The sequence below is a fragment of the Rhineura floridana genome, chromosome 1 (genome assembly GCF_030035675.1).
Source record: "Rhineura floridana isolate rRhiFlo1 chromosome 1, rRhiFlo1.hap2, whole genome shotgun sequence".
NCBI classification, from domain to species: domain Eukaryota; kingdom Metazoa; phylum Chordata; class Lepidosauria; order Squamata; family Rhineuridae; genus Rhineura; species Rhineura floridana.
In genome coordinates, this window is record NC_084480.1 from 130,804,753 (window position 1) to 130,948,931 (window position 144,179).

Below are 144,179 nucleotides of genomic sequence, written 5' to 3' on the forward strand. Positions count from 1 at the left end.
CTCGATGAAAACGTTAACCAAGTGAGAGACAGCTGTTAAAAAGGCAAATTCCATGTTAGTGATCATTCCAAAAGGGCTTGGGAGGAAATTAATTATACAGAACTATGGTGTGACCACTCTTGGAATACTGTGTACAGTTTTAGTTGGTTCACCTCAAAAAGAACATTGTAGAGCTGGAAAGGGTTCAGAAAAGGGCAACCAAAATGATCAAGGGTCAGGAGAAACTCCCCTATAAGGAAACATGACATTTGGGGCTTTTTAGTTAAAAAAAATGGGTAAGGGGGGCATGAAAGAGGTGCGTAGGGTTATGCATGGTATGGGGAAGTGGAAGTTTTTCTCTCTTCCTCATAACACTAGAACCTCTGGCCATCCAAAGAAGCTGAATGCTGGAAGATTCAGGACAGACAGAAGAAAGTACTTCTTCACACAGCGCAGTTACACTATGGAAATCGCTCCCACAAGATGCAATGATGGCCACCAACTTGGATGGCTTTAAAAGAAGATTAGACCAGGGGTGGGCAACCTTTTTACTGAATGGGCCAGAATCTTTTCTGAATCTGCCTCATGGGCCAAATTTGACAGGTGGGTGGGATCACTTACCTGTCAATCACTTGACATCACAAATATTGTTATGGCTCTTTGTCCTTTCAGGCCCTGAAGTTGGGACTTCAATACACATAGCAGGCAACAAGGCACTGCTAAAAGCAAGGGGGGAAATATCTTGTTTGGTGGGTGTAGGTGAGGGTGCAACTTCCCTGCAGGCATCTCTCCCACACACCTGGACCAAGCAAGATCACCCTCCCTTCGCATCTGTTTAGTGCTGGGCTTGGGTGCATGAGCAAATCCCTGCAGGCACTTCTCTCATGCACCCAGACCAAGCAGGGTCATCCTCCCATCACATCAGAGATGCACAGTGAGGGCAATCCTGCTTAGCATTGGATTCCTGCTTTGCGCAGTGCTTCTAAGGCTCCCAACAACCAGCCGGTTATTGGGCACTTTGGAAGCTGCACAAGGGGGCTTTGGCTAAGTCCTGCCGTTACCTGTATATCTTTAAATACAAACCACTTTCTCTGCAGCAAGTAAAATGCTGTGCAGTTACAGCAACCTTTTTTGAAGGCATGCTTTCAGCGCCAATCAGCTGATTGGTGCTGGGAGCACATCTTCAAAACTGCTCGCTGTAACTGCCAATCAGGTGATGGTCAGTTACAAGGAGCCCCTTTGAAGTCTGTGCGGGGGGGGGGAGATGCTCCATTTCCAGAGGAGGAAATGCTCCCACTGCAGACAAAGTGGTTTGTATTTAATGCTCTTCCTCAAGCACTTTGAAACGAAACTGCTTTCTCTGGAAAGAAAAGAATGCTCCACTGTTAAAGCAATTTGTATTCAAAGTGCTTCTTTTCCAGAGGAAGCAGTTTGCATTCAAAGTGCTGGAGGAAGTACTTTGAATCCAAGCCACTTCCTCCAGCTCCCTTGGCTGCACAAGGGCAGAAAGAAAGCCCTTCACTGCAGTTTGAAGATCCACCAATCTGCTGATAGTCAGGACTTCAAAGCACCAATAAACTGATCACTGGTGCCTACAAATCCCCTTTTAGCTCAACCATATATGATGTCAGGTGTAGGGCACATGGATATGGCTTGGGCAAAATTGTCTGGTGGTCCAAATGGAGAGGTCAGGCTGACTTAATTAGGCCATAATGGTTGGGCCAACTTTGAGGAATTTAGTCCTTCTCTTGAACTTCCTCTCCTGCTTGCCTTTAACCAGCATGCTGGGCCAATTGCTAGAAGGGACTATGTTTGCTGGGGGCTCTTGGCCATTTGTCAGTTTCCCTAGTTTCTGTGGATCAAGCTGGAGCTTAGATTTTGATATGGCTTGTTAAACTATTTTTGATTTCTATGTGTAAGTCTGGCAGAGCTTCATTTCCTCTCACTAGCCCTAGTGAGAATCTGAGACTGGAATGGAAAGGATATACCTAACTGAGTGGTAGGCAATGTCCAGATGGGCTGGGTTAGTTTTTGAAATTCTTTGCCCATCAATCAAAGGTCATGGGTCAGAATCTACTTTCAGACACTTGCCAAATCAATGGGGTGTGTGTGTGGAATTACCAAAGAGAAATGCCAAAGACCATTAGTGATACTAAATGTTCCATTAAGTGGGGTAGAAGTCACTGGCATGCATCTCAGCTTACTGATAGAAAGAAGATGTAGAGTTCTACCTGGGGTGGTGATGGGTGGAATTCAATTCTACATACAAATAGCAAGCATTCTCTGAGTGTGGATCTTTGTTGATTGGGACTCATGCACACAGGAACTCAATTTGGATTTGAAGCTGCTTATATCTCTCTTTCTTTGTATGGCATGCATATGATGCCCTTCACATCCAAGTGGCAGCCCACACTTCACCCAATTCAGATATCCCCCCAATTTGGATAATCCAATAAAGAAAGAAAATTCAATATAAAATTGCATGTTACTGTACTGTGGATGTACTGAAGTGCATTGTGTGGATGGAGTTTTTTATATGAATGGTGTCTGTCACCACACCCCGGAGTTCCATTTGTTCTTCGTCTGAGCACAACCAAGCCATTCTCTCCATCAGCCCGAAAGAAAGGATGTAGTTTGCCTATTTCCACTGGTTGTTGCTAAAGGCACATTTGCAATGTATGTGTGTGCACATGTGCGTGCACACACACACATATATTCATATACACATTTATATATATCATGGTTCTTTTGTGCAAAAGTGCTCTTGCGCAAAACAGCTGTATGAGAAATAGAATTGGCCCTTCAGGAGGAATCGGCAGGTAGAGGAGGTAGGAAAGGAAAACACTCTCCAGATCCTTTCCCTGTCATTGCTCTCCCCATATTGCCTTAGCTATGTATGCTTATATGTGAAACATACTGTTTATTTTCTTCTCCAGTGTTTGTGTTGGGCGAGTGTATGGAGATTAGAGATCCCTGTGCCTCCTCCTGCCTGCCTGTTCTTTGTCTCTCTGTTGCTCAGCCAGACACAACACAGAGATTTATTTTTGAGACGGCTCTTTTGTGCAAAATTCATAAATCGAAAAACATGTTTGTTTGTTAAAAAAATGCCATTTTGTCCACTGTGAAAGATTCTTGAAAATTTGTGTCAGTAGGTGTTATTGTCGCACAGTTCCACAGACAAAACAATTTTTTTAAAGGGTGCACATGCACAGGTAAACAAATACCTGCATGCATATCCACATAGGACATCAGGTTTCCAGAACTTCCAGAGGGTGAGGAAATATTAACTGAGGAGAGGAATAACAACACACATCATGAATACATTCCATCAAACACCACCCTAGTGTGGACAGGAAACATCAAAATAGATTTCAGAGGCATAAAACTGAAAGTATGCATGTGTGGATGAAAGCACACATGGAATAATTAACCCACATAGATATAAGTGTGGAGTGGATACAGCCTTGGTCTGTCACCTGTGTATCAGGCTGTGTGCTGGGATTGTACAATTGCTATGTGTGTGCTGGAAAATACATGTATGTATGAGAATATAGAAGTTTGGGACTTCCGGGAAGGGTGACTTCGCTTGTGCCTGCTTTTTGAGACGAGCTCTCGTCTCAGAAGAAGCTTTTTCAGTTTTAAAATCAGTCAGAACGTTCTTTTTGACTGGTAAAGATTTTCTCCTGGGCAGGGAGAAATGTAGAGATTAACCACAAAAGCCTGTTTTTGTTGGGAGGACTGGATTTCATTAATTTATGAGAGAAGGTTCAGCCAGCAAATGCCGGACGGACTTCCAACAAGCTCTAACTGATTAAGCGACACGTTTATCTTTTCTTCAAAGAAAAACGGACTTTAACAGGCAAGCATCCTTCTTTCTATTTTTTTTTCACTTGGTTTAAATCGTTGCAGCAAAAAGAGATTTGTCAATGAATCAGCTATAAAGAATTTCTGGGTGAGTTATAACTCTTCTCTTTTATTCACGAAATTAAGGAGGAAAGAAATTGAAAAAGCTTATCTTTGTTTTTATTGCAAAAAGCTGGCCTGTAAGTGCATTCTAAAGATACAAACGGAAGAGGGATTTCTATTTCGAGGAGGGGAAAAAAATAAATAAATTTGATTTATGAACTTTGGAGTATTATATGTCCGGGACTATTTTTTTTTTTTTTTGGTCTATTTCATTTTGACGAATCTACTTATTCACGACGCCACTAACTGTTTTGAAGCTGGGAACTAAATTTGTTTTGTATTCCTGAACAAATAAGAGATAAGGCAGGCTGTACTGTCTACACTGTGATGTCATCAAGCCTGGAATATTAACCCAATTGTGGCTGAAATAATTTTTGTTTTCGTGGTTTTAAGAATGGCAATCAGGAAAGTGGCTGAGACCATGGAAGAAATTATGTTTCAGAAAATAATGGATGAGATTGAGATAACGAAACAAACCCTGAGACAGGGTAGACAGGAGATGAAAATTGAATTAGGCAAAATGACGCAGGAGCTTAAAGAAATAGGGGATCTTGTGAGAGAGGAGATTGATGAGATTAGAGATGAGAAAAGAAAAATTAAAGGGAAGATACAAGCCCTGGAGATTGGAACAAATGTGGAATTGGAAAAAGATCTGGAGTTTATGGATATTAGAAACAAAGTTTATTGTTTGGAATTCAACGTTGTCTCTGAAGAAATTAATGAAGATATTAGAGATAAAGTTATCAATGTCTTGGATAATTTTCTGGACTGGAATGATGTGATGGAGCTTGACATAGAAAAAATCTATGGAATTAACTACAGATATGTGACAATGGAAAAATTCTCAAGAGATGAGCCAGTGCATTTTGTAAAAAAGAAGAACAGAGATATGACTTTACAACAATATTTCAGCAACATATTCAGAATTGATGGCAAGGAAATATTTGTGATAAAGGAAATTCCCATCAGACTCTTATTATATGACTATGGCTATGACAGCAAGATTAATATGGGATACTGATAATGGAAGAATGGATACTGAAATTACTGGACTGAACAGGACTATTGAAGATGGAAGATGGAATTAATATTGATAATGGAAGAATGGCTATTGAAATTATTGGATCTAACAGGTTTGATGAGATGGATTAATCTATATGTTTATTTGGACTATGGCTATGACAACAAGATTATTATGGGATACTGATAATGGAAGAATGGCTACTGAAATTACTGGAATTAACAGGATTATTGATAATGGAAGAATGGCTACTGAAATTACTGGACTTAACAGGATTATTGAAGATGGAAGATGGAATTAACATTGATAATGGAAGAATGGCTATTGAAATTATTGGACCTAACAGATTTGAACGAGATGGATTAATCGACATGTTTATTTGGAGAAAAAATGAAAGATATCTCTCTCAAGGAATTGAAACCTCTCTTTGACTTTTTGTGGAAAGAATAAAGTAATGTTTATGAGATTTGATGATTAATTAAGATAACTACTGGAGGAAAGTGATTTTATAATATAATTTAAGAGACAGGATTGTTATATATTGTAGACTTATAACTGATCTGCGACAAATCGGAAGTCAACATTTTATTTTATTGTTTAATTATTTTTGTTTTGTTTTGTTTTTTGTCTTTGAAAATTTGAATAAAAAATTAATGATAAAAAAAGAGAATATAGAAGTTTGAAAGGCAGATATATGCTGTGTTGGAATTTCTTTTTAATATATTTTAAACCTTTAAAAAATCTTTTTAAAGTTTTTTTAAAACATGGTTTTGAAGATGTTTTGTTTTAATATATTTTTAATGGTTGTTGTATTTTAATATATTTTGAAGTCTGTTTTTATGATGTTTTAAAGTGTTTTTAGTGATTTTGTTTGCCACCCTGGGCTGCTACTGGGAGAAAGGGTGGGATATAAATCCAAAGAGATATATCTGTTACTCAAAACACCACCAGCAAAAATATAGGAGAGATCCTGTCCTCGTGAAGAGCTAGGAACATAATACAAAGCCAAGCTGATGAAGAAATAGAGCTGTCTTAGTTGTGAGTCAGACCAATAGCACTTCTCATCAGTGACTGGCAGCAGGTCCCAGATTCAAACATCAGGTCTGATGTCCTGATTGATGTGGTAAACTAGCATCATGGAGGTTTTTGTTTTCAAGTGTTGTAACATAACATTTCCTTTGCGTCACAGATACATAGTGGAAATTTATCATATCCTGGAACTCTTACGAAATCTAAGTTGCTCAAATCTTGCCACATGCGGTGGCATGCAAAAGTACTGAAACAAACAATTCCCTGGCATGGTGGCTTTTCTACATCAGTGGTCACCTCAGCGCCAAGAGAGTGTGTGTATGTGTGTGCATGATTTCTAGCAGAAGCCCTCCCGAATCACAATGTAAAATCCATTATCATTCATTTTTATTAGTCACTTTTTTCAAAAATGAACTCAAACCAACTTACAAACAGACTTTAATTGGGTATTGTCAACTATTAAATTTGGGTTATAAAAACATTGGAAGCTAACTTAACCTGAGTCAGACCAGTAGTCCAATATTACCTCTAAACTGACTGGTAGCAGGTCTCCAGGATTTCAGAGAGAGCACAGGGTCTTTCCAGACCTTATGTAGTAAGTCTGATGATGGGAGTTGTATTTCAACAATCTCCGGAGGGCCATAAGTTTCCCACCCAGAATGTAATGTATATTCCAGTTCCGCTGCTAGGCTTAGCCCTTTCCCACAAAGCTATTCATCCGTCTCTTAGGTAATATGTCTTCATTCCCCACAATACAGACCTATCCAAGTATTTTTGTTCTTACAATCTCTTCTAGTCTGAGCACTCATTCCTCTGCTGTGGTCCTTCTCCATGGCATTTTCCCACTGTCACAGGTACTTTAGGTCTTTTCAAGTTGTGCACTCAAACCAAAGCTCTGGAAGGAAAGTGGACATCTTGAGGGAGTGGGGACATCTTTTGTAAGCTAACACAGAGCATGATTTTTTTGTTATTATTGTGATAGTTATCTATCTTGCAATGGTCTTCCAATTCCTGGCACCTGTGGTGCGGATGAGTAGGAGCAGACAGAAGACCAGCACCAGAGATGTGTGTGATGTGAGAGGGTTAGGTATACGCTGAGTATGCATTTGCTTCTTTTTAGAACTGCCAGGCAAACCCTGAAAAAGGAAAGACATTAAGAGTTGTGGTTTAGATTTTTCCACTTGAAACTCTATATACTTATATGAATTTAATTCTTGAAAGGCCCACACATAAAGCATTTCAAAAATCAGAAAGGGTGAAAACCAGAGTAGAGCCAAATTTCAAAAGCAAATGTACTGGATTTATGTACGTGATTTTAAAAAGATTATACACTTACTCTCATGTTATCACAGCCCTGTACTACTATTACTGGGAGGCAGGTGTTTGGGAGGGAGGTGGGTGTTGCAAATATTTATGCTTAATATTTATTTTATGGAGTTTCTTCCCTGTGTGCACACTTGAGATAAATGAGAATCTTCATTTACGTTAGCATGGATTTGTAGGAAAACACTCCTAAATAGGTTTTTGATTTTTTTTCTTTTCATTTTTTTAGCTCACCATTAATGTCATAAATTTAGTTATTGCAACCAGGGAGCAAAAGCTGGGTTCTTCTTAACAAGACCCAGATGTTTATAAATAACTAAACCCAAAATCAGGGTGATGCATAATCAGCGAGTAGCCTGTGAGCTGTTCAGATACATTCAGAATGAAAAGAGCTCTCCCTTCCCCAGCCCCCAGTTAATTCACAAATGAGGCTGGGAGGAAGGACTAAGGGCCTTTCCAGAAACTGTGTTTTACTTGGATGGACTCCATAGCTGTCACTGAACCATTAAGATGACATCACCCAGCAAGCTCACGCAGACTGCTAACTCAGGGCTAAACTAGTTCTTATAGGAAACACTCAGCTGCTGTTGCTCCATCTCTTTTCTCTCTCTCTTATAACCTTAAATGTAAACACTGCATGACATAATGTCATTGCACGATGTATCTCCCCACCCACTGCCTTATACCAGGCCAGACAATGTCCATCTCGCCCAGTTCTCTCAGCTCTGACTAGTAGTGGCCCTCTAGGGTCTCAGGCAGGGTTTCCCATCATCTGTTACCTGTTCCTTTCAACTGGAGATTAGGGATGTCAATTTTGATTTCTTTTAGCTTCTTGTTTTCCAGTATTAAATTTAGTTCTCCACATTTCCACGTTTGTGATTTTTTTTAAAAAAAGTCCGCATGAAAATTTGTCAGCATTTCGGGGGAAATTTCTCCTTATATAATGCATTTTCGTATGTTATTTTCACCAACACATGCATTTTAATGCACAGTCTACATAGTATTTGTATTTTTGTAGGAACTATTTGGCTGGACAACTGCATTGCAAAATTCAAAGAAGTGCACATTTCGAAGGATGGCTGTGGTTCAGTTCACATATTGTTTCAGGAAGTGCGAATTAGGGAGATTCACCTTGAAGAGCCAACTGGATTGAATGTCTCCCCCATTCCTACTGGAGATGCTAGGCTAGGGACTGAACTTGTGCTCCGCCACTAAGTTTGGGTCCCTTCACCAGGGCATTCAGTGCAATGACATCATGTCATATGTTGTTTGTATTAGACGTTGCGAAGGGGAGAAGAGACACATGGAGTGGTGACTCTTCCAACATCTTGTTTGGCCCTCAAGTTACTGTAAACCAGGGGTGGGAAACTCTTTTCAGCACGAGGCCCACAGTCCTTTGTGGGCAGCCTTCTGGGGGCTGCATGTCAGTGGTGCATGGGGCCAAGGACAAAAAATGGACAGCATGGTTGATGCAACTGTTACTGTTGTACAATAGGGTACATTTGATCCATTCAAAATTGAATGTACCTACACCCACACCCTCCTCCCAGGTAAGCAACAGACATGATCACAATTGAAGGACACATTCCAGACAGGCAAAAGCCTTTGAGGAGGGTGCAGAGCAGGACCAGGGAGGGGCGTGGCCTTTTGAAAAGGGCATAGCCTGGGGACGAGGCATGATCTAGGGAGAGGCCTGAGGGCCAGATAGAGAGGCCTGCTGTAAACTGTGAGGACAAATGTGAAATAAAAGAGAAGTCACAGGGGTGAGGGATTTACCTAAGGTGTCGGGCAGGCTTCCTCCTAGTTCATAATTTGCAAGATGGACGTACAGGTGGGCGAATGAAATGCTGGTTTAGTCATCAGCCTCACCTTACCTGGCACTCATGCTATATGCACCGTTTTACATTTCTTGAAAGTGCCATGTATAAGTGTTCTCATTTGCCCTAAAAAAAGGCACCCTCCAACATCTGAAAGCTGAAAATAGGGACGTGTTTGTGTACCTATTCTCACACCAAGGATTACTGCATGAGGGTCGACCCCCCTTCCCCAGCGCCACCACACCTTACACCAGTGGTTCTCAAACTTTTTTGGTTCGCAGCGCACTGTAAAACATATAAAAATTTTCTGGCACACTTCATGTACAAAATTAAAAATATATTAATATATTTTAAACTATGAATAAAAATAACAAACTATAGAAAACTATTACCCTATACAAATGGGTTTCTTCTCATTTTTAAAATATACTTTCATAATATTTGAGGCACACCTAGCCACCTCTTAGGGCGCACCAGTGTGCCCGGGCGCACCGTTTGAGAATCACTGCCTTACATACTGGAGAAGGTATTCATTTTCTCTGCAACAATCTGTCCTGTCCTGGTTTCTGTAGCAAATAGTTTCTGTTCTGAACTCAGCAGTTTCCTTCATGAAAATCTATGAGTGCTTTAATCTCCTAACCTAATGCATTGTGTCATCCTTATTATAGAACTCATGTATTCAGCAACATTATCTGTCTTGATGTGGTGATGATGATGATGGAAGAGAAACAAGGGCACTCTAGTGCAAGTGGGCACACATACTTTTTTTTAAGTGTTCTTTAAAAGACTTTTAAAGACTTCCTAAGAGGCAAAATAGACACCAAACAAGGACAGCGATTTACTGAGGGATGAACAACAAGAGAATACAGACTGTCCCTGCAAGCAGGGATAGTTGGAGCATATACGGTTGAGGATTGGATGGAAGGGTACTGATAATGATGCAGGAGCCAGCTAATCAACAGCATGCACTGCCAATTTTGCTGCTAGCTTGCAGAACTGAGTTTCTCCCCTCTAAGATCATGCCATGGGGGAGAAAAAGGTACACTTGGAATTAATGTAGTGAGAGTGTTTTCAAACTGATGCCGCTGCTCTATGAATACAGTACTATGCCTGTCTTCTTCCTTAGGTTCATAATTATATATTTTGCTATGTGGAAGAAGGTAATTGCAATAGTGCCACAGATCTACCTATTCATGCCTAACTGAAAAAGGTTTAGTTGCGGGGTGTGTGTGTGTTAAGATTTGGGGAAGGCTGTGACTATTATGAAGGGACCCTGCACTTCTGAATTTGCCACTACATTACTGCTCCTGCCTTATGCATACCTTAAGCTTATGCCATCGACTCAGCTCTCTGATGAAATATCCATCCTCTTCTATTATGTAGGACAGAAATGGTCCTTCATATGGTCACAACCAGAAAAGTACTGCTTCCTGACTCCTAGCAGAGCAGAGCACAGCAGAGGAAGCTGTCTCAGTTGATCTACAGGTGAGGACATAAAAGCAAGCCAGCTTGCAGAGAGCGAGCGAACAGGGAGAGCAAACAGGAGTTTGACAAAGGAGTTCAACAGGGGAGGTCAAGGGGGAGGTCCCTAAAACAAACAAACAAACAACAACACCAACAACAAACCAGACAAATTACTAATTCTCCAGTGAGACTCTCAAGTTTACCCTGAAGTAGGACAGGACAAAGCACAGGCCACTCCAAAACAAGTAGTTAGAAAGAAACAAAAGGTAGAAGAGAGTATGAACAGAAAGGATTCTCCAGTGGTTGTGACCTGCAAGGTGTGTGCCATGTTTGTTTTCTTGCCTGAGAACAACATGGCATACAAGTGCAAGCTCATGGCACTGTTGGAAGAAAAGGTGAGAGGCCTGGAACGGCGGGTGGCCACACTGAGGACAATAAGAGAAGATGAAGAGTTCTTAGACAGAATGCTGTAACAACAGCAGCAAAGAGATGTGGAGGTGGAGGAGCATCAGCATGTGGTAGCAGAAGAGGAGACTGCTTTGGAGAGGAATAATGAAGTGGAGGAAACTCCATGGGAAAGGGTGACAGTTAGGAGCAGAAGAGCTAGAAGACACCAGTGGAGCTATGGAACCGCTTTCAAACACTCGAGGAGGAGACTGGAGGACAGCCTGTGGAGGAAGAATTACAGGAGACCCCGTGCGACAACAAGCAAGAGTCTGAAGCTTAATCAACCAGGGACAATGAAACCACACCCCACAACAAGAAGAGACTAGTAGTGGGAGACTCCCTACTGCATGGGATCAAAACCCAAGTATGCCGAGAAGATCCGTGGACTCGCCAGGTGTGCTGTCTACCAGGAGGACGGATTAGAGATGTGATGGAAGGGTTGCCATCACTCATCAAGCCCACCGACAGGTATCCCTTTCTCCTCATCCATGTGGGAACAAATGACACTGCCAAATGGAGCTATGAAGAAATCACATCAGTCTTTGAAGCTCTGGGAAGGAAACTCAAGGACTTTGGGGCCCAGATAGTTTTTTCATCCATTCTTCCAGTACTTAGAAGAGTAGAAAGGGAAAGAAAAATACTCCGTGTGAATGAATGGCTACGAAGGTGGTGCAGACGTGAGAGATTTGGATTCTGGGACCATGGGCTATGGTTCCTGGAAGATGGACTGCTGGCAAGTGATGGGTTGCATCTCATAAGGACTGGGAAGAATGTGTTTGGCCACAGCATGAAGAGGTTCATCAAGAGGGCTTTAAACTGAACCCTAAAGGGGAGGGAGTCGTAAACTTGGTGGTAACGACTGATGAAGGCTTATGCACAGTAGCAGTACGAGAGAGATCAGCTCTAATAGGGCCCAGTAACAGCCCTCAGAAAAATGTAGTAAGGAAGTCAAGCCATAAATCACATGGTCTTCGATGCCTGTATACTAATGCGCAGAGCATGGGAAACAAGCAGGACGAACTTGAACTCTTAATACAGGAGGGCAATTATGGCTTGATAGGTATAACTGAAACTTGGTGGGATGACTCCCATGACTGGAATACAGCAATTGAAGGATACAACTTGTTCAAGAAGAACAGAAGGAATAAAAAGGGAGGTGGAGTTGCGCTATCTGTTAAAAATATATATCCCTGCACAGAAATACAGGAAGATGAGCTTGGTAGCTCCACCGAGAGTATCTGGATTAGAATTAATGGGGCAAGTAATAAAAGGAATGTGGTGCTTGGAGTCTAATACCGACCACCCAATCAAGGAGATGAGAATGTAACTTTTGAAAAGCAAATTGCCAATGTCTCGAGGAGGCATGATGTAGTAGTAATGGGGGCCTTCAATTATCCCGATATCTGTTGGGAGACAAATTCTGCCAAACATGGCCCCTCCAAGAAATTTCTGACTTGTGTTGGAGATAACTTTCTCCTACAGAAAGTGGAGAAAGCAACCAGAGGATCAGCTATCCTGGACTTGATTCTAACCAGTAGAGATGATTTGGTGGATGAAGTGGCAGTTACGGGAACTCTGGGGGAAAGTGACCACACCATTCTTGATTTTAACAGAAGCAAAAGCTGAGAGTAGCCATACGTGCACCCTGGACTTCAGGAAAGCTGATTTTAATAAACTCAGAACAATTGTACAGTTCCATGGCAAGCCACTCTTAATGAGAAAAGGAGTCGAAGATGGGTGGGAGTTTCTAAAAAAGGAAATTCTAAAAGCACAATGGCAAGCAATTCCAACAAGGGAAAAAGGAGGGAAACAGCAGAAGAAGCCAATGTGGCTTCACAAAAAGCTTAGAGATGACCTGAAAACAAAAAAGGACGCATACAGAAAGAAGGCCAGGCCACAAAGGAAGAGTACAGGCAGGTATCACGGAATTGCTGGGATGGTGTCAGGAAGGCTAAAGCTGAGAATGAGCTGAGGCTAGCGAGGGATACTAAAAGCAACAAAAAAGCTTTCTTCAGATATGTCCATAGTAAAAGACAGAGAAAATAAATGGTGGCACAGCTACTCAATGAGGATGGCAAAATGATAACAGATGACAAAGAAAAGGCAGAAGTGCTCAATTCCTACTTTGGCTCAGTCTTCTCCCAAAAAAGGGTCTATGACCCTCCCGGGAAACATGAAGTAGAAGGGGCAGGATTGGAGCTTCAGATTGATAAACAAATGGTCAAGGAATACCTAATCACTTTGAACGAGTTCAAATCTCTAGGGCCCGATAAACTGCATCCTAGAGTATTGAAGGAACTGGCTGGAGAACTCTCAGAACCGCTCTCTATTATCTTTGCGAAATCATGGAGGACTGGTGAAGTGCCGGATGACTGGAGGAGAGCTAATGTTGTCCCTATCTTCAAAAAGGGCAAGAAGGAGCAACCAGGAACTACAGACCAGTCAGCCTAACATCAATCCCTGGAAAAATTCTGGAGCAGATTATAAAGCAGTCAATTTGTAAGCACCTTGAAAGCAATGCAGTGATTACTAGGAGCCAACATGGATGTATGAAGAACAAATCCTGCCAAACTAATCTCATCTCATTTTTTGATCAGGGAACCTCCCTTGTAGACTGTGGGAATGCTGTGGACATAATATATCTCAACTTCAGCAAAGCTTTTGACAAAGTGCCTCATGATATTCTGATTAGCAAGCTAGCTAAATGTGGGCTGGATGAAACAACTATCAAATGGATCCGCAGTTGGCTCCAGAATCGTACTCAAAGAGTGCTTATCAATGGTTCCTTCTCAAACTGGGCAGAAGTAACGAGTGGGGTACCATAGGGCTCAGTCCTGGGCCCAGTGCTCTTTAACATTTTTATTAATGACTTGGATGAGGAGGTACAAAGCATGCTTATCAAATTTGCAGATGATACAAAGTTGGGGGGCATAGCTAATACCGTGGAAGACAGAAACAAAATTCAAAGGGACCTTGATAGGCTGGAGCATTGGGCTGAAAACAACAGAATGATATTCAACAGGGATAAATGCAAAGTTCTACGCTTAGGAAAAAGAAACCAAATGCACAGTTATAAGATGGGGGATACTTGGCTCAGCAGTACAACATGTGAGAAGGATCTTGGAATTGTCATTGATCACAAGCTGAATATGTGCCAACAGTGTGATGTGGCTGCAAAAAAGGCAAATGCTATATTAGGCTGCATTAACAGAAGTATAGTTTCCAAATCACGTGAAGTATTAGTTCCCCTCTATTCAGCACTGGTTAGGCCTCATCTTGAATACGGCGTCCAGTTCTGGTCTCCGCACTTCAAGAAGGATGCAGACAAACTGGAACGGGTTCAGAGGAGGGCAACAAAGATTATCAGGGGACTGGAAACAAAGCCCTATGAGGAGAGACTGAAAGAACTGGGCATGTTTAGCCTGGAGAAGACTGAGGGGAGATATGATAGCACTCTTCAAGTACATGGATGGTTGTCACATAGAGAGCTGGGATCTCTTCTCGATCGTCCCAGAGTGCAGGACACGGAATAATGGGCTCAAGTTGCAGGAAGCCAGATTTCGACTAAACAGCAGGAAAAACTTCCTAACTGTTAGAGCCATACGACAATGGAACCAATTACCTAGAGAGGTAGTGGGCTCTCCGATACTGGAGACATTCAAGAGGCAGATGGACAGCCATCTGTTGGGAATGCTTTGATTTGGATTCCTGCATTGAGCAGGGGGTTGGACTCGATGGCCTTATAGGCCCCTTCCAACTCTACTATTTTATGATTCTATGAAAAGAAAGCAAAATTATCCCCATAGGAAAGGATCTTTGTTTGGAAAGCCCCAAAACTTGAACAAATTAGGGCAGTTTTTTTACATTATATACCAGCAAGCCTTGTTTGCCACCAAGTGCCTAAAGACAACCACAGTTAATTTTGGATCTCTGATGAGTGTATTGCATTTGCAAATATGAACATACTGCATTCATATTGTAAATTTTTATATGTACTTTAAATACTTGGAGGTATATATCTAAGATACATAATGTGTGAATTGGCTCTTTTGTTATCAGCAGCTTTATCATTGTCTTCAGTAGATGCTCTTAGGTAGGACTAGCACCTCTCAGGTTCCTTGCCACATTCCAGTCTCTGACTCTTCACTGGTCTAAGTGCTTTGCAGATGCAACACAAAATATAGTGGAATCACTTTTGCACATTATGTTTCCTGGCACTTAAACTTTTATCTTAACGTGAACAGTCTTTATTGTTGGCAAATACTGATCTCTGTTCATAGCCTTTTACATTTTCAAAGCAGGGAAGGTTGATCTCTCTTTTTAAAAGGGTTGTGAAAAATCACACATACACACACACACACCAAGTTCACACCCAGTTAACATGCAATGCTTCAGCGGGAGTGGGGGAAGGCTATGAACAGGGGGAAAGCAATTGCACCCATGTACTGCGCTGGTCATTATGTTCGCTGCTGCTTGTCATTTTTCTATTTATTTATGTACAGTATTTTTTTTAACCAAAAGATAACCCAGTGTGGTCTAGTGGTTATTGTGTTGAACGATGACCTGGGAGACCAGGGTTCGAATCCCCACATAGCCATGAAGTTAACTCGGTGACCTTTGGCCAGTCACTGCCTCTCAGCCTCAGAGGAAGGGAATGGTAAACCACCTCTGAATACCACTTACCATAAAAACAGTATTCATAGGTTGCCATAAGTCAGAATCAACTTGAAGGCAGTCCATTTCTATTTCAGAGATGGGAGAGAAATTCAATTCAGTTCGCATTTGAAGCCAAATCTATCAGATTTGCACTATGCAAAACTATTTGAGAACTGAATGAATGAATAATTTATTACGGTGCATAGACCAGCAAACGTTGCACAGTAAAAAAAACCATTACAAGAATATAAAATTTAACAATTAAAACAATTAAGCCAAAGATGCTGCTGTAATTGAGTTCATAATGGAGTCAGTATTACATTAGTCCTCCGTAGTTAAGCGCTTTCTGCAGCATATGGCGGCCACACAGAAGCTTGCCACCTTGGCAGTCACTTGGGGGGTGGAGTCCGATAAAAGAAATTTCACATAAAAGGCCTCTTCCCGGCCAGGTATACTTTGAAGGATGGGGAAAATTAAGACAGAGCGTAAATCGTGATAGAAGGTACAGTGGAGAAGAACATGGTCAACTGTCTCGATTGCCCCTTCTCCACAGGGACAGAGTCACTCCTTAACTAGATTTTTTTAAAACTTTCCATCCAGATGGGCCGATTTTAGAATGTTAAATCTGGCTCGAGTAAAAGCTTTCCTAAATTTTGGTATTGTCAAGGTGGATAAATAACAGGCAGCGCTGAATGGTCTTAAGTTATAGCTAAGATAAGTATAAGGTGTGGCTTGCGTCATATGCTTTTGAAAGTCAGTATCCAGGATATGCTGGAGTAATAGGGCTTTAGCTTTGGAGTGCTCTAAAGTTGAGATCGACGTGATGGAGGAGCCTAAACTGAGCAATTTCTCTTTCAAGGCCCGTTTTCAAGTAGACAAAAAAGAATCAGTCAGTATAAAAGAGGTCAGGCCAACTGGGGCAAAGAGTTTAAGAACTGAAACACAACCACCCTGACAAACAGGTAGCAAACTAAGGTGAGTGGGCCTTTTGAGCTGAAAAAATTTCCTGGGAAGACCAAAAGCAGTCTAGAACAGGAACTAGAGTTCATGAATAAATCAGAGTGAGATGGAAATGGACTGCTTTCAAATTGATTCCGACTTATAGCGACCCTATGAATAGGGCCAGTGTGGTGTAGTGGTTAAGGTGCTGGACTACGACCTGGGAGACCAGGGTTCGAATCCCCACATAGCCATGAAGCTCACTGGGTGATCTTGGGCCAGTCACTGCCTCTCAGCCTCATGAAAACTCTATTCATAGGGTCACCATAAGTCGGAATTGACTTGAAGGCAGTACATTTACATTTTTTATGAATAGGATTTTCATGGTAAGCTGTATTCAGAGGGGGTTTACTACTGCCTTCTTCTGAGGCTGAGCGGCAGTGACTGGCCCAAGGTCACCCAGTGAGCTTCATGGCTGTTTAAGGTGGTGGACTACGACCTGGGAGACCAGGGTTCTAATCCCCACATAGCCATGAAGCTCACTGGGTGACCTTGGACCAGTCACTGCCTCCCAGCCTCAGAGGGAGGCAACGGTAAACCACCTCTGAATACTGCTTACCATGAAAACCCTATTCATAGGGTTGCCATAAGTCAGGATCGACTTGAAGGCAGTCCATTTCCATTTTTAAGGCATTTTGTGAGCCACCCTAACACCATGTTAGCTGTTCCTCCACAGACATTAGACTCATTTCTTCTCAGACTCAGTTCTTCTCAGTTGTCTTCTCAGACAACTCAAGGGTCCCTGGCCTCTCCCTTTCCTATCTTTCTGATGAAGTTGGTTTCTTTTCAAAAGTTGTTCCTGCAAAGTTCCAAAGGTGGTCTATAAACTTGTCTGAGTTTGACAACCTGCTGGAGATTTGGTGCAACAGCAGCGAGAAAGGAAACCCTGAGAAAGATCTCATGTGTACACCTTCAGCACCTTCACTTCAAACTGCTCTGACAATAAATGTTTGTTTTTCTGCTGCCTACACTATGCAATTGTTCCCAGTCATTTTCTTTGTGTTCCTACACATCTACATCTACGTGGTTGTGGCTAATTGACAGTACAGGACACTTCGGTGCTCCCCACTGTCTCAGAGCAGATCATTGACTTGGAAACCTAACTGTTGAGTGTGTGCCACCATTGCGTGTATCAGTGGACAGGGGAAAGAAGGATGGGTATTATGGTGCTATAGCCTACTCAGTCCACTCATTCATAATGAATGATAGGTGGTATTGCTCATTCACATGTTGTTGTGACCCAAGTCCCTTAACAATTACTGGTGGCTGTCTCCGCAAAAACTGAAAGCAGAGAGGAGGAAGCAAGCAGACAAGTGGCACTGGAGGTTGGAAAAGGGATCCCTTGACTGCTGCATACAAAGGAGCCTTCCAGTCCTTTGAGGTTACCAGTTTTTCATCTGCTACAATCAAGCTGAACGTGAGAAGCAAAAGACAAGCAGCATTGGGACTCAGAGAAGGGGCTGCAGTTTGAGATTGGTGAGACCTGATTGCTTCATACAAGGGAACTTCCAGCCTCTTGCTATTTCATGAACAGTAGCTACAGTCAGTGTTGAAAGTGTATACACATAAGGGCCCACAACTCCTTTGCAGTAATCCTTTTCAGGGAATGGAGCAAGAATGGGACAGGACTATTAGTCTTCCTCTACTAACTCAATGTGTTCCAGAAAAAGCTGGCTGCTGTTGGATAAAATTTATGAACTTGCTTTCTCTATTCTTCTCTCTTTTTAAAAGCAAGCTATTACTCGAGAAACTACTGTTTGAATTTATCTGTTTGCAACCAATGACATTTCCCCTCTTTTTGTTAGTTAGAAGGACCTTTCTAATGAATTTTGATTTTCTTGATCATCATTTGTATTGTGAGGTTGCATTTCATTGCTATATGAATTTGCTTTCAGGAGAAAGGTAGACATGATTAATTTATTTTCCTTTGGAAAGAAGCAGATTAATTTATTGCGTTCTGTTAGATTATTAATTAATGTAATAGAAACATTGTAATAAATAAACTGAGCAGTTGACTAGTTTTCCTCTGCTCACCCATTAATTCTGCAACTGATTTAACTTTGTGATGGAATTATCTGGTAATTGATTAACATTACAATTAATGAATTTTGCAACTGATTGGTTTTCAATCTTTGCCCTTTCTTTAATTAATGTTGCAATGCTATAAGCCCCATTGAACTGGTTCACATATATTGACTTGCAAAAGTACTCAGACCCCTGACCAATGCTCTCATATTACTGAATTACAAATGGTACATTATAATTTCGTTCTGTATATTTTATTTTGAAACACTGAAACTCAAAATCAATTATTGTAAGGTGACATTGGTTTTATGTTAAGTCTTTTGGGGTAGGTATGTACCAGCTTTGCACACAGTGTCGGAGGTATTTTGGCCCATTCTTCTTGGCAGATTCGCTCCAGGTCGTTCAGGTTGGTCACTTGTGGACTGCACTGCAATTTTCAAAGAGCACCACAGATTCTCAATGCGATTGAAATCAGGACTTTGACTGGGGTCACTGCAGGACATTCACCTTTTTGTTCTTGAGCCACTCCAATGTTGCTTTGGCCTTGTGCTTGGGATCATTGTCTTGCTGAAAAGTGAATTTCCTCCCAAACTTCATTTTTTTAGTGGACTGAAGCAGGGTCTCTTGCAGTATTTCGCTCCATCCATTTTTTCTTCAATTTTAACAAGGTGCCCAGTCCCTGCTGATGAGAAGAATCCCCACAACATAATGCTGCCACCACCATACTTCACTGTAGGGATGGTGTGTCTTGAGACATGGGCAGTGTTAGGTTTGTGCCACACATAGCACTTTGAGTTTTGGCCAGAAAGCTCTAGCTTGATCTCATCTGACCACAAAACCTTTTCCCACATCGCAGCTGGGGCATTTCTCATGCTTTCTGGCAAACTCCGGACGTGCTTTCAGATGGTACTTTTAGAGTAATGGCTTCTTTCTTGCCACCCTCCGATACAGACCAGTGTTATGCAGAGCTCTTGATATGGTTGCCTGGTGCACCATTACTCCACTCCCAGCCACTGAACTCTGTAGCTCCTTCAAAGTGACTGTTGGCCTTTCTGTGGCTTCTCTCCTAACTCTTTTTTGTTCGAGTGCTGAGTTTTGAGGGACGGCAGTGCCTGAGTGGTGTGATGCTTCCACTTCCTGATTATTGATCCAGCTGTGCTCACTGGGATATCCAAACACTTGGATATTAGTTTGTACCCTTTTCCTAATCTACACGTTTGTATTACATTATCTCTCACTTCTGTAGAATGCTTCTTTGGTCTTCATTTTCCTTCAGATCCAAGGCCTGACCAATGATCCTTCAACAGTGGGGTTTTTATCCTGACAATGTGATAGCAGTTTTAATGGTTCACCAGTGGAGGCCAATGGTAAGGTAATTGTGTCCTCGATAGAGCAATTTCTTTCATCTGTGTAAGCTGGGAGCTTCCACAGCACAGGGGTTGAATACTTATGCAAGCAACATGTTTCAGATTTTTATGTTTCTTACAAACATTTCCCAACATAAAACCAATGTCACCTTACAATAACTGATTTTGAGTTTCAGTGTTTCAAAATATAATACAGAGCAAAATTACAATATACCATTAATATGAGAGTGGTCAGGGGTCTGAGTCCTTTCGCAAGGTACTGTAATGCCAAGGAAACTAAGCCTACAGGTTGGATCCAGATTTGAGTTATGCTTAGAATAGACCAAGTGGGACTTACCTTAGTCATGACTAGGGATGGAAGGTTCTGTCAATTTCTGTTCTCTCATTTTCTCATTTTTAAACTCTCCACATTTTCCCAGCGTTTTTGTGTGTTATTTTCACTAATATATTCATTTTATGCACACTTTCCCCTAATTTAAGCATTTTTGTAAACATTGCTTGGTTGGAGAACTGCACTGCAAAATTTGGATAAGTGCAAATTTTAAAGGCTGGCTGTGTTTCAGTTCTCATATCGTTTTGGAAAGTACACATTTGATAGATTCGGCTTTAAATGTGAACTGAATCGATTTCTCTCCAGTCCCTAGTCATGACTAATTTATAAATTCTTATAAATTCTTAACCATATCTACTCAGGAGGAAGTCCTTTTGAATGCAGTGGGGCTTACTCCCAGATGAGTGTTGATTTCAGTAGGTCTTCTCTAAGGAAACAATCCTAATTTCCACATCTTGCTGACAGAGTTTGCAGAGTAGCAAAGCTATCACTGCTTCCACTGTCCTGCTGCTCACAGCAATCATGGTGGAAGGTAGGGGAGGAGGAAGGCAGAGGAGCAAGACCTGATCATTGCACTAGGTTTGATGCTGTCACTGTACATTCAGGGCTGCACCCAAAAGATTCAGTGCTCAATTCCTACATATGTTACTGCCTTACAAGTCAGAACAATTGTTTCCATGTTTTGATTTGTTGTGCTTCACACTTGTGTTAGGAATTCCATACAAGAATTCTAAGACAAACAGACAAACTTGGTATGAAGTGTCATCTTCAAATCACACTATATGTACATGTATAGTTGGACTTATACTGTGTGTTTACACATATTTTTCTTCCTCCCAGAAATTGGATCTGGAGACATCAACATCAGCAAAACGTATGAAATAATATGTGCCAGAAATAATACCTTCTTGCATTCATCCCAGGCCTTCATGATGGTGAAGTTGGCCGACAAGCTGTGCTATAGTTAAAGGAAGTATTCTCAATGCCATATGCTTATGACAAATGCCATTAATAACATTGCTATGTGATCTGTTTAACCTGTGCAACACAAATTAATTGGAAAGAGATATTTTGAAAATTTCAAGTTTGATAGATGTTTCACCATAAAGAGTAAACTGTAAAACAATTGACCTCTGGTACTACCTGCAGCATTTGGGCTGTCTGAGAATGTATCTTCTGAGAGATTTGGAAACTTCTATAGGTATACTTTCACCTGAAATATGCGGCTGGTTGTCAAAAGTTAAATATTGCTACACCAAACCCCTGCACTAATAAGAACAACAAACACATTTTCAATCTAATCCTATCCATGTTCACTCAGAAGTCTTATTATATTTAATGGGGCTTACTCCATAGGATTGGAGTCTTAGTAGAGATTCTTTATAACTTATGCCTGTGATTCTGTATTTTTGGATTCAGCATTGAAAATGCTGAAATGGCTAGATTTTTTGTATTGATTTGAACTGAAAACTGATTAATAAAATTAATTACATTTCTTAATTACATTTGTTTGTAAAATGATTAACTTTCAATAGAAAGGGTGCTAGAAATTTTAACCCTAACCAAGGCATGGGCTGCCCAGCATAGAACCCTGTCCTTTCAGTTCTGAACACATTATGTCCAAGCAAAGACGTGCTGTGCCTAGAGAATGCTGAAAACACAACTATTATATATTTGTCCTTCTTTTCTTTGGGGCCCTATTGCCCTCATTGGGTATTTTGGTTGTTTACAATTTATGCAAATACTTCCAGTTGTGCTTTTCTGTTTCACTTCGGTAGTTACCTCTATGTAGGAGCAGAGCGATCCAGCCCCGTGCCACACATCTTGATGAATGAGTGGTGCACCCTTGATGCAGTGAATGACTGGCAACAAATCAGCTATGACCTTGTGCTTGGGCAAGGGATTTATGATTCTATCTAATTTTCTTGGATGCAAAAGTTTGTTCTCTGGGCCTCTGGATTGGCTATACTTGTGCTTTTTTCAACACCCATTCTTTCTGTGCTCAAGCATTGCGCCAATGCAGGCGGAAGAAACTGTTATGAGAAAAATGAGTTCGTTCCTCGCTCTGGTCAAATGAAAATGCTAGATGACAGTTTAGAAGAAAAACTTTAAAAATATTTATTAATAAGGCACTCACACAAACTGCAAACAGTGTGGGTGCGGTCAACCACCCAACTGCCTTTGTGCTCTGGTATTTATAACCCTAGGTAAACAACTTACAGGAAGAACTCCATATAAGGTAATACTACAGTACTTCACATTCTGGTTGGCTATCATCCAGCTTACAACAGCTCAGCAGACCTGGCACACTTCCAGTCATTCGCTGATCATTCCCTGATCACTCCCTGAGTACGTGACTGTGACGTCCTTCCCCAGCATCACCTGTGAAGCTCTCACTTGTGGCTACCAGCAGACAGGATCGTCAGGTTTATTTTTACCTTTCACCGCACTAGCACAGATCTCAGAAGATCCCCCTGCTAGGCCTTACTACCCAACACTCTGTATCTCTTATAACCTTTAGACTGTGCCTTAGTCTCTGCCAGGCTATCTCAATACCTTGTGTCTATGGGTATAGGTAATTCCCAACCCCCACTGCAGCCTCTTGCACTGAAGCTTACAGCCCTGGGTTTCTCTGTCGTACTGGATACAATATCTTTTCCTCCACTGCTGCCACCATTTGATACAACTGTTCAGCCTTGGTTACTTGCTATCCCCCCTGGTTTGTGTTTCCCAGCTGAAGGAATCAGGCTTTTGTTTAACCAAGAAATATTTATTTAGTATTAGAAATAACAAGATTACTTAAGAAATGTTTCACAAGCGTATGATTTCATCTATATTCTGTTATGTACTTGACTTCTTACTAATTGCCTCAGAACTCCCAACTCACTCTCAACAACAACCTCCAAACACCACCTCACAGCCACCACCTCAATTCACCACCAAACCTCCACCCAGATTCAGCTGTCATTCTTCCATTTATACTCCCAGCCATTCAAACGCTCAGCCAATCATTCAGCATTCTACTGCTCATGTACTCCCCCTTCTCTTTCACTCCACTCACCATATATCTTCTATATAACCAGCACTTACCATCAATATAAGCAGGAACATCACAGTGACCAACTTAGATTGCTGAGATGGCGGATACAGGACATCCGTTGCAAAATGGAGGTGCTAAGTCGTAAAGGAAATAACCCTCAGGGAGGTGCTATTTCATCACAGGAAATAACTTCCAACAAAACTCTCTTGTGAAGCTGGATCAAATGCTGACTACACCCCCCCCCAATCCCTTCATCTCTACTTTTTCACCCACTTTTGTATGACTTGCGTTGTATTTGCTTTTAATTTATTGCATGAACACAACTCATTGACAAACTGTGTTGTATCAGTGTAAATAGCATTATGTATAATATTTTTTGATATTGCACTGAAAAATATTTAAAGTATAAGTATTATTGCCCATCATATCTAAAAATAACACAAGAAGAAACAAAAGGCCAGTAATATGATTGGATTTTCCAGCAAAAATAATATCTAACAAAAATTAAAGTATCTTATAAAATTAACCTACAAATACAAAAAGAAAATTGAGTGGGGAGAGGTGTATTCTTATATACAGCATTCAAAGCTTATCTGCCTTTTTGTAAGGCTTAATACAATTTCAAAAGCTAATTAACACTTCCGGTATTGTAGAGGATTCCAGGAAAATCTGAAATAATCCCATATTTGTTTGTAATAAGTCAGTTTGTGTCTGGCAAATAATATACATGCAGCAATTAACATCTTGGCTATAATCTTACAATCGTGTTTCCTGTGTCTTTTATCTTTAATGTCTCCCAGTAATATAACAAACGGGTTCACACTCTATTTAATTCCTTTTATAACCCCCCCAAGCCTACCATATCTGCATGTGACATATCTACCAAATATGTTTTAAACCTGCCCCATTCCTCCCCCACCAGGCTAATCTACAATCATATCAGGTTTGCTGCATATTTGGAAGACTACCAGTCTTGAGCAGCAATGAAATTGGGCAAGAGGAATGGATAGGTACAGAGAAAACATTCTGGAGTTCAAGAAAGGGGTTTCACTGATATTCATCACTACTCTTAAAGTACCAAACATTGATGAGTTTTGTCAGAGCAATTAATCCACTTTTTTTGTCAGAGGCCTTGCCTGAAAAGTTTTCCCTTCCACAAAGTGGTGCCTGCTGTAAAGCCACCACTAACCCAACTATAAGCTTTCTGTCTAAAGCCTTTTGAGGCTGTGAGTTTTCTACCTTAATGGTTAGCGCTATGAATTTGTGAAATGTCTTTAAATGTTTTTTTTAATTAGATTTACATCCCGCCCTTTCTCCCAGTAGGGGCCCAGGTGGCAATAAAATCACTAAAAACACTTTAACACAGCATAAAAACAGACTTTAAAATATATTAAAACAAAACAACCAAAAACATATTAAAACAAAACATCTTTAAAAACATTGTAAAAAACCTTTGAAAATTATTTTTTTTTTTTTTTTTTTTTTTTTTTTTTTAGGGACTTCCGGGAAGGGTGACTTAGCCTGTGCCTGCTTTTGAGACGGGCTCCTGCCTCAAAAGAAGCTTATTCAGATATATCAGTCAGTTTTTTCTTTTTTTTTTGACTGATTAAACTTCTCCCGGGTAGGGAGAAACGAAGAGATTAACCTCAAAGCCTATTTTTGTTGGGACGACCAGATCTCATTAATTTATGGGACGAGGTCCAGCCGACGAAGGTGGGACGGATTTTCAACAGCAAGCTCTATCTGTTAAAGCGAACGTTCATCTTATCTTCTAAGAGAGAACGCACTAACAGGCAAGCACCCTTCTTTCTATATTTTTCTTTTACTTGACTTAAATTGTTGCTGTTTAAAAGAGATTTGCCAGATTGATCGGTTTTTGACATCTCACTGGGGAGCCGTAACTTCTCTCTGCTACGCACTAATTAATAGCTTATCTCTGTTTTTGTTGCAAAAAGCTGTCCTGGATTTGCATTCTAAAGATATACACAGAAGAGGGATTTCTATTCCAGATTTTTATTTTGAAAAATATTATACTGTTTTGAGACTACTCTCTTTTTGGTCTATTTTATTTTGACGAATCTGTTTCTTGACGATTGCCATTAATTGTTTCGATCCTGGGAACTGCATTTTGTTTACTTAACTATTGGAGAGATAAGGCTGTCTGCTCTGTTTATACTGTGATGTCACCAAGTTTGGAGTATTAACCCAATTGTTGCTGAAATAAGAAGTGGTTTTCCTATATTTTTCTTTTAAAATGGCAATTAAGAAAGTGGCTGAGAATCTGGAAATAACTATGTTTCAGAAAATAATGGATGAGATTGAGATAACGAAAATTGAATTGAGTAAAATGAAGCAGGAGATTAAAGATATAAGGGTCCCTGTGAGAGAGGTGACCCTGGAAGGGGTCCCTGTGAGAGAGGAGACCCCGGAGATTGGAACAGGGGTCCCTGTGAGAGAGGAGACCCTGGAGACTGGAATAGGGGTCCCTGTGAGAGAGGAGATCCCGGAGATTGGAACAAACGTGGAACAGGAACAAGATTTGGAGTCTATGGACTTTAGAAATAAAATCTATTGTTTGGAACTCAATGTTATCTCTGAAGAAATTAATGAAGATTCTAGAGATAAAGTTATCAATGGCATGGATTATCTTCTGGACTGGAATGATGTGTTGGAGCCCAATATAGAGAAAATCTATGGAATTAACTGCAGCCATGTGACAATGGAAAAACTTTTAAGAGATGACCCAGTGTATTTTGAAAAAAAGAACAGAGATATGATTTTACAGCAGTATTTCAGCAACCTATTCAGAATGGATGGCAAGAAAATATTTGGGATAGAGGTAATTCCCATCAGACTCTTACTATATGACTATGGCTTTGACAGCAAGATTATTATGGAATACTGATAATGGAAGATTGGATATTGAAATTACTGGACTTAACAAGACTACTGAAGATGGAAGATGGAAAATGGAACTAATAGAGATAATAGAACAATGGCTACTGAAATTACTGAACCTAACAGATTCTGATGTGATGGATTAATTGAAATGTTTATTTTGACTATGGTTATGACAATAAGATTATCATAATTAGTAATGAGATGGATTAATCGATATGCTTATCTGGAAAAAAAAAATTGATAGATATATTTCTTAAAGAATTGAAACCTCTCTTTGACTTTTTGTGGAAAGAATAAAGTAATGTTTATGAGATTTGATGATTAAGTAAGATAACTACTGGAGGAAAGTGATTTTATAATATGACTTAAGAGACAGGATTGTTATATATTATAGACTTATAACTGATTTGATCTTTGACAAATGGGAAGTCAATATTTTACTCTTTATTTTTTATTTTTGTTTTTTGTTTTTTTTTTCTTTTTGTTTAACTATTTTTGATTTTGTTTTTTGTCTTTGAATGTTTTATGATTTTGTCTTGTATGTTTTATGAAAATCTGAATAAAAATTATTGAAAAAAAAAAAAAAGAAAATTATTTTTTTTAAAAAAAGGTTTAAAAACATATTAAAAAGCAATTCCAACAGCAGACTGGGATAAGGTCTACTTAAAAGGCTTGTTCAAAGATGAAGGTCTTCACTAAGCGCAGAAAAAATAACAAAGATGCTATTTAAATGCTGGAGAGGTGGTGGGTTTGTCTTATCTTTTTGCTCTTGTACATGGCTACTATAGAGTTTGTGTTATTGATGGTTTTATGAAACTGGAGTTTCAGTTGCCATAGCCAGCCGCCAAGGTTATGAGGGGTGTGTGTGTTTTAATCAGGGAAAGCTTGGATGGGGTCAGCTAAGCGTGGCCCTGCGGCTAAGAAAAACTCAGCAAAAAGCTTCCTCCTTTCGCCCGCGCTACTATGCCTTTCCTGCTTCTTTTATAGTTCACTCACTGTCTTCCCCAGCTGCGGAGTGTGGCCTCCCCGGCTCTTTCGGTAATTAATGACATCATCGCTCCTTCGTTTCTTCCCGCCCACAGTGACTCACTCTCTCGGTGCGCTCTGCCACCCCCGTCTTTTCCCGCCCCAGCTACACTCAGCGCCTGACAGTCACAACGGGGGTGGGGCTTACCGGAGGAGGAGGATGTCGTCGTCAGCGTTTAGGAAGAAAATCTAAACCGAGAGAGAGAGATAGAAAAGGGGCGGGACAGAGGCGAAGGAGATGTGATTAGAGCGGGTGACAGTAACGGGGAGGAGCTTTAGGGGCTTGTCAGCGCGAGGGAAGTCCGTTTGGTTCAGCAGTGAGTAGAGCCGCTGTGTGCGCGAGCAAGTGGCCGCAGCGGCGGCAGCAGGAGGAATAGTAGCAAGCGGCATTAGAGTGCGAGCAAGCCGAAGGGAGGGAAGACGTCGCTGCTGTCAGAGGAGGAGCTGCCTGGCCGACGAAGAAGTAGCCACCGCTGCCGAAGGAAGAGGGGGAAAGGGAAATAAAAAAAGAAAAAGGCGGGTGGGCGTCTGTCTGAGGGGGTACGTGAGGGCAGCCGGCGAGTGGGAGGGGCTACGCTCTATAGTCTCCGTCGCCGCCGCTGCTAGTGCTGCTGCTCCTGTGAGGACTGACTCTCCCCCTCCCTCTGCTTCCCCATCCTCCTCTTCCTCCGCCCACTCCTCCTCTCCTTTCCCTGTGGCCAGGCGGGGATGGCGGTGCTGGATTTGGCCCTGGAGGGACTCGCCATCTTCGGGCTTGCTCTCTTCCTGGTGCTGTGGCTCATGCACTTCATGTCCATCATCTACACGTAAGTGAGGCCTCTCTGCTGGATTCTTTTTCTCAATGCTCTCTCCCCTCCCCCATTTCTACAGACCCGCACAAAGGTGAGATGGAGGGGAGGAAATGGAGGTGGTCTCCATGCTTTCCCTATCCCTCCTCTCTCTCTGGGAGCCTTTCGTGGCTTACATAGGTGAGGCACCTGCCCCATCCCATAATACTGATAAAGCAGGAATGCTTGTCCAATGCTTGTCGTAGGTGTGCCCCTTGCCTTTCTAGTATTGTATGTTTTCATTGCAGTCCCCCTATTTTGGTTTCATCTACATCAGTGAATTGCAGTTTTTCAACAGTGCACATACATCAGGCAGCTTTTTCTTCCAACTACACACACACACACACACACAGAGTATGTGCACCAATTAATCTTACTCATGCTTAATGTATCTTATGATTTCTCTGTCCCTGCTAAAAGAGAGAGTAAGAGCCAGCGGAGAAACAAATGAAGCACCTGATATAGTCACAAGTCCTGCAGTATTGATGATAATAGTAATAATCCTCCTTCCCTTCAGTGCGTATTTGTCAGTTCACTCCTATGTTGCACCATATGTATATTTTTTGAACCTGTTCCTTACGATATCCACCAGATGACTGTGGACACTCCTGTCTATAATGCAGTGTAGATTATTTATGTATGTGAATCCTCAGCTGATAGTTTTATAATACAATGGGCACCTGTCGTAGATGCATACTTTGAGCCAATGACTATGCAGTGGCGCTGGCACACTTTAATACTGGTGCTCAACTGTAGGTCTACCTCTTAACTCCCATCCTTTAACATAGTTAATACATGCATGAATACATGTTATTCAGTAGTATTTTATTATCACATATTCATCCAGCTTTTTATCCTAAGAACTCAAGGGGGTGCATCTAAGTCCCCTCCCATATCCTTGCAGTCAAGACTATAGCTGAAAACGTGTTTCTAATGTTCAGTGCAACCTGAATGATTTCAGTGTGGATGCTTTTAAAGATATTCTGTGGAGGCAGGTGTACATTGTCCCACTGTGTCTAATTCTGTATGTACAAGCAAAGTGTGAAATGGAACACATGATTTTAAAGTAGGACATATATATCCTACTTTTCAGGCAAGCCAAAAAGATGTGACTATACAATGTTGGATAGCATAGTTGCAATGGAGGGGCAAGCAAATGCTTGTTGAAATATTGATAAATGGTGAAATTAATCTCCCATGGAGAGAAAAAGTTGTTAGAAGTTTTTTCTAGGTAAAATTTGTTTTGTTCTTTTCAGAGGTGAGATTTGATGACACATTGGTATGTTTGCAGAGTGTTTGGGGGGAGAAGACGGAATATAGGAAAGAAGATTGAGAGAGGGATTACTGTTTGTTAAAGCGTTGATTCTTTCTTTAATGAAACTCCAGATTTCTCATACATGTCACTGATTGCTATACATGGATTGCTGGGTTACACACGGAGTATTGAAATGAATTCAGTGTCACTAAACTTCTCTTTTGTGTGGCTTTTTGGAGTCTGTATTGAAAAATAATTATATGGTTGTATGCATGTAAAGACTGAGGTGATTTGATAAGAAACTAATAATCAGTTTGGAATTTTATATTATTTCGAATGCAGGGCTGTTGTCCTGTAAGTGTGACTCCTAATAATGTGATTGTGATAGATCTATTATAGCTCCTTGTTTATCCATGAATCCTTCAAACATAAATACAACACACCACACTCCTCTGTGGTCTGTCATTGACTACAGAGTAAGGGATGACATTCATCAGTGCCATCCTGCTTGCCTAATAGAATTCTGCTTGTGCAATGGAACTTTCTCCTCCCTCTAAGCCCCCAAGTTTGTTTTGGAGGGCTTGGGGCTTCTCCAGAGGAGATTTGGGGCGGGGCTACAGGAGGAAGGGGATGTCCTGTTATATTCTCTAGTGTGATGTTGAATATCACCCTAAAAGTGCAGCCAAACTTTTTTTGGTACACTGAACACTGTTGTGAAATGCAATAGAACTTTAGCTGCAAAACTACAGTAGGGTGCCATTAAATAGACCTGCATATCATGAATTTTTTAATGTAATGTTCAGAGGAAAGGAATTTATTCTTTGTAGTTGCGTGTTGCATACTAATCTAAATTAGTGCAGTCGGAACAAAATTAAACATTTTGGGTGACTTCAGTATCATACAGTATATGAGCAAGGCTTTGTTATCACTACAGAAAGCAGGTGGGGAATTGTTGTACAAACCACTATGATTGTGGGTTTGTTGCTTTCTCTTTGCAGTACACCTGCATACTTAAAATTTCATTGAGTAGTATGCCTATAGCAACTTAACTCATACATGGTGATTATATGAGGGCAGGTAGCTGCTATCATGGTAGGTGGAGCTGTTTGTGCAAGGCAGAAAAATAAGCTCATGGATAGAAATACATATGATCTTATATGCCTGAGTATCAGTATGGACCTTTTACCTCTAAATGATCTACTCTCAAGAAATATTAGTGTTAAAGTCTTGTCAGTGATTTCATGATAGCTTATCATGCACTTTTAAAGTAAAAAACATGAAAGTATTCCTGTGGTGTGTTTTTTTAAGTCCACAAGGAAGAAACGTATGTACAATGTTTCAGGAAACAATTCTTGTTGCAGTTGTACTTACAGCCAGGTTCTATAGCAAAAACTGTATCTTATTTGTAACTTCAGTAGCTTTAAAATAATTTGTAGCATGGCACTCTGAGTTAGAAAGTAGATCTCCCACTATAATAGCTAATGGCTCTGTACTATAAAATAGATAGGATTGTTGTTCTTATGTAGGCCAGTAGTCTAAATTCTGGTCCTACATTTTATGAATGTCAGCCCATATTGAAAACTTTTTAATTTTACGTTAATAGAAGTAGCACATGGATTATGTTCTCTTTAAGCAGCATAATAGGGACCATACTTGCTATCTGCATAAACACTGACCTATAATCCCAGTTTACAAACATCATCATCGTACGGTCGTGTGCGTTTTAAGTTACAGGATGTGTCCAGGTTGAAATACTGTTGTAACATAGAATTCTTCTGTGTCATGATGAAAGTAATAAAATCCAATGCTGAATGATATGGATTGGGGAAATGCCTGAATTAAAACAAAAGTTGTGGCAGGAAAACTGAGAAGGCAGCTAAATATTAAGGCGTTTATGTACAGATCCTTAGTAGGAATGGATACACTGTTTGCAGCAGATCTTTGTGTACATTCTGATTAACAGAGCTTGCAGTACTGATCTGTTTGGAATGCGAGGAAATTCCACTTCTGCCCCCCCTCCAAATAAGTGACCAATGATGTGGAAAGTGATTATACATAGGATGCGGGGGGGGGCAGTTCTAATCCAGTAAAGTTCACTGTGAGCGCACCCCACCTTAAAAAAGAAAAGAAAAGAAACTATTAGAGGCTACCATCTAAAACCCCAAAGCCTTCTGAATCAGGCCAGTGGCCCATCTAGGCAAGCATTCAGTTTTCACAGTGGCCAACCAGATTCTTAGGGGAAGTCCACAAGCAGGACCTGAGCACAAGAGCACTCTCCCCTCTTGTGGTTTCCAGAAACTGCTATTCAGAAGCATTCTATTTATTTTATTAAAATATTTATAAGCCTCACTTTTCATAAAACTATATCAAGGCAGCATTGCAGCATACAAAAACATGATAGAATTGAAAATCAATATAAATATCATTAAAAACAATAATAAAAGCATCCAATATGGCTAGTGTTGAGGAAGGAATTTACTTAACCCTTTCTCTCCAGGGCATTTTAATGCTCAATATTGCCCTCAGCTTCTTCTCCACACTTGGAGGAAGATACAGATCTCAGTATAGTTTGCCCTGCAGGGGAGAAAAACAGCTTGGCAGGGATGTGATTTAAGCAAGAAACTTGCTTGGGGAGAAACAACCCCTCCCCCAGTAGTGTTTTGCCCAATATTATAGTCTACTGTACAGCTTTATGTTAAGAAAGGAGTGGGCGGATTTACACTGAGCTAAATGTAGTTTGGTGATAAAGCATCTGCATGTGGATTGCTCTTGCAATTTTATTTTATAATTAACACTTCTCTTCAATGTTATAAGGTAATTACTAATGACAAAAGTCATATAAATCTAGAAGGAATTGTAAATAAAAATGGTCACTCTTCCAGGATTTATAAAGTTTGAAAATAGTTCTTAAGGGAGAATAGATTTTAAAAGGCAGAGTAGTACTTTTATACTAATTTCATGGATTCAAGGCTGTTAATAAAGGCAGTTAGCAGAAGCTTCTGAGACATTAAAGTTCCTGGATCTATAGAATAAATTTGTGGCTCAGATTGAACTTTGCTCCCCAGGGGCTTGCCCCTTTAATCTTTCAGGATCCGTTTCAATCACTGTGGAAGAGGGCGGTGTTCCACAAGCTTCAGTCCCTAGGATTTTCCCAATCTGTTATTTCCCATTTGGGCTTCTATAAAACCAAAGAACTACTTGCACAGCGTATAAGAGACACAGAATTTCAGCACAACATGTCTTTATTGCCAGCCTTTCCATATATTTGGCCCAGAATAAAAGTGCCTGCTTTAGCCTCTTATTTGTCATCATTAAGTCTTCCTAAATATAGGAAGGCTTTTTCCTGGGCCAGATTTAATGTCTTGCCTTCTGCAGTCCTAAAGTGTAGGTATAAGAAAGTTCCCCGCCTAGAGAGATTTTGCATTTGTAACACGGGGGCGGTGGAGGAGGTGGAACATGTTATTCTTCATTGTCACCTCTACTCCGACCTCCGATCACGATTCATCTCCCCTTGTCTCTCCAACATAAGGGCCAGCACCCATGGTAAAAACAAGTTGTACCTTTTACTGGAAGATCGTGTCCCTTATATCTCTGACATGGTTGCAAGATTTTGTGTTGCTGCAATAGCCCGCAGGAAAAGTCTGATCTCAACTTTAAATTGTTAATACTCTGTTTATGGAAGTATGTTTACTGTGCAAAGCCGGTCTTCGACCGAATAGTATTAGTATAGTTTTATAAATTTTAAGGCTGTATTGTATGTTTTTTCTTTAATGTATATATATATATATATATTTAATTGGTCTTTGACCGTAATAAATTGTTGTTGTTGCTAAACATTAAGTAAATGTCTAACCTTTTTGTCAAACATAGGTTGCACATTGAAATAAGCATAATATTTAGAAGAACATGCCTCACTACTTAAAATATGTTTCAAATTCTGCAACATATGGATAGTTCAGTGCAATACCACTAGCCTTATAAAACTGTTATGTGTTTGTACATCACAACTCCCACTTTAGTGAGAGGTTAACAGTCCTCTCCTTTTTTTCTATAGCAGTTATTTTTCAGATCTACTTAACCATGTTTGTGTGGTAGCCTAGAAAACAAATGAAAAACCCACAAAGGTATTTATTTTCAGCTTAGAGGTTTTGAAGCATCTGATTTTAAGTTGTTTCTCTGAGTGTATGGATGAAGAGTAGAGAAAAATTAAGTGCATGAAAAATGAACGAATAACCTAGCTCATGTTGGTTGCACACCTTTCAGTGCTGGGGATACTTTGTCCCCGTCTTTGGAGCTGTATTAAAACAGTAGCTGGTACTGCTAATACCAAAAAAGTCATAATCAGTGCAGACATAGCATGCAAGGTGTTTTATTTGATGCAAAGGAAGTGGAAAGACAGTAGGGCTTTCCATGGTTTCTTGGAACAGCATCCCGAGGGTAGCAGTCCTACCGATCAACTCTAAAAGCATTGATGACATCGAGAATTGTTCAATGTTTAACTCTTTCCCTGGTACCTCAACCTGAATTAAGTACTCCAGTAACAATCGTATTTGATTGTAGGCTCATATTGTAGCCTTGCAAATCAGCTGCCTGGTCTTCTGAGGCTGGTAAACATTTTATCTAGGTGACCAAGTGAGACAGCTATGTGCAACCTCCCCATGTCTCTCCCCGTTGCAGACATGGGGAAAGTGCTTAGGAGACTTTGTCTGTTTAAGGTGGACATATGTTCTGGAGCAGGTAGATGGGACTGTTTCTCTTCACAAGTGTGAGAGAAATAAAATAGCTGGGTAAGCCTTTTTCAGAACAGAGTCGCTCCTGAAGATTGCACATTGGACCGGCTCTGTCACTCCCTTCTGTATGAGAAGGGTGGGGATATTCTGACATGGTACCTCCAGAAAAAAGTTCTGATTTAAGTAAAGTTCTAAATACATTGTGCTAACTGGCAGGACTGTCTTTCTTTTCTGTCTCTTCAATAGGAAGAGAAAGACTATAAGAGTCCAGCCAGTCCCACTTGTTCACCCAATCAGGCAAACAGAAGAGCTGGCTGCTTTATTTCTTTCTGCCTCTCGCCTCCTGCTAGAGTGAAAGAGACAGAAAGGACTCTGACAGGCCTGGATGGCGCTGTTGTGCTTTCCATCTCTCCCTGATAGTAAGAATGGAAGTCTGTGCTCGTGTTCTATAGCAATATTAAGCAGTACTGACACTTCTACTCCTTCCTTCTAGGATGCTATCGCATAAGAAGCCAGCATCTTTTTATGTTCTACTGTACAGTTTCTGTGCCCTTCTAAGAAGGGGCTATGTTTCTAGTTCCTTCTGTTTTCTGGAAGAGGGGAGAGCTATGGTATGCGTTTCTAATACTAATCTGTTTTGATGCTTTTCCTTTCTAACAACATCCTTGTATATTTTTTGTCTGCCAATATCTCCAGGATTGGCTTTTTGGAGTTAACCTTGGATATTTTACTTCATTTTCTGACTACTTTTCTCCAAGTCTGGCAAGCGTATATTTCACTTCTTCACAGAGTCATTGGTAAAAGAAATGAAGACTATTCAATTATTCTTAATAATCCCAGATTCGTCTTTCTAATTTGTTGTGTTTTACAAGATGGATTTAGAAAGGGAAGAGGCACCAGAGATCATATCGCAAACATACTTTGGATAATGGAACACCAAGGAATTTCAGAAGAAAATCACCCTGTGCTTTATAATTACAGCAAAGCCTTTGACTGTTGTTGTTGTTGTTATGTGCCTTGAAGTCGATTACGACTTATGGCGACCCTATGAATCAGTGACCTCCAAGAGCATCTGTCATGAACCACCCTGTTCAGATCTTGTAAGTTCAGGTCTGTGGCTTCCTTTATGGAATCAATCCATCTCTTGTTTGGTCTTCCTTTTTTCTACTCCCTTCTGTTTTTCCCAGCATTATTGTCTTTTCTAGTGAATCATGTCTTCTCATGATGTGTCCAAAGTATGATAACCTCAATTTCATCATTTTAGCTTCTAGTGACAGTCCTGGTTTAATTTGTTCTAACACCCAAGTATTTGTCTTTTTTGCAGTCCATGGTATGCACAAAGCTTTCCTCCAGCACCACATTTCAAATGAGTTGGTTTTTCTCTTATCCACCTTTTTCACTGTCCAACTTTCACATCCATACATAGAGATCGGGAATACCATGGTCTGAATGATCCTGACTCAGTCTCAGTGAGACATCTTGGCATTTGAGGACCTTTTCTAGTTTTCTCACAGCTGCCCTCCCCAGTCCTAGCCTTCTGATTTCTTGACTATTGTCTCCATTTTGGTTAATGACTGTGCCGAGGTATTGATAATCCTTGACAAGTTCAATGTCCTCATTGTCAACTGTAAAGTTACATAAATCTTCTGTTGTCATTACTTTAGTCTTTTTGATGTTCACCTGTAGTCCTGCTTTTGTGCTTTCTTCTTTAACTTTCATCAGCATTCGTTTCAAATCATTACTGGTTTCTGCGAAGAGTATGGCATCATCTGCATATCTTAAATTATTGATGTTTCTCCCCCCAATTTTCACACCTCCTTCATCTTGGTCCAATCCCGCTTTCCGTATGATATGTTCTACATACAGATTAAACAAATAGGGTGATAAAATACACCCCTGTCTCACACCCTTTCCGATGGGGAACCAATCGGTTTCTCCATATTCTGTCCTTACAGTAGCCTCTTGTGCAGAGTGTAGGTTGCGCATCAGGACAATCAGATGCCGTGGCACCCCCATTTCTTTTAAAGCATTCCATAATTTTTCATGATCTACACAGTCAAAGGCTTTGCTGTAGTCTATAAAGCACAGGGTGTCGGGAGGATGAGCTGGGCTCCTGGGGGGTTGTCAGAAGAGGATTCAAATGGCTGGCAGAGGGAGGAGGGAGGAACTTACCCTCTGTGGAGCGAAGCCGAAACAGAGGACATGCCAGAGATAGGGTCGCCTAGCAACGGGGAGCCTGAGAGCCTTGAAGTTTTAGAATCCCCCCCAGACATTCCCAAGCCCTCCCTTCTCCGCAGCTCAGAGCAAGAGGGAGGGCTGATCACAGCAGAAAGGTGGAGAGATGGTTTACCCTCAGCCCCTTTTTATCACCCATAGGGGAATCGGACACTTCAGAAGAGGAGGAGGTGATGCCTCCTCCCTCACCACGCACACGCAGACGGTTGAAAAGACAGGAGAGAAGGGGGGGAAGGCGGGCAGTACCTGAGGGGGAGTTAAGGAGGAGCGAAAGGTTGCGCGCCCGTTTAGCCCCTTCTTAAAGAACAGGCGGGAAGCAGCCCCTTGCTCTGTCAACTTTCTCCCAATGTCGCAGGACCTGTATCCCTGTATTGCTTCATGAGAAAGCGCAGTCTTTGTTGGACATTACTCTAATAAAACACGAATTAACTACAACCTCTCGTCTGGTTCCTGAGTCGCATCCTGGGCCTGACACAGGGTGATTTTCTTCTGAAATTCCTTACTCCATTCAGTTATCCAACTTATGCTTGCGATATGATCTCTGGTGCCTCTTCCCTTTCTAAATCCAGCTTGGACGTCCGTCAGTTCTCACTCCATATATGGTAAGAGTCTTTGTTGTAGAATCTTGAGGTACTTTACTTGCATAGGATATTAAGGCAATAGTTTGATAATTACTGCATTCCCTGGGATCCCCTTTCTTTGGAATTGGGATATATATTGAACGCTTCCAGTCTGTGGGCCATTGTTTAGTTTTCCATATTTCTTGATAAATTTTTGTCAAAGTTTGGACAGATTCAGTCTCAGTAGCTTGTAGCAACTCTGTTGGTATGTCATCTGTTCCTGGTGATTTGTTTCTTCCAAATATTTTAAGAGCAGCTTTCACCTCACATTCTAAAATTTCTGGTTCTTCATCATATGGTTCCTCCGTGAATGAATCTGCCATCCTTGCATCTCTTTTATAGAGTTCTTCAGTGTATTGCTTCCATCTTCCTTTTATTTTATCTCGGACAGTCAGTGTATTTCCCTGTTGATTATTCAACATCCCTACTCATGGTTTAAATTTCCCTTTCATTTCTCTAATATTTTGGAATAGGGCTCTTGTTTTTCCCATTTTGTTGTCCTTTTCTATTTCTATACAATAACTATTGTAATAGTTTTCTTTGTCCCTACATACTAGTCGTTGTATAGTTGCATTTAGGGTTCTGACCATGTTTATATCTCCTTTTGCTTTTGCTTTCCTTCTCTCTTTAACCTTTTTAAGAGTTTCTTCGTTTAATTAGAGGTATTGTCTTTTTGCATTCTTCCCTGATAATGTCCCTGACTTCAGTCCATAGTTCTTCTGGTTCTGTGTCAACTAAGTTTAAAGCCTCAAATCTGTTCCTTATTTGATCTTTATATTCTTCTGGGATGTTATTTAAATTGTATGTTGGCATTATGAGTGCTTTGTTGTTGTTCTTTAGCTTTACTCTGATTTTCGATACGATCAGTTCATGATCTGTACCGCAGTCTGCTCCTGGTCTTGTTTTTGCAGGAAGTATGGAACTTCTACATCTTCTGTTTCCAACTATGTAATCAATTTGATTCCTATATTGACCATTTGATGATGTCCACGTGTACAGTCGTCTTTTTGGTTGCTCAAAAAATGTGTTGGAAAGAAACAAATCATTGGCTTCACAGAATTCAATAAGTCTTTCTCCTGCTTCATATCTGTCTCCTAAGCCCCATTTCCCCACAATTCCTAGTTCTTCTCTGTTCCCTACTTTTGCATTCCAGTCCCCCATGATTATCATCATATCTTGTTTTGGTATGTGATGAATTTTCTCCTCTACTTCTGCGTAAAAAAATCTCTCCTATTCTTCTTCTGCATTTGATGTTGTAGCGTAGACTTGGATGATGGTTATGTTAATAGGTTTCCTGTTTAATCTCATTAATATCACTCACTCAGACCTTTGGTTCATGAAAAACTATGGAATGCTTTAAAAGAAATGGGGGTGCCACAGCATCTGATTGTCCTGATGCGCATCCTATACTCTGGACAAGAAGCTACTGTAAGGACAGAATATGGAGAAACCGATTGGTTCCCCATCTGAAAGGGTGTGAGACAGGGGTGTATTTTATCACCCTATCTATTTAATCTATACGCAGGACATATCATACAGAAAGCAGAAGGAGGTGTGAAAATTGGAGGGAGAAATATCAATAATTTAAGATATGGAGACGATACCATACTACTAGCAGAAACCAGTAACGATTTGAAATGAATGCTGATGAAAGTTAAAGAAAAAAATACAAAAACAGGACTACAGCTGAACGTCAAAAAGACTAAAGTAATGACAACAGAAGATTTATGTAACTTTACAGTTGACGATGAGGACATTGAACTTGTCAAGGATTATCAATACTTTGGCACAGTCATTAACCAATATGGAGACAATAGTCAAGAAATCAGAAGGCTAGGACTGGAGAGGGCAGCTGTGAGAGAACTAGAAAAGGTCCTCAAATGCCAAGATGTCTCACTGAACACCATAGTCAGGATCATTCAGACCATGGTATTGCCGATCTCTATGTATGGATGTGAAAGTTGGATAGTGAAAAAGGTGGATAAGAGAAAAATCAACGCATTTGAAATGTGGTGCTGGAGGAGAGCTTTGCATATACCATGGACTGCAAAAAAGACAAATACTTGGGTGTTAGAACAAATTAAACCAGAACTATAGTTAGAAGCTAAAATGATGAAACTGAGGTTATCATACTTTGGACACATCATGAGAAGACATGATTCACTAGAAAAGACAATAATGCTGGGAAAAACAGAAGGGAGTAGAAAAAGAGGAAGACCAAACAAGAGATGGATTGATTCCATAAAGGAAGCCACAGACCTGAACTTACAAGATCTGAACAGGGTGGTTCATGACAGATGCTCTTGGAGGTCACTGGTTCATAGGGTCGCCATAAGTCGTAATCGACTTGAAGGCACATAACAAAACATACAGTACTGCCCTCTTCATGTGATTTCTAGTGAGTTATGTAATTTCTCAAGATTTCTTATGAGACTGTTATGTGGAATGGTATTAAAACACCTTGCTGAAGTCCACCACATCATATCAGCTGAATTGCTCTTGCACAATAAGCCAATAATTTTTCCAAAGAAGGTAACTTGGTTTAGTATGGCATATCCTATTCTTGACTGGTAGTAATAAGTTTCATCAAAGGGCTTGAAAGTTAATATTTTCCTAGTATCTTTCCAAGTTGAAATGTTAAATTAGTGAGTCTACAACCTCTGACATTTTTTTGGTCCTAAATTAAAGTTCTCATTGATAGTTGTTGTTGTTGTTGTTGTTGTCCTGCCCTTCCTCCCAGGAGGAGCCCACTAGTACATACATACTAGTGATTCCAATTCAAATGAGTTCACATTTTCCTGATGTAAATTTCCTTATCTTTTCCTCATTACTTGCTGCTCTCATTACAGTTTTCTGTCATGAAGCAAATAGGTGTGAGTCCACTCTTCATTCTTTTCAATGTTCACTCTCTACATTTCACAAACTGATCCAGTTTATTCCGTAGTTTCCTTTTTTTTTTTGTTTCTAACATATATGTAAATCCTGTTGGCTTTTGGGTAATGTAACACTGTTTTGGGAGAGATCTTTTCTCACTAGATAAATCCCAATTCTTTATTGCTGTACTTGTGCTGTAACCTGCCCATCCTTCCACATTCTGAACAATGTTGTTGGAGTTTGTGAGCATCTGGAATCCTATCCTAGGCCGTCAGTGGTATGTAAGTGTAAAAATTAAGTATTGGCATGCTTCAGGGGGCTCAATTCAGTTTTCAGTCTGAGTGCTGGAACTTGACAGCCCCTTTCCTCCCCTTCCTAATGCATCTTGAAATAGTTCCAGGGAAAGGGGAGTTTAGAGACATGAGTGAATGAGCAATAGGAAATGTATTTTCTTCTTGGTAAACGCCAAACTTCCAGCCTGTCTTCAATCTTTTTGGCCACTGCCTTGAAGAGAGACTTAAGCATGCCAGGGAGAAGAGAGACTTTATCTGTCTCATGTAGCACATAAGAAAGCTAGGAAGAGTGGCAGCTGGGCTTATTGGCAGGCCACCTTAGGCAGGAAAGATACATTTTTGCTTCTTCAAATGGCTCTGGTAGAAGAAGAAAAGTGAAGCAGCCCTCTAACTGCTAATAAAATGATGACAGAAATGTCTCAATGGGTAATACAAGAGTAGGGGGCAGGCACTTGTAAAAATACATTTAATAGATGGCCATTAATCCTTCCCTGAACATTGCTTTAAACTGTAGGCTGTGAACATATCTGTAAGAAAATTTTAACTTAAATTGTTGCGTCTACCTAGTGATCATGCCAGTACTTTTTACGTCCCAGGTGCAGAGGAAACTACTCTAAATTCAGTTAGTATTTTCCCCCCTGTGCTGTGTTGTTATGTAACTTAGGCTAAATGGGGCTCCTCAAATTATTTTTGTGAAACTGGTTATCTATTCCTGTTGCAGGACAGTTGCACTATTTGATTCTAAATATATTTCTAAATGAGTTGTCAGTGGAGCTTTTTTACAACATGCTCTGAAATATTTAGTCATAGAAACACAGGAACCTGCCTTGTACAGAGGAAGACCCTTAGTCCATCTACTACAGTATTGTCTACACTAACTGGCATAGGGGTTGCCAGGTCAGAAGCATCCCAAACCCTGAGATTTCTAGGACAGGCCCTAGTGATGTCATGTGCGGGCCCTAATGATGTAATTAAGCATGATACATTAAGCATCAACAACAGTTCTTGGAGCATATTACTCAAACAAAAGAAATTATCTGTTTGGAAGTTAAGATAGAAGTCTTAGCTAAATGAGGGTGTTTCCATGTCCAGCTGAAGTGACGGGGTCATTCCTTCTCATCTGCTTAGGGAGCCTGGGTAGGGAACATTTAATCTAGTCTACTTGCATCTGGCAAGAAGGGTTTAAGTGCCCTTAGGCCAGACAAGTCACCAGAACACCATTGTAGGGAGAAGGGGCCTAGTATTGTGAAGATGTTAGATGGGAGCACTCAGGAGTAAAGATGGAAGTCCCTGAAGGCTGCAGTTCTAAACACACTAAGGGACTAAGCCCCACAGAATAGGATGTACGTCTGAGTAGATATGGTTAGGATTGTGCTGCTGATAAGGCTTGACTAGGGATCCTCCGCAAAGATACCCATATCAAAGCAGGGTTGGCAACCCCTTGCCTGGAATGCCCTGCCAGCCTTTTAACATGGCTGCTCCAAACTTCTTTACAGACTTGACCTTTCCCTGTAGAGCAGCCTTTTTCAACCAGTGTGCCTCCAGATGTTGTTCAACCACAACTCCCGTCAGCCAGCATTGCCAATGGTCAGGAAAGATGGGAGTTGTGGTCCAACAACATCTGGAGGCACACTGGTTGGGAAAGGCTGCTGTAGAGAGAGGCTTGAGAAATGAGTAAGAGTTAATAAGAATCTCTACCCTTTCCTGCCTATGCTGTGAGCTGCTATAAACTCACTTTGACAGCCAACCCAATTCCAGTGAGTAATAATTGACAGAGAAAATGCACATAGTTTGGTCTACCTTGACAGGCAGTAGCTGGGGAGCAACAGCAATTGAAGCCACACTTCCCAGTATGTGAATTCTCTTACCACAATCGGGCAAGCAGCAAACTATCATGCAAACAACAAGGTGCATCATCAATGGGGTTAAGGGGACTGAGCTGAGCCCATGGAACCACGGTTGTTGCTTCTGGATGTAAGGTAGTGATGTCAGAGGTAAATGAAATGCAAATAGAAAAAAGAAAAACGAGACAGTGATTATTTCAAAAATGCAACGCCATACCAAGCACAACAAAATTCCTGCGAATAAGGCAGAAAATTCAGCATCTCACAACCAGTCAGGGTTCCTAACCAAAACTAAAAGAAATCCTGGCAGCCAGTCAGCCAGGGTCACAGAAATCCCCATGCGGCACAACCTGACCTGGGGGCTGCAGTTTTGCAGAATGCTGTGGCATGATTACTGACATGATTGAGACCCTATCAACACAAAATACGTCTGCTCTGAAATCTGCACTAGTTACCAATTTGCTGCCAGGCCAAGTTCAAGCTGTGCTTTCCATGTTACTGGTGCCACATAGTACTTGTTCTGCTCTTGTAAGAAATTGATCCTTTAGTGTAGCAGCACCTGTGCTTTGGAACTCCCTGCCTATTGACTTTAGGCAGGTTCCTTCATTGTACTCTTTTTGGCAGCTGCTAAAAACATTTTTGTATAGGCAAGCCTACCTAGGCATGTAGAAACTATTATGTTTTTAATCTGTTTTTAACTCATTGTTGGCCTTATTATTTTGAATATTTTAAAATACCTGTCTTTAACTGTTTTTGCCAATACTTTTGTGTTAATTCCTTCTGTAAACTGCTTTGAGCTTCCCCCCCCAATAAAGCGGTATATAAATGTTGTAAATAAAACACATAAATTTCAAAAATTCTTTCAAAAAATATTTGAAAGATAAAATGTATAATATGCTATTTTTGCAAATAATTTAGAAAAACTCTGCATGTACACTTTCATTATAATCGTAACTGAAATTGTTTACAGTAAACAATTGCCTACCAAGATCCTGCAGTGATTTTTTCTACATCTGCACACAGAGAGAAAGAGACTTTTACTACTGCTGAAAGTGACAAACTTACTCAATTTATGAGATTTTCAGACAAGCAGGAAAAGACAATAGTTTTATAGCTATTGTCTGGAGGCCAACAAATCCCTTGTCAATCACAACCTGACTTCACTTATTGGCTACAAACCTGAAAGGGTGGGGTTGAAGCAGCCAGCTATGAGCTCATTTAACAGAAGTTGCAAGCGGGTAGCTGTCGTTTTGATGTATATAATGAACCAGGCCACCTAGAAACTTAATTTTTTGAAAGCTGAGAGTCTGGAGATTTGAGTGACTCGCCTCGAGAGGACCTCAAAAATCTGAAGTCCCCAGGCAAAAACTGGAGACTTGGCAGCAGCTTTCCAGGATTTCAGATGGGACGTCTCAGCCCTACCCAGAAATGCCAGGGATTGAACCTGGGACTTTTTGCATGCAAGATATGACCTCTACCACTGAGTCACGGCCCTTCCCCTAGTCAGATGTATGGGACTTGCTTCCAAATAGAATTGAATATTGATATTTGTATGTAATTATTGTAGTGGGGTTATGGATGGGGTGCTGTTTTAATTGTAAACTTGCCCTGGCACCTTCTGATAAGGGGGTGGGTAAAAATATTATTATTATCAATATGCATGGGATTACAGCCTTAGTTTCTTGTGCAAAGATTTGCAGTCAAGATACAGAGCAGGAATGGGGAACCTGTAGTCCTCTAGCTACTGTTGGACTACAACTGTCATCATTCCTTACTTTTAGCCATGGTGGCTAAGACTGATGAAGAATGTATCCAACATCTGGAAGGCTGCAGGTTTTCCACCCTGATATAGAGCATGCATGGGTACCACCTCTCATTGCTGCCCAAGAAGAAATGAGAATGGGGGCTACTTTAGGGACTGGGTCATTCACCACTTTTCCAGCAGGTCCTTTGGTAAAATGTGTTGAGAACTGAGGGGTATGCTAGAACTCTCTAAATTGAGGTATTGTATGTTCATCTAGTCAGGATGGAGTAGCTCAGTTGATTTGTTTTAAGCACGTGAGTGGGTGAAAATCTGTGATAATTCCTCCTTTGCACACTTTGCAATATCTTCAGTGTAGTATTTCTGTTCTGTCATGGAAAGCCAAATTCCTAGCCAGCAGTAATACACTATGGATTAAAATTGTTTATATCCCAGTAGTAGGTGAAATAAGGTGCAAATGAGATGAGATCATTAATTATATCTTACCCAATTTCTCCATCTGTTTAATGCAGGCTGTTAAATCATTAGCAATAATGTAATAAAAAGCAATAATAAATGTATGCTTAAAATTAAACACCATGAACCATACAAATCTTTCTAAAGCCTCATGGTAGCTTTGAAAAAGTTGGCCAGCCAAGTCTTGCACATATTCCCACAACAAAAATGTATCCGTGCACTTTATCTTGGGGCTCATGCCAAAGCCCTGATATTGTTTGGTAAAAGTAATTTTAATTGGGAGCTGCCCTGATTATCATAAATACTCACAAATTCACTTGGATTTGAACTGTGGTTGTCATAATATGTAAAATGATGCCAAGTGCTTGGCTGTCAAATTAAGCTGTTCTGAATATACCATGGTATGGAGTAGTGATTGGGAAACCTTTGACCCTTGGTCACTCGTACCCAAATATAATGACATTTGTGGACACAGGAAGAATTGCCCCACTAACTTCTGAGTTGGGGAAATCCTTCTACAGGTATCTCCTAAGTATATGTGTATATACAAGTGTGTGTGTGTGTGTATGTATATATATGTATATCACACACCTGCATGGATAGTGGAACCATAAAGTATTTGTGGACTAGGGTATGGTTGTACAAATGGTGTGCTAATCATTGGAGAAGTACAGTAGCGTTTCTGTTTGGAAGAACAACATAACTTTATTACTAGCAAAGCTTCTCTTCTAGGTGTTTAGGGTGGAATTGTTGTACCTCACTTTTATGGGGCATCCACATGACATCATCCAAGTATCGTTCAGTCCTCCTGTATTTTCCCTCAGCTTCTTCCATATTCTCTCACACTACAGAAAATCTATTTGGAAAAATTGAACAATAGTGCAAACACTACAGGTGTGGGTGCTACTTTTTTGCCCCACCAGCAGATGTGCTTTCCACTTATATAATGTATCAGAAAGGTGAGCCTATTACAATTTAACACACCTTCACTGTAAACTGTAAGCTTCATGGCCAGATTTATTTTAAATCTAAATATAATTTATTTATGGTCAACTGATGACAAATAAAGTTATGGAATATAAAATACACAAGTTTATTAAAAGCAAAAAGCAAGAATAGACTGTTAAAGTGAAGTAGCTGCATTTATGAATTTTACAACTTATTGTAAACCGCCCAGAGAGCTTCGGCTCTGGGGCGGTATAAGAGTTTAATAAATAAATAAATAAATAAATAAATATAAATAAATAAATAAACTTGCTCTCTGATTAAAAAGAGCTCTAAAAAAGATTGACCTCTGAAGATTGACCTAGGAAAGACTATTTAATGAGCTATATAAGTTTCTCTAACTCCCTGATAAAAACTGCATTTTAAAAGAACATGGAAAACTGATTGTACTCTTCATTATTACAAGAGAATCTATTGTTTATAGAAACTTTATTATATCTGCCCTATAAAAGCTTTGAAGGAAAGGCATTAAAGAATGCCAGTGAAAAACCTTTGCTGTATTTAATAATAGGTAGCCAGTTTAAATAAGGTATCCCATTCTTAGAATTAGGACATGGTAAGTCTTGTGACAGGGATTTTAATGCTAAACATGTTGCTAGTTATAACCTCTCTCCCCTGCCCCAGCAAAATAGCTAATAAATTTGTTAGCGCTATAATTTAAAAAATGATCAAAAGAAACAAGTATTGCCTTTCTGGTCACCAACATTTTAGCAACAGGGTTTTTCCCTCTAATGAAACACTTCTGATTTACAGTTCCAGTCCAAATGAATAAACACTTAATGCTAATATAAACTGATTTTTTTAACTGTGAAAATTGACCTTCCCATCCATAGCAGGCATGGGACACCCACTGGTGTGGTGGGAAGATACCAGGGTGTGTGAACAGAAAAAGCATAATGCCACCAATTAGACAGTGTAGAAAGCTAATTACAATTCTGTCTATAGGTTACAAGAGAAGAGCAGTGATTAGTAGTGCTAGGAGGTGCACAAGTTTCATTTTAGTAAGAAATTCTCTATCTTAGTAAGAAATATTGTTACCACATAAACCAAAGTAAAATGAAAGTTTGCGCACCTGTAACCAGGCAAGAAAGCTGCCACGGATGGGGACAGCCATTCCAGTGCCAATCTTGTCAGGTAGCTCACTGGTACAGAAACCACAGGCAAAGTCAATTGGACCTGTGAACGATATGAGATAGTGGTTTTATAGCAATGCTGTATGTCGTAACAGTAATACATAAAATCTGTACCATTGTTGTGATTTATTTCATATTAAAACACGTCAGGCACTTAAATTGTAGCCAAAAAACCCCACTGAATGAATATACATAATTTCCCTATGCTGAGGAATAATTTCCCTAAGCTGAGACTTAGATGTGACAGTTATAGAGTTGTTGATAAGATCTCTGGATTATATCTTGTTTCATTGAGAAATAAGGGATTTCTCATAGTTGGCAGCTGTAAATAACACTCTGGCCTTCTCTTCCAAAATGTGTTGTCTGATATGAATTATTCAAAGTAACTTAACCACCAGAACTTTCCAAATGGGGCTTATTTTCTTCAACATAAAAATCAAATCCCCAGATTAGAGTGACACAGGGCTGCTGATCACTGAGGTCGCTCACTAACATGTCTACTGTTGTAGTGTCATTTTGCTACTTCTTGCTGGTTTGTGACTTAAGGCAGGGCCACAGGATCCCCAATAACAGGGTTTATTTACTTGGGTCAAAGTCAGCCAAACTCTTGGTCTCCTACCAGGCTGCTTCAGTCTATCATCCCTCCTTATCTTCCAAGTGGTCTAAGCTTCATGGGGGGACTCATAAAGGCCAAACCAGGAATCCAATTCATACGTTTCTTTGAAAGGAATATAAAAAGGGTGAAAGCAGTGAGTATGTGCAATAAAAGGGAAAATAAATAGTTAAATCACATAATTGGTCTATCTAATCCTATGATAGGCAAACTGACATAGCAAAGACTTTCATCAGTGTCACTCAAACAGTTGGTAACCTCTTCAAATTGATAAAAAATGGGTGACAAAGCATAAGTACATGATGTCATGTTTAATGCTGTTGAATCAGGGTTGATTGTAATTGGTCAATTGCCATTAGTTGTCAATGAGGGAAAATCCATGTAGGCAAGAAATGCTAGAGGTAAAGGGAATCAGTATTTGTTTTTTTGTGGACAAGTGAGAATTGGCAGAGATGTGGCTAATATTTTCTGTTGTACAGAAAGCCTTATGGAAAGAGGCAGTCCTGGTTGGGATGTTACTTAGAGAGGTACATGAAACAGGCCTGCTATTCCAACCGCTATATGGCAGGTTTTAAATGTCAGGCTTGTCAGGTTTAAGGTTTTGTAATGGAAGCTTTTTGAAATTTGGTTCTGTTCTTTTAGACTCTACAAATCATTTAAGGCAAAATAGTAAAAATGTTTGTAACCTAGAATTCTTTGCGAACATATTTTCAAGTCTACTAATTAAAAATTCCATCAGTTCCCCACATCCAAAACTGTTGGAGCAGTTTGGCCTCAAATTTATTTTGTTTATTTAAAAACATTTCTAAACCACCTACAGTAATAGTTAACAAATCCCCCAGGAAACAAGCTCCTTTTGACAAAGTTTTTTTGAAGGGGAGGGCACACACTCTGCCATAGTCAGAATGTGGCTGCTTCTCTACTGGATTGTTGCTGCTGGCAGGCTGCTCTCTTATGTATGGCTGGAATGGTGCTCCTTGCCAGGTAGCGCAGGGGCACCATTAAACAGTGGTTTGGGTGCCCTGGAGGCATTGTTTACTGTAGACACATCTGCTTGAGTGTAGGGGAGAATGGCAGAGAGAAAGAGCCCAAGTACAGGGTGGTGATGGTGGCTGCCCCTTGCCTGCCTGCTCAAGTGTATGGAAAGGAGAACTGTGCTCAAAGCTTTAGATTGCTATAGCAAGATGCTACATGATAAAAGAGGTGGAACCAAGGGGAGGGGGACTTACGCAACATCCTCAGCCCTTTACGGCTCTGTTCTGCGGCCCTCTGTTCTGGCAGCCAATACATCAGGAACAGGGGGAGGCAGAAGGAAACATGCATTTCATTTCCTTCTACTGCGCCCTGCCGACGCAACCAGCATCCTTCCTTCCAAGCAGCTCCTGATGGATACTTGAATGTGGTGGCCCCTTCCGCTGACTCCATTTCTACTGGCTCCACTCCTCTGAGTTGGATTTATCTGTAAGTCGATATTCAAAACCAACATAATACAAAACAACATAAAACAATTAAGCAATATCATAAAAACAATAAAACAACATTATAAAAACAGGATATCTCAAAACTGGCTTCTTGATATTGAGAAAAATTGCCACTCATATTTCAACTTCAAATTCTGTTTTCTACATTTATTTCAGTTATAAAAACCAAATACATTAACATGCATGTTAAGGAAAAGTCAACTCTTGCTTTGCAGTGTAAAAGCTATAGACATCTTGTTTAGGACAACTCTCAGTGTTGAGTTTTGTTGTAGAACTGTACTGGCCTCTGACCTCTGTACTTGCAACTTGAAAACAGAGCCAGGACTTCATAGCCATTTGTCTTGTTTTTAATGCTGTGAGCATGTTTAAACTGCAGCATAGATACTGGATCAATAATACGTGATTTGTATTATAGGTGGTGTGAGTTTAGGACTAAACTAGACATGACGTCATTTTTTAAATGCAAATTGCATCATCTGGGGAAGGCTGATAATTAGTTATCAGACTAAGTGTGGAAAAGGCAATTTAACCCTTTTATTCTGTGATGCAGGCTTGAGGAAAATACCTTTTCTGAAGCTCATTAAAACTTTGTGGGGCAGTCCATCATTTGCAGCACTGGGGAACTTCTTTCCAATACAAATACTAGCATCTGAGGAGGGATTTTCAGGAGGAGTGGCTTAGATTCCTCCACCATACTTTTCCTTGCTGATGCAATTGACATTTTATTATGCGCATTACATCTGGTGCAGTTCAGCCCTTAATTGATACTTCCTTAGAAAAGTAAAAAATATATACTTTTGTATCCTAAATGGTTTACAATTCTTAGCTCATGAGACAGCAAACAACGGTTCTGATCTGTAGAGAACGCTTCCTGCCTCATTTCAGTTTCAGTTTACGCTTCAGCTAGAAAGCTCGTATAGCACAGTGGGGAGGAGAGCCTGGCTGGGAGTACAGAGTCTGTGAATTCAAATCCCTGCTCGTGTCTCCTGGGTGTAAAGGGCCAGCTAAAGATCACCCCACAGTGAGTGGCTCAGGAGTTACGTGCCCTGCCACCTGTGCAGCTGTGGGCAAGCTGCTTAGTCCCAAGGAGCCCAGTTGCCTCCCATCTGGCAATTGCAGACAAGGAAGGGGCTGGCTTGTACAGCTGTGGCAAGCTGAGCAGGCCCTAGCCAGCTGGGAAGGACTAGCCTCAGAAGGAGGCAGTGGTAAACCCCCTCTGAATACCGCTTACCATGAAAACCCTATTCATAGCGTCGCCTAAGTCGGGATCGACTTGAAGGCAGTCCATTTCCATACTTCAGCTATTGCGATTGGAGAGCAATGGCCTCCTGTGGTCCACGTTGACTCTTTGGTTTGGTAGGGACTGAAAAAAAGAGACACCTAGACATGGTCCTATGCATCCATTCTTTCCTTTTGACCCACATTCAGATCAATGTGGTCAGATGGGGACTGGGGGGAGGGGACCAAGACTGTGTTCTACGTTGTTACATAATCTTGTAGACTTATTGGAAATGGTGGGATTTTTCTTGTGTCCTAACTTGCTATGTCTCATTCAGAATGCATCAACATGCAGAAAGCTGTCCTTACATTCTCTTCACTTCTTCCTAGATCTAATGAAGGAGACTTAACTATAATTAGTCCTTCATCAAACTGAAAATGAAGAGTGAAATTTAAATGTTTAAATTATCACACTGTTCTAGTGATTCCTAAATGGCATTTTTCTTTTTTTTTTAGGCACTTACACCTTAACAAGAAAGCAACAGACAAACAGCCATATAGTAAGCTTCCAGGTGTTTCACTTCTGAAGCCTTTAAAGGGTGTTGATCCAAACCTCATCAACAACTTGGAAACCTTCTTTGAATTGGATTATCCCAAAGTATGTATCAAAGTCTTTTAAAAAACTATTCTTGTGGGGTTTTTTCTCTTACCTAACAGAATGTTATAAAACATGACATTTCAGAAGAGCCTTCCCTAAACTGATGCCCTCCAGTTGTTGTTGGACTCTAGCTCCCATCAGCACCAGCCACTGTGGCCAATGGTCAGGGATGATGGGAGTTGTAGTCCAACAGCAGCTAGAGACGCCAGGTAAGGGAAGACTGCTTTGAAGAGTGTATGTATGGGCTGAATGTTTTATTCTTTGTGCTCCAGTGGGCAACAGCCCTTTTGCAGTTAGTATTATATAACTAGCTTATATTTGTTCATGCATGAAGGGCAGCTGCCACTCCTAGTTTTCAAAGATATTTGTATGAAGTGTGTGGCGCCACACACTCCTTGAGGCTACCCAGTTTTACAGAATAACTCAGTTGGTGCACAGGCATAACCAGACTACTAGATATCAAGTAGTTTGTATGCAATGCAAACTCTCCATACAAGAAGACCAGGAGCTTATACTCTAGAGCAACTGAAGATTTGAATTAATTCCTCTAAGGTACCCACCTCAGGTGATGGGTGTCAGACTAGCACTACTATAATTGCAGCATCCAGTACAGAATACTAAAAACTGATGGTATGTTATTTTTTCTGTTTTCACATACTAGCAGTGTATCACATTCTATTCAATTCTGGGTTGTGGGAAAGGTATTTCTTAGAAAGATCTGCACAAGCATCCGGAATAGGAGCTTTACAAGCCCAGCTCCGGTTCTTTTATGCCGGACTGGCAAAAATGATCAATGGATTTTAATGAATTTACATATCCTTAATATCCATGTTTTATTTTTATCTGTGCTTCATAAGACAGCTAATGTTGTAGATGAATAAATCTCATATAAGCATGGTATTATGTAAACTCACAAATGTTGAAAGTGTCTTCCCAGAAATTGTAATGTGAGGGTCCATTGCTTTCATTACTACACAGCTTGTTTAAACCTGCCAACTAGATGTTTTTAACTGTGGTTTGCTGGTCAGGTGCTCTTACTCACATCTATTTTAATTGATACTGTCCTATATGAGCTGGAGTTGTTTGAAATTCCTCTGGATGTAAAGTGATAACATCCTTCCTGAAATCTAGGCAATACTTCATAATCTAATTATTCATATAGGCTACAGACGTCTTATTCTCAATTCAAAGTGAAAATTTCCCCTTTCTTTGTAATTTTATTTCTTTTGGTTGTCTGTGTTTAAAACTGTACTTGCAGTGATTTGACTTGCTTTCAGAGAAGGGGAAAGTCATAGAATAGTAGAGTTGGAAGGGGCCTATAAGGCCATTAAGTCCAACCCTCTGCTAAATACAGGAAATCAACTTAAAGCATAAGTTCTAGTATCATGAAAAGTTAATTTGAATAAGTATAGTATGAGACGTTCAGCACTTTTTCTTTATAGGTATCTGTGCCTAGCCCATGTCAATACGAAATACTCATGGAAGAGGGTGAATTGACTGTGTTCAGATTTTCTAGTGCAAAGTTTAACTGATGGAGTTTGCAGTGCTTCATGCTAAGCAACCAAATTCACCACATAGAGTAAGACACAAGTAATGCATGTTGCTAAATAAGAGTGTAATCCAACTTGCATTTACACCAGGCTGAGGGGAGTTGGATGCAGCGAATTTCCAGCTGAGGTGGCAGGATCCCGGCTCAGCCAGGCTACACTAGCATAAGTCCTTCAGCCCAGCTGAGCCGGGACCCAGCCAGCTCGGCTGAAACTGGCACAAGTGGAGCTGGCATGAGGCTCGGAAAAGGGGCATGTTGGGGCATGTCAGAGGAGGGGCTGAGGTGAAGGGACTTAGGCCACTTCCAACTTGTGTTTGGAGCACTCCTGCAGGTCTCAATCCAGGCAAAAGTTATGCTGGGGGAAAAGTTGGTCTAAGAAAATAATTGCAATAGAAGTCAATGGAGAGGGCTTACTCACCAGTAGGGGTATTTGGAAGAGCAGACTTTTACTTTCTGGTCCCAGCATTCAGCCATTCCAGAGGCTTCTGAATGGCAATTGGATGCACTGAAACTTTATGCTGGCTTCCCCTCAGTTGGATTGCTCTGCCCATCAGACTAAAACTCACATCTTAAAATGAACCAAGCTATTGAACTGAGAGGATAGCAAACAAAACAAAACCAAAAACGTATTTGTATATCACCCCCTCATAAAATATCAGGGTAGTGTACAGCAATATAAAAACATTTTTAAAAAGCATTGAAAGCAGTACAAAACAATAATTAAAATGACTGACTACTCAAGAAACTTTTTAATTGCATAGGCCTGTTGGCATATAAAACTCTTCCAACAGATGCCTACTGGGAGGAAGAGTGGGATATAAATCAAAAAATAAATAATAATATAAATAAAAAATAATGCTTGAACACAAGGATGGCAGCTGAATCTCTGCTGGAAGATTATTCTGCCCTAAATCCCCAACTTCTGGTTGAGGTGAGTCAGACCCCTGTAACACAGGGGACAGCTAATAGCAGTCTTTGGGATGATGTCAGTGATAGAGCTGGGCTACAAGGGCTTAGTCAGTTCTTAAGTGAAGCCTGGACCCAAGTTGTTCACACTCAAGTCATTGCAACATGTATTAAGTGATGATATTGCTGGCCCCAAACCTTTATAATGGTAAACTTGTAGTTGGTGAGTCAGTTAACATTTTGGTGTCAGAAAAAGAATGTTTAATACAGAATGCTAAGACCGATCAATTTGTCACATGCACATTTCTGCAAAATCAATATCTGAAGATAATTTGCAGCATATACTTTATGTACAATATATCCACTCTTGTTAGCCTCTCCATCTTAGACACCATTAGTATTTTTCTGAAGCTTTTTTGTGTGGGGCTCACCAAATGGTGTGTTATGTTTGTGTTAAAATATTTTGTAAAAATTCCCATCTCTGTTCTGGGAAGTAATTGAGTAATATCCTGAGTAAAATTAAGTCTACATTATTACTCAATACCTCTCAATTTTTTTTCTACTTTGGACAAAAGATGGAGGTTATTACAAGACAAAAAGGAATGACTTTCACTGGTTGCTGTAGGGAAAGGGAAAAGGGTTTGGTGGCTGCATTAACAGTGGCTGTATTTGTGAAACCATCAGATAAAATATTACCAAGAAGAAATGGGAAGAATTGGTGCTGCTTGTTTTCTGGAACAGAGGTTTTCCAGCAACTTATTTGAATGCTGCTCCTCCAGGATTTTTTTGGTGCAGCACTCATGGAAAACTGATATTTTTTATTCAGCTACCTGAAAAATCATTGGTAAAATAGATAAACTGATGGGCAAATTATGGCAGCATACATGGATAAAAATCCAGTAAAATAATTTAAACTTTCTATGAAGTTCCATTTCTGTTAAACTGCTTTTCTTGAGCAAAAAAGGGTCATCTGCTGATGAGAAAACTTTAGGAATGTTGCTTTGACAAACAAGATGTTGTAATGATATAACTAATAATTTGCACCCTTCTCCATTTTGATTCTTGCCATTAAGCCTTAAGGAGTTTTCTTTATATAACTGTTTTTAACATACTCTTTTCACAGTATGAAGTGCTTCTTTGTGTACAAGATCATGATGATCCTGCCATTGATGTGTGTAAAAAGCTCCTTGGCAAATATCCCAATATTGATGCAAGACTATTTATAGGTGAGTGAGGAAAGAGTTCTATCATGCTGTAGCCTTTTAATAGATTGGACTAGTTAGCACAGAACCCAAAAGACAAAATAAAAAGGGGTGTAATATATTAGTCTACAAATATTGTTGGTCATGTAATATGTATGTGTAAAGCATTCTTGCAGCAGAGTCACAGATTGGTAAAACAAATTCAAACAAAATGAAAAATAACTTCATTTACTTTTTTTGTAATATGTTATATTTTGGAATTGTCATAAATATCAAACAAATAAAAATACACCTCCAATAGCTGAAGTATGCAATACTGAACTACTACACATATGGGTAAGGTAAATAACTTCCCACCCTCATTATTCCCACCTCCCCACGTGCACCATCAATGAACTGTGAAATCTGTGGAGTTTCTTAGATCCAAATATTCAAAGATGAAGTAGCAAAACTGACATATCTGTGCAAGTGACTTCTTCCCCTTATTTCATATAAATCTAGAATTACAAGATTCCTGCCATTTTATTTATTTATTTATTTATTTATTTATTTATTTATTTATTACGTTTATATGCTGCCCCATAGCTAAAGTTCTCTGGGCAGTTTACAAAAAATTAAAAACATTGAACATTAAAACAAATATACAATTTTTAAAAAGCATACAAAGTTTAAAACCATGAAGCCTTTTCAGTGGTGGCCCCCGAATTATGGAACAATCTTCCTGAGGAGGTACGCCTGGCGCCAACATTACTATCTTTTCGGCGCCAGGTTAAAACTTTCCTCTTCTCCCAGGCATTTTAGTATGTGTTAAAATTGTTTTTAAATTGTTTTTTAATTTCTCTGAGAATTTATAAATTTTAAAAAAATTGTTTTTAAATTGTTTAAATATGTGGTTTTTGTATTGATGTTTGATTGCTGTGAACCACCCAGAGAGCTTCGGCTATGGGGCGGTATATAAATTTAATAAAATAAATTAAATAAATAAATAAGCACAAATAAACAAGTTAAAAGTTTTTTTAAAGTATCTCTGTCATAAACGGCTCCAAATGGAAATATCTATCCATCGTTCCCAGTGTATGTATACTGCCCTTTCTCCACTTCACAATGAGAATTTACAATAAAGTACAATTAGCTCACTGGGTGACCTTGGGCCAGTCACTGCCTCTCAGCCTCAGAGGACGGCAATGGTAAACTACCTCTGAATACCGCTTACCATGAAAATCCGATTCATAGGGTCGCCATAAGTCAGGATCAACATGAAGGCAGTCCATCATTACAAGCATTACAATTACATGATTAAAACAGTACAAAAACAACAATAAAAAGGAAATTGCTGGAGTTGTTTGAGGTAAATATCAGTGTAGCTGTAGCAATTCTGGATCTGCACCAACTATTGCTGCATTTCTTCAAATTTCATGTCAAACATTTGTCTCAAATGCAAAGGGAAAAAAGAAAAGGTTTGATCTGTGGTATCTGTAATCTTTCCTCTCCAACAATTCCTTTTGTGTGCATGCCTATAAAATGGCTTGCATGTGGGAAATGAGCTGTGTAAATTCAACAGAAGTGTCTGCATAAGTGTTGTAATACAAAACTTGGTATTGCTCTCAGCTCCCCAACAAAGTACACTTAGTGGTAAGTACAAGCATGTATCTTGATGCTACTTGCTGCTGGAATCTTTAGATTTCTGCATATTATAAAAGCACACAAGAGCTGTGCTTTTAATCCCTGGGCCTACTGTACTCAACCAGCTCTTGTGCTGAATTCTAGAATCTACCTGCTATTGTTTCATCAGCTAGATTAAAGTATAAAATTCTGTTTGAGAACCTGGTCAGATGGCAGAACACCTTAATGTTGAGCTGAGAGCCTGATGCATTTAGTGTTTTTTTTTTTAGACTCAGAAACAGCATTTACATTTCTGCCTATGCAGTTTTCAAATAATGTTTCATCATAGCCTCTTTTCCCCCTTTATCTGCTTGTTTTGAGAAATAGAAAGTTGTTCTAAAATTAAGAGAGGATCATATGAGTAGAAAGGAATTATATGGGGTTATATTATCATTGATTTTACTATTCCAAAAATTAATAAAAAGTGCCCATTTCTCTATAAACCTATTTTGTTTTTGATTAATTGATGTTCTTTGATAAGTCAATTTAGTCAACAGGACAATTTCCCATATCTTCTGTAGCCACTCTTTGAATGTTGGAGCTCATTTTTCTCTCCAGAGTTGAGTGAAACCTTGCTCCAATGATCAGTTTGGTAACCATTTGTAGATCCGTGTTATCCACTTCAATTTTTATCAGACATAAAAGGATAGTTTTTGGATTTTTACAGATGTTATCTCCTGTGATTTCTTGTAGTCAAACCAGGTTCCAGAATTTTTGTGTGGTTTTTTTATATGGAGTTTGCTTCTGGTGCCCTGATGCGAAATGTGTTTATTTGGGAATAAGCACCATGTTGTTGTAGAAAAGGATAATATCTTGTAAATTAAAAATATTATGAGAATCTGTAATCATGTACATGCCTGGCCAGCTGCCTCTGACTATGAAAGAAAGAAAGGTATGCTGTGGTGACCAGCATTCACCCCACTGTGCCCTGACATTCCTGTGTTGGCCCAGCTGCTGAAGATGGGCCTGTTTGCTGCTGTTCCATCTGCCACAATCTGAGTGGTAATTTAGGTGGGCTCTCAGCCCCAGTGCCCAGTCCTCTGTTCTGCTGAGTAGTATATTCTGAAAACATATGCATAGTTTGTGCATAACTTTTTTTTTTAGGTGGCAAAAAGGTTGGGATCAATCCAAAGATCAACAATTTAATGCCAGCATATGAAGTTGCCAAGTATGACCTCATATGGATCTGTGATAGTGGCATTAGAGGTAAGTGTGTACAGTCAGTAGTAACAGAAGATTTTTTTTAGTTATTAAAAGTTTGTTATTATAAGAACACAATCTATATACATGGCACTTCACAGATTAGTATAAGTAAGAGAGACAGGTCCTTGACCAGAGGAATTTAGAATCCAAATTTCAGGCAAAGGGGCAACAGAAGAGCATAGGGAGAAAAGGGTGGGGGGAAGGCAGAGTAACATGGCCTTTGAGAGCAAATGCATTTGCATTAAGATTAAATTGTGTTGACCTTGGGCCTTACGAGGAATAATATATAAATGCACTTTATATAAGTGTCACTTCACGAGATCTTAGCATGAGTTGATTATACTACCAGTTTTGCTGCATGTGTCACACTTGGATGAAGCTTGGGAAATAAAACTGGATTTTCTTGGGCCAGCAGTTACAGTAGTGCATCTTGCATCTTACATTTGCTGTTCTTAGTGGAGCAGCTGCATCAGGTGAAATGTTTTCTACTGCCCAGTATTTGCTAGGATATTCTGCCCTGGGCTCCTGCTGGGAGAAAGGGCAGGATATAAATCAAATAATAAATAAATAATAAATATTAAAAGCCATACCAGAACTATATAGCAGGCTTCCTCTTTTCTTTTTTTCCTGTTGCAAGAGGAGCCCAATATTTTAGCATTCCAAATATGATTGTTTCTAGTGGTGATGCTCAACTGACAGTAAGTCTTCAATCAGTGGAATGGGGAGGGAAACCATTTTCAGCAATTCCCCCTCTACTCTGAGCCACCCTAAATCTGCTCCAGAGGGTTGGATGACATCCAGAGGTAATTTAGGTGTTGTGGGGGAGGGGGGATTTAGAGGCTCGGGACAGAAAAAGCTGGGCTTGTCTATAGCCTGGCCTATGTTAAGAATAGCTGAGAATGTCTTCCGTCCCTGTTCAGCTGACAAAAGCTTTACGCCAGCTGTGTGACACTATTGGGCTGTGGTCCATAGGCTTTTAGAAACATTAATTCATGGATGTTAACTGGTCATTTTTTATTTTTAGTAATGCCAGATACATTAACTGATATGGCCAATCAAATGACAGAAAAAGTTGGGCTGGTCCATGGCCTGCCCTATGTTGCAGATAGGCAGGGCTTTGCTGCCACTCTAGAACAGGTGAGTTTCTTTTTGTGGTCTTTGTTTCTTCCCAAATTATTCCTCCCCATTTTGTACATTTCTAGGAAATGGTCACATTTGAAAACTCCAAAAGCATAAAAGAAACACCTCTATTTGAGTAGAAGTAATGTGCAAGATTAACAGGTTTCCTGCTTTGCCTTTTTATTGTACTCTAAAACAGAATTCCAGATTACTTATTATCCGTGTAGAGGCTTAGATCAGTGTCTTGCTTACAATTCCATACAGAAAAAACATTTTACCTGGTATTGTAAGTGGGAAATTCATTTGAATTCTTGTCCTTTGCTCCTGCCCACATTATAGCAAAGTTTATTATTTGTTCTATGTAGAGGTGAGGGTTACTGATGCTAATCATAAGTTTCTACTCCCAAATTCTAATCTAATGTTAATATTGCAAAACCAGTAACCTTTCTTGTAGGTGAATTGTTATATTTGTGAACCATGGCATGACACATTTTTCCTCAGTGGCCAGCACGTTAGACTTAATTTATGTGTGGTGGCATGAAGCAGTAAAGGTTCAAAAGTCTTTGGCCAACCACTGTACTAATCACTGGGCATGTGTGGCTTGCTTGATTTGATATTTCATTGCTTTATGTATTACTATTCCACTTTTATGCCTTAACACAACTGAATGAAGCTTTTGCTATTGCAATTCTGTGTTTTGGAACTGGCACTTTACATTAAACAATGCCACTAGATAGATTATTTCAGGTGATGAACATTACTAAATGAAAAGTAACATTTTGAGACATTTCTTCCTTGTTTTCAGCCCACCCTGTCTACCATGCCTCCTTTCATCTTTGTCACTTTTCTCCCACTTTTCTACTAGAAAACTCCTTTTATAGAAATTCTCCTCTGAATCTTGCTGTACTCACAGATTTTCTCCTGTCTGAATGATGTTGCTCTTCATAGTGCTATGCCTTCCATTTTAGAATGTGATAAGTCTTTGGTGCTCTAGTTTTATGAACTGTAGAAGGAAATTTCCTGAATAAAGGAATTTGCATTTGGAATGCCCTTGTGTCTGCACAGATCTTTATATGGATAGCAACATCTGCAGTTGATATGGATAACAACACTTTATATGGATAGCACCGTCATAAATAGTTGCATGAGGGTAAAATATTTCTTGTCTGCGCATGATAAAGGAAATTTTTTACAAACAGTTGCAGAATTTCAAGATGGCTAATACACTAATTATACCCTAATGATGCATTATCTATGCCCTGATTAAAAATTCATATGACTAGCAAGCAAAGAGTATGAGTGTTAAAGACGGTTGTCATGATAGGGGAGACTATGGATAATTACTTAGCCATGCTTTTCCCCCCATTTAACAGGTATATTTTGGCACTTCCCATCCAAGAACATATATTTCTGCCCATGTAACTGGTTTCAAATGTGTAACAGGAATGTCTTGCTTGATGAGAAAAGATGTCTTGGACCAAGCTGGAGGACTTATAGCTTTCGCACAGTACATTGCTGAGGATTATTTTATGGCCAAAGCAATAGCTGACAGGTAAGATGATGATGATCTTCAAGGGAAAGTTCTCCTTGGAGTACCTTCGTTCAAGCTGAGCACATCCTGTACTTAAAGATTTTTTATACACAATCTAGCCCAGCCATTTCCTCCATCCTTGAGGATAGTGTGGTTCATACATTTTGGGTTGTATCCAACTAAGTCATACTCAGAATAGACCCATGATGGCTGTGAATAACTTACCATTGATTTTAGTGGGTCTCCTCTGAGTATGATTTAGTTGGATACAACAGAATGGTTTCTGAAGCCAAAGTAGTACAATAAAACACACTGTTAGCAGTGTAAGAGGAGTAAAAGAGTGTAAGAGGACTAAAAGAGTAATGATTGCCTCACATCAATATAATGCTAAACCGATTCAACTAATCTTTAAACTATTTAAATAAAATGTATATGTTCAGTGAAGCTAGTGAGTTATCCAGAAGCTAGTGCACCACTCCTGTTTTAGAACAAAGAATTCATCAACTTCTTGAATAGTGTAGCAAATAGGAAGTGCCTTGACTTCCTGGCACTAGCCACCTTTATTCTTGACCTTTACTAGTTAATTAGAGCCATTAGTATTAGTTTCTACGCTATCTTTTAGGGCATAGCCTTTCATAAGGCCACTGAATAAAATATAAAATAAAAATCTCCATACTGTCTTTAAACAGTTGCAAAGCAATGGTTTAAATACATAACCAGAAACATTCCAGCAGGTTCAGATCAATAGTTTCAAAACCAGCAACAATTAAAAAGCTTAAAAGACAATTGGGCACAAATGAGTTTTTTAGGCTCATTTAAACAGTTGTACAGAAGAGACCACACAATTCAGTGGGGAGGGAATTCTATAACCAGGGAACTACTACCAAAAATAAATTATCACTCGTGCTGGTCAACCTAATTGAAGTTACTGTGAGACCTACAGTCGGAGCCTCCAAATTGATATCTGCTAGTTCATGCAGGTGAAGGCACTCCTTCACATAATGTGGTCCAAAAGCATATATGACATTAAAGCAGAGGTTGGGAACTTCTAGTCTGTGGGCCAAGCCACACCACCTGCCCTTCACCTAATGTCATATATGTACCTGCTGTCGTGATTGGTACTGTCTACTTAGTGTTTCACTATGTGATTCTTCTGATTTTTGTAGTTTGACTCTTAGGGTAATGAACAGGGGTGTGCATCAGCTGTGTTTACCTTGAATTATAAGGTGAATTGGTTCTTGCATTTCTGAGTAGGATTGCACTACTCAGATTACATCTACTTTGGAGAGGCTGCTATGCCTGCAAATTTCATCTACTTCTGTGAAAAGGGACAAAAAGTTATATAGCTGTTTAATAGATTCCCCATTATAGCGAATGGGAAATCTGATTCATTCCAAATAGTAAATTGAATTGGAAGGACACAGAATGATTCAGAAACAGATCGCACTGTCTCCCAAAGCTGTTGAAATAAGTAGAATCTTGTAGTTGATGCACACCCATACTGGTAGATTCTGAAGTACTGTTAACAGCTTATATAGTAAGCACTTAAGGGACAAGTTTAGTAAAAGTACTTGGTGTTTGTCCTTGATGAGTGTGCATAAAATTTTTAGTGTTTGTCCTTGATGAGTGTGCATAAAATGGCTAACCAGCAAGCATCTTTGGACACAAGAACTATTGTGTGTTTATCACGTTCATAGTATGCTTTCATTTTCAGAGGCTGGAAATTTGCAATGGCCACACAAGTTGCAATGCAAAACTCTGGTTCCTATTCAATTTCCCAGTTTCAGTCCAGAATGATCAGGTAAAATTTTTAACTTTCTATTCTCTCATTTCCTGGAATCTTCAACTGTAGATTATCAGAGTTCTGACACATTCTTCTGTAATGCTAATTATCAATTTCGTATTTCAGAGTTGCATTCAGCACAGCCCTAAGTCACTGGTGCCATCAGTGCAGGGATTTCTCCTTCCCCTTTGGAACATTCTCCCCCTGTCTTCTGTGCACCCCTAAATCTGTTCTTGGGATTCCCCAACCCTCTGGGGCAGATTTGGGAACAGTGTGGGGGGAGGAGAGGGGGGAAGTCCCATTGCACTAGTGCTAATCCTTGCGGTAGCACTGTTATTTAGTTGAATACCACCACAATGTTTCATGGAGGAACCAGTATTGAAAGAAATACAAAGCAGCAGATTGTCTGAAATATTAATGCATTATAATTACTAGTAGCTTTGAGTGTTGTTTGTGCACTATGGTCATGCTATAGACTGTGGGAGGGAACAATACTTTATGGATTATTACATTTATACTTGTGTTGGTAGTGAGTAAAAGCATTACTCTTCTCTAATTTTAAAACCTCATTCTGCCTTCTTTTATCACCACATATATTCATTTTTAGACAGATTATAGATTGGGCCCTGCAACAGACTGTTGCATCATGGAGTGCCTTTGTTCACAGTTCCTCCTTCCTACTCCATATTCCTTTCTCTTTTTCCAGGCAGTCAATATTCTGTACTCCCTGAACATGTTCAATCTTCATTGGGTAGTTTTGAGTTTTTTCTCCCATTTTGGCTGGGTGCATATGGAAATGCTTGTGTCTGATTGTAGCTATGTTAAATTGTTTACTTTCTCCATTGATGTCAATGGGCAGCTCTCCTGTTCTGGAAAGATTTAAAATAGCTTCTCAGTGTGAACCAAAAAAGGATGAGTATTTTCTACTCCTTTTGTATATATTTGTCTGTGTGCTCCTGTTTTAGCTACTCCATTTTATTCCCAAATACCCAATTGCCAATTCCCTCCCCTCCTCCCCCCAAAAAGATGTAAGAGCCCTGCTGTATCAGGCCAAAGGCACATCATAGTCCAGCATCCTGTTCTCACAGTAGGCAACCATACACCTATCAGAAACCTGCAAGCAGGTCCTGACAGCATTCTACACGCTTGTGATTATTTTATTTATTATTTATATCCCACCCTTCCTCCCAGCAGGAGCAGCAACTGATATTCAGATGCACACACACCATTTTTCTCCCCTGCAGACTTCTTATACTTGTGCATAGCTCAGTGTTTCCCTTGAGTCTGCCAGTACTTTTCTCTCATTTGTTGTTGGTGGTATGGCTACATACACACGAGCATGGGAAGACTCTAATTGGTGTTGATATATAAAGTAATCAGCTTTCCATTTACAACTGTCTGTCTGGTGGTTTTTCTTCAATGACACTATATTGAAAAAGTTGTAGCAGTCATTAAACTAATAATAAATTAGTTTGATTAAACAGCCCATGTTTAGTTTTATTTTTATATGTCTCAAGAACTGTTCTTCATGAGAGTACTTTACTTTCTTCAGCTAAGCGCATTGCTCTCCTTAAAGGATGTTAATATCATCTATTCTCAATCGTTTACCCTGTTGGATCTGTTACTGTGATTCACACAGTGGCAGTGGGCATATATTTTTGTTCCATACTCATAATACTGGTTTTGTCAAATTGCTCAGCTTTCTCAATTTACTCTTAAGACAGGTAGTCTAAAGATATTTTGATGTCTTGTTTGTTAGATAACCAAGGATTTATAATCTAGCCAACCCATTCTATCCTAGTTTGTAGGTAGATATGCTACATAATAATAATTTTCCCTTTTATCAATATTCAGGGGCTAGTGCCAATCCTTATATAGCCAAAAATGACACCACCCATACACAAGGGGGAGGTAATGCCAGACATCTCTCTCCCTCATTACAAGTACAAGAATGATTTATTTCTTGCAGGAGGTGCCAGCAGGTATGGCAGGTAACTGGCAGCAGAAGGTAGTACCACTGAAATCCCAGGGATCATGGGAACCAGTGCTGCTGATAGTATTTGAGTTGTTGTTGATGTTGATTTAGTTGAGGTGTATGTTTTCAGGACCCATCCTAATCTTGTGCTTGCAGTCTTTTAAAATTGTTTTTAACATTGAATTTTACACTGTTGTAACCCACCCTGGGACCTGTTTGTGAAGTGTAGGTAATAAAAGTTGTGGTGGTGGTGGTGGTTATTACAGGCCCCAGAACACATGTGAGAGAGGCTATAAGCCTATACTCACTTACCTAATTACCACTCAGTTTAATGGGATTTATTTCTATGTAGTGCGTGTATAGGATTACACTGTAAATTAGCTAGGCCCATTGATTTCCATTGAAGATCCTCCGTGGCGCAGAGTGGTAAGCGGCGGTAACGCAGCCAAAGCTCTGCTCACGGCCGGAGTTCGATTCCAACAGAAGGAGGAAGTCGAATCTCCGGTAAAAGGGGTCGAGGTCCACTCAGCCTTCCATCCATCCGTGGTCGGTAAAATGAGTACCCGCATATGCTGGGGGGTAAAGAAAGGCCGGGGAAGGAACTGGCAATCCCACCCCATATATACGGTCTGCCTAGTAAACATCGCAAGACGTCACCCTAAGAGTCGGAAACAATTCGCGCTACAAGTGCAGGGACACCTTTACCTTTTTATTGATCTCCAGAGGCCTGATACTAGATCACAAGTAGAGGGAGGAAATATTGAAAAGGAATTTGTTACTCAGCTATGACTGATACATGAGCATGCCATCTTGTGACTGTATAGAAATAAAGCAGCTTAAAACAAAGGGACCCTAAGAAGTTAAAGGACGCTACTGTCAATTCTCCAATTTTTCAAAACAGATGAGGCTTTTCAAGGAGAGGAAGGGGAATGCATCTGTATACTTTGAGAAATTGTTTGGGCCATGTAGCAACTTAGGAATGACACACGTCTTAGTCAACAATTATTTTTTTTCTATCCATGCTATATTAAGACCTTCCATGTGTTATAGATTTTATGGGTTAATTTCAGTTGGAAGTTTAGGCCTAGTTTTAGACTTCGGAACAGTCTTGATAGGTGCACTTCCCCTATCATTCTCCCCTCAGGACTACCAAATTTCAAAGCTAACACAACGCCCCATAACTCCACTCCATAAATAATTGTTGCTAAACAGCGACAAATGATTGTAAGCTTTGGACAACTGATTTTCTGTTTCTGGAAAAACACAGCACTATTTGTGAAACTTGGTTGGCTTTCACCTTCAGCTCTCAAACACAGGTGTAGGTGTTCTGCCTGCTGGTAAAAACTAACCTCTTCATGCAGGTATTCTTGGCACTGATCCTTTGTACCAGCTCTACTGAACTTTGGATAGCTGTTTGTGTATGTTGTTGTTTTCTTGTATTGGTTTTATTTTGTAAACCACCTTGTTTTTACAATGAAAGGTAGTCTGTAAATGATTATAAATAAATAAAATAACATACTGCTAATATAGTTTGGCAAGTGTTGTCTGGTTTAAAATAAGTTTCCCTCCTCTTAATTATAGATGGGCCAAGCTACGGATCAACATGCTTCCAGGCACAATAATCTGTGAGCCAATCTCAGAGTGCTTTGTTGCAAGTTTAATTATTGGATGGGCAGTTCACCATGTGTTCAGATGGGATATAATGGTGTTTTTTATGTGTCACTGTTTGGCATGGTTTATATTTGACTACATTCAACTCAGGGGTGTCCAGGTAGGTTATATTGATCAGAGCCTCATATTTAACTTGTGTGCTGTCCTAAATTAACTGCAATCATTGGTGTTACTTTTTAAAAAAAAGTTGTATAACTTTTTCACCTCGATTAAGTTCAGAAGAAGGATTGTAAACGGGTTTTTTGTACAGGATTTTTTCCTTATTGGGTTTAACATAGCACCGTGCAACAAACATTCTGGGACAACACTTCTTATGTACAGTGTGTTGTGACTGATAGAAGTAGTTAATGTGGTTCCCTCCAAGCCAACATGGTCAGTGGTCAGGGATGATGGGAGTTGTAGTCTTACAACACCTGAAGAGGCACCACAATGGCAGCCTCAGATGTAATTAATGCTTTCTTTGAATGAACTGGTTGATTGATATATAACAGTTATGTATAAACTTCAAGAGTGATCAACTAATTTGCTGTCAGGCCTCCCTGCAATGATGTTGAAAGCCAAATACCTTCAATTATGCAAATCCCCCTTTGGAGTTTTTGTTCTGACACTGTGAAGGTTCATAACATCTTCATCTACTTTTTCTCTGTTCATCTATATATTACCTGAATAGGAAAAAATACATTGAAACCAGTCTTCTGTTGCCTTCACCTTTCTTCTAATAGTGGACGGGTTGGCTGCTCTGAGAACCCATAACACTTCTGCTTCTCAGTGCATACAGTTCTCTTCATCAGCAGCTAAAAGGATCTCTGATAGCAGGATTGAGAGATTTCTGTGACATCTTAGAGAGCCTCTGCCACTCAGAGTAAACAATCCTGGGCTAGATAGACCCATAAGCCTGTCTTGACAGGTGGCATCTTCATATTGTCATCTGAAGGAACAGCAGTTAGCATAAAATAGGAAATGCTTGTGTGTCCATGGGAAGATTCCTATTGGGTTTAGAATCACTGGCCTGGTCTGCATGTCATGGTAAGCCACTTGCTCCTCCCTTGTCATTCTGCAGCTGCCCTGGCCTGAGCTAACCCATGACTTAGCTTAGTGTATTGTCTGAACCCAGGCTCATAGTTTAGCACTAACTATGAGCTGTAACCAAGATTTGGCCTATGGTTTATGGCTTGTGATTTGTTTGGGAGAACTAAACCATGACACCGAGTTTGGACAAGACACTAAGCCATGCCATAGTTTAGCTCAGTGCAGCAGCAGAACAACCAGGCAAGACAATGTGACCGCAGTTTCCTTTTCCAGATACCGTGCATTCACGCTGTGCCATGGTTTGGCTTAGCGTGATGGGTAAATTAGTGTATGTTTCTCAGATGTTAGCTGCGGTTTTGCATGGAATGTTGGCAGCAGTGTTGGAGAGCTAAAAAGCAATTGCTTAAGTTTTTATATGTTAATGTCCATTTTCATTAAAATGTGTTCATTAAATAAATATTTAATTTAGTTATTGGCATTGTCACTAAATATGAACATCTGTTTGTATATTTTCCAGGGTGGTGCTCTGTGTTTCTCAAAACTGGACTATGCGGTAGCATGGTTCATCAGAGAGTCTATGACGATATATATTTTCCTTTCGGCCTTGTGGGATCCTACTATTAGCTGGAGGACAGGACGCTACAGATTACGCTGTGGAGGCACTGCAGAGGAGATTCTTGATGTATAGCCACAGCTTTGTGACTGTGTATTTCAAGAAATGAAAAAAAAGGAGAAAAAAGAAAGTATTATAAATTATGTTTATATAAAATGCTTTTAAAAATCTACCTTCAATGGTTTTATTACCTGTATGTTTTCATATCTGTTCTTTAATTTATTTTGCATGGCACTTGCATCTGTGAAAAAGTACATCTGTAGCCTTGGCCAAATAGTACCTTGTTTTTATGTACAAAATCAAATAAGAGAATTGGTTCCAGGATTCATTTTTCTTAGGAATATTCTGCAGCAAGTTCTAAAGACAGTATCTTTCAGTATAGTCAAAGCTACTCTCTGTTAATCAAAGGACATAATCCACTGGGAATAAGTTCTACACAGGTCCACTGGTAATGAATAGGTGTTGTGCAAGAGCACAGCTATGAATGTGTCTCAAATGGCCTCTCCGGTCATTGGATTGCATCCGTTGAAAGGCTAACATTTTTATACAAGTGCAGTTAGCTTTGGAAAGCACAAGTGGCAGGGCACAAGGAGAGAAGCCTTTTAGATGATCTATGCCTACCTCTTGTAGTTGCTGCGGAGCAAATAGGTAACTAGGCCTTACAAGTTAAAGCTGGAAATTTGTATGTGCGTGTGTGTGTGTGTATATAGATATATATATTAAACATTTTGGCCTCTCTGCAATGCGCCAAAAGAGGACAGAGTTTGATGTAGTGGGTGGGAAGAATTAATGGTTAGCTATACCTAGAGGGCATCTTTTGATCAACTCTAATTGGTTCTGTCTTGAACCATTTTTAATCACTGTGCTGTAATTAGCCTAGCTAATCTTCTCCTTCATTCCCATCTTGACTTTTTTTAAAAGGGTGTTCTTTGTTTCTGTGTGAATGAATGTTTGATAGTTACAGGGAGAGGAGAAATGCATTTCAGGAACATTTCACATACGAGCTGTTTTCTTACACACTATGTCTTCTTAAGAATGAAACTTCATGATGCAGGTATTTAGTATCTTTTTTAAGTGGGCATAGGTCTCTCTCAACATTTGTCATCCTTAAATATCAAATCGCAATAGATTCTTGTCAGTATATTTAAACGCAAGACGAGTTTGCTGTTATTGATATGAAACTAAGTTTTAATTATCAACTAGGTCTACTCTAGGCTTTTTTCCTCCAGTTAATCTGGTCTTTCAATTGGGTTTTTGTATTCAAGTTGTAACAACTGAAAAGACTAGATTATAACCAAGTTGTAAATGCATGCTGTCGTCTTTCCTTGTTTCTTCCTATTAGCTTGTTTTTCACTGTGGGGTTGCTCTTAATGTGGTGAACTGGACTTGTATACAACTAACTCTGATCACAAAGCAAAACTGAGAGGGGCACAACATAAGCCTTTTTTCTTTTTATTATTGTATTTAAATTGCTTTTTCTTCCAAATGGGCATGGCATACTGTCACCATAAAAGTTTATAGCTAAGTGTATTGCCAATATGGCAACTTTAAAACCTAAGTTATGATGCTTCTGTGACAAAGAGCATAAACTGTAGCATATTAGCAATAACTTTGACTATTTATAGAAAGACATTTTTCCAGTTTACTGAGCCAGTCCATTTAATTGTCTTGTATACACACACTGTAGTATAATAGTGTGCGTGTGTGTAGACATATCCTATGAAACATTCCCTTGACCAAAATGTTTTATCCTACATTCTCTTTATTTGCCTTATGACATTACAGAATATGTTTTGAAGGGCATCTAATTCCATGAACAGAGGCGTTTAATGTGTGTTCCATTCTTTACATGTGAATCAGGAAGAACTTCCTGAGGAAGGCTGCAAACTGTAAACTAGTCTGGTTATGACCCACTCAAGTTGTGTATTTATCATTTTCATTGTTATCACTGTTATCATGCTTAATTTTGCTTATAATGTTTGTTTTATGAAGTTTGGTTGATGCCATCCATTGCACTGCTAAACTGAAGCTAAGCTGGTCTAGCTTCATGCTGATCACCATGTGGGCAGTGTAACAGAAAAACCAAAAAAGGCCGGACAGACTTCCCTCTCTTTGTTTGTATGTGTGTGCACGCGTGTGTGTGCACGCGTGTGTGTGCACGCGTGTGTGTGCACGCGTGTGTGTGCACGCGTGTGTGTGCACGCGTGTGTGTGCACGCGTGTGTGTGCACGTTGTCACATGAAGAATTCTGTTAGATAAGAGTGTGTGTGTGTTTGCATTAGTAAAACCTTTATAATTAAGGAAACTGATGCTTCACTTAAATGAACAATTTGATTTCTCGTATAAGAAATCTGGGTTGATTATGAAATGAAAATACTTTGAAAATATTGTAGTATGGCACTGTGACAGAACAGAGCAAAGGTTCACAATGGCTAATTTAAACTGTCAACTTGTTAAGAATTCCATGTTTATTTAAAATCATTGTCTTGTTTTTGTTTGAAAATAAATTTTGAATACAATCAAATGTTTTGAGAAAGTAAATCTATTTACTGCTTTTCTCTCCATTACATCCCTTTAAACACTTTTCATATGCAAAATGTGTGTGACTTTCACTAGAAAACCAAGTCATGGTTTCTCCTCCATCTTTTATCATTGTTCTCACTACTGTTAAACTGCACTCCGGATAATTACAACATCTGATCTAAATAGGGTTTGCATATATACATATATAAGGAGATTGTCGCTAAAACTTCAAAATTCTCCTAATGCCCAACAAGCTGGAAATTTATAAATATTTTACTACAAGTGTCTTGAACTCTGGGACGTTTCACTGAATTACAGCCCTTTTCCATCTCAACTGCAGAGTAGCTTTGCTACAGAAACATATATTGTGCGTCTACCATACTAACACATGATACCTTGTCTAATAGATGTATTCCAATTTGCACACTTCAAATTATTTAATTAAATTTATTTAAATATATATCTGCATTAACTTGGGACTAATACTGGATAATTTTCATGATTGTACCTTTTAAAACTGCTTTTCTGTATACTGTTCTAATTCTGTGCCCTTCCATATTTTGGCATTTATCTAAGTCCTGATTTAGGCATCAACTGAAGTTGCACAATAAATGAGGTAGTATTTAAAGGAGCCAACAGCTGTTTTATTATCTTTAAAAGTGCATGATGCACCAATAAAGGCTGAATAAAATATCTGTAAAAGGGGGACATGGTTTGAAGAGGGTGTAAAACATTCTGCTATTAAGATTTGCCACAAAGAAAAGAGTGTAAGCCTGCTGGCAGGGTCTTATAGTTAAATTTTGTTAAATCTTCATTGTATAGCACCTAGAAACCTGTTAGGTAATTTCTAAATAAAGTCTGATGACACCTTGCCTAAAGCCACTCAGTGACTGTTGTGGTTAAATGGGTGTTTGAGCATCCAGTCATCTTCCCTTTATGAGCCTATGTTAGGGAGAAAGGGGGCTGGAAAGAATATTAAATGAAATATAGGTCAGTAGCTTTACACTCTCGGATCAGTTTTGGATCTAGTCACACCACTGTGTATTAGCTTTTGAATTTCCTGTTGTACATGGAAAGGCTTGTTACTTCTAAAACTTCTCACAGAGCCTGACAGTGTACTTGGTCAGCCTTGAAAGGACATCCATAGTTTTGACATACGGCATGTTCTGTTCATCAACCTGGACTTGCACTGGTATATCAACCCAAAGAAAGAATTTTATTCTGTGTTGCTTGTCTTCATTAACAACTGCTTTATGTTGACTGTCAACAATGTGCTTATGCAAGACATCAAGCACTATTATGTTAATTTACTAATAGGCACATGCCTATGGTGCAAATGCTGGAAATGGCTCTGCAAGTTGCCCCCTGTAACGCATGGTAGTAAAGCAAGTTGATTTATGTGGGTTCTGTTCAACACTGTGTGTAGAGTGACACTCACGTAATGGGACTTTCCCTTCTCTCTGTGCGCCCTCTAACTCCAAGGGGAATTCCACCCTCGAGCAGATCGAGGGCATGTAGGAGAAAGGCGGAGAAAGTTCCACTGCACAAACAGAAGTCTCCTGCGCTAGCAGAATGGCAGTGTTAGGTACAACCCAGTGTCTATGGGGGGAAATGTTTCCAGTACTGAGGTTTTAGAAGAAACAATTTAAAAGCTAGTATATTTCTCTTTTTTGTCTTAGGTGGCCAATTTAGTTCTAATGCATTCATATTAGGCTTTACTAGAAAAAATATTCATACAAGTTTATTAAATTTATATCCTGCCCTTCCTCTTAGAAGGAAGGTTGCCAGGGTGGCAGGCAAGTGACAAAATACTAAAAACATCTATAAAAACCTTAAAAACATAAAACCCTTTAAAATCTTTTTTAATGGACTGCCTTCAAGTCGCTTCTGACTTATGGCAACCCTATGAATAGGGTTTTGTGGTAAGCTGTATTCAGAGGGGGTTTACCAATGCCTCCCTCTGAGGCTGAGAGGCAGTGACTGGCCCAAGGTCACCCAGTGAGCTTCATGACTGGGAGGGGATTCAAACCCTGGTCTCCCAACAAGATTCCTACAGAAGTGTAGACCATTTCATATTACCCCCAACTTCAGAAGCCCACATTGTTTAAAGTTTACACCTATTTCTGGAACTATGTCAAAGACGGGCAACAGTGGGATCCAATAATAGGGGTGGGATGTAGCCCCCTGATATGTCTGAGTGGAACATGTTTTAACACACGTGGGTGAAATTTTTTGTGCTTTCTGCAGTGCTTCTCTAGAGGTCTGTCTGACCTTGTATTTTGGTTGGCAGGTGGAGACTCCTAGCAGAACACTCTGGTGTTGGATTGAACCCAACATCTATATGAGGCACATAAAAGGCTTGCAACATAAAACTGGCAGCAAATAAAACCAGATAATGTATTAAATCCATAAAACTAATTTAACTAATTAATAGTTGGATTGCTAATGTAATATGGAAGAAAATGCCATATCTTTAAGATTTCCTTTTAAAGTAAAATTTGATACCATGGGCATACTGCTCAGAACCTTGACCATGGAAAATCAACTTCCACATAGCCAGAAAGTCTACCTCACCCCAAAAAACAAATACAAAAAACCTCACCTGTTAATGAAAGAAAAGTTCTTATGCCTGCCAACTGTTGAAATGTATTTTCACTGACCACTTTCAATGGCATCGTTCCCCCCAGCCCTCCTTTGTAAGCTAGGAAAGTTATACACTTGTGAGTCTCCCTGAGCAGCTAGTATTTTCTGATAGGTGTCATGAAAGAGAGAGGTCGTAAGCTCTTCTGGCTGTGGGCTGTCTCCTTGCAAAATGCCCCTGTTGCGAGAAGCTTCGTTCCACCTCGCTGCTACTCCTACTTGTTTTTTCATTACTCTAGTCCATAATACAATTTGTTAATCTCTTAAAGTACTGTAGTACTTTTTGTTTACACAGTACAATCCTGACTTTTGGCCAAGTTACATTCCACCTGTAACAATGGGGCTTTCTGTGGCCATTTTTACATTTAGTTTAATGAACATTGTTTGGGACATTCAGCAAGCCAAATGGAAGCATGCAGTAAGAACTGTTGGAATAAATGTTTTCTTTCAAGCTTTGGAAGGAAACAAGGTCCTTTTCTTGATGCTGGAGGGTTTTTTGTGCTTAAAACATTCCTCTGAACAACTTTTAAACTTTTAAAGGGACTTAGAATGACCCCTGGGGAAAGCTTAAACCTTCCTGGTTTTTCTTTCTAGAGAACATCAGCTTGTGCATCCCATCTGGCTCTTATGCCTACCAGCTGTTGAGATGTAGTATTTTCTTTTCACTGGAAGCTTTTAATGGCATCCTCCCTCACCCCCTTAAGCTAGGAAGGTGATATGAATTGTTTGGTGAGCAAGTGGTCATGAGAGAGAGAGAGACTACTGTGCATAGCCATAAAGTTCTGTTTAAATGTTCCTTGGCGTTTTAAGGCTATTTTGCCTAATGTTGCCTCTTTTTAATAACGCCTTGTGAAGTGGGAGAACCTCCCCCCTCCCAAAAATGTAGAACATTAGAAGATCCCTGCTGGATCAGGCCAAAGGCCCATCTAGTCCAGCATATTCCCATAGTGGTCAACCAGATGTCTATGGGAAGCCCAAAAACAGTATGCAAATGCAATAGTGCACGTTTGCTCATGATCCTGCTGCCTCTGATGCTTGATGTAGTATATAGCCATTGTGACTATTAGCCATTGATAACCCTATCCTCTCTTTTTTTTTTAATGAATGGCCAGCACGGTATCTTATGGTACCACATTTCTAGGGCCTTGTGTTTCTTCCTGTCATTAAGATAATTTGGGAGTGTTTTCATAAGAACTCTAGCTTGATTCTAACTTTTTTTTCCAGAAGACCTTTTATTTTGATTTTTTTCCTTAAGAAGAAGAATTCCCAACATTACAAACAGCACCACAGTATCAGGCCACTCACAATGCAGCAAAATCCAGTCTTGAAGGGATGAAAATAAGAAAAAAAAGGGGAAGGGAACAGGGACCTTGGCATAGTGTCAGTTGTTTTAGCATTAGCTATTGGAAATTATTTTTCTTTATAGTAGAGCAGTATGAGCAAAACCCGAAAGAGCAGCACTGCTTGATTAGACCAAAGATCTAGCCAACGTTGTGTTTCCAACAGCAGCTTCTAGAGGACATGAAGCTATAATTAATATTTATAGGCTGCTTAGCAGGAGAGATTCCTAACTACTTTATACAAAACAACAAAATCATAGGAAATCTGTTTTGCAGCATTTTAACAAAAAATCTAATAAAATACATTAAGCAAAAAAAAAAAAAAATCAGTAAAACATCAAAACAGAGTGGTATGATGAATCTTACAAGCCAGGGAAAGCCTGCCCAAGTAGATGGTGTTTCAGGACGGGTTTTAAAACTTGCCACCATTTCTACCCCATGAAATGCACATCCAAGGTGTTCTAGAGAGTGGAGTGCCATGACCAAGAAGGCTTTTGACATGTCATAAGATGGCGTTCCTCCAGTCATGATACTATTTATTATTTATTTATTTAAGGCATGCATTTAAATCCTGTTTTTCTGGTGGACCTCACAAAGCAGTTTCCATAAAATTATTACAACAATAATTATTTTTTAAAAGTTACCAGAAAATGGAAAATAAAGCTTGTTTAAGATGAATCTGTTACTATTGCTTCTTCTCTCCCTTTGGGTCAAGATGGTTCTACTGCAGATGGGGGGAGGGGGGAGGGAGGGACAGAGGGGCCACTATGGTAGCTGGATAGTGACAGTTCCTCAGCTTCTTCATGTCTCTCCTTGGGTCAAGATAGTTCTGTCAAGATATGATCAGCAAGGCCTGCTTGGAAGATCTAAGAAAGAGTGTGTCCCAAGATATAAGGTGAAGGCAGTGTGCTAGGTATTGATTCCGAGTTGTTTAGGGCTTTTTCTGTCAGCAGTTACACCTTGAACATGGCTCGGTAGCAGACAGGCAGCCAGTGCAGTTCTTTCATCATAGGTGCAATATGTATATAGCTAGGGGCCTCAATAGTGAGCTAGCTGAAATGAGTTTCCAGTGCCTTGGACATAACAGGGTTGTAGTCAGATAAGTTCTCTTCATTAAAAATAATGGACCTAAGTTAGTCATGTTTCTGAATTTCAATAGGCCTCCTTGGAGTATGACTGACATTGGATGCATCCCACAGTGTCACATTTCCCCCATTCATTTCAGTGGGTGACTCTACTGCCTTTACAGTTAAATACTGAACTGACAACACAAAAGTGGGCAAGGGGGGGAAGGAGGCTAAAACACTACAGAGCAATTGACTCTTTCACCTAAGGAGTGAGATTCTTTTCGGGATCAGTTGTGACCCCAAGTTCATAGGAGGATTAAATAAGAGGTTGGGGACATTTTAAATGTTGGCCTTTGGTTGAATTCATTTGAAAATATATACTTCAGTGTTTGATATGCTTTGCAAGACCCATAGGTGGAAGGGCACTCTTCATAGGATCATAGAGTCAGAGCGGGTCTTGTTGGCCTGCTAGATCAACCCTTACCCCATGCAGGAAAGCTAGAGCATCTCTAGCAGAGGGCTGTCAAGTCTCCGCTTGAAAATCTCCAGCAAGAAAGGGGAACCTATGGCACGACCAATAGCCAGGGATGATGGGAGTTGGAGTCCAACAGCATCTGGAGGACCACAAGTTCCCCTTCCCTGATTCCAGGTAATTGGCAATCCCTCTAGGGAATTGGTTCCATTGTCAAATGCCCTTAATGTTCAGTTTTTCCTGTTCAGCTAAAATTTGCCCTAATTTAAGATCATGGAGCTCTAACCCTGCTCTTCTGGGGCAGAAGCGAGCAAGCCTTTTTCCCTCTACTACATCCCTTCAGGTATTTGAAAGAGTGCCTCCCCAGTCTTCTCCTCCCAAGGCTAAACATGCCCAGTTCCTCCAACTTTCCTGACAGGACTCATTTTTCATATTGCTGACTATCTTTGTTGCTCTCCTTCAAACCCTTTCCAGTTTGAATGTATGCTCTTTAAAAGTGTGATGACCAGAGGGACTTTACGCAGTATTTCATGCCTGTTTCTTTAAAGAAGGGTCGGGTCCAAAGGAGGAGATGTGCTAACAGTGTAGTTCAAGTAGAACAAATTAAACTACAAGTTCATGACCGTCATGCCTGCACAAGGTTTATTTATTCTCTGCTTGCAGCATAGTTCCACATACTCCTCTTTTAGCACTTGGTCATGTGAAATACATGTGACATAGTTAATACTGCCACCCATATCATTACAAACTGTAGATGACTGATGACTAGCAAGCATGTGATCTAAGGGAATCAGCTGTAAGGGTGACTGAGAGTTATGTTTTACAGCTCTTGTATCTCAAGGCTTTCAGGGCATGAAACTGAAAGTATTTTAAAACCTGAGTATTTGTTGTTCGTTTCCCATAGGCACAAAGAGAATCATAGGTAATAGACAACGCTGACTTCAGAAATGATGCTATCTGAAAGAGGTTGCCCATAATGGTGAGCCACAATAGATTCTTTCACTAAACAGATTGTGAGTTGCAGGGAGGCTGGAGCAGGAAGCTTGATGTTCCTGAGCAAATGTCAAGTGGTAATGTTAACCGTTCAATGATGAAAGCCCAACTAGCAGAGTGGGACTGACTGCTGAGTATGCATTCATGGGATGGCACTGCTGACAGGATGGTGAAGTGCAGAATAACAACCTGTAAGAAGGCTAAGGTTGCAGTCCTAACCCCAGGCTGGCAATAGTGGGGCTTGATGGAGCGGCCCACTCACTGCTGCATCCACAACTTCCTTGCTCACCCCAGCCAGGGTAAAAGGTTCAGAGGGGGGGAGGAAAACTCTCACAGCAAAAAAGCTTAGGTTAGGCCCATTGCCTTCATATGATGGCAGCAGGGTCTGTGCAGGAGCCAATGGACCCTATGCTGGCCCTGCCCTATCTCCTCCCCCTAACTCCCTGGAATTTTCAGTTGCTAACACCAGTGGTAACTTCCACCTGTTTGGATGGCACAGTGGGGTGCCTCTTGCCAGTGGTACTTCCTTGCTGACAGCAGAACTCCCACAATGGAAAGCCAGTGGAGCCCGGCAGGGCTGAGCAGTGGGACAACTCCACCACGTCCAAACCACCTCTGGCACAGCAAATCGGGGTTTTGCATTGCTTTGTAAACCTAAGTATAGTGTCCTCAATACTTACAATAAAACTATGTAAATTGTTTATAAAAGGGTTGCTTATTAGAATGTGCATGGGAGGGTTTGTAAATTCGTTGTGAGAGGGTAGACACAGTGCAATGGGTAACATTCCTTGAGTGCCAAATGTTTTTATTTGTTTCTTTATGTGCAATGTTATAACACAAGCTCTTTGGGGAACAGTCATATCAACCTGTTCACAATCACTGCAGAGGCCCTGCTTAGCTATCCGACTTCTAACACAATCAGGCTGGAGATCACACCGGGAGTGGTTCTTCATCATACTGTTCCTCCATGAATGAATCTGTCATCCTGGCATCTCTTTTATAGAGTTGCTCAGTGTATTGCTTCCATCTTCCTTTTATTTCATCTCGGTCAGTCAGTGTGTTCCCCTGTTGATTATTCAACATCCCTACTCTTGGTTTAAATTTCCCTTTCATTTCTCTAATCTTTTGGAATAGGGCTCTTGTTCTACCCTTTTTGTTGTCCTCTTCTATTTCTATACAATAACTATGGTTATAGTTCTCTTTGTCCCTACGTACTAGTTGATGTATAGTTGCATTTAGGGTTCTAACCTTGTTTTTATCTCCTTTTGCTTTTACTTTCCTTCTATCTTTAACCATTTTAAAGAGTGGCTGTTAATTCGGCCAGATAGGCGGCCTAGAAATAAAATTTTATTATTATTATTATTTTAAGAGTTTTGTCAGTCATCCATTGAGGTCTTTCTTTTTAACTAGAGGTGTTGTCTTTTTGCATTCTTCCCTGATAATGTTTCTGACTTCACTCCATAGTTCTTCTGGTTCTTTGTCAAGTAAGCCTAAAGCCTCAAATCTGTTCCTTATTTGATCTTTATATTCTTCTGGGATATTTAAATTGTATTTTGGCATTATGATTGCTTTGTTGTTCTTCTTTAGCTTTACTCTGATTTTCGATATCAGTTCATGATCTGTACCGCAGTCTGCTTCTGGTCTTGTTTTCGCAGTAAGTATGGAACTTCTCCATCTTCTGCTACCAATTATATAATCAATTTGATTCTTATATTGACCATTTGGTGATATCCACGTGTGCAGTCATCTTTTTGGTACCTCACAAAATGTATTTGTGAGAAACAAATTATTGGCTGCACAGAATTCAGTAAGTCTTTCTCCTGCTTCATTTCTATCTCCTAAGCCCCATTTCCTCACAATTCCTAGTTCTTCTGTGTTCTCTACTTTTGCATCCCAGTCCCCCATGATTATTAGCACATCTTGTTTTGGTGTGTGATCAATTTCTTCCTGTACTTCTGCGTAAAATCTCTCCAATTCCTCTTCTTCTGCATTTGCCATTGGAGCATAGACTTGGATGATGGTTATGTTAATAGGTTTCCAGTTTAATCGCATTGATATCACTCGCTCAGACCTTGTGTTATAGCTTTTGTTTTTGCTACATCACTTCTCACTATTAAAGCAACCCCGTTTCTTCTTAATTTCTCATTTCCTGCATAAAATATTTTGTAGTTGCCTGATTGGAAATGTCCCTTTCCCGTCCATTTTAGTTCGCTCACACCAAGTATTGTAATGTTGATGGGTTCCATTTCTTGCTTGACAATTTCTAACTTTCCCTGGTTCATGCTTCTCACATTCCAGGTTCCTATGGTGTACATCGTACAACTCTGGACTCTCCTTTCGCATCTGTGTGCATCAGCCTCTGGGCTTCTATTCAGCTTCAATCCAGCTGCATCATTAGTCACAGCGCTACTTGTACTTGTTGTTCGTTCTTCCCCAGTAGCTCAGTGAGTGCCTTCTGACCTGGGGGTCTCATCTTCCAGCACTATGCTGTGTTGCATTTTGGATACCCTGTTCATAGGGGTTTTGTGGTAAGAGATATTTAGAGGTGGTTTACGATTGCCTTCCTCTGAGTTTGGATGCATCTTAGTCAGGTGTCTCAGCTTTGACCATTCCACTTTGGGTGCCCCTGCTTGAAGTCTAGCCTCTTGGTCTAGACTCCTGACGGCTTTGCTCTCAGCTTCTTCAACACTCTCAAACCTCCTCACAACATTAAGGTGTGCATTCTAGAGGGGGGACTAGTACATTAGTACATTGACTAATGTACACAAGCAATTTACCATAATATATTTATTTATTTATTTTTATTTTATTAAGCTTATATACCGCCCGACTAGCAACAGCTCTCTGGGCGGTGAACATTAAAAATACAATAAAAATAACACAATACAGTATATCACAATACAAAACTGTACAAAAAACTGTACAGTCTAAAATCAAAATATAATAATTTAGAATTAACAGGAATTAAAATGCCTCAGAGAAGAGAAAGGTTTTAACCTGGCGCCGAAAAGATGATAGTGTCAGCGCCAGGCGCACCTCCTCGGGGAGACCATTCCATAGTTCGGGGGCCACCGCTGAGAAGGCCCTAGATCTTGTCACCACTCTCCGGGCTTCCCTATGAGTCGGAACCCGGAGGAGGGCCTTCGTAGTAGACCGTAGTGTACGGGCCGGTTCATATCGGGAGAGGCGTTCCGACAGATATCGTGGTCCTGCGCCGTATAAGGCTTTATAGGTAAGTACCAACACTTTGAATCTGGCCCGGAAGCATATTGGAAGCCAGTGCAAACGGGCTAGCACAGGTGTTATATGCTCAGACCACTTAGTTCTTGTTAGCAGTCTGGCCGCCGCATTTTGCACTAGCTGTAGCTTCCGAATCGTCTTCAAAGGTAGCCCTACGTAAAACGCATTGCAGTAGTCCAGACGCGAGGTTACCATAGCATGTACCACTGATGTGAGGTCCTCCTTACTCAGATAGGGACATAGCTGGGCTACCAACCGAAGTTGGTAGAACGCATTCCGGGCCACCGAGGCTACATGAGCCTCAAGTGTGAGGGAAGAGTCTAAGATAACTCCCAGACTACGCACCTGTTCCTTTAGGGGGAGTGTAACCCCATCCAGGACAGGGTATATATCCACCATCCGATCAGAGAAACCATCCACCAACAGCATCTCAGTCTTGTCAGGATTGAGTCTCAGTTTGTTAGTTCTCATCCAGTCCATTGTCGCAGCCAGGCAACGGTTCAGCACGTCAACTGCCTCACCTGAAGAAGATGTAAAGGAGAAGTAGAGCTGCGTGTCATCAGCATACTGGTGACAACGCACTCCAAAACTCCTGATGACCGCCCCCAGCGGCTTCATATAAATGTTAAAAAGCATGGGAGACAGAACCGAACCCTGCGGGACCCCACATTGGAGAACCCACAGTGTTGAGCAATGTTCCCCAAGCACTATCTTCTGGAGGCGACCCGCTAAGTAGGAGCGGAACCACTGCCAAGCAGTGCCTCCAACTCCCAACTCCGCAAGCCTCTCCAGAAGGATACCATGGTCGATGGTATCAAAAGCCGCTGAGAGATCAAGGAGAATCAACAGAGTTACACTCCCTCTGTCTCTCTCCCGACATAGGTCATCAAACAGGGCGACCAAGGCAGTCTCAGTGCCAAAACCAGGCCTGAACCCCGATTGAAATGGATCTAGATAATCGGTTTCATCCAATAGCGCCTGGAGCTGGTCAGCAACCACACGTTCCAGGATCTTGCCCAGGAACGGAACATTGGCTACTGGTCTGTAGCTGCTGAAATCCTCTGGGTCCAAGGAAGGTTTTTTCAGGAGTGGTCTCACTGCCGCCTCTTTCAGACAGCCAGGGACCACTCCCTCTCGTAAAGAGGCATTAATCACTTCCTTGGCCCAGCCAACTGTTCCTTCCTTGCTAGTTTTAATTAGCCAAGAGGGGCAAGGATCCAGTACTGAAGTGGTCGCACGAACCTGTCCAAGCATATAATGCTTTTGTATGTTATTTTTACTAATATATTATTTTTTATGCACACTTTCCCCTTATATACAATGTTTTTGAATATTGGTTGGTTGGAGAAATACATTGCAAAATTCAAATAAGTGTAATTTTTAAAAAATGTGTTTCAGTTCTCATGTTGTTTTTGAAGGTGTGAATTTCTTTAAATTTCTTGAACTGTCAACTGAATTGAATTTCTCCTCCATCCCTGCTCCAGACAAACCACGAGCACTGTAATAAAAAAACTTTGGTTTCAGCTCATGATTTGTCTGGAGCAAGACAAACCACAAACCTGGGTTCAGATGACATGCCAAGCCAAACTATAGCTTGCCCCTGGGTAGCACAGCAGCAGGAGAAATGAGGGAGGAGTGCAGCATCCATGATCTCCTCTCTGGGGACCTGTGCATTCACAATAAGCCATGGTTTGGCTTAGCATTACATGCAAATTGAGCCATTAAGCCTTCTCCATTGTTCTGTCCCGGCTTCTGTATCTTTTTTTCACCACAATAGGTGTGAAAAACCTTTAAAAAACACACTCAAGGGCTGCATTGCCTCTTGGCTGTTTCTCTGGCAGCCACATGACAATGGTGAGCGAGGCCCACACTCTTGTGTGCACACATGCATGTGCCCTTAATAGAAGATATATAGGCATACATAAACACACTCTTAACACATCACTTTCTCTCTCTCTCTCTCTCCTTGTCTCCCTTTTTGTATCCTCCCTGTCTCCCTACTCTCTCTGCCACTCACCATGTGCACATGTGCTGTTTCCAGGTTCATATCAAGTTCATAGCTGGCTTCCATAAGCCACTTCTGTTGTGCCACTGATGATGCCAGCTGTTTTTAAGGTGCTGAACCAGGGTTTATTCACATGTACAGCTAGACACATCAAAAAGATTTGTGCAGTTTTTGTTCTGTTGAGCATGTGGAATTCAGTAAGGAGTTATGTAGTTTCTAAAAAGGAAATAGATGAGAAAATATAAAAGAAAATGAAGAGAAATACTGGTTCCTTTCAAATCTTCATAACCTTATACTAACAGTCAGCCCTTTTTTTGGTAAAAAATAAGGTGCTGGTACTCATATCTTGATAAAAGTACTGTGAGTGCAAGCCAAAAAAAGAAGTGCCACCATTCCATCCTGGTGAGTTCTGTCACACACACACAAAAAGACCTACTAATAGTATATTATGTGACAAATTACTTGACTAGCTTGGGGGTGGGCAGTGTGCTGGCTGCTTGTGCAGAAGGGGAAAAAACATATGCTAAACGCTGAGGTGCTCCTGAAATAGAGACACTGTGATTACTGCTTGCTTTCCTCTAGACGTGACTGAGTGGAAACTTTCTCCCATAGTTTTTAGTGCTTTATCAGTAGTTGTGGTCTCTCACAAAACCTCTGGGACCCTTGCAGGGCTAACAAAATGCTTGTGCACTTCTGGAATGCATTGAATAGCTATCAAGGATTTATGGAAATGCAAAAGCAGGCATGAGCATTGCAGAAGATTCCAGGAGCCGCACTCTGTTGCATCTGCAATAGGGTTACCAGACCTCCAGCTTCCAGCCAGAGACTACAGCTACTAGGGGTGCTCTCCGGACCTCTGGTCAGATCGCCCCTGAGTCGCTAAATCTCCAGTTTTCCTGGACTCCTGCCCAGCCCAGAGCTTGGAAAAGTTACTTTTTTTGAACTACAACTCCCACCAGCCCAATCCAGTGGCCATGCTGGCTGGGGCTGATGGGAGTTGTAGTTCAAAAAATTAACTTTTCCAAGCTCTGGCCCAGCCACACATGCATGTTCTACCTTCTCAGACATGCATATGCCATCTCCCCGGGCTTCCACCTTCATGACCGCTTTGGCTCTTCCTTCCTTTGCCTCAGTGAGGACAGGCAGGGGGAGGGGCGCCAACTGCCCTCAATGGTCTCCCTGTCTCTGTTTTGCACGTGCGCCACTAATACAAAATGAGTGGGGTGGGTGGGGATAGGAAGGAAAATGCCTGGGGGAGTGAGTGGGGTAAATGAGTAGGTGGGGAAGTAAGTGGGATGAGTCAGTGGGATGGGTAGGTGAGTGAGGGGCAGGGAAAGTTAGGGGTGGGTGGGGAGGGGGAGTGAGTGGGATGGTAGGAAGGTTCAAGAGAAAATGAGTGGGGTGGGGTAGGTAGGAAAGTGCCTGGGGGAGTGAGTGGGGTGGGTGGGGGCTAAGTGAGGTGGGGTGGAAAGAAGGTATCACTGGGAATGAATGGGGGGTAGGTAGGAAGGTGCCAGGGAGAATGAGCTGGTGGGTGGAGGTAAGTATGTGACGGGGACTGCCATCACTAGGGCATCACTTGTGGTTTTCAATAAGAACCCCCACCCCAGCTTTCTCCCCTATAATGTGAATGCTAGAATGGTGTCTTCCTCTTGCCTTGATGATGTGTGCACTGTAGAGACTTGTATTCTAAGTTTGGTAGCACCTCCTGACCCCGTAAGCTTGGTATACACGTGCTTGTTCATCATCTGATGACTGCTGCCTGTGTGAATGGGCCATCATCACCCATATAACATCATGGGTAGGAATTTCATATCATACTGTTTGATTCTGCTGATTTTTTTTTTAACCTGCTGCTGTGACAATATATTTCAGAAGTGTGAGCATGTTTTTAAGACTATGCATTTATTTACATTATGGTTTAGAGTTTGTTGTATTTTAAATACCTTGAGCTGCCTTGAAAGGGGTAACCAAGGAATATCTACATAAATAAAACAGGGTGCGCACGATTTTTCATTGGAGTCTGTTCACACACGCAGAAGTCTATCATAAAAATGTTAATTGAAATGATTGCATGTAGACGTATCTACAATCAAATGATGTACAATCAAGTTAAGGACATGTGTAAGCCAACCCATAGGTTTGAAAGAATGGGGTGAAGACTCCCACCCATTTTGTTATCCCTCTTTCCCACTGTGATCTTTGTCTCCCTGGACACTCACTTCCCTCCTCGTATTTCCATTCTGTTTCCTGCCTCTTGGTTTCCACAGATGACTTAGGATCTGCAGCAAAAATGTGCTTTTGCTGCAATTTCTGTGTTTTCTTGGGGAAGCAGCTGTGCATAGGCAGCCTGCAGAGCCAATGCTCCCATTTCCCTCTGCAGCTGATGCTTCTTCATCAGCCCTTCATCAGCAATGCCCTTCAGATCTGAAGATGCAGCAATTTAACTTTAGATCCCTGGCAGCAACAGCTGCTGCTGCTCTACTTATTCTTGGGTGCAGAAGTATGAAGGCTCCTGGCAATTTTAAGGGTTTAGTCAGTAGGCTGAAGCATTATTAATGTCTTATTTCTTGTGGGAGACTATTTCTTTCTCAAATGGGGCTGATCAGTTTTAAGAGACACTCTCGGAAATATTCAATGAATATCATTTCTCTGATGAACCAGATATTGCTACTTTTCATTGGAACTTTGCTTATCCTGTGCAGATATAAACTTAGGGTCATAGCCAAGACAGGAAAGGCAACCTCAGTGATGTTCTAAGTGGCTACATTCTGTGAGTTTTTCATTTTTGTTTTTGGCAGGGCAGGAAAAGTAATGCCTCTAGCCCAGCCTTTCCCAACCAGTGTGCCTCCAGATGCTGTTGGACCACAACTCCCATCATGGGTCCTTGTTGGGTGCAGTAGCAGGGCCCCCAACATCACACCTGCACCAGGCCCCATAAATCCTTGGGTGGCCCTGCAAAGCTGACCAAAGGCATTCCTTGTCCAGGGTCCAATTTTCCTAGGGCCGGCCCTGCATCTAGTCAGTCTTTAGGTTTCTGTAGTTCAAATATGACCCAGGGCTATGCAAGCCATGTCTGATTCCCTTGGATTCCTAGGAATCCTTCTAATATGGTTAAAATAGGGGCTGGGGCACACATCCTCTTGGGTAAGACTGGCTTGTGCTTCCTACAAGGATCCTGACTAGTCCCTAAAAAGGAAAACAACAGACATGATGTGGAGGTAGGGGAACAGGGAAGAGAGGCAAGGATGGGATCTTGTTAATGTTGAAGACATCTGGCTTCCATAGATATCTGTATCACTGAAGCATCTTGGGGGAAAAGGAGTGTAGAGCAGAAGACTGAACCTGTGTGATGCAAGGACTGTGTAGTGACAGCCCTGGTGAGGGAAAAGCTGAACCATGTGGGGACTGCAAGATGTCCAGTTATAAGAAAAAGACTTTCTGATGGGCATGGGCTCACAACAGCACTGATCATCTTGTTAAGGACAGGGCTGGGTGGAAGGCACATAATGACAAATGGCAGGTAGCGAGCTGTCATTTGTTATCACCAAATGATTCTTCCCATCAGAGAGTGGCAAGGAGGTCACAAGGAGTCTCTGGGCTAATCTGAGCATGCCATTAGGATTTACCTTTGTCTGCGTCAGGACAGGTGTTGTCACTTTCCCAGGGAATGTACATTTAGGCAGTCCAGACATTGGGAGAAAGCGCTTGCTAGAGGGTATTTCTTGATCACTCTCCAGAATTAATTTAGTGCTAAGTAAGGGTGTTTACCCTTAAATGTGACAGGAGTTCCAGGAACAATTTAAGCATGCATTTACATGATCCATCATGCATTTTAGTCCCCATGGGGAAATTAACCTGTCTAGCAGCCACTACAGGGAGAATTTGGATGGGAACCACTAGGTCTTCTCTTGATGCTTACCTTTACCTTCCTGTACTGTGAGGTGTGTGCATATGTAATTAAGATATATTATATTTACATTCCACTTTTCGTCTTAGTAGTTCAAGGTGTCATACATGGTTCTCCTCCTTCATTTTATCCTCATGACAACATGTGAGGTAGGTTAGGCTGAGAGACTGACTAGCCCAAGGTTACCCAGTGAGCTGTATATAATTTTTGCAACTATTTGTGAAAAACAGAGGTTGTTGCTGTTCTTTGTTGGGTACTATTGGAGGATTGGTTTTGCCTTGGAGTGTGAAATTGCGTAATACCTTGTGAGTGTCATGCTGAGTGTGGTCTGTGTTGTGCATCTTGATGAGCATTTCGTTTTCTCAGCTAGGCCATTGATACAGTTCTTGTGTGACAGTCTTTCTGTACATGAATGAGATCTGCCAGCAAAGTGCAATTCAGTAGGCTAATATAATCTAACAGGTTGCCTGAGATATTGCTTGGTAATTAAATAATTAAACATCACCACAAATAAGCAAAGTTGTGAAATTCAGGTCCCGAGTTGGTCAGGCCGACACAAAGTAACAGGTTGGCAGGTTCCCCCGCCCCCCACGTGTCTTGATGGCTGTATGCTAACTACCACCATGATCAGAAGCAACAGGACTCAAAATACCACTCGGTGGGGAGGATCACGAAGAAGAGGGGGCTGGGATCTGATGGGACACGGGGGGGCAGGATGGAGGGATGGGCGAATCTCTCCCTTTCGGTTTCTCATTTTTCCACTCTTCAGTTCTCCACAATGTCACAGCAGTTTGCAAATTTAATTTAAAAGAGTCCCCATGAGAATTCATCAGCATTTCAGTGCAATTTTTCTCTTAATATATGTGTTTGTATGCCATTTTGGCTAATATACACATTTCCAAAGCAAGTTTCTCTAACACATAACATGCGTTATATTAGAAATTAGTTATTTCACTAATGTATAAATTTTTATGCGCACTTTGCCCTAGTATATACATTTTTGTAAACTTTACTTAGCTGGAGAATTGAACAGCAAAATTCAGAGAAGTACGCATTTTGAAGGATGGCTGTGTTTCGGTTTAGTATTGTTTCAAAAAGTGTGAATTAGGTAAGTTTGCCTTAAAATGTGAACTGAATTGAATTTCTCCTCCATCCCAAATAGGTCTTTGGACGGATCTAGCAGGGCTTCTCTTATGTCAGGTCCAAATCCAGCATACAAGTGGGGTACCCCTCCCAATCCACTCATCAGTCAGTGGCAGATTTGGAAGTTTACGTATCTTTGTGGTTTCAGTCATTGCAACTGTTGACGTTTGAAACCACTTCTGTATGTGATTTGCTTAGAATATTATGTGGATAATTGAAAAGCAATCCTAAAGGATCTGCAATTCTGTTTATTACCTGTACAACTTCCAAAACATACACATAACTGCATATTGTTATTAGCAATGAATAAACTCTAGGAAGGTTTGCCTTAAAAACAAATCAAAAATTTAAAAAATCCCACGTGGGACCTGCAATAATATGGTGCAGTATATTCTAACCTACTAACAACAGTGCTCCTGTTCAAGGTTCCAAGAAACTCCCTCCCCATTTTCCATTTTTTATTTTCCAACTTGGTGGTCAACTTTCCATGGTTAGTGAGCATGTTCATTCTTTGTTGAGATGGTTGGGGTCTCTACCTCCCTAGATTTTGTTTGTAAATTATTATTTTCTTGTACTTCTGCAAGCTGTCAAGTCCCCCACTGAAGATAGGTTAGGGTGAACTCAGCTGAGCTGGGCTTGGCTTTAGCTGTGAAACATGTTGCCCTGATCATTGACACCAGCAGTGGGGTTTTTTTAGTGTTAAACAAGGTGCTGGTACTCATATCTTGATAAAAGTACTGTAGGTGCCAGCACAAAATGGCTGCCATGTGCAGCAAAAAAAAAAAAAGGTGAAGGTGCTCTGTACCGGTGAGTACTGTGATAAAGAAACCCAGGACACCAGCTTGTATTATTCAAAAAGACACATGGGGCTCTTATCAAAATGTTGTATCTCCTCACTCCTGAGAGAAGAGCACCTGCTTAGGATTCCATCTATCCATACCTTAATTTGAGATATTTGAGATGTAAGGGGCACAACCATGCCAATTTACTATCCACCCTCTCAGCTTTCTTCTCCAACAGAAGCTCAAAATAAGGGTTTTGTGCTTCTTTCATACATTGAAATTCACCTGGGTATTCTGACATCACCCTATTGTTTCTCAGTGATTCAGTGACATACTTAGCATTATGTCTCAATTGGCTCTAACTCCCTCTGAATTCTTAATCCTGTTGATGTATCTAAGCTACAAAGTTCAACTGGTTTAACAGTGGATGACACTAACCACTACATTTTAACTGTGGCAGAGGTGATTTGAATGCACACCCACTGCCTTGAAAAGCGACGCTGTTCTGCAAGTTTCCAGCATGTTGGGAAAAAGCAGCTATGGCAAGTGCTTATTGAGAAGCACCTGAAATGTCACAAATGTACACCCCCTGCAGTGCCTAAAACAGTTTTGCAACTATCTTAAAATGCACTTTGTGACTTTTTGGCAGGGAGGTGGAGGTGAAAGATGTCACATATAAATGAAAAAATGTGCACAGGAAAAGGACAGGCATGAAGTATGAAGCATGGGGGGAGGGGAGAGGCAAGACTGAGCCAGTATTTGACCTGGGAAAACGTATGTGTGTTCAAAGTAAGGTGTAAAAAGACAGATGGATAGGTAAGTCTATTTGTGATCCTTGTCAGTTCCACATGTGTTTATTCAGAAGTACATTATGTCCCATTTCAGTATTAATCTACATTTTTTAAAAGTCTGTACGAAAATACATATTTACTACATTTCTACACCTTCCTAAATGTATTTTTTTTAAGCTATTTGTTTATGCATTTCAGTTGTTTTTGAGCTATGGACTGTGTCACAAATGTCAAGAAAGTACAAAATCCAAAGGATAATTACGTTCTGATCTGTCTTATGTTCAGGAGGTGCGAATTAAACCAGTTTGCCTAAAAATGCAGATAAAATCAAATTATTCTCATATCTCAGTAGCTTATACCTACTGGGCCTGTAATGGATGTGTATCTGTCTCCCCGAGGTTCTCTTTGAGGAAGGCTGGCGGTTTCAGCAGCACTCTGCACCCTCATCAAACTACAATGCCCAGGATTCTTTCCAGGGAGAGGAAAACAAGTGTAAAAGCAATAAAATTGTGCAGTGTATGCTATCAGGCAGGTTAAACTGGGAGAGACTGATGCCCAAGGCTGATCAGGGATTTAAGCCTCAATTTCCAATCCTGTGGCCACTGTAACACTCTATGATGCCCCCTCTAGGATGAGCTTCCCCCGGGCCTTGAAGACCTGGCTCTTCAGGCAGGCTTTTGGGGTGGGTTAGGTTTTATTATTGTTGGTAGATTTTTTAATGTTCTAATGTAAATTGTATTTTTTATGTTGTACGTCACCCAGAGTGGCTGGATAACCAGCCAGATGAGTGACTAATAAATTTAATAAATAAATAAATAAATAAATAAATAAACACGCTTGCTCCCTAAACCAACTTTCATCTGCTTGTGCTTGCATTTGCCCATATAAAGACGAGAAATAATTAATATTTTTATTTTATTTTTAGAATTGTGATGGAAATACTGATAGCTATTTATAAGATCGCTTCCTTATCTAGTCATATTTTCCTAATTGCAGGACATGATGGGAAATGAGTGGGGGAATTTAGACAATGTTTTTCAGAAAGTCAGTGTAGGGAGCCAGCATGTTACAGTGGCCACAGAGCTGGAAATTGAGGCTTAAATCCCAGTTAGCACTAATATCTAAAATCTGCTTCATTGCATCTATGCCAAAATTTGAACAACATTTGCAAGATAACATCAACTTACATTCTTTTTCTATCTGTTCAACCACTTTTAAGGTTATTGTGTAGATATGCCTTTAGATTCTCACTGCTAAATTGTTCCATGTGATTGTGTATTGAGGTACATACATAGCCACACTGAGGGTGAATTTAGCACACCTATACGTCCAATGAGCCAACAATGGTCGCTTTCATTATCACTACTTGCTGAAAAACAGCTACGAATGGCTAAAGCAATTACATATATTCCCGTTTCCATAATGTTATACCAGAGTCTGTGCGGAGTCAGGACTTTAATTTTAGATGCTTATTTTTATATCTCCCTGGTTCTCTGAAAACACTCTTATGTATAGACTACCTTACATTACTCGTGCCAGTTTCATTTCTCTCTGCAACCTCATGATTATACCTTGCCATTACAGCATGCCCTTTAGAGTGCTTGCTACTTAACAGAGCTGAGCATGGGAGGTTTCAGAGACAGAATTATAGTGCCAGCTCATTATTCAGCTGTGAGCAAGCCACTTACTTTCATTATTTATTATCTGTTATTTGATTTATATCCCGCCCTTCCTCCCAGCAGGAGCCCAGGGCGGCAAACAAAAGCATTAAAAACACTTTAAAACATCATAAAAACAAACTTTAAAATACATTAAAACAAAACATCTTTAAAAACATGTTTAAAAGCTTTCAAGACATCTTTAAAAAAGGTTTAAAACATATTGTTTTTTTAAAAAAAGGTTTAAAAACATATTAAAAAGCAATTCCAACACAGGCGCAGACTGGGACAAGGTCTCAAAAGACTTGTTGAAAGAGGAAGGTGTTCAATAGGCACCAAAAAGATAACAGAGATGGCACCTGTCTAATATTTAAGGGGAGGGAATTCCACAGGGTAGGTGCCGCCACATTAAAGGTCCGTTCCCTATGTTGTGCAGAACGGACCTCCTGATAAGGTATCTGCAGGAGGCCCTCACCTGCACAGCGCAGTGATTAACTGGGTATATAAGGGATAAGACGGTCTTTCAAGTATCCTGGTCCTAAGCTGTATAGGGCTTTGTACACCAAAACTAGAACCTTGAACTTGGGCTGGTAGCAAATGGGCAGCCAGTGCAATTCTTTCAGCAGCGGGGTGACATGTTGGTGATACCCTGCTCCAGTGAGCAGTCTCGCCACCGCATTTTGCACCAGCTGCAGCTTCCGGACCAACCTCAAGGGCAGCCCAACATAGACCACATTACAGTAATCAAGCCTAGAGGTTACCAGTGCGTGGACAACAGTGGTCAGGTTATCCTGGTCCAGAAATGCCGCAGCTGTCTTACATAATTAATTAAAATTTAAATTAAAACTATGAATAATTTTTCCAACAAATATTAAATATTGGAGCAATATGACCTGTCTGTTTTTCCTTTTTATCCTTATGAAAATAAAATGGTAGCACATAAAGTGGTTACCTAATTGTTTATTCTCCTGGGGAAAACCTAATTAAACTACCATTTAAAGCATTCTTTGGAGGGTAGCCCTAGCAGCAAAACTGGTATAAACTAGGGCTGTGCACAGGCCCCCCAATCCAACACTTTGGAGAGTCCCCGAGCCAAGTCAGATCTGGCCCCCAAACTGATTTGGGGGCCTTGCATATTGTTTTAAACCCCAATTAAACATGGTCAGGGTAGGAGAAAGAAGGAGATGTATGCAGACTGCCTGTGTATCTCCTTCACCCCCCATCCAGATCACTCACCCCCCCTTTGACAGCCCCCGATCTCTCCAGGTGGAATCCAACTTGGGGTGATCTGGTTGAACCCCAGGTTGACCCAGACTGGCCCAATTAAGTTCAGGATCCAAGATTTGGTGCATAGCCCTTGTATAAGCCATATAATTTTACTCTTGCCCTATTTTCCTGAGTGATGAGAAGATCCAGCACAGCCTTGCCTGACCTGGTGTCCTTGAGATGTTTTATATTATATCTCCCATCATCCCTGACTATTGTGCATGCTGGCTGTGGCTTGTGGGAATTGTAGTTCAAAACACTAGCATGGCACCAGGTTGGGGAAGGCTGTTCCAGAGGCTCAGCCCTTCCAACGTATATGCTGTGCCCAGTAGTGGCATGTGAGGGGGGCACAGTAGCAGCAGTGCCCTCCCAGCTGTGCTCACCAGGACGGAAAAGGATGAAGTGGTGGCAAGGTCACTTTCTTCTGCTCCACCTCCTGCACATCTTTCTTCCAAATCTGGAGCTTCTCCTCCACCTCTTTGCTGTCAATGTTGCTCCCAGATTCCTATACAGAGAAAGCCTCTTTCTTCACTTCAACTGACCGCAGATCTCCCCGGTCCAAGCCAATCAGCTGCCCAGCCACTGAATGGATCTCTACCACCACCATCACCTGACTCAGCACTCTGCAGCTGGGTTTCTGGGTCGGCCTTCTCACAGCTGTAGCTCACTGAACAAGGATTTCTACACTTTCCTGGAGAGTAGTTGAAAGACATCATAGTTTATTTATGTATTTTATTCCTCACTTTTTACCACAAAAGAATCCCAAAGTGACTTAGAAGTTATTTTTTAAAATAATAATAATAAAATCATATTTAATACTAAAAGTGTTCATCAACAGCAATCTGTTAGCAAGGAAAATATTCTCTACCCAACCAAAATGTGAACACCATGAACAGGCAAATAAAATAAAATAAAATAAATCTAACCACATCAAGGCCTGAGTGACTGAAAGAATATGAATCTCTTCAGCTGGTCCCTAAAAACTGACAGCATTGAAACCAGATAAATCTCCCTGGGGACAGAATTCTATAGCCAAGGTGCCACTACTGAAAAGGCCTGTTCTTTTATTGCACATGGGGTTAAACTGTTATAAAAACAGGATAGGTAGATAAATATGTAGCTAACCCTGTAGATATGCCTCTCTGGGCTCCTACTGGGAGAAAGGCTGGATGTATATATATAGGGCATATATATACAGGGCATATATATACATAGAGCTCACCATAGTGGGGGAAGATGGTGACCAGGTAACTTGTGTGCCTGTTCAGTCTGTTGACCAGGTTCTAACTGTTGATGGGTAACTTTAAGGCCCCTGCTCTCTCTCTCTTCTTTTGGTTCTTTATCTTTAAACTGGATTTGAACCAAAAAGCCCTTAAAATAGAGGACACCTTTGCTTAGGGGTCCTCTGTAAAGTAGGACATGTGGTAATCCTAAATTTGATAACTTTTGTTCACCATGTCTGATAAACATGCAGTAAAAATGTATGAAGACTATGGTTAGCCTATGACTTAATCATTGTTTTCATACATTTTTGCCACCTGCTTATCAAATATGGAGAACAAAACTTATCAAATGAATAAGGACACATCAGTCTGGCTGGATGAGCACCCAAGAGGAATAATTGGCGATAGATCTTAAGAGAAACCACCAGATGAGGAACATTCAGATAAATGAGCCATAAAGAAAATTCAGAGTTATTTGTTTGGTTTGTTGGGTAAATATAAGCAATTTAATGTGAAGCTTCTGGCAAAGAGACTTGCTTTAATCATAATACATTAAAAAATGTGAACAAACTAGCAAGTCCATTCCAACAAAGGCCACCGCCAAGATTAAACGCACCATTAGGTTTGCTAATGTGCCTCTGTGTGTGATTGCAAAATAACACATTCCACTTAACAGCTACAATCATGTTGGTCACACAAGTGCTTCTAGACTATCAGGATTTGCAGGCAAATGGGTTTTATTAGTGGACATGAGTGCTATTTTGGAGGCAGGTAGAGTGGTAGTGGCTCCTTTGCTTCTGCATTTACAGATTACCCAACTTGCCTGAGTTGTTGCTGGGTTTTGTGTGAAATCTGCTTTTTGGTTTAAACCAGTGGTGGGGAGCCTGAGGCCCTCTGGGTGCTATTAGATTTCAAGTCCCATCATTGCCCATGCTAGCTGAGGCCGATGTGAATTGGCAGCCCAACACCACCTAGAGGACTCCCCAACACTGCTCTAAATAGAGATGTGATTTGCAAACACATTCCAACCCATTGATTGCCTAACTCTTGAGTCACACTGATGTGCCATGAGAGAAACTGAATTGTGCCCGTTTACCATGTTGGATGCCCTACTTTACTTTGGCTGGAGTGAGGAGGTCCCCATGCAGCATTAACCTTCAATTCCCTCCTGTACCATTGCCCAGAAAGTAAAGCCCTGTCCCCGATTGGTCAAAAGGGGAGGGTGCGATGCCAGGAAGCACTGTTCACAGGACCATCCTGCAAGGATGTTTGCCCATGATTCTAGGAATAGACTGAGAAAAATATGGATGAGTGTGAAGCAAGCCACTTGTGATGTGAGATATCAATGCTCGGAACTCCTGACTGTTAAAAGCAACAGCATTAAATCCTGGACTGGTTCAAGGCAGCGAATCAGAGTGTGTATGCTTAACCCTTTCCTCCATGCTCTTTTTGATTGAAATTTCCTCTTGGGCATTGGGTTACAAAGCTGAGCAAAATACAATATGGAACCCAGGAATGGTCTGAAGACACATGAGGCCACCACCTTGCTGAAGCAGTACCTGAATGGGAGACCGCCTATGAACCACATGTATGCCACCTTGAGTTCCTTGATGAAAGGAAGGTGGGATATAAATGTAAGAAAATAAATAAATATCCATCTTCTCTAGTGGAGCTAAATGGTCACTTCGGGACAATTTCAGTTGGGAAAACATTGCAAGTGAAAAAGTTAAATGCCCATCCTCCAGTGCTATGCCCCCATACAATATGGAGGCCCTGTGACTGTGTTTAAGTTTAAACATGCCAGGAAGGCCAACCACAGATTTCCTGCATTGTGTGTTGTTTGGTAGGGATGTGTACCTCTGATTTGAAACCAGTAAGTAAAACCACACAAGCCATCCAAAGGTTGGGAAACTGTATTACAAACCCCTTGCGTCAGAGGGAAAATCAGGGATCTGTTGTCTGTTTCAAGGGCAACTGTTTGATCCAAGCTAAACTGTATGCATTTTAATGATATCTAAACAGTCAATGCCAAAAAGTGAACAGTGTAAAAAAATAAAAATGAATATTTTCTTGTGAGGATGCTATAATCAAAATAATCAAAATAGAAAAGAATTATGTGCCAAGGCAACGCCATTGATTCAGAACTGGATTTTTATAGGACTCCCCCTCACCTATAATCATTTTACTTACTATTGGTAACATAGCATTCTCAATAGATTTATTATGCAGGTCGATTGCTTTGCCCTCCTGAAAGCATTCTGCACTTAGGCCAATTTATTTTGATTTCTGGTATCTTAAAATCTGCTATATTGGATATGTCTTTTGGATCTACTACTTCATAAAGTGCATACTCCAGCGAACATAGAGATGCATACCCACGACCAAAACCATCTTCATGAGGTGTGTCAGGATCTATGAAACTAGAGTAGATTGTGGATCAGAACCATATTTAATAACTGTATCTCAGTAATTTTTAAACCATATTTTGGACAATGCTGAAGTCTCTCAAAAAGGTGTCTGGTTTGCCAATTTTAAAACACCTGTAATTCTGAAGATGTTTACATAAACGTCTTGTGCATGGCTACCATTTCCCCCTCTTGCGTGGGAGTGCTGGATGTGTTCTAGGTCGTGAACAAAGTTTATGTGGAACAACAGTGAGACTGAGTAGGCCAGTAATTAGCACTCTGTTAACCATGTACCTTATGATTGTATATTTAACCTGCCTTTTTCCCAAGAGTACACAGTTCCTCTCCATTTAACGATCACAAGAACCCTATGAGATAGGCTGAGAGTGTGTGATTAGCCCAAAGCCACCTATTGAGTTTCATAGTTGAGTGGGTATTTGAACATAGGTCTTCCCAGCCCTAGTCTGACACTCTAACCAGAATACCACATTGGCTTAAATCCTTGCAGTGGTACAAGGGTTCCTCAACAGACAAATCAATGTGGAAAAGGTTCCTTGACAGAAGAAAGTTTGAAAACCACACGTAAATGGCTGGTGTAACACCTGTTCATGTATTGTATGTGACTACAGGGAAGTTGGGAGGCAAACTGTGAGGAATCTAAAAGGAATCTTTGTGCTGGAATCAGACTTTTACCTCAGGTGGATCTTAGAGTATTAATTAAGCCAATGGCTAAGTTAACTGACTTCAAAGTCAAACTATCCATCAGATATATTTTCCTGAGTATCTACTCAGGAAAAGAAGCTGCAAGGAGGCCACAAAGAGAATGTAAGGCTGACCTTTTTGTTTAAGGATCCAAAGTTTGCTTGGCTATACTGGTGGATTTATGTGGCATCCTAGCTGCATGCACTTTGAATTTTAATTCTCTGTCTTTATCTTGAATGCCATAAATTAACAATTTGCTCAGTTGGGCATTATTGTTGGCATTGGCTACAATGAATAAAATTACTTGCACCACTAGCTTTGAACATGAGTGCGATGCTTCTGCTACCCATTATTTCCATTGTGCAACATGGGAACACTGATATTTTAATAGGATCTGCTTTCATTATCCACCAAGGACATCAAGTTCTAACCAAACACCACAAATGAGCAAAGCAGACAATGTGCTGGTGGACTGGTACTGGAAATGACATAAAGACCGAAACTGTATCCTGCAGCGACTGCAGAAGGAACAGATAAACACAGTGGAATGAACCTTTAATCACTAGCACAGAAGAGCCACACATCAGTGTTATCACATGCTTCACTTTTACAATTGGTCTCAAGTCCAATTCATGTTATATCTGGTTAAAGCATCACAGGTAGAAGGGCTAGGGAAGACTTCTACCTGAAGGATTGAAGAGCAGCACCAGACAGAGTGGGCAATAGAGGGTGCTTCCAGACCAGGGCTTTATTTCTTCTGATCTGATTTTTCTGAGGACGTGATTGGCATGTTAACTTCCACGCATTCCCATTTTTTTCTTCCAGTCATAATAATCAATTTTACTCTGCCACTTGCTGACCACACTAGTGGGCAAAGCTTGATGGAATGTAGCTGGGCTGGACTTTTTTTTCTTCCACACAATTGCTCCTCTCCTGCTATCCAGGACCCTTTTCAATTCTGGGCATGCATGCAGGTATTAGCTGTGCGAGTGCAAATGCGCCCTTTAAAAAACCCCAAGGTGTGTGCAAAAGCAAATGTCACTAGGTTGTTATCATGTGTCACAAAATGTGCAAAACAGAGGCTTGTGCTTTTTTGGGAGGGGCTGGAGTTGGGGCAATATCCATTTCTATTTTTTATAAATCACTCCAATAAAACATTCCAAAGTGATAATTTCAAGTCCAATACAGATATGGATTGCGATAAAAATATTTAAACCTCTTGCACAAGAGTGTTGTTTATTACTCTAAGACTTGTTCAAAAGTGATAAAGAGATCTTGCTCAAGAGTTCTGCATTATTATTTGTTTTTTTAAAAAGCTCAATGCACTTTGATTACTGTCTCCAAGGTAATTCCCTATACGTATTGTGTGGAGATCTTGGGAGAAAAGCTGTCCTGAACTAGAAAAGACAGACAAATTCGATTCAGTCTGCATTTGAAGGCAAATTTATCAAATTTGCACTTTCCGAAACAACATGAGAACCGAAGCACAGCCTTCCTTCAAAATTTGCAAGTATCTAAATTTTGCGATGTAGTTCTCCAAGCAAACAAGGTTTACAAAAATGCATAAATTAGGGGAAAGTGTGCATAAAAATGAATATATTAGTGAAAATAACATACAAAAATGCATTACATTAGGAGAAATTGCTTGCAAGCATGTGTTCATTAGTCAAAACTGCAGACAAAAATGTGTTGAATAGAAAAAAATTACACTAAAGTGCTGAAGAAACTTCATGAGGCTTTTTTAAAAAACATCCACAAATCAGTGCTGAACTTTAGATTAGAAAAATGAGAAACAGAGCGAACTGAAATTGGTAGATCCTTCCATCCCTATTCTGAACTAGGTTGCTGAAATTACAACTTGCCATCAGCATCCAGCAATTTGTGGGCATAGGCACACTCATAGTGTTTGGGTACTGGAAAACGAAATGGCTAGCTTGTGCTCAAGTGAGAAACTAATAGAAGTAGGGGTCTGGTGACAGAGGACACCCATCGAATGTCACCATACATGTGACAAACTGCATACAGGGTGTATTTGGACACAAGGTTTTTGTGCGAGTTTTCCAGGTTTTCTTGTTTGTGGGTTTCAATGATGTATTTCCACCATACATGATTTTCCATTCCAATGTCTTACAAAAATTGTGTTCCAAGGCAATCAACCAACGGGCAGGGCTTGACCATTACATATCTGAATTACCTCCTCCCATCTTGGCCGTACCACTCCTGCCCTCCCTGCTACTGCCCATCCTGCCTATGTACACCAACTTCCGCAGTTGAATAAAGGGTCCTGCTAGTGCAGTCCTAACTATGTCTACTTAGAAAGAAACCCTTTTGAATTCAATGGAACTTACTTTCAGACAAGCGGGGTTATGATTGCAGCCTTTCCACATCCCCTCAGAAACCTCTCCTTGCACACCAAAAAACACAACATTTTATAAACTGGACACACAGACACACACAACCTTAATTCTTTCCTTCACTGCATAAGCAAGAAGGTCCAAGGGAAGGAGGGTAGGTTATTTGCATGCCCTGTGAGGCGGACATGGTCACGCATGTCCCACTAACCTCGATATAACCCAAGACTTTTTTTCCAGCTATGAAATAAAAACTTGAAGAGGGTAGGGGGCGGAGAGAATTTGCCTAGCACTTGGATCTCTCCCACCTGCTTATTTCCCACATTTGGATGGCTTTTCCCTCACCCCTTGCTTCTCCTCTTGCAGCAGCAGGTCCCACATCTCCAAGTAGGGCTGCCAGGTCAGAAGCATCCCAAAACCTGAGATTTTAGGGGTGGGCCCGAGTGATGTCATGGGGCGGGCCCGAGTGATGTCATGGGGCGGGCCCGAGTGATGTCATTAAGCATGATACATTAAGCATCAATTGCAGTTGCTTGGAGCGTACAATTAAAAAAAATTGACTGGAAATTAAGCTAGACATCTTAGCTAAAGGATGGAGCCTGGGTAGGGAACATTTAATCTGGCCTACTTGCTTGCGGCAAGAAGGGTTTAAGTGCCTTCAGGCCAGTCCAGTCACCAGAAGGCCACTGTAGGAAGAAAGGAGCCTAGTGTTGTGGAGATGTTAGATGGGAGCATTCGGAAGTAAAGATGGATGCCCCTGAAGGCTGCAATTCTAAACACACTTACTAAGGGACTAAACCCCCATAGAACTCGACTTGACGTACTTCTGAGTAGATATAGTTTGGATTGTGCTGTTGGTAAAGCTTGACTAGGGATCCTCTGCAAAGACATCCATATCCAAGCAGAGTTGGCAACCCCCTGCCTGGAATGCCCTGCCCTTATCTTTTAATGTGGCTGCTCCAAACTTCTTTACAGATTTGACCCTTCACTTCAGAAAGAGGTCTGAGAAATGAGTAAGAGTAAGAAGATTCTCTATCCTTTCTGTCTGCATAGATGCCCTCATCCTTCCCCTGCGCCCAGCAGAAGCTCTGGGCCAGGCAGGATGCAGTGACATCTCATAGAGGACACCCTCCCCTTTCATGGGGTGTATGATTTGTCCTGGCCCAGAGCAGAGTTTGGGGTGGGCACCCCCAGTTACTTATTTTTCCTGTATGTCTTTTTCTGCTTTGATTTTGTATAGATGCCCTCTTCTGTGCCCTGTGCCCAGCAGAAGTTCTGGGCCAGGCGGGATGCAGTGGCATCTCATAGAGGATACCCTCCCCTTTCCTGGGGTATATGATTTGTCCTGTCCCAGAGCAGATCTTGGGGTAGGTACTGTTGACCATTGAACCGCACTGTCACTGAGTCTGTTTTTCCATCAAGTCTGAAAAACTGTAACTAGGGGGAGTTATGTCTTTGCCCAGTCTGGGAACGGACTGCCAAGGCCGTTGCTATGGTAACCATCGCGATAGACTGGGAAAAGTTCTAGCAGCTATCTGTGTTAAGCTGTGTCTTCTGTGTATTGCCTCTGAACGGAGAGGTTCTCTTCTGTGTTTACCTTTGGAGAGAGATGTACAAGAAGGGGGGTGACTGAAGAAACTCTACATGTATTTACTCTTAAGCCTTTGGCCATAATGTCTTAATAAAGACTCTTAACATGATCTAATGCTCTGAAGAAGTTTCTTGCTCAACTTAACTCCAACGTAATGTATGCTGTTTCACGCAACAACGCACACACGTCAACAAGGGGTTATGGGCCCAGATCCACAGCGCATTACACGGGAGTAAGTTGCTGGTCTGAACGGCAGACGGAGTTCCAGAGGGCAGCTTGATTGATTGTACCAGACAGAGGTGAGCAACATGGCTGTAAACCTGTCTGGGGGAGGCTTGCCAATGGAAAGATTGACGGACAAGAATTATGGCAGCTGGAAGCCGAGGATGCGGGCTTTGCTGATAACAGAGGATTTATGGGACATTATAGATGGACCACCCCTGGCGGTATTGACCGCGGCCTGGAAGCGCAAAGATCAGAGGGCGCAGGCGTTTATAATCTTGGCTCTATCGGATTCTCAACTGATGTGTGTGAGAGATGAGCCGTCGGCCAAACAGATGTGGGATGCATTGCAGGATTTGTCCCAGGAATGGCAGCGGAGGCAGGAGGCGTAGAGAACCGAGCTGATGGAAGCTGTCAGAAGCAAGGAGGAGAAAAGTGCCGAACCGGAGGAGGCAGCTGAAAGCAAACAGGATTACAAGCATCAAAGGCTAAAGGCTTGTTATGCCTGTGGGGCTCGTGGGCATCTCCGAAAAGACTGTGCAGTCAAGCGCAACTCCAGGGACGGAGGCTTGAAGCAGGGAAGTGTGAACTTTGTAAACAGAAGTCTCAAGATTTAGGACCTGTTAACTGGATTGTCGACAGCGGGGCGAGCCATATATTAATTAAAGACAGAAGTTTGTTTTATGCTTCAGAAGAAGTGCAGGATTTTGTGCAACTTGCGGATGGATCACAGAAAAGGGTGGAAGCCCGAGGACTGGTGAGATTTAATAAACTTGGGATAATGTCAGAATGTTTGTTTGTTCCGGAATTGGCTCATAATATTTTATCAGTTCAAAAACTGGTGACTTCTGGGTATTGTGTAACATTTGATAGAGGAAAATGTTTTGTGCAAAGAAGAGGCAAAGTTGTCTGTCAGGGATTCATGACACAGGGGCAGTTTAGAATGACCGTGGGTGTGAAGTGTGCTGATGCCTTGAGTTTAATGGGGCGGAAAGAGAATGACGGTCAGAGCTGTAAGAAGACAGCTGTTAAAAGCACACAGCCACAGTATTCATGTAATGCAGTCAGGCTGATGCCTGAAAGAGTGCATCGCAGCCGAGTTTACAAGCCACAGGGTAAGAGACGTGGCAAACGTGCACCTAGAACACAAGAGAATGCATATTTCAGAGTTTGGTGTCCAGAAACACAAGCGCAAACATTTAAACCAGATCTTGACATAAATCTGAAAGGCACAAAGACAAAGAGTCTGGTTTTGTCAGGAGCAAAGACAGGAGGTCTTGAATGTTTTGTGGATGCAGATCATGCAGGGGAACTGAGCAGTCGTAAGTCCACCTCTGGCATAGTTGTGATGTGGCACGGGTCATGCATTGACTGGAGTAGCAAGAGAACAAAACATATTAGTGTCAGATACTTTCACGTAAGAGATTGTGTGCAGCAGGGGTTTGTTAACCTAACATTTTGTGACACTAACAACATGGTGGCTGACATAATGACCAAGCCTTTGTGTGAGGAGAAATTTGGCAAACTGGTGACAAGGCTTGGAATGAGTTGAAAGTTGATTGAATAAAGTTCTAGCTAAATGTACAGAGATGTTCTGAAATGTACTGTAATGTACTGAGATGTAATTTGGAACTGTATTGCAAGATGTATTGGAGAAATGTATTGTTGTTATTGTTGTAATGAGTTACAGACATGATGGGAAAAAGGGGGAATTGTTGACCATTGAACCGCACTGTCACTGAGTCTGTTTTTCCATCAAGTCTGAAAAACTGTAACTAGGGGGAGTTATGTCTTTGCCCAGTCTGGGAACGGACTGCCAAGGCCGTTGCTATGGTAACCATCGCGATAGACTGGGAAAAGTTCTAGCAGCTATCTGTGTTAAGCTGTGTCTTCTGTGTATTGCCTCTGAACGGAGAGGTTCTCTTCTGTGTTTACCTTTGGAGAGAGATGTACCAGAAGGGGGGTGACTGAAGAAACTCTACATGTATTTACTCTTAAGCCTTTGGCCATAATGTCTTAATAAAGACTCTTAACATGATCTAATGCTCTGAAGAAGTTTCTTGCTCAACTTAACTCCAACGTAATGTATGCTGTTTCACGCAACAACGCACACACGTCAACAGGTACCCCCAGTTACTTATTTTTTTGTACGTGTTTTTGTCCATTTTGATTTTACATTGATGCTCTCATCCTTCCCCTGCGCCCAGCAGAAGCTCTGGGCCAGGCAGGACATAGTGGCTACTCGTAGAGGACACCCTCCCCTTTCCTGGGGTATGCAATTTGTCTTGGCCCAGAGCAGATTTTGGGGTGGGCACCCCAGTTACTTATTTTTCCCTGTTTTTTCCCTCTGCTTTGGTTTTGCATAGATGCCGTCATCCATGCCCTGCGCCCAACAGAAGCTCTGGGCCAGGCGGGACACAGTGGCATCTCATAGAGGATATCCTCCCCTTTCATGGGGTGTATGATTTGTCCTGGCCTAGAGCAGATTTTGGGGTGGGCACCCCCAGCTACTTATTTTTTCCTGTATGTTTTGGTCTGCTTTGATTTTGCACAGAAGCCCTCTTCCTTCCCCTGTGCCCAGCAGAAGCTCTGGGCCAGGCGGGACACAGTGGCATCTCGTAGAGGACAACCTCCCCTTTCCTGGGGTATATGATTTGTCCTGTCCCAGAGCAGAGTTTGGGGTGGGCACCTCCAGTTACTTATTTTTTATGATTTTATTACATCATTATGTATTTATATAATATCAGAAGCCTGATGATTTTGATTGCATATATGTATTGTTATTCCCCCGATCACAGTGATATATCATACAGGATACCCCAACATATATTTTGGGGTTCAGAGACATGTTAAGTTTGGTTTGAAGTTGCTGTAGCTGTCAACTCTTCTTTTTTAGTATTTTGAACTTTCAAGCAAATAAGGAACTGGGAACTAGGAACCAACTTCAGCGTCGTATCAGTTAAATAGATTAAACAGTCACGGGGGCGGCGGCCGACCTTTTGGTGTATATCTCGGGAACCAGACCACCTAGAAACTTAATATTTTTTTAATTGAGGCTGGGAGTCCAGAGATTAAGGGGTGCTAGCCGGAGAGCCGGAGGGGCCCCCCAAAAACTGGAGACTCCAGCTGAAAAACGGAAACCTGGTAACCCTGTCTCCAAGGTAACATATGTTTTTATGAATGGCGGGGGCAGGGACGGGGGCGGGGGGTGGAATCTTAGAATAGGAATGGAGGTTATGGAGGAATCAGGATAGTCTGGGAGTCAGAATGCCGGCAGGCCACACCCACCGCAAACCTCACAGATCAGGTGGCAAGAGAGGGCAGAACTATGGTAAGTTTATCCAGAAAATAAGCACCAAATTAGTGTTATAAAATATAAAAATGGATTATCCCCATGAGACCCAATACTAGTGGGGAAGAAAACACAAAAAAGAAAGGGGAAACACTGGGGTAAACTGCCATCTAATTGCATCCCCACACACACACAAACAAATGTGCTAGCAACCATACTGTCAATGACCAGAAATTTATAATGGAGTATTTTTACTTATAGCATGGGCTGGCATTTTGATGATTACAACAACATTGCATGGACACTGCAAAAAACAAACAAGTTGTATGCTTGAACAGCATTCCATAAAAACAATCCCCTCTGGAATCAGCCTTAGTATAAGAGAGCTTCATAGTTCCACATGTTCGCATGATAACCTGTGGGTGTGACAGACACATCACAGATGGAGGCCCAGTTCAGAATTCCTGCCTCATCACTAGTTGTAAGGGAATGTCAGTTCTGAAGTTAGGATGTCAAACCTTTGTTAACCTACCAGCCCCAATTGTTCACTATGAATTCTTGGGGTTCACTTTACATAAAATAAGTGCACTGCTGTCAAAGTGTTGGAGGTCAAGTAAGACACAAATGTTTGTTTTTCGACCCTGCTGTCACTCTCTTTCCCCCCCATCTCGATTTACTCTGATAACTCTCACAGTGACTCACCACCATCCAAAATGTTGACAGAAAACCTCCATGGTGTTTCAGCTGTTGCTCACCAGCTGAGGAAAAAACAGAGAGGGAGAGTGTGCATAGCAATACCATTACTCCTGTTCTTGCTGTATTCCAGTAACTTGCATGTGGCCTAGGAAATCAGAAGTACTGGAAAGAACTCGCTGGATTTTTTTCCACAGTTGCACGAAAATGCATTGCAGCCCTGAGAGAGGTCATTTAACAGTACATCTGTTGCATTTGCCAGTACATCAAAAGTGAGAAAAAGGATGAGAATGAACATCATACAGTAGGGCCCCATTCATACGACAGGATATGTTCCAGACCCCCGCCTAAAAGTGAAACCCGCCAAAAAGCAGAACTCTGTCAATAAAATGGCACCAGACGCCCGAAAAACGCCGTATGAGTGGGGCGTTACTCTAACTGAAAGCTGCCGTATTAGCGGAATGCCAAAAAGCGGGGCCCTACTGTATTCCTTCTCTATTTGTTCTGCCCAATGCATTGTCTTTTCTGTAATTCACCACATCAGTTGCCTTCTCACATGCAAGACTGATGCTGCAGTTATGTCACACTTTTGGCTCTACCACCAGTTGGTGTATGTGCCAAAGGTTTAAGCATGGGGAAGTATTTAAATACGTGGCACACCCCCCCGAGGCTGAAGTGATGCTCCCCAGGAACAGCCTAGCCCTAACGGCTTAGTTCTGTCGAATGTATGTACTGATCCTGTGATGCAACTGTTAATGATAATATCATCCTCAGAAAAGGACAGACATAAAAAAGAGAGTGTCTTTTCCAGGTAGGCATTTACATAGGCTTTCCTCTCCGCCTGAGTTGTCTCATGTAAAGGGTAGCCTTGTGTGGCTACCTCGGTACTCTGGTGGTGGCCCTTGATTTTCTGACTGGCTTGCTTTCTCCCCTCCTCCTATGGCCTTGGGAGTGACAAGCGGAAAGAAATTAGATCAAGCCAGGAGTCCAGGCAACTGCTGTGGAGCCCTAGGTACTGCGGTTGGAATGTTGGGGTCTGAAGGAACAGTGGGCAGAAACAGTAGGCACTTTTGAGTTGCTTGTGGTGGTGGGTTCACTGGGGGCCACTGCTTCCTCTCCTCTTCTTCCCCCCCATACATTTCACCCTTACATTCAGGGTGTAGTTATGGGTATGGCTGGAACCTGACCCTGGGTCACCACAGCTAAAGGCCAGCACTCCTCCCACTACATCACTCTGTATATAACAAGTGTCAATGTTTCTCATGGATTGTGCTTTGCGCTCTCTTATTGCCTCAAATAAGAAACCTGTCAAATTACAGGCAAATAGGTCTAGGGCCTTTTGTGTGGGACACCTTTGATGTTTATTTCGGGTGGGAAAAGCTAAAGGATTTACTTTCTTGGTAAAATCGTTCCCTTTGATTAGAAGTTAGATGTGTCAGTCATAAAGGAACTCTTCCTCTGCATTCTTTCCCCTTCCCACCCTCGTGTCTTCCATACACTTAGAGACAGGCGTTGTTCTCTTGCTAAGCTGCTCCCTCCCCAAAAACATTGGGATTGGAAAGCAGCTGTAAAATCCCCTCAGATTACAAATTAGACTGTCAATTGTAGAGCTCTCCCTCCGTGCTCTCTCCCCACCCTGGTGTTTGCTGTCTGCAACATTTTTTTAATATCTGGACTGCTGAGCTGCCACAAAGTCCTCCAGGAGTCCCTGCCTTGACATGTGCCTCGTAGAGATCCTGTTTCACCCCGATGATCCCAAAATACCTCCAAGGCATCCCATTTTACTTTGAGATCTGGGATTGATGTGCTCCCCATACTTACCTATATATACATAGTACACACACATTTACATTCACACATTTTTAGTTTTAACCCAGAAAACTCTTATTCTCCAAATATCTAATGATTTGGTAGCATGGGGATAAAAAGTTAGTGCACTTCAGTATAAAAAATCACTTCACGTGTACCACAACAACCCTGTAATGGAGTCCAGTCTTTTTAGCCCTATCATGCATAATGGAGAACAAGACAATAGTGGCTTTGGCAAGGAGATATAAGTGGCTTTTGTCAGGAGATTTAGTCAGTCAGTTTGTGGCTGAGATGAGAGCAATAAACGGACTTCCCAGTCTGCAGCTCACAGATGTAGCCCCGCCACTATGCCAGGTGTCCAGCCACATTCCCAGCTTGGGTAACTGAATTCTCAGGACTCAAATTCTCTCTGAAATTTCAGTCAGGTACACCAAACTTCATTTCCTATTCTCTGTTGTGTATTGAACAGCTGTTACACTCTAGGAGGGAACTGATACTTGCATATGGAAAGCTGTTTAGTACACTTGGCCCTGTCAACAATGGTTATTTTTATGAAAGCCAGCTCCACAACCTGACAGAATAGTAGTGGTAAGGAAGAAAATATATATGCAAACCCAGCATCTCAGATTATTAGTTACTGGCTTTGACAAATTTACCAGGCACAGAAAGACTACAATATCTATTCATTTTTGGTAGTAGCTTTCCCAACAGGAATTGGCTTTCTGTATGCAAAGTGACAGGCAAGCAGAAAAAAGATTGCTTATCCTTAACGAAATGCAAAGTTTCAAGAAAAAAAGTTAATGACAGAATAATATATGAATATGAGAATTTCAATATATACAACAATAAAAGCAAATGTTAAATACTTATTCCAAACACACTTACTGTACATCACCAGTTAAGACAAATAAATATTTTTTAAAAGTACTCCTTTGATGTTTTGGCCAGATGTGTTTCAACAACATCTCTTCCTCAGTGGCCAAGTGTGTAAAATGCAACATAAAAATACAAATAATATGATATATATGATATCCAGTGGCACTCACCCAGGCTTTTAAATAAAAAATCCTGTAATATATATCAGAAATCAAATGTGAAATGCCACAAATCCTACATAAAATATAAAAAGAAGTCCTGGATTATAAGAATGATATTGGCAATCATTTAATATAGAGCCAATCTAATGTAAGGTACTTATACCTTTGCAGTCCAGCTCTGGTGAATAATGAACAAATATTATTCAGAAGCCATAGGTATAGCAACTGTCCATATCCAAAGTTTATATGGCTAACTTGTAAATCAAAAGTTGAAACAGCTGTGTGACCAATTTGCTGTCAGATCCTCCCACACCTGCTGGTCATATAGATAACAATTAATCCCTTCTTAGGCACTATCCAAAGATTTTTAAAAAATACATGAAAACAATCAAAGTTGAAATAACCACAATGGTCAACTATTAAATATCCAGAAAGCCTATTATCACACAGGTATCAGCCAGATTCCATATTAACTATAATACAGGAGACCAGTTCAAATCCTCATTCAAATCACCTGGCATCAATGTCATCAGGATTCAAAGGTTAAAAAAAAGTTCTGTCTCAGTTTACTCTCAATTTGTTTTCCTGTTCCAGTGAGTCGTTATCCATATGTCCATGTTCAGTGAAATCAGTAGTGCAGTGGCAAATTTCAGAAGTGCAGGGTCCCTTCATGATAGTCACAGTGATGCCCCCCCTTTTGCTGCTGGGTTGAGATCCTTGCTAATGCCTTCTCCCACAACAACAGACGTCCCTAGGAGCCAATCAGCACGAAAGGGAAGAGTGTTAGCTACTGAAAAGAGTCTTCTGAGTGACTGACTCATCTCCTTTCACTCTGATTGGTTCCAATCAGCAGGAAAGGACAAGAAAGCATGTTAGAAGACTCTTCTCATAAGAACATAAGAAGAGCCTGCTGGATCAGGCCAGTGGCCCATCTAGTCCAGCATCCTGTTCTCACAGTGGCCAACCAGGTGCCTGGGGGAAGCCCGCAAGCAGGACCCGAGTGCAAGAACACTCTCCCCTCCTGAGGCTTCCGCCAACTGGTTTTCAGAAGCATGCTGCCTCTGACTAGGGTGGCAGAGCACAGCCATCATGGCTAGTAGCCACTGATAGCCCTGTCCTCCATGAATTTTCTGATCTTCTTTTAAAGCCATCCAAGCTGATGGCCATTACTGCGTCTTGTGGGAGCAAATTCCATAGTTTAACTATGCGCTGAGTAAAGAAGTACTTCCTTTTGTCTGTCCTGAATCTTCCAACATTCAGCTTCTTTGAATGTCCACAAGTTCTAGTATTATGAGAGAGGGAGAAAAACTTGGTTGCGGCCTCCAAGAGGTCTTCTGTATCTTTAAAAGTTGTGCAGGGGGAAGGGAGAATTCCGCCTTGTGGTTTTTCTCATTACAGCGTTGCAAGAACACCTGCACTTGGCTGATTTTCTCTTCTCCTAAAGATACAGGATCAGTCTCACGGATTGAACCTGGCAACCCTACCATAGGAGCGTGCCTTCTAGTTCCTGATGCAGCTTTTATGTTCACACTCTCATTTTTATTTGCCTCATTTTCATTCCTATATACATAAGTTTACAGAGGCAATGGGCCATATATATTACCCCTTTAGTATTACAGTCGTAAAAGTCCTGCAGGATGTCCTTTCCACCATCTTTGCAACTGACAGATGCCTTAAGTTGTAACAAACAATTGTTACAAACACTGCAATGCATTTCCACTTAAGACAATTCATAGCTATTTCCCCCCTCTTTTAAAACTCCAAGCCAGGGTTGAGGTACCTCAGGTCCAGAGGCTGTATGTGGCCTTCTAGCACTCTCCGTCTAGCCCTCAGTTCTTTCACTGGGTCTTGCCCCCCCCGAGCCCTGTTCTGCACTCTTCTAAAGTGTTTTTGAGTGTCTGGAATGGGTCCTTGAACTGTGATAATGTCTCTTGTTTGCTTGGATGGATGGAGAGATGTGTGATTGTAGGTGCAGGTGAGTGTAGAAACCTCGCTTTTGCTGGAGTAGCCTGTGGTACAAAGATCACATCCAACGCCCCACTCACTTTTGCCTCTGGCCCTACTCACTATTGGTATGCCCTCCCACAGGTTCTCCATAAGGGAATATGGCCCTTCTGCTGAAAAAAGTTCCTTACGCTAGGCCCCTTGCCATTTTCTAATCCCTCTGCAGAAAGGTAGGACATACACACTGAGCAGGCAAGAGCTGGCAGTTCTCCTAAGACCTGAAAATTTCTTTATCATTTATAAATTGTGTTTTTATACGAACTTTCTGGCCTATCATGGGCCCTGAGGTAAGTGATGGAAGGGAGATGGATTGTTCTTGTATAAACAATTGGCCAGGGCCAGGTTAAAAAAATATATCGAGAATCACCCCCCAACACACACACACTTCTTGATGGGTGAAAATCTGTGTAGAAGAACTGAAATCAAAGTGGTTGGATTTTCATTTGCTGAGAGCTTTTTATATTTTGGTAGACTTGAACTATGCACACTTGTAATACCTGCTCAGTACCTGTATATATAGTAAACAAATCAATTTCTACAAAAAGTCCACTGGGGACAAGTGCTCTTCCTTTCAAAAGAACCTGACCCCATAAAGATTTCCCTGAAGGGGCAGAGGAAACAGCAAAAACAATAGAAGAGCCAATCTGCAATCGGGTTGTTTTCTGTGACTGCTGCATAGGGATGGGCGAATCTGTCAATCTTGGTTTTTCTCAGTTTCTCATTTTCCAGTCTTAAATTCAGTTATCTGCACAGCAGTTTGCAATGTTTTTTAAAAAAAAATATCATGAAAATTCATCAGTGAATTTCTCCTAATATACACGTTTTTGCAAGCACCTCTTATTAACATAATGCATTTTTGTATGATATTTTCACTAATGTGTGCATTTTTATGCATTCTTTACCCTAGTATACACAAATTTGTTTTGGTACGTAATACTTGGCTGGAGAACTGCCTTGCAAAATTTGGAGGAGTGCAAATTTCAATGGATGTTTGCTTTTCAGTTCATGTATTATTTTGGAAAATGTGGATTAGGTAGGTTTGCCTTTAAATGTCCATGGTATCCTTCTAGACCAGCTCGGGGAGGCGGGGATTGGGAGCACTGTACTTTTGTGGTTCTGCGCCTACCTCCAGGGACATTTTCAGAAAGTAGTTATGGGTGGCTAATGTTTGACACCTGTGGGTTCCACCTTATCCTCCATGCTATGTAGCATCTATATGATGCCACTAGGTGCTGTCATCAGAAGTTTTGAAATGAAGTGTCATCAGCAAGTGTCATCAGCAACTCTGTCTGCTCCAACTAAATCAGGTGATTGAAGTGGTAGCAGTTGTTTGGAGGCAGTGATGGATAGATGTGGGCCATTATACTGAATCCTGAAAAGACAAAGACATTATGTGTTTCAGCTTCTTGAATCCAGGAAATGGAAAGCTGCCCTGTTCTGGATGGGGTTGTACTCTACTGGAAGAAGCAGGTTCATAGCTTATGGTACTATTGGATCCAACATCGCCGCTGGAGCCCCAGGTGGCCTTGGTAGTTAGGAGTGCCTATTTCCAGCTCCAGCTGGTTCACCAGTTATAGCCCTTTTTGGACAGAGATGACTTGGCCACAGTACTCTATGCTCTGGTAACTTCCAGACTGGATTATTGCAACATACTATACATGGAGCTGACCTTGAAGATGACTTGGAAACTTCAACTGGTCAAAAATGCAGCAGCTAGATAACTCGCTGGGGTTCTTTTTAGAACTCATATAGTACCCTGTTCTAAACAGTTGCATTGGTTGCTAGTTTGTTTTCCAGGCCTAATTTAAGGTGCTCACACCAGTGTTTAAAGCCCTAAATGACCTAGGCCCCAAATATCTGAGAGACGGTTTTCTTCTCTGCAGACGCTCTCTGGTTTTAAGATCAGCTCAAGGGGTCTTCTTAGTAGTTCAGCCACCTTCAAGGGATGGTGACCCAGGAGAGGCATCCCCTGTGGCGGTCCCTAACTTGTAAAATTCCCTCCCCATAGAGGTGTGCTGGCACCTTCATTGTACAGTTTTCAGCAAATGCTAAAGACACACCTCTTTACCCTGGCCTTCAGATGTATGTTTTCAGGGCCCACTATTCCTGCAATTCTAATTTATTTTAACATTAAATTTTAAACTGTTGTAAGCAGTCCTGGGACCTGGTGGTGAAGGACGGGTAAGAAATTTATTGTTGTTGTTGTTGATAATGATAATTGGTGAGTAGGGAGAGAGGACTGAATGCTCTGTCTGGATGGAGTGACTGGCTGAAGCCCAGAACAGATTGCTTTCTTTTATTGAATCCAGTTTTAAATTGTTCCTGTTTTTACTGTATTGTTTGTTGTATTGAATTTGTGTTGTTCTAAAATTGTATTTATACCATTGTGTTACGCCAAAAGGCTCTTTACATCTGGAGGAAGCTTCAATAATCACCAGATGAGAAACCAGGGATATAAAACAACACCTTTATTGATTACCAAACATCTTTTGCAAAAGAGAGACGAAGTATTCGGCTAACGCCAGAATCCTGGTCTGAAAGCATAGCTACACAGATTACATTGATATATGGCTCCAAATCCTCCTCACACATAGCCCCTCCCTTATTGCTTGTTAGCAACACTTGTCAGCGACTCCATTGTCTTTGCATTTAGAGCGTTCTGGCCTTGAGTACTCTTTGTGCTGTTCCTCGCGCTATCTACTTGGATGGTGTCCAGTTTCATGAGAAAAGCAAGCTAACATTTAAGTATCAAACAGCAACTGAGCATCTAGCCTTCTCAGGCACTTTTAGTATCCACAGAGGAATTTTGCTTTTCTATTTCTAAGTTAAATCAGGTTAATCCATTTTCTGCTGTGTCATATTAACACTACACATACTATAGTTCCCAAACTATATATCTCATTTATCACAATTGTAGTTTCATTGTAAGCTACCTTGTGGAGGCTTTTGTGCCTTGTAGAATGGGAGTATAAACACTTAAATAATCAAATAAATAGTAACCAACATATTGTGAATTTTGTTGTTATTGTTATTGAACACTAGGACTAGCAAAGTTCTTATCTCCCTAGTCTTACATTTTGAACAATGACCAACTCTTAATGGCTAAGTAAATTAACACAGAGCATGAATAAATCAATATATAATATTTGCAATAAAGTCAAATACAGTAAAATGGTCAATTATTAAAAGATAAAATATAGCATTCAAATTAATTAAAAGCAATGTGCACCATGAGGGAAGTGCGAAAGCCTTCAAAAACTCAAATGAAATTTAAAGAGGCCTTCATAATGTGTGCATCCTTGCTGGAAGGCTTGAATTAGAAAGAGAAGGCATTCCTCTTTCTCTGAATGATGTGCTCCCTCACTGCTCTCTCCTACATGCCCCCCCTTTCCTTTTCACTGTGGCATTATATATCGCCTTTTCTTCTCAGGCTGCCTTCTTCCTGACTTGTCTTCTGTTGCTGGCTTTGGCTGCATTCAGATGGCACTTTATTCCATTTTCCCAATCACAGAATCAGAGTTGGAAGGTGCCTATAAGGCCATCGAGCCCAACCCCCTGCTCAGTGGAGGAATCCAAGTTAAAGCATACGCAACAGGTGGCTGTCCAACTGCCTCTTGAATGCCTCCAGGGAGTTGGAGAGCCCACCACGTCCCTAGGTCATTGGTTCCATTGTTGTACCACTCTAACAGTTAGGAAGTTTTTCCTGATGTTCTGCCAAAATCTGGCTTCCTGTCACTTGAACCCATTATTCCGTGTCCTGCAGTGCACTCTGGGAGGATTGAGAAGATATCCTGGCCCTCTTCTGTGTGACAACCTTTCATGTACTTGAAGAGTGCTATCATATCTCCCCTCACAAGGATAAACATGCCCAGTTCTTTCAGTCGCTCCTCACAGGGCTTTGGTTCCAGTCCCCTGATCATCCTTGTTGCCCTCCTTTGAACCCTTTCCAGTTTGTCTGCATCCTTCTTAAAATGCAGAGTCCAGAATTGGATGCAGTATTCAAGATGAGGCCTAACCAGTGCTGAATAGAGGGGAACATGTTTCCTGACCTGTTCATTTTCATGCTTTATGTGCTCTTTCACATTATGTAAAACCCACTTCTGGAAATCTAGCTGAATCAAGTGGACATTTAGTATTAATTTCCACGTTAATTGCTTCCAGAAAAAAACAGCTTGCAACCCTGTTAACCAAATCATGAGAGTCTGATGTTTTATTTCCCCCATGGTTTTCTTGGGATCATGCCACCACCTCTCACATAACGAAATTTGGGGCAGTATTCCAATACACAGAAGTGCACATGCATATCAAGGGAGGAGTGCAATGTCTGATGACGTCCGTTGTTGTCTCACACCACGGCCACTAGTGGGACTGAAATTAGTGTGATATGGGGGTATGTTGATGAAAAAAACACAGTTCCAACAGGTACTGAAATGTGAAAGGAACATTTGGAATTGGGACAGAAGTGCTAGCATTATAATCAGGAAAGCAACGCAGTAAACCCCATGTTGAACACAGCCTTTGTCTTGCCCTGCAGTTTGCTGATGGTTGCCCCTGGAGACACCCCTCTCTGACATGTTTCCCCTTACGCTCTGCCATCCCAACTTCCCTGCAGAGGACAAGACAATACCATTAGGGTGGGAGAAACAATGGATGTGTCTATGTGATCAAAAGACCTTGCAGTTTTACCATTTGACTGTCTCTGCGCTTCTCTGTTCTCTAATGCAACATGCAGCTAGGACTCCTTTTTCCTTTTTGGCCACAGCATGCTGTTTTATTCATGAGTGATAGGACTTTATTAAATAAATATCTTTCCAAGTGTAAGGGATCTTGTTAAATGTGTTCAATGATAAATATTGAGCAAGCCATGAGTAAATTCAAAGGAACAGTGACAAAAAGAATATGTGTATAAACATTTACATACTGAAACTCCCTCTTTGCTTCCTTATTGCTGTTGCACGTAGGCTGCTTGATTATACATCCCCCTTGTTACGATTTCCGCCCCTCACAGCCTGACACTGAGATGGGCTGGATAATAGGATCCTCCTGATTAATGGCCTTTGATAGCTAGTGGCTACTCCAAGCCACTGGAATTTGTAGCCTACTTTGCCTGTGTGGGCGAGTCTTGAAACAAGAGCTTTTGCAACTTGAATACAGCAAGAAGGCAAACAGTTGAAGTTTGCTGGACAAAGTTGCTAAGAGGTTTCTGGCTGACTGAAGGAGCTTCAAAATCCTAGGATATTGGAGCTTGTGTCTGTTTGTGAGCCTGCTCCCTCCCCATCTGCTCAACCTATACGTTTATAAACAGTTTGTTACAAAAGGTATCATAAGGTATCAAAGGTATCATGAAGTGGAAGGAGCAGGACTGGAGCTTGAGATTGATAGACAGTCAAGGAACACCTAATCACTTTTAACGAGTTCAAATCGGCAGGGCCTGATAAACTGCATCCTAGAATATTGAAGGAACTGGCTGGAGAACTCTCAGAACCGCTGTCTATTATCTTTACGAAATCGTGGAGGACTGGTGAAGTGCTGGATGACTGGAGGAGATGTTGTCCCTATCTTCAAAAAGGGCAAAAAGGAGGAACCAGGAAACTACAGACCTGTCAGCCTAACATCAATCCCTGGAAAAACTCTGCAACAGTCTATCTGTAAGCACCTTGAAAACAATGCAGTGATTACTAGAAGCCAACATGGATTTATGAAGAACAAATCCTGCCAAACTAATCTTATCTCGTATTTTGATCAGATAACCTCCCTTGTAGACTGTGGGAATGCAGTGGACATAATATATCTCGACTTCAGCAAAGCTTTTGACAAAGTGCCCCATGATATTCTGATTAGCAAGCTAGCTAAATGTGGGCTGGATGGAACAACTACCAGGTGGATCCACAGTTGGCTTAGAATCATACTCAAAGAGTGCTTATCAATGGTTCCTTCTCAAACTGGGTGGAAGTAACAAGTGGGGTACCACAGGGCTCGGTCCTGGGCCCAGTGCTCTTCAACATTTTTATTAACGACTTGGATGAGGAGGTACAGAGCATGCTTATCAAATTTGCTGATGATACAAAATTGCGAGGCACAGTTAATACCGTGGAAGACAGAAACAAAATTCAAAGGGACCTTGATAGGCTGGAGCATTGGGCTGAAAACAACAAAATGAAATTCAACAAGGATAAATGCAAAGTTCTACATCTAGGAAAAAGAAACCAAATGCACAGTTTTAAGATGGGGGATACTTGGCTCAGCAATACCACATGTGAGAAGGATCTTGGAATTGTTGTTGATCACAAGCTGAATATGAGCCAACAGTGTGATGTGGCTGCAAAAAAGGCAAATGCTACTTTAGGCTGCATTAACAGAAGCTAGTTTCCAAATCGTGTGAAGTACTAGTTCCCCTCTATTCAGCACTGGTTAGGTCTCATCTTGAGTACTGTGTCCAGTTCTGGTATCCGCAAGTCAAGAAGGATGCAGACAAACTGGAACAGGTTCAGAGGAGGGCAACAAGGATGATCAGGGAACTGGAAACCAAGCCCTATGAGGAGATACTGAAAAAACTGGGCATGTTTAGCCTGGAGAAGAGAAGACCGAGGGGAGATATGATAGCACTCTTCAAGTACATGAAAGGTTGTCACACAGAGGAGGGCCGGGATCTCTTCTTGATCGTCCCAGAGTGCAGGACATGGAATAATGGGCTAAAGCTGCAAGAAGCCAGATTTCGACTGAACATCAGGAAAAACTTCCTAACTGTTAGAGCCATATGACAATGGAACCAATTACCTAGAGAGGTAGTGGGCTCTCTGACACTGGAGGCATTGAAGAGGCAGCTGGACAGCCATCTGTTGGGGATGCTTTGATTAGGATTCCTGCATTGAGCAGGGGGTTGGACTTGATGGCCTTATAGACCCCTCCTAAGTTTACCATTTTATGATTCTATTAAGTCTCCAGGATTTTTCTTTCCTTCCTTTCTCACTTGTAAAGGAAGGAAGCGGATTTTGTAAAATGCCACCCTAGAACCACTCAGGGGAGTGGAAGACAATGCTATGGGAAATGAAGCTGAGCAAACACGGAGGCATTTGCCTGTCAAGTTTGAAGGTTAAAAGAGAACTACCATTACCCATCCCCTTTACAGAAAAGGTTGAAAGTGGATCAGGTGTAGTAACGAAACACTACACACACCTTTCTTAGAAACAAATGAAACACTACCCATACCTTTCTTAGAAACAATGTATAGGGTGCCAGATTGGTGTGTAGGAGGTGGAGCTAGTCTCCCACAGCTGGAACCCATTCTGCTTCATAACATCCATAGCAAGTAATTTTGTCAGTCAGCTGACTATTGTTACTCTCTATTCCAATGCTCTCCCATCCTATCAAGAGCCACATGGATATGGTAAGCATCACTAACCCACCAGATTGCTTTTTCTGGCATAACTAGAGCAGCATGGGATCCATCCTGGGAGGGGCAGCCACATCTCTGGCAGTAGCATGTTATTATATACCACAGGGATGCAGGACCTTTGGCCTGCAGGCTTTCCAGCCCTCTCTGTCTAGCCCTTAGGACTTTCCGCAGGCCATGTCCCTCACCTGCCCTGTTAGGGATGGGACGTGCTGCCTAGTTCTGATCCTCTTCTTTTCCGATAGTCCTTCATTCAGTCCCGATCTGCCTTTATTTTTTTTGTTCCTGCTTGCTTTTGCACTTGCTTATTTGATCCGCTGTTTGTTTTTGGTGGCAAAGAAACTTACGTAATTTTTAACATAAATGCTTATGTAAATCCATGGAAGTTAATGGATAATAGCAAATTACAAAGATAATTACGTGGGGGGAATTACAGCTGTGGCCTGCTGCAAGAAATCAGTGCTGGTTCAAAAAGACAGTGGACTGTCAGATTCAGTCAAAATCCAGTGCTAAGTCCGATTTAGCGGATATTCTCCCCCATCCCTATGCCCTGTTCATCTGCATTGTCCTCTAATGGTCCTTGAGGCTTGCTTGGATGGAGAGTTGTATGTGTGTGTGTAGAAACTTTGGACTTTCATGTAGCTGGAACACTGCCTACTGCAGAAAGGTAAGAACCACATCTGTTGTTCCACCAGCTTTTATCTTTGGCCGCACTCATCCACTGCCCCGCCCCCCCAAAGACTGTCCATGAAGAAATGTGGCCCCCAGGCTGAAAATGGTTGTCCATCTTTGTAATGCTATGGCTTTTCCAATTATACCATTCAGCCTCCCCTTGCATAAGTACTGTGCTCTCCCACTCTATCCCAGCTTTATGCGGCACATGACTTCTTATGGCACCGTTGGGTGACTCTTCTTCATGGGTTGAGACTATCTGACAGGAAGAGGAGTAGAGATCTCTGATCTTTGCGCACTTGAGCCTTATATTTACAATGACAAATATTATGAACGGAAAATATGTGCCCTTCAAATATACCAATGTGGCTTGTTTAAATCACTCTGACAGGTTTTGTGTAAATAATAACCAGAGACGTTCAAGTAAACCAACTAGATTCTTAGGAAAGAAGAGATGGAACTCCATAAAGAGCTACTCATATAACAATAACATGGCCAGGCATGCATTGGCCTCAGCCAAAGAGAGTATAAGCACAGGTAGCATAGTTTGGAGTATCAGGATGTGGAGGAAGATGCTGTTTTTATGATTGTAAGCTTCCATCTCAGAGGCTTCCTCCTGGAACAAACAGAAAGCTAGGCTGAATGGACATTTAGGTTGATCCAGCAGAATGCTTCTTATTTTTTCTGCCCTGTGTCTACACTTCTGGAAATCCAATGTACCAGCTTACAATTGTGTAGCCATATATATATTGGCCCATGAAACACAAGAGCATAAGAGAGGAATGGGGAAATCTGTTGTTGCCCTCCAGATGTTGTTGGACCACAACTCCCATCATGCCTGACCACTAGCTATGCTGTCTGGGGTTGATGGGAAGAGAAGTCCAATAGCATATGGAGGGCCACAGGTTCCCCATCACTGTGATAACTTCTGCTGAAAACTTATGTTTTCTAATATGCAACTTTTATACTTTGAATTTTGAAAACAAAGCAAACTTTTTTTTACTTCGTTCTTGTTGCATTGCATTTTTACTGTATATTTTTTACTGGTTATTTCTTATGTAATTTCTTTCTTTTCTTTTTTTGTAATATGTTTTAATATGTTGTTCACCACTTTGGGGATATTTTGGCCAAAAAGTGGTATATAAATAAATGATAAACTAAAACTAAACCCACACAATCCCTTTGTCTCTCTCTTTCATCTAAGTAAACGGTAATAGAAAAAAACAGATATGGGTTGGTGAGTATTCTTCCGAGTAACCCTAAATATTTCTACTTTTGTTTGATTGGTCCAGTTCCTGTAACAACAGCTGACAACATGAAGAAAGTTAGCATGTGAAATTTTCCTAGGCCTGGAGACAAACTGGTGTAAACAGCAGCTGTTCAAGGCACAGGAGCAGCACCAGAAGAAAAGATAGCCATGGGGAAACTGCTTTTATTCAGAAAAATGCACTGAATGTCATTAGGGGTCAAACAGTGGCACATGTGTCAAAGGTGTTACAAGCAATGTGGTTACTACAGCTCTGTATTTTGGAGCAAAGTTTTTAAAAAGCAGCAAGGGAAGCAGCAGCAGCTGCAGCCTGGGACACAGTAGTGTATGGTGATACTGACTCTTTAAAACTAGTTATACCACTCTTGTGGTAGCTGAGGAGGGAGTGTTAGGGCTCAGAAAGGAGAGCTTGCGGTAGGAGCCATTTTGTGGGCTTGCTGAACATAATAAAGAATATAAGCCGACAACTCCATGCGTCTCATCCTTTGAAAGCCACCCACACCACATGACAGAGACTTCATTGGGATCCTAGAACTGGAACAGGAGTGCACTGAAAGCAAAACAGCAATTAAGAGGTACCTTGCTCTGGGCCCTTTTCATAGGTATTGCTGGGGAAAAGCCTGGGAATAGCAGGGCCTGTTACACTGCTATGTTTTGCAATGCTGCACAAGCCATACACATTGGTAACACTACAAAGCTGTAGTTCTGCCCAGGCATGGAGACAACTAGGGCAATTTTTCCCAGGCCCCCACAAAGTAAGGGGTCTCTGCCTCATTCCTGTGATCAGAGCTTGGAAAAGTTACTTTTTTGAACTACAGCTCCCATCAGCCCCAGCCAGCATGGCCACTGGATTGGGCTGATGGGAGTTGTAGTTAAAAAAAGTAACTTTTCCAAGCTCTGCCTGTGATTACCATTTGCTCCTGCCCTGACCTTGTCACATTGCTCACCAGAATTCTTGGTATTTTGTTTAACATTTTCATGAAAAGAGGAGTTGGTATATTAGAGTGTACTTGACACTGAATCTCAACATGTACTTGTTACATAATGAGGCATCTCCCTGGCCATGTTGAAGTAAATGTTTTAAATAGTTGTGTATGTAACAGAATAGATACCAATTTGAGGCTTAACCTGGCTGTAAAATGTGTCATTGGGAGGCTGGAAGGGAGAGGTCTGCTTATTAGCTAGGCTGCAGGCCAACTGTAAAGGAGTCTAAACCACATGGTGAGGTAAAATCTTTCTTTATGTTGGGGCAATAGAGATAAGGTTGGACAGGTTGGCTTATGATTGACCCAGGCCAAGTTGCCTTGGTTACAAAGTTTGGTTTAAAGAGAGAAAGAATAGAGAAAGCTTTGAGAAGATATTATGTGGCAGAGCAGGCAAACTCTTCTTGTCACAGAAAGAACGCAAAGCCTGCTGGGAAAAGAGTTCAAGGAGTGAGTGAGTGAGTGAATATCACCTGAGATTTCAAGGCAAGGAGGTACCAGAGAGTAATTTCTGTGGCAGTTACCACAGGAAAAGGTGTAAGGGTGGCGTGAGGCCAGGCCTTAAGGAAGGAATCCTTCCTGTGTGAGTAGCAGAGAAGGACAGCAGCAGACCTCAACTAAAGACCTCAGAGACTCAGCCCCAGGAAGCAGAAAGAAGTAGTTCTGCCAGAAGAGGGTTTGGAATTTGGAGGCAGTACTCAGGAGAAACACAACCTGATCCCTATTCCCTTATCCCCATGTAAGAAAAAATGAAACACATTTATCATTCTGCTTGAACCCAGGGCAGGGAGGAGCTGCAGGAAATAATTCTTGCATGTTGTCTGTGCATGCAATAATTATTGTATGTGGCTCCCAGCTTTATACACACATGCATATGTTTATGTAGGGGGCAGCAGCAAGGCCTCCAACATCACACTTGTACCAGGCCCCTTAAATCCTCTGGATGGCCCTGCAAAGTTGATGGGGGGGGCACCAAAGGCACTTCTCAACCAATCTTATTTATCCTAGGGCCAGCCTATCAGGAAACTCTGGTGCCAAAGACCAGGTAGCCTGCTCCCTTTATCAGTGACACCTTAATGGCTGAGGGAAATGTTGGTCTGATCTCAGTTGTGCTTCAGAACCACCACTGAAATTGGCCAGGAGATGGTACTGCAGCCACCAGCCTAGCAGGGATCAGCTGTGACAAGGAGCCAGAGCCAACCATCTGTCTCCATGCTGCTGTGTAGTCTCTGGTCGGCTTCTGAGTTTGAATGACCTTTCCTCTTGGGTATTAGCTACACCTGCTTCTCCTCTCGGTGCTGCTGAACTATCTGCTTACCATCAACCTCAGAACTTCTTTTTCTCTCACACAAGCAATGCTGTTTATCAAACAAAATTCTCTGCCGTGAATATGCACCTGATACTTTTCTCTTGATTTGCATTTTTTAGTAATCTGTGGCTTCAGCTTTTAGCAGTGGGATCAATTGGGGACCACCTTCTTCTAGACATTCAGTACCTGAGGTTCTGCTGTTTAAAGGGTGGGGGCATGAAATTTGAAGCTTTTTCAGTCATAATACTATTACTTTGGATTGCCCTTCCCAGCGAGGCCTGCCTAGCTTCATGCCCTAGCGAGAAAAGGCTTTACATCCTTTTGGAAAGAAACATGGGATAGAATTTTAAATAAATACATATTGTCATTTTCTGGGTTTCATGAGGCAATTGTCATTTTCTGGGTTTTTCAGATTGCTTACTCAGTATATTAGGAGAAAAACAGACCAAAGGCTGTGGTGTTAATCAGACCGCATATGAATGCTTATCAGATTGGCAAGCAACATTTGTTTTAAGCTTATCTTGCAGGAAAGCTCTAAAATTAATAATTGGTGTTTACGGCCTTTTGAATGGTTTCTTGGGAAGCCTGACAAATCAACAATGCATTTCAAATATAAACAATTGTTTCTGTAGCCAGGACATGCTCCCAGTTCTACAAAGGGTGTTTCTGCACTAAATGATTCTGTCAAAATTGGCATCATTAATTAGCTCATCCAGATTTCCAGAAAATGCACTGCCAAACTGCTGAATTCTGTTTATCCACCTGTTCTCTCATCTTTTAAAATACATGGTTAATTGTATTTTTTCTCCTTAAAATGCAGTTGTGTCCTCTGCCCAGCCAATACGCACTAATGAGACTTCTCTCAGCTACTGGCCCTTTAATTGGTTGTGTCCTGTTCACTCTTGCCCCTGCATTAGTGAATCAGTCCTTTAAGCAGTAATACTTAAGCAGTGGGCCTTTTGATTAGAGATGTTTCCTTTTTGCAGCCAGAGCAACTACTTATTCAGTTCCCTGCTAAAGTGCAGTTACGATTTTAAGATTAAATTAACTTCAAAAATGAACAAGCAATTGCACTAGCTGTATCGAGGAAATTAGCACTTAAAGGACCTGTTGGCAGGGAGATGGAAAAGGTCAGTTCAGTAATGCCATGCCCATGAGCGAAATAAGAACATTAACATATCTGTACATATGAAGCTGCCATGTATCTTTAGTCCAAGATTCAGATGAAGAGCTTGTAGCTGGGAAAAGAATCTTAGAGGCAAAAAGTCTTCCTTCAGAAAATGGAAGTCTTGTCCGAATGAAGAAAATAAAAAAGAACACAAACTCTGGCAAAAGAAATGCAAGAAGACAATAAGAGATGCTAAAAAAGAATTTGAGGAGTACATTGCTAAGAACATAAAAACCAACAACAAAAAATTCTATAAATACATTCAAAGCAGGAGACCATCTAGGGAGGCGATCGGACCCTTGGATGATAAGGGAGTCAAAGGTGTACTAAAGAACGATAAGGAGATTGCAGAGAAGCTAAACGAATTCTTTGCATCTGTCTTCACAGTGGAAGATATAGGGCAGATCCCTGAACCTGAACTAACATTTGCAGGAAGGGATTCTGAGGAACTGAGACAAATAGTGGTAACGAGAGAGGAAGTTCTAAGCTTAATGGACAATATAAAAACTGACAAATCACCGGGCCCGGATGGCATCCACCCAAGAGTTCTCAAAGAACTCAAATGTGAAATTGCTGATCTGCTAACTAAAATATGTAACTTGTCCCTCGGGTCCTCCTCCGTGCCTGAGGACTGGAAAGTGGCAAATGTAACGCCAATCTTCAAAAACGGATCCAGAGGGGATCCTGGAAATTACAGGCCAGTTAGCTTAACTTCTGTCCCTGGAAAACTGGTAGAAAGTATTATTAAAGCTAGATTAACTAAGCACATAGAAGAACAAGCCTTGCTGAAGCAGAGCCAGCATGGCTTCTGCAAGGGAAAGTCCTGTCTCAGTAACCTATTAGAATTCTTTGAGAGTGTCAACAAGCATATAGATAGAGGTGATCCAGTGGACATAGTGTACTTAGACTTTCAAAAAGCGTTTGACAAGGTACCTCACCAAAGACTTCTGAGGAAGCTTAGCAGTCATGGAATAAGAGGAGAGGTCCTCTTGTGGATAAGGAATTGGTTAAGAAGCAGAAAGCAGAGAGTAGGAACAAACGGACAGTTCTCCCAATGGAGGGCTGTAGAAAGTGGAGTCCCTCAAGGATCGGTATTGGAACCTGTACTTTTCAACTTGTTCATTAACGACCTAGAATTAGGAGTGAGCAGTGAAGTGGCCAGGTTTGCTGACGACACTAAATTGTTCAAGGTTGTTAAAACAAAAAGGGATTGCGAAGAGCTCCAAAAAGACCTCTCCAAACTGAGTGAATGGGCGGAAAAATGGCAAGTGCAATTCAATATAAACAAGTGTAAAATTATGCACATTGGAGCAAAAAACTGAATTTCACATATACGCTCATGGGGTCTGAACTGGCGGTGACCGACCAGGAGAGAGACCTCGGGGTTGTAGTGGACAGCACGATGAAAATGTCGACCCAGTGTGCGGCAGCTGTGAAAAAGGCAAATTCCATGCTAGCGATAATTAGGAAAGGTATTGAAAATAAAACAGCCGACATCATCATGCCGTTGTATAAATCTATGGTGCGGCCGCATTTGGAATACTGTGTACAGTTCTGGTCGCCTCATCTCAAAAAGGATATTATAGAGTTGGAAAAGGTTCAGAAGAGGGCAACCAGAATGATCAAGGGGATGGAGTGACTCCCTTACAAGGAAAGGTTGCAGCATTTGGGGCTTTTTAGTTTAGAGAAAAGGCGGGTCAGAGGAGACATGATAGAAGTGTATAAAATTATGCATGGCATTGAGAAAGTGGATAGAGAAAAGTTCTTCTCCCTCTCTCATAATACTAGAACTCGTGGACATTCAAAGAAGCTGAATGTTGGAAGATTCAGGACAGACAAAAGGAAGTACTTCTTTACTCAGCGCATAGTTAAACTATACAATTTGCTCCCACAAGACGCAGTAATGGCCACCAGCTTGGATGGCTTTAAAAGAAGATTAGACAAATTCGTGGAGGACAGGGCTATCAATGGCTACTAGCCATGATGGCTGTGCTGTGCCACCCTAGTCAGAGGCAGCATGCTTCTGAAAACCAGTTGGCGGAAGCCTCAGGAGGGGAGAGTGTTCTTGCACTCGGGTCCTGCTTGCGGGCTTCCCCCAGGCACCTGGTTGGCCACTGTGAGAACAGGATGCTGGACTAGATGGGCCACTGGCCTGATCCAGCAGGCTCTTCTTATGTTCTTATTTTGAAACACACCATAATGGGAAGACTGTTTTTGACTGCAGGGTGCCATCCTAAGTACAGTTCTTAGAATATTATTGTTTTTTGTTGAAATACTTAGCTTTAGTAAAGTTCTTGCTTCCAGGGCTGGTGCCAGAGCTCAGAAGGCACAGCCCCACTGATGGCACCCCCTGCTGCCCAAGCCTCAACACACCCCACATCCTCCTGTTTGTGGTGGCAGAACCAACCTTCTCTTCCTCCTCCTGGCCATCCCCAAGCTACCTCCTCCCCTCCCCCTGCCGCGCCTCTTGCTTTTGATTTTTTAAACTGTGGCTGTGATGGGGCAGCAGTGCTGGCGAGCTCTCTGCCACCTCTACTATCCAGGCTTTGAGAAGGGTCCAAAGGCATCCTTCAGAGCCAGGCATTCTGGGTGAGGTGGCCAGGAAAATGCTGGCTCAGCTGCTGTGGTTTGCTGTGAGGGCTAGAAATATTTTAAACTTAGAATAAATTTTAAAACATTTTTTAAAAATCTCACATTATTGTTGTTTGTTGTTATATATTTATATCCCACCCTTTCTCCCAGAAGGAGCCCAGGGCGACAAACACTAAAAACAGGGATGAGACTGTGCTGGGACCATCAAGGGGCAAGCATTTCCATCTGTCTTGCCCCACCCCTCTGCCTGGGCCTTATCAGGAAGAGCTGCAGACTGAGATGTGCTGCTGCAGGGATGAGACTGTGCTGGGACCATCAAGGGGCAAGCATTTCTATCTGTCTTGCCCCACCCCTCTGCCTGGGCCTTATCAGGAGGAGCTGCAGGGTGAGACATGCTGCTGCAGGGATGAGACTGCTGGGACCATCAAGGGGCAAGCATTTCTATCTGTCTTGCCCCACCCCTCTGCTGGGCCATATCAGGAGGAGCTGCAGACTGAGAGGTACTGCTGCTGGGGTGAGACTGCTGGGACCATCAAGGGGCAAGGATTTCTATCTGTTTTGCCCCACCCCTCTGCCTGGGCCTTATCAGGAGGAGCTGCAGACTGAGACGTGCTGCTGCAGGGATGAGACTGCTGGGACCATCAAGGGGCAAGCATTTCTATCTGTCTTGCCCCACCCCTCTGCCTGGGCCTTATCAGGAGGAGCTGCAGGCTGAGACATGCTGCTGCAGGAATGGGACTGTGCTGGGACCATCAAGGGGCATGCTTTTCCACCTGCTTTGCCCCCCACCCCTGCTCTTAGTGACATTTTTCTGGGGACTGCCCTTTACCAGGAAGATTAATGCTTTTGGTTTGCTGCTCCTGTTTTTTTTAGAGATGTTAGGACTTTGTTAGTTTGATTTTTTTTTTTTGTAAATTGTATTGTTTTTATTCGCATTTTGTATTTGTATTTTTATTTGTGTGTAAGCCGCCTTGGGGGCCTATTTGGCCGAAAGGCGGCCTAGAAATAAAACGTAACATAACATCTTAAAAACATATTTAAAACTAAATCTTAAAAAAAACCCTAAAAGCAATTCCAGCGCAGATGCAAACTGTGATTAGGTCTCTACTTAAAACACTTGTTGAAAAAGGAAGGTATTCAATTGGTGCCAAAAAGACAACAGAGATGGCACCTGTCTAATATTTAAGGGGAGGGAATTCCAAAGTGTTCATCCCACAACACTAAAGGTTACTTCCTATGTTGTGCAGAACAGGCCTCCTGATGAGAAGGTATCTGCAGGAGGCCTTCACCTGCAGAGCACAGTGATCGACTGGGTATATAAGGGGTGAGACGATCTTTCACTATTCTAGTCCCAAGTTACATAAGTCTTTGTACACCAAAACTAGAATCTTGAACTTAGCTCAGTAGCTAATGGGCAGCCATGCAATTCTTTCATCAGTGGTGTAACAGGATGGGGATATCCTGACCCAGTAAGCAGTCACACCACTGCATTTTGCACCAGCTGCAGCTTCTGGAGCATTCTCAAGAGCAGCCTCACATAGAGGAGCCCTTCTAGTAATCCAGACTAGAGGCTGGAATTTAAAGAGCCTTTCTAGCTGTTGAGGGAAACTGTGGTGGTGGCACAGGCATTTTCCTGGCCACCTTGTTGGGAATGTCTGGTTTTGAGAAGAAGGACATTTTTGGCCCCTTTTCAGAGCCCAGTTGATGCAGGGAGGGGGAGGCTGGAGGCAGGCAGCTAGCTGAGATTGGCTCTCAAGCCAGCGTTGTTTGGGCACCACTACCCAGGCCCAGTGGTGGGTAGCAGGCCAGACTGCTAAGGGGCTCTTGGGCAGTGCCTGACCTGGGCCTACTTGCCTCACATCAAACCAAGAACCCATTGCAATTTGGGCAACATTCTCAGTGCACTTGCTGGCCAGGATACTGGTGTCTGATAGCTGCCAGTTAGAGCAAGAGAATGCATGATTTCCCCAGCATGGTTCTTAAAAGACATCTCAGTAGAGAGTGGATACTGACAGCAGAATAGCCAGCACATTTTTTTTTTTTGAGCAACAGCCATAAAAGTCTATCAGGCTCCAAGAACTAAGGAGAGGTGCATGAGAGGGATCCGAGACAAAATGGGTAACTGAATAAGTGTCTTTGCATTCTGAAGGCTGAGATGCAGCAGCAGTTATTCAGGAAGTGCAACAACTAGGCTTTTCCTGAGTGGATGTTTTTGTGTGAGGTGTTTTACGGTTAAGTTTAACCATTTGTTGATATGAAAGGCTGGCTGAACTATAGAAGCCACTCAAGAGTGGAAGTAGCTGTTCCAACAGATGCATGACTGTCACCAAACATAACAGTAGTTTCCCCTTCTTGCTTGTGAAATCTAGTAGTGCTTCCAGATGGGGCCATAATCTGCAAACAGGTCATTGAAAATATGATTTGTTGTTGTTGCTACTGGATTTTCCCTGGAAAAGGGTAAATCCAGATTAAATGGGGGTGGGAAATATGAGCGGGCATTTTGATGCCAACGATGTCATGTGGACAGTCGAAAAACTTACATGCATGAGGAGCACTGTTCTCATAATAAACACCTGTATGGAAGCACCCTAGTACATGAAATCATGCGGCATGACATCACTGGGCTTTGCAATTGGATGTGTCCCAGGTTCCGGTGAAGCAGTATGAGATGGGATCTGAGGGTTATGAATCCTCTGTGAGATTGCAAAAGGTCCTGGGGCTTTCACATAGTGTGCAGCATTTCAGGGAAAAACATGCTTTGAGTCAGCCTCAGTCATATAACCTTTGCTATGGGCTAGATAGCATTTAAAACAAAAACCACAACCTAATATTATCAAGATGGATGTATGTTGTCGGGGTGAGAGAGTTTAAACAACAAGAAAGAAAATTCTGAATAATAGAAAAAGAAAATCCAAAACTACTTATTTCTCTGTCTCTCTCTGTGTGTATAAAAATCTTTCTTTTAGCATAACGGTAACTGGAACAATTCCACTGAATTGTTTTCAGGAAAAATACAGTCCTAGCTGTCAAGTGATCTTTCCTCTTTGAACAGTTAGAAGAAGATTGCTTGTCAATGGCCCTTAATGGCTGGTGGCTACTTGTTACTTATAACACACTGTCTGCTTGGGTGTGGCGGCCTAGGGAGAAACACTGGCGATTGTAATGTAGCCAGTGAGTTTTGCCGCTGACTGGAATAAGAAGTCCCAGGAAGGCTAAGGCTCCTGTTTGCCTTTGCTATTGCACTGCAGATTAGCATCCCTGATGCAACTTGTGTATTTTGCAAATAAAACAGATATCACAAAAGTGCCATAGGTCCAGTATTAATTCCTGACATGGGAACTGACTCTATCAAATGCTGCCACTCAGGTGAGTGAGTGTGGAGTACACTGCAATATTGTTTCATCACAAGGTGTCAACAAGACATGCCTGTCACCAGAAAGATGTAGTTGTGAAGTGAGAAGTAGAACCAGTAACAGAGAGGAAGGGTGTAGTATACTCCATACATAGAGAAAGGAAGAGCCAGTGTGGTGTAGTAGTTAGAGGTTTGGACTATAGGATCTGAGAGACCACCGTTCAAATCCCTACTTAGCCATGAAGCTCCTTGGATGACCTTGGGGTGGTCACTGTCTTTCAGCCTATCTTACCTCACAGGGTTGTTGTGAGCATGAAATGGGGAGGGAGAAAGCCATATATACCATATATTTTACATTCTTGTGTTTGCAATTGTGATTTGACTTTTTTTTCTGTTCCAGAAAACAAACATGTTTTTCAAGTGTTTGCCCAACCTGCCTTTCATTGAATCTGAAATCCTTACATGGTAAGGAAACACCCCGTGACCAAGCCAAGGGCATAACAAAACCCAAGCCTTGTTTTGTGGCAAGAAGGAGGTGCGCAGTTCTAAGAAGCGAGCTGCTGCCTGAGTTGCAGAAAAGCAGGGAGGCTGCTTACTGGATGTGTCCAATTACAGCGATGGGAACTTATTGCTTCCTGTAATGGGCCACAGCCTGTGCCAATGCAGCCAACCAGTACTGATGAGGTTACTTGCAGGGTTAGCTGCCTCTCTGCTGTGTTTGACAAGAAATCTACTTACAGACTGAAGCAGCTAGTCTCATTTGGACCTTCCCCATCCTGACCCTGCACTGTGTTTTGTAACTTGATGAACTTTTTCCTTTCACAGCTAGGCCACTGATACAGTTCTAGGGTGATAGTCTTTCCGTACATGTATGGAATCTGCCAGCAAAGCTCCTGCTGGGAGGAAGCGTGGGATATAAATAAAATAATAAATAAAATTTAAAAAATAAATTCAGTAGGCTAATATAGTCTAACCGGTTGCCTGAGATTTTGCTTGGTAATTAAATAATTAAACATCACCACAAATCAGCAAAGTTGTGAGATTCAGGTCCCGAGTTGGTCAGGCCGACATAAAATAACAGGTTGGCAGTTTCCCCCGCCCCCCACGTGTCTTGATGGCTGTATGCTAACTACCACCACAATCAGAAGCAACAGGACTCAAAATACTACTTGGTGGGGAGGATCACGAAGAAGAGGGGGCTGGGATCTGATGGGACCCGGGGGGGGAACAGGATGGAGGGATGGGCGAATCTGTCCCTTTCAGTTTCTCATTTTTCCACTCTTCAGTTCTCCACATTGTCACAGCAGTTTGCAAATTTCATTTAAAAGAGTCCCCATGAGAATTCATCAGCATTTTAGTGCAAATTTTCTCCTAACGCAAACATTTTTGTATGCTGTTTTGCCTAATAGACCATTTTTTTGCAAAGCAATTTCCCCTAATGTAATGCATTTGTGTATGCTATTTTCACTAACAGATGCATTTTTATGGACACTTTACCCCATTAGGGATGTTTTAATGTTCTGATTGAATTGTAATTGGGTATTTTTATTACATATGTATCCCTGGTGTTTCTTTGTCTTCCCATGAATCATGCGTTTTTGTACACGTTACTTGGCTGGAGAACTGCATTGTAAAATTCAGAGAAGTGCAAAGGTTGAAAGCGGGCTGCTTTTATGTTAATGTATGGTTTCAGAAAGTGAATTAGGTAGGCTCACCTATAAATGAGACTGAATCAGATTTCTCCCCTGTCCCTAGTGGAGATGGTGCTAAAACATCCTCCATTTGCTTCTTTTCCCTCTACCTCTGCTCCTCCCCAAGATGAGTTTTGTTCTGGTCTTGGGACACAAAGAGGAGAGAAGTAGTTGAGGGGAGGCACTGGAGCAGGGGGACAGAGAGTAACAGGCAGGGGAAAGAGTCAGGCCCTACCTACTCAACACCTCTCAGTCCCTCAATGCCATTCTCAGTCCCTACCTAGCCACCACTTTGCAGCTTGTCCAGCAGTGACCAGCGTTTGGAGATTCTGCCATCACACCTACTCCTCTGGTCATCTGTTCTTTTAGCAAACTGTTCATTCAATGTGAATTGATTTCTCCGTCATACATAGCAATACCCCTTTAGTTCACACCATCAGCCCACATTACACTCCAGACTGTCGGTATTTTGCATGAGAGAGTCAAGTGAACACTGGAAATTTAGACTTGTGCAATTCAAGTGGATCAAAGTGCTCTGTCGCCCTTGAGCAACAAATACATTTTTTAAAAATTGATAGACTTTTTGCAGTTAAGAAAGTGCAGGGGAAATGCACTGGAAAGTACGGGATGAACAAATGATTAATGGAAAGAGTCAAGACATAGAAACCCTGGACAAGCAAATCAGGATGAATGGTGGTTGTCATATAGTCTCCTCACAAACAAATCAGAACAAATGCTTAATAAGACCATCCTCTGTGTAAGCCTTATGCAAACAAATCAAGGTACGCGCTCATTGTTGTATAACCTCCATGTGAACAAATCAAAACAAATGTTCCGTAAAGACCAGATGTAGTCTAACCTCTGTGAAAGTTTAGTGTCAGCCAATCAGGACGATTTCTCAATTAACAGGTCAGCCCTCAGTCTCCTCATTACTTTACAGCAATAAAAAGTACAAAAGGACGTGCCTTTAACATGGGAGAGAGTACTCAAACATCATAGAAAGCTGCTTTGTACTGACTGGGAGCAGCTTTCTAGGGTTTCAGATAGTAATTTTTCTCAGCCTGAGCTGGCAGAGATTGAACCTGGTCCCTTCTGCACGCAGAGCACATCTGCTTAAGGCCAATTTGCCTGACCAGCGCCACTGCTCACACTGGCCCCTAAGTGCCTGTGCCACATGGTGGGCAGGCTGATGAAAGACATAAAACTCTGCACAACCTGACTTTTTACCAGGTGCTCCGAGAAGGGCTTCCTGACCTTCACAGGAAAAGGCCTGCAATGTGTGGGCTGCTTCTTGCCGTCCCATCCCGTTCACAGCTGATGAGTCGTTTGGTTCCAGCTGGGCACGGCATGCCCCAAATCAGAAGCACAGAAATCTACAGGGAATTCCCTACGTCCTTCTTGAATTCTCAGAAACACCCCCCCCACACACACACACACTGAGATCAGCTTGTCAGAGGTGATATTGCCATTTTCTAGGGGAGAAAAATACCCCATTTTGATCCAACCTTAGAAGCAAGCAGGGATGGGAGGGAATACTAGCTAAATCGGATTTATTGCCAGGTTTTACCATAATCCAACAATCCACATTGTTTTCAGAGCGGCATTGATTTCTTGTGGTGGGTAGTGGCTGTCATTGGCAATTTAAAAAAAAATCTGCTCCAAATTTTATGTTATTGTCTTTGTAATCAGCTTTCTTCCAAGCAGATGCATTCTTAACTCAGTGGAACAAATGCTACAGCAAAAGCATTTTCATTAGCAATTACATTATTTTTTCCGGCGGAAAAAAACCCTGTGAATTGGCAATTGCACAAACAATGGGGGGGGGGAATGGCAGATTGGTACTGAAAATGGGACTGTCAGAATTCAAATGGATAGGAACCAGCTACCGAACCCTAGTACCAAGTTTCCTGGAATAAATGTAGTAGTAATTCATCTCCGACTGCTTCCAAACACAAATATTCAGTGTACTTCCTCATCACCAAGTAGAATTATATGTTCTGAAACACATCACCTTCTGTCTGATGATATAAAAGAAACAAGAAGTATAGCTATGAAAGGACTAGAACTACCAGACAGGCAAGAAGCAGGTGGAAAAGAGCACACTATTTGATTTGAGAGGTTCATTAACAGGGTTGTGCAAAATGACAAGAAAACAAAGGTGTAGTTCATTTTAATTAAAACTTAAGTGACATCTAATGAAATGTTCAGGACTGTGAAACTTATGTATATAGATATATATTACTATAGTGTCTGATAGCCTAGTCAACATTTTCTAAGGGTAAAAGGTCTCACCAGCTGATGAATGGATTTACTCTTGCCATCTCATCCAAGCTGCTGGCTCCAACTTGGTGCAGCACACCCAAGATTGGAAGCATCCAGGAGTGTGCACAGGTCACAAGGGAATCATGGGGAGGAGAGGGAACCTTTTAATCTGTTGCTAGATTACAACTCCCATCACCCCTGACTATTGGATATGTTGCAGAGTCTGATGGGAGGTGGAGTCCAACAACAACTGGGGGACCAGAGGAAAAAACTATCAACGGCTACTAGCCATGATGGCTATGCTCTACCTCCATGGAGGGAGGCAGCATGCTTCCAAACACTAGTTGCTGGAAACCGCAGGAGGGTAGAGTGCTCTTGCACACAGGTCCTGCTCGCAGGCTTCCCATGGGCAACTGGTTGGCCACTGTGAGAACAGGATGCTGGACTAGATGGGCCACTGGCCTGATCCAGCAGGCTCTTCTTATGTCCCTATGTTCTTATATTCCCGGTTTTGGCCTAAGAGTAACAAGAAAGAAGGTGAGGAGGGTGATGGGTGGTTTGCCACAGCTGCAGCAAATGGAGCATAACATGGAGAGAGAAGGAAGAGAAAAAGGATGTAGAAAACAAAAGAGATAGGGAGGAAAATATAGCCAAGAAGCTGATGAACCAGTTGTGGTATGAGCTATTGCATCAAGCCCTTGTAAATAGCCCTACTTTGGTGTCTGTCCAAACCAGTTAGAGCCTCAGGGTTCTGTGGTGAAAGCAGAAGGGAAAGAAGAACCGAGAAGAGGGTGACAGAAGAGCCTCAGCACCAGTGACACATCTCAGAGGGGATACCACACTTACTACCTGAAAATAGAAGCAGAAGAACCTACCCATATATCCTGTGTGGTGTGGATCCTGTTGTGTGGTATTAACGTCATAAGGAAGCCACAGGTCTGCATTCTATCACACTCGCACGCAGCTGCCTCTAAGTGTGGGATTAATGGTAGAAGTCAGCACAAGCAATTGTTGCTGTGCCAGATGTGGTCATAAGAACAATTCACTGATCAGAGCAGAAACATTCCAAACCGGTTTCAGATATTCTAGTAAAATCCATGACGATTTTTCACTGCAACTGATGTTTGTGAATAGCTAGGTGTCAATTTACAAAATCAAACTGGCACATTCAGGGTATGAATTCCCTGCAGTTTGGGATGTGGTGAAGTGTGTGGTATGATTACTTGGTATGACTTGAATCAGTGGGCAGTGGGGATCTCTTAATGATAGGGTCACAGAACTGCTTTGCCACAGGACAAGCTCTGCACTGGTGTACTTTATTCATGTTTTGAATGCATCAATTTGATCTTGTAAATTGGCTATAGGACAACCCCAGAGAGGAAATGTAAAAGAAATTAGGATGTTATGGGTGGGAAATGGGGAAGAAGAGGGAGGTGAGACAAGACTGCCAGATGGCAAACAGAGATCAGCAGCAGAAACCACATGCTGCATGTATCTTTAAAAGGGCTCACCTTGTCGGTGTAAATAACACATTCTCTTTTTCCCCAAAGACCTTATGGACTATGCATATAAGGTTGATGCCAGTCTTCCGCCCACAGCAAAGTAAAGGATGGGCCGATTGACTAGGAAGCTGCCTTATACCATGTCAGATAATCTAGCTCAGTACTGTCTACCACAGGGAGGGGAAACTTCAGGCCCGGGGATCACGCGCAACTGTCCAGGCCTCTCTAACTGACCCCTGGGAGTCTCCCCAGGCCAACCCCTCCCCATCCAACCTCCTCTCCCCTCCCCAGACCACATGTCTCATTGGCCTTATTTTGATCCTCTCGGAGGGTTTTTGCCAGGCTCGAATCTTGCTTGCCTGGACGGAGGATAGAGAAGGGGGTGAGAATGTGCATAGAAACTAGACTACTGTACAAAGGTAAAACGTTTGTTGTTCTGCCCACATTTGCCTCCAATTCTGCCCACCACTGGCATGTGGCCCCTGGAAGTTTGCCCAGAAAGGAACATGGCCCTTGGGCTGAAAAAAGGTCCCTATCCCTGGTCTACACCCATAGGCAATCCTGAAGCTCGGGATCAAGTCTTTCCTAGCTCTGCCTGAAGATGCTGAGGATCGAACCCGGGACCTTCTTCATACAACACGTGTGCTCTACCACACAGCCAATGGGTCATCAACATGGTGCCCATGGGTACCGTGGTGTCCTTGCTGTCTTCTTCTGGTGCCCACGAAGCTTCTACCCCTGCCCCCAACTCAGTGCCTCCTGGGTCATGAGGTGGTGAAAGTGGTGAACTTTTTATCCCTTGAAAAGTATATAGAGCTGGAGAAGAAGATTGGAACTCTCTCTGTTGAGCTCCAACCCCCCCCCCCCGGAGGAGCAGGGAGAGGAGTTGGTTGAGCTTCCCCAGATAGATCAGGGAGAGAAACCAGAGGTGGAAGAGGTTTTCAAGGGCGTTGAGGGAGGGGGTGAAGTCGACAGCCCACCAGTTCCCACAGACAGTCCTCCCGTCAACACAGAGCTCGCTCCACCTACAAGCTCCCCAACAAAGCTGTTGGGGGACGACCTTACTCGTGTGCCAACTCAACCCCCCCAGGACTCCTCGCCTGGTACTTCAAATGCTTCCCCGCCAGTAGGTTCCCCACCCCCTGAAGTCGAGCCGGCACCTAGCAAGCCGGCACTGTCAGATGAGCAAGTGGAGGCTCGCCTCCCCTTGCCCCGGACAAGACGCCGCGAGAAGCAGGTCAGTCAGAAGGTGGAACTTTGAAGGAGTCAGATCACGGACGAAGACCTTTCCTATTTAAAGCAGCGCCCCCCATTGGGGCGAAAGCGCACTGCTTTCGATGTAACTGTTACTCTAATAAAACAAGAATTAATTCCAGTCTCGTCCTCGTCTCGGACTCTGGGCAGGACACTCTCACTGCCTTTTTCAGCTTGATGTGCTTTTCAAGGCTCAGATCCATTCTACTGGATCCAGCTTTTACCCAGATCCCTTGTGAAAGTGAAGTGTGCGCATGCGTACTTCCTCTCTTTCTGTCTACGTGGGGAGATGCTGATCTGGGGAGAGAAGTGAGCAGAGGATATGGTGCCTACAGCTCTCACACAAAAACCCAAATATGCCCATGGGCCAGCAACCTGACACAGCCCCTGTTAATCTGTAAAAACAGACCTTTTTTGCGGAGGGGGGAATCTAACCCTTGCACCAATTAGGCGTGTACTGTACATGATTGTGAATGGGGCCAGGATAAACAAGACTGAGATTCTGTTTCTTCTTTGTTGACATGGCTCCTTGGAGCTGCTTTGTTGTTGTTGTTGTTGTTGTTATGTGCCTTCAAGTCAGCTATGACTTACGGTGACCCTATGAATCAGCGATCTCCAATAGCATCTGTTGTGAACCACCCTGTTCAGATCTTGTAAGTTCAGGTCTGTGGCTTCCATTATGGAATCAATCCATCTCTTGTTTGGCCTTCCTCTTTTTCTACTCCCTTCTGTTTTTCCCAGCATTATTATCTTTTCGAATGAATCATGTTTTCTCATGATGTGTCCAAAGTAGGATAACCTCAGTTTCATCATTTTGGATTCTACTGTTAGTTCTGGTTTAATTTGTTGTAACACCCAATTATTTGTCTTTTTTGCAGTCCATGGTATGCGCAAAGCTCTCCTCCAGCACCACATTTCAAATGAGTTGATTTTTCTCTTATCTTTTCACTGTCCAACTTTTACATCCATACACAGAGATCGGGAATACCATGGTCTGAATGATCCTGACTATGGTGTTCAGTGAGACATCTTGGCATTTGAAGACCTTTTCTAGTTCTCTCACAGCTGCCCTCCCCAGTCCTAGCCTTCTGATTTCTTGACTATTGTCTCCATATTGGTTAACGACTGTGCCAAAGTATTGATAATTCTTAACAAGTTCAATGTACTCGTCAACTTTAAAGTTGCATAAATCTTCTGTTGACATTACTTTAGTCTTCTTGATGTTCAGCTGTGGTATGATAACCTCAATTTCATCATTTTAGCTTCTAGTGGTAGTTTATTTATCTTTATTAAACTTGTATACCGCCCCATAGCCGAAGCTCAATTATTTGTCTTTTTCGCAGTCCATGGTATGTGCAAAGCTCTCCTTCAACACCAATTTCAAATGATTATTCTCTTTTCCGCTTTTTTCACTGTCCAACTTTTACATCCATACATAGAGATTGGGAATACCGTGGTCTGAATGATCCTGACTTTAGTGTTCAGTGATACATCTTTACATTTGAGGACCTTTTCTAGTTCTCTCACAGCTGCCCTCCCTAGTCCTAGTTTTCTTCTGATTTCTTGACTGTTGTCCTCATTTTGGTTAATGACTGTGTCAAGGTATTGATAATCCTTGACAAGTTCAATGTCCTCATTGTCAGCTTTAAAGTTGCATAAATCTTCTGTTGACATTACTTTAGTCTTCTTGATGTTCAGCTGTGGTCCTGCTTTTGTGCTTTCCTCTTTAACTTTCATCAGCATTCGTTTTAAATCATTACTGGTTTCTGCTAGTAGTATGGTTAGGGTTGCCAGGTTCAGGGCCTGTGACTGATCCTGTATCTTTAGGAGAACAGAAAGTCAGCCAAGTGCAGGTGTTCTTGCAACACTGTAATGGGAAAAACCACAAGGTGGAATTCTCCCTTCCCCCTGCACAACTTTTAAAGATACAGAAGACCTCTTGGAGACCAGGCCTGGCAACCAAGAGGTCTTCTGTATCTTTAAAAGTTGTGCAGGGGAAAGGGAGAATTCCACCTTGTGGTTTTTCCCATTACACCTGCACTTGGCTGACTTTCTTTTCTCCTAAAGATACAGGATCAGTCTCAGGCCCTGAACCTGGCAACCCTCAGTATGGTATTGTCTGCATATCTTAAATTATTGATATTTCTCCCTCCAATTTTCACACCTCCTTCATCTTGGTCCAATCCTGCTTTCCGTATGATATGTTCTGCATATAGATTAAACAAATAGGGTGATAAAATACACCCCTGTCTCACACCCTTTCTGATGGGGAGCTAATCGGTTTCTCCATATTCTGTCCTTACAGTAGCCTCTTGTCCAGAGTATAGGTTGCACATCAGGACAATCAGATGCTGTGGTACCCCCATTTCTTTTAAAGCATTCCATAGTTTTTCATGATCTACACAGTCAAAGGCTTTGCTGTAATCTATAAAGCATAGGGTGATTTTCTTCTGAAATTCCTTGGTCTGTTCCATTATCCAACATATGTTTGCGATATGATTTCTGGGGCCTCTTCCCTTTCTAAATCCAGCTTGGATGTTTGGCATTTCTCACTCCATATAAGGTAAGAGCCTTTGTTGTAGAATCTTGAGCATTACTTTACTTGCATGGGATATTAAAGCAATAGTTTGATAATTACTGCATTCCCTGGGATCCCCTTTCTTTGGAATTGGGATGTATATTGAACGCTTCCAGTCTGTGGGCCATTGTTTAGTTTTCCGTATTTCTTGACAGATTTTTGTCAAAATTTGGACAGGTTCAGTCTCAGTAGCTTGTAGCAACTCTGTTGGTATGCCATCTCGAGCTGCTTATTCAGCAGAAATTGACACAGCAGATGTTTATGAAGGCAAGAAGACCCTCCAGTTGGGAGGGAGGGGAAATGTGTCTCCTCTGCACTGTTGAACAGAAACATATTTGCATGCCACACTATGGCCTGGAATAAGTTATGAGTGGTGAAGATGGTAGAGTCAGTTCCTAAATATTGAAAATAAATTCAGCTGAATGTAGGTCTTATAATTAGGCTAAGGAAACATGAAATGCAAAAAGATGATTTATACAATACCTATGGAATCAATCGATTTCTATGGAGTCGTTGACAGATGATGCAATCTTCATTAGTATTGTGGTACAGTTGTTTGAATATCAGACTAGGAAGATCTGGGTTCAAATTCCTACACAGCCATGAAGCTTACTGGGTGACAGTGTTCTGGAGGCATGAACCATCCAAAGCAGTCATCCAGAATCTAGAACAATTTTAACCCTAACTTGAAATCAGGCAGCCTTTTATACGTATATACAGTGGACAGGTGGAAGACTAATATGAGACCCATGTAAGTCACACTGAGTTTCCTAATGGAAGACATACAGATCTTTCTACCTATCTAGCCCTTCTTTCACTTTCTCCTCTCTGTTTTTCTCTTTTGTCTCGTCCTCTCTCTCCCACTCCAAAAGATGGCTGTAGCTCTGTTGGTGCAACAAACCTTATGCCATCACAAGCCACTTGTGGGCCGTAACGTGCCACCCTAAAACTAGAAGCTTAAATACAAGATAAAGGAAAGAGGGATTAAGCCAGCCGCAGAAACCTGCAGGAAACACCCAGACAGCATTTTACATTATCTTCCAGTGCTTGTTCAGCTGTAACTGCAAACCAATCTCAACCTCAGCAGCTCTGCCATAAGTTTTCCCTCTAATTGAAAACTCCCAGATGAAGGTGCAGGATGGTCGTCTCACATTGTTTGCTCCTTTTTGTAAACAAGGGCTCAAAATGGAGGGCAGGGGCAAGACAGCAATGTTGACAAAGGGATATTGTGCATCTTTAATTGGGAATCAAGGGTGCAAAGAGAGATAAAGACAGGTATGGCACAAATTGCCACTGCTCTGATGGCATTTATAAAACGATGCCAATGTCCACTCCCGGTGAATTGGCCCATACAGCCATTTCATGTGCTTGTGTTCAGTCCTTGGTGTGACTTTTATTTCTCTGCCTCTGCTGAATGTGAAACAGTTGTCCTCACTGAGTGTGCACCTGCATGTATTTTAAAAAGACAATTAGATCTGATATGAGAAAGTAACAAAGATGGTGGCAAACAGCTTGTTGATAGTTGCAACAGGATCACCAGCACTTTTTTTTCCTGACCTGTCACCATCAACACTATTTTGGATTAAAAAAAAAAAAAAGGAATGGGGACCATCTTATCCTTCCCCTCATGCAGCAAAATGTCTTCACTCAGGCACTGTCAATAATTGCTTATGGGGCAATCCTAATCATGTATGCTCAGAAGCTAGTCTCATTGGATTCAATCGGGCTTACTCCCAGATAATTGAGGTTTGGATTGCAGTCTGCAGATAATGTTTAACTCCAGAAACTATGAAAAGCCTGTGCTGATTATTTTTACAGATCAAGCTGTGGTTAAAAGGCAGAAGAGCAGGCCAGGACTTTTTGTTCTGGGCAGTGGCAACCGTGGGCCACAATGCTGAGTCATTGCCCATGGAACAGCCACCTGTATGCCTCTTGCAGCACCCTATTCACACTTCCCTCCTCTTCCTATCACTTATTCTGCAGCTGTGTCTGAGTTGTAGAACACATCAGGCTGCCCACAGCACAGCATCACAAGGCCGAATAAGGAAACAAGGTGGCAAACTGGTTTTACATCTAACATGTTAGTCTGTGATCTTATCAATGAATGTTGCTCAGTATTTAAATAATGCTTTGAGGCTCAGCTTGAGTTTATGCCAGTGTTTGTACAACTCTATAGATTTTAAGTGAGATTCTGCCTATCACTAAACAAGAGCTTTCTCCTTAAAATTTTACCCCCTAAATCGTGATTTAGGCCTCAGTCCTCTGCACATTTACCTGGGAAAAAGCACCACTGAACTCAATGAAGGTAAACAATATTCTGAGTAAACTTGCAGAGGATTGCACACACTGTTAGAAAACTATAGCTACAGTCCCACACACACTTAAGAGTAAGCTCCATTAAATTTAGTGAGACTTACTTTTGAGTAAACATTAATATTAGGGTTGTCAGGTCAGAAGCATCCCAAATGCTTGGGATTTCAGGGGTAGGCCCTAGTGATGTCACAGGGGCGGGCCCAAGTGATGTCATTGAGCATGATACATTAGGCATCAACCACAGTTGCTGGGAGCATACAATTCAAACAAAGACTTTTCTCTGATTGGAAATTAAGATAGAAATCTTAGCTAAAATATGGAGTTTAGGGTGGAAACATTTAATCTAGCTTACTTGCTTCTGGCAAGAAGGGTTTAAGTGCCCTCACGCCACGCTAGTCACCAGAAGGCCATTGTAGGAACAAAGGAGCTGAGTGTCACGGACGTGTTAGATAGGAACACTCAAAGAGTAAAGATGGATACCCCTGAAGGCTGCAATTCTAAACATTCTTACTAAGCCCCATGGAACTCAATAGGACTTACTTCAGCATAGATATGGTTTGGATTATGTTGTTGGTAAAGCCTGACTAGAGATCCTCTGCAAAGCTATTCATATCTAAGCAGGGCTGGCAACCTCCTGCCTGAATGCCCTGCCCCCACCTTTTAACATGGCTGCTCCAAACTTCTTTACAGATTTGACCCTTCAGAAGGAGGTTTGAGGAATGAGTAAGAGTAAGAAGATGCTCTACCCTTTTCTGTCTACCCTGTGGGCTGCTATAAACTTACTTTGATAGCCAACCCAATTCCAGTGAATAATTCCTCTGGTGAAGGAGGAGACAGCAACAGCAGCAGGTCTGTTTCTTCAGCAGCCTTGCCTGCGTGTTCCTTTAGGATTAATCTAATTTTTGCCTTCCTGAGCTGCTTCAAGGAGTGAGTTAGCTACCGGGACGGGCCTACCGTAGGCACCAAGCCTCCTTCCATCATGGGACTCAAGGCAGCATACGTGAGGTTTCTTTGCAGATATCCATCCAGGTCTGACATACCAAGACCTGCTTAGTTCCAGCTAGGTAGTGGACTCATGGACTTATGTGCTTTTAGACGGTACCTTGGGGCCAGTTTTAGCACTGCAAGTGTTAAGTTGGAAATGTAGATTGTGATGGTTATTGTCATTTAACTGTTGTAAATTGTGTTTATAAATTGTATTGCTTTATTGATGTATTCTTATATTGCATTTTTATATTTGTGTCTTCTGTAAGTTACCTTGAGGGCCTTGGGCCGAAAGGTGGGGTATGAATGAATGAATGAATGAATGAATGAATAAATAAATAAATAAATAAATAGACAGAGAGAAAACACATATGGTTTGGTCTACCTTCATAGCCAGCAGCTTGGGAACAACAACAATTGCAACCACACTTCCCAGTATGTGAATTCTCTTTTACCACTATTGGGCAAGAAACAAACCATCATGCAACCAACAAGGTGCATCATCAGTGGGTTTACGGGGATTGAGCTGAGCTTATGGAACCACTGTTGTTGCTTCTATGTATGAAAGGGAGTGAGGTTTAAAGGTAAATGAAATGCAAATAGAAAAACAAAAACAAAATACAGTGCTGCTTTCCTAAATGCAATACCATACCATACCAACCACAACAAAATTCCTATGAGTAAGGCAGAACACTCAGCATCCCACAACCAGTCAGGATTCCTAACCAAAAACCAAAACTAAAAAAATCCTGGCGGCCAGTCAGCCAAGGTCACAGAAATCCCTATGCAGCACAACCTGACCCAGGGGCTGCAATTAGTGCAGAATGCTGTGGCATGATTGCTGACATGAGTGAGACCCAGTCAGCACATAATACCTCTACTCTGAAATCAGCACTGGTTGCCAAACTGCTACCAGGCCAAGTTCAAGGTGTGCTTTCCATGTTACAGGTGCCACACAGTACTTGTTCTGCTGTTGTAAGAAATTATTCCTTTAATGTGGCAACACCTACACTTTGGAATTCCCTGCCTATTGACATTACGCAGACACCTTAATTGTACTCATTTCAGCACCTGCTAAAAACATTTTTATTTAGGTAAGTCTACCCAAGCGGTGTAGAAGCTATTGTGTTTTTTATCTATTTTAACTCATTGTTGGTTTTATTATTTTGAATGTTTTTAAATACCTGTCTTTAACTGTTTTTGCCAAAAAAACTATTGTTTTTAATTCCTTCTGTAAACTGCTTTGAGATTTTTTACGATAAAGCAGTATATAAATGTTGTAAATAAAATACATAAATAAATTTTTTAATCACTGTGGCCCTTGGGTCTCTTTCCACTTTTAGGAACGAAGGAATCTGCCTTATACAGACTCAGGCCATTTGGTATCATCTAGCTCAGTACTGATGACATGGACTAGCATTGGCTCTCCAGGATTCCAGGCAATAATCTTTTCCAGAAATTGAATTTTGGACCTTTGCATGCAAAGCATATGTGCTGCCAATGAGTTCCAGCCCTTCCCGTTTAAAAAAGTATATTTTAAAATTCTTCTTTTCAATTCACTAATGAATGCACATGTTTAAAATGTTTTTAAAGATGTTTTGTTTTAATATATTTTAAAGTCTGTTTTTATCATATTTTAAAGTGTTTTTAGTGCTTTTGTTTTCCCTGGGCTCCTGCTTGGAGGGAGGGTGGGGGATGTATATCAATCATATCTACGGCAGATACACGCCATTCATTTAAAGCACATTCAACACATATTTGAAGCACACGAATCACACCACACAATCATGGGAACTGTAGTTTGCTAAGGGTGATGGGAACTATAACTGTGAGGGGGAAATTACACTTCCCACTTCTTGTGCTTTAAATGAAGAAATATTTATATAAGCATGGCTGTCAAGGATGTTTATTATTTACACAAAGTGTAAAGATATTCGTAGTGTAATCCTATGTTCGTTTACTCAGAAGCAAGTCCCAATTCAATGGGGCTTACTCAAACAGGGAAATGTGCACAGAACTACAATCTCAAGTGATAAGAAACTTTACCCACCCATCCCAAAATTCAGAATCATGCCACTTTAAGCTGTTTATAGTTGTTTTTACAGAGCTTGGAAGTAACTCATTAGAAATAACGAGTTACTTGTAATTTGTTACTATTTTGCATAACGAGTGGGTAACTTCGTTACATTTTGTATGTAACAGAACGAGTGGTAATTTCATTACTTTTGAGCTGCAAATGTAACTTTTTTGCGTTACATTTGGACGTTACTGGGGGGGAAAGCAGGGGAAATCATCTGCTGCTGTGATTGGTGGAATGGTGGAAGAAAGATATGTGCCTCAAACTGGGCTTCTGCACTGTTTAGCTCTTCCCTTGTGCTCTATGGAGGTACAAGCGAGGAAGTGGAGAGTCAGACAGCGCTGGAGGGCAAGGAGCAGTAGAAGGCAGAAGCAGCAGAATGGAAGTGAAGAGCTGTGGAGGTGAGCGTATGTGTTACCCTTTCCAGCCTACTCTCCCTGCCCCCCCGCTCATCTTGCCTCCCTCAGCCTGCTTGCCCGCCCCCTCTGCTCTTCCTGGCACCCCCTGCTTGTCCTCGCATCTCCTCTGCTTGTCCTTGCACCCCCTCCGCTTGTCCTTGCACCCTCTCTGCACCCCCTCCGCTTGTCCTTGCACCCTCTCTGCACCCCCTCCTCTTGTCCTTGCACCCTCTCTGCACCCCCTCCTCTTGTCCTTGCACCCTCTTTGCACCCCCTCCGCTTGTCCTTGCACCCTCTTTGCACCCCCTCCGCTTGTCCTTGCACCCTCTTTGCATCCCCTCCGCTTGTCCTTGAACCCTTTGCATCACCTCCGCTTGTCCTTGCACCCTCTTTGCATCCCCTCCGCTTGTCCTTGCACCCTCTTTGCATCCCCTCCGCTTGTCCTTGCACCCTCTCTGCATCCCCTCTGCTTGTCCTTGCACCCTCTCTGCATCCCCTCTGCTTGTCCTTGCACCCTCTCTGCATCCCCTCTGCTTGTCCTTGCACCCTCTTTGCATCCCCTCTGCTTGTCCTTGCACCCTCTTTGCATCCCCTCCACTTGTCCTTGCACCCTCTTTGCATCCCCTCCGCTTGTCCTTGTACCCTCTTTGCATCCCCTCCACTTGTCCTTGCACCCTCTTTGCATCCCCTCTGCTTGTCCTTGCACCCCTCCAGAGAGGGTGAAAATTGGGAACTGGCAAGAGACTAGGAGGTAGGTGCAGTCTCATACTTCTGTTTGTGTGTTTTGCTTCAGTTATGTGCCTCTCATAGAGCGACTCTCACTAGGCAGCAAGAGATGACTACCCCAAGCAACTAATTTGGAGCACCATGCAACAAATTATTAGCTATTTTAATTTTTGGTTGTTGTATATTTACTGTCAGGAAGAGGTACTTGTGAGATTTTCTGCCTCAAATGCCAACATAACTTTTCAAGCTATGGTACTATGACCTTGACTTGAGGGCAGGGCACCATTTGCTCTTCTGCTTCAAGTAGCAAAATGTCTTGGGCTGCACCTGCTTGCAGTCATTCACATACTGGACAACTAACATGGCTTTTTGGTGAAGGGCAAGAGAGAATAAGACTGTTATCTCAAAAACAGTTGTGCTTGAGGAAAAGATGGCAAACATATGTAGAACTGAACTTTTCTGCAATAATATAGACATTTGCATAGGGTTTTTTTTTCTACTCATGGAATATTAAATCCCCTCCCCCTTGTGCACACCCTTTACATTGTCTTTCTCCCTATGCATGTAGGTCAAAATGACAACTGGTGTAGTTTGGGAATTAACAGAATGAGAGCTGAATTACAACTCAAAAAAGAACTTCCCTGCTGGTGTCTGCTACTGATGTGGGGGTCATTTTGTTAGGGAGAAGTGATGAGAGGGGGTAATTTGCTGCTGAAACTTTTTATCTGCAACCCCTTCCCTGGCCACTTTCCCCTAGCTGATGGAGGTCAATAAGGAAAAATATGGGGCATTGCACTGGTAAAGTGGCAGGCATGGAAAACAGCCCCTTCCATCTATCTCCTGCTTCACCTACCCAAATGCACCCCAGCAAATGCTTTGCACATTGACAGCACACATTTAGTTGGTTTTCTGGTATTTGCTGCTGAAAGTGTAGTTCCATGCTGGGTGCAGCTGGGACGTTCTGAGTTCATATCTTACCACAGCCATGAACTCGCTGGATGACCTTCTGGCCACACCCATGCCAGACATTTATGCCACTTTAAACAGTCATGACTTCCCCCAAAGAATCCTGGCAAGTGTAGTTTGTGATGGGTGCTGAGTGTTATTAGGAGACTCCTATTCTCCCGACAGAGCTCCAATGTCCAGAGTGGTTTAACAGTGAGCCCCTCTTCTCAGACAATTCTGTGACTGGAGTTCTGTGGGGGGAATTGGGGTCTCCTAACAACTCTCAGGACCCTTCACAAATTACACTTCGCAGGATTCTGAGATCATGACTGTTTAAAGTGGAATAAATGTCTGGTGTGGATGTAGCCTTAGTGAGTCATTTTTCTTTCCAGCCTGCCCATCAATCATATGGACATTAAAAAAATCTGGACTATTGTAAAAGTTAGAATTTTATTTGAAACACCTTTCAACACTCAAAAAAGGACTGTCAGTCATTAGAGCAGTATGACAATGGAACCAATTACCTAGGGAAGTGGTGGGCTCTCCAACATTGGAAGCATTCAAGAGGCAGCTGGACAGCCACCTGTCAGGTGTGCTTTAACTTGGATTCCTGCATTGAGCAGGGGTGTGGACTCGATGACCTTAAAGGTTCCTTCCAACTCTACTATTCTATAATTTTCTGTTAGCTGAGACATCTCTCTCGCGCGCTCTCTCGCGCTCTCTCTCTCGCTCTCTCGCGCTCTCTCTCTCGCTCTCTCTCTGCCACTGAGCATTCCATAACAGAGCATTCTGCAACACTTGGGGTTCCCTCTTGCCCACTAATACTCCTTATTATGTGTGGTATGGATGGTGATACCATGGCTACATAAGCAACAACACTTCCAGCCTGAGCTTCAGAAATAGAGGGAATGACACT

At 41.6% G+C, this 144,179-nt stretch overlaps 1 protein-coding gene and 2 long non-coding RNA genes across 4 annotated transcripts; 1 reads left to right on the forward strand and 2 right to left on the reverse strand.

Annotated features, from left to right (window-relative positions):
* Positions 1-6,394: 6,394 nt before the first annotated feature.
* Positions 6,395-28,018, reverse strand: LOC133387451 (uncharacterized). 2 transcript variants are annotated; one of them, XR_009763485.1, is made up of 3 exons: positions 27,540-28,018; positions 23,515-23,598; positions 6,395-7,131 (listed from the first exon to the last, which is right to left on the reverse strand). It is a non-coding gene; the product is annotated as an uncharacterized LOC133387451 (long non-coding RNA). The 2 variants fall into 2 exon arrangements; XR_009763484.1 differs by lacking the exon at positions 27,540-28,018 and adding an exon at positions 27,362-27,530.
* UGCG (UDP-glucose ceramide glucosyltransferase) lies at positions 27,521-70,039 on the forward strand. Its single transcript, XM_061632233.1, has 9 exons — positions 27,521-28,197; positions 50,254-50,395; positions 53,974-54,076; positions 56,819-56,920; positions 57,942-58,054; positions 59,410-59,588; positions 61,282-61,368; positions 64,907-65,096; positions 66,543-70,039. Exons 1-9 carry the CDS (start codon positions 28,100-28,102, stop codon positions 66,711-66,713), a joined length of 1,185 nt encoding a protein of 394 aa, XP_061488217.1. The 5' UTR covers positions 27,521-28,099; the 3' UTR covers positions 66,714-70,039.
* Positions 70,040-102,502: 32,463 nt separating this feature from the next.
* LOC133380567 (uncharacterized) lies at positions 102,503-106,003 on the reverse strand. Its single transcript, XR_009761473.1, has 3 exons — positions 105,957-106,003; positions 102,957-103,012; positions 102,503-102,670 (listed from the first exon to the last, which is right to left on the reverse strand). It is a non-coding gene; the product is annotated as an uncharacterized LOC133380567 (long non-coding RNA).
* Positions 106,004-144,179: the final 38,176 nt, after the last annotated feature.

Coding starts and splice junctions, on each gene's coding strand:
- UGCG (XM_061632233.1), top strand. CDS start 28,100: ATGGCGGTGCTGGATTTGGCCCTGGAGGGACTCGCCATCTTCGGGCTT. Junction 28,198..50,253: donor TTCATGTCCATCATCTACAC/GTAAGTGAGGCC, acceptor TTTTTTTTTTAG/GCACTTACACCTTAACAAGA. Junction 56,921..57,941: donor CTGTGATAGTGGCATTAGAG/GTAAGTGTGTAC, acceptor TTTTATTTTTAG/TAATGCCAGATACATTAACT.